Below are 133,203 nucleotides of genomic sequence, written 5' to 3'. Positions count from 1 at the left end.
AAGGTTGGTGTAAACCCATGTCCATTGCTGGAGAGCCTTGGCTCAGTGTAAACCCATAACCATTGTTGGATAGAGACTGGACCCAGGCTTGGTGTAAACCCATGACCATTGCTAAAGAGTCCTGGCTTGGTGTAAACTCATGGCCATTGCTGGATAGAGACTGGACCCAGGCTTGGTGTAAACCAATGGCCATTGCTGGAAAGAGACTGGACCCAGACGTGGTGTAAACCCATGGCCATTGCTGGATAGAGACTGGACCCAGGCTTGGTGTAAACCCATGACCATTGCTAAAGAGTCCTGTCTTGGTGTAAACTCATGGCCATTGCTGGATAGAGACTGGACCCAGGCTCGGTGTAAACCAATGGCCATTGCTGGAAAGAGACTGGACCCAGGCTTGGTGTAAACCCATGAACATTGCTAAAGAGTCCTGGCTTGGTGTAAACTCATGGCCATTGCTGGATAGAGACTGGACCAAGGCAAATGCATGGTGTAAACCCATGGCTATTGCTGGAGAGCCTTGGCTGAGGGGTAAACCCATGACCATTGCTGAAGAGAAACTGAACCTTGGCTTGGCGTTATCCCATGGCCATTGCTAAAGAGCGACTGGACCCAGTCTTGGTGTAAATTCATGGCCATTGATGGAGAGACAATAATGTGACTCAATCAGTGCAATCTCTAAAAAAATAAGATATGTGAATTAAACTTCTCCCTAAATCAAACAAGGGCCTAATTGTCAAAAAACAAAAATGCACTTTTTAGTGTTTCCACTGTTCCACTAACTCAAAAACAGTGCAGCGAAAAGCATTATATACACTCTAACAAAACATACACAAATAAAATGAGTGTCTTCAATAGTCCCTCAAATATCTCCAGTTAATATACATATTCGGACATCACACCACTTTGTCTTGAGCAAGTGAGCACTAACTCTCACTCACTGAGTTAGGGCTGCACAGAGTGGTTATGGCAAGGCTTCCATGTGTGTTTGTAGATGTGAAGCAAAAACATTTGATTGGACCATTTTCATTTTATTTTTTGCTGGATTGCTTCTAATGCACAAGGAACGAGCAAAAGGGGACATTCTGAACACCTGAATTTGAACCAGGAGAGGGAGGAGTGGTAGTGAGAAGCTCACAGGAGGAGTGGTGTAGAGGCAAATGAGACTCTGTAGTGGGATCTGATTCTGGAGGTGAGTGGGCATTGCACTTAGAAATGGTGGTTCACAGGACACATTTCTGAAGAATCTAGCACTGGCACTTATTCAAGAAACAGTGGTGTGATGTCCGAATATATATATTAACTGGCAGTATTGGAGAGGCTATTGAAGACACTCATTGATATAATTTTATTTGTGTATATAAATGATTTTCACTGCACTGTATTGAGAACAATATACATTGATGGAGAGAGACTGGACTCTGGCTTGGTGTTATCCCACGGCCTTTGCTGGAGAGAGACTGGACTCTGGCTTGGTGTTCATTGTCATTGCTGGAGAGACACCGGATCTTGGCTTGGTGTAAATCCATGGCCATTGCTGGAAAGAGACAGGACCTTGGCTTGATGTAATCCCACTGCCTTTGCTGGAGAGAGACTGGACCCAGGCTTGGTGTAAATTCATGGCCATTGCTGGAGAGACTGGACTCTGGCTTGGTGTTCTTTTTCATTGCTGAAGAGAGACCGGATCTTGGCTTGGTGTAAATCCATGGCCATTGCTAGAAAGAGACTTGACCTTGGCTTGGTGTAACCCCATGGCCATTGCTGGAGAGAGACTGAACTCTAGCTTGGTGTTCATTGTCATTTGCTTGAGTGAGACTGGATCTTGGTTTGGTGTAAACCCATGGTCATTGCTGGCGAGAGACTGGGCCTTGGCTTGGTGGTAATCCCATTGCCATTGCTGGAGAGAGAGAGACTGGACTCTGGCTCGGTGTAAACTAGAGCTGCACGATTAATCGTTAAAAAAATTGCGATCTCACAGCTGTCAAAAAAAGAAAAAGGACCTTCAGCAAATGTTTATCAACATTGCTCAGGCTGGGAGATACCTATAAACAATGTATCATTTGGTTCTTTTGGATCAAAGGAATGAAATTCGGACTGTAAATGAGGTCAGTTTACCCACTTAAAGGGTCCTTTCACACGAGCGTTCTGCCCGGTGGACTAAGTTTTGCCTCATCGTTGGATCAATCCGCTGAGCAGGCAGATGACCGGTCCGTCTCCGCTTGTTGTGCAGAGACGGACCTATCAGAGCCCTGCTCTCCTCTATGGTAGATCGGATGAAAACTGACCGCCTTTTTGATCCTATCCCATCCGCCAGACCGATGGAAAATAGGATTATCATCCATCTGGATTTCAGACCGGATCAGATCGGATAGCAGCGGGTGTCAGCAGACATGGCAGTGCTGACATACGCTGCCCCATAGGGATAGATGGAGCATCCGATCAGGTCCTTAAAAAACTGACAGGTGGACCTGATTGGAGAGCCCGTGTGAAAGGGCCCAAAGACTAAGCCTTTTTCTAAAGCTTGTTGCTTACAAGTTAAAATTTGTATTTTTTGCTAGAAAATTACTTGGAACCCCCAAACATTCTATAGATTTGTTTAGCAGAGAGCCTAGAGAATAAAATAACATTGTTGCAATATTTTATGTCACGCTGTATTTGCACAGTGGTCTTTCAAACACAATTTTTTTGGGGAAAAAAATAAACTTTAAAGAATTTAAAAAATGCGTAAATGTGTCCAGTCTATCCACACTCCAACAGATGGGCCAGCTCAGCAAATAAACAGTAAAGTCAGCCCAATTTGTTTGTATAATGCGAAAGATGTTACCCCAAGATTCGTGATCTTTATTCCAAGCAAAAGAATCGTGATTCTCGTTTTATCCAGAATCGTGCAGCTCTAGTGTAAACCCATGGCCATTGCTGGAGAGAGAGACTGGACTCTGGCTCGGTGTAGACCCATGGCCATTGCTGGAAAGAGACTGGACTCTGGCTCGGTGTAAACCCATGGCCATTACTGAAGAGAGAGACCAGACTCTGGCTCTGTTTTAACTCATGGCCATTGCTGGAGAGAGAGACTGGACTCTGGCTCCGTGAGAAACCCATGGCCATTACTGGAAAGAGACTGGACTCTGGCTTGGTGTAAACCCTTGGCCATTACTGGGGAGAGAGAACGGACTCTGGCTCAGTGTAAACTCATGGTCATCGCTGGAGAGAGAGACTGGACTCTGGCTCTGTGTAAACCCATGGTCATTGCTGGAGAGCGAGACCTGACTGGCTCGGTGTAAACCCAAGGCCATTGCTGGAGAGAGAGACTGGACTCTGGCTCTGTGTAAACCCAAGGCCATTGCTGGAGAGAGAGACCTGACTGGCTCGGTGTAAACCCAAGGCCATTGCTGGAGAGAGAGACTGGACTCTGGCTCAGTGTAACCCATAGCCATTGCTGAAGAGAGACTGAACTCTGGCTTGTTGTAATCCCATGGCCATTGCTGGAGAAAGGATGGACTCTGGTTTGGGGTTCATGGTCATTTCTGGAGAAAGACTCGACCCAGACTTGGTGTAAACCCATGGCCATTGCTAGAGAGCGAGAAAGAGACACACACGGAAATTCAGACACCTTGGGGGGGGATTCCTTATGTCCTTTCGTCCTTTCCAGGGGCCGAGACAGTGATAAAAACCTGGCAGGTGTTCTAAACCTTCTCTACTCCATCCAACAATTAAAAATAAATAAATAATGTTTTACAAAACAATCAACCGTGTAATAACCAAGAAAGATCCAGAAAATTGATAACGTGTCCAGTCTATCCACATTCCAACAGATGGGCCAGCTCAGCAAATAAGAGAGGTGTGTTCTTTCACTTTAACTATTTTGTGTCCAGGGCAGTTTTTATTTTCTCCCTGCATTTGTTGCTAGAAAAATACATAACCATTTGCCGACCGCAATAACGTTGCGAATTTCAAATGGTTTATCGGGGTCATGGCTGAAGCCATCAACCATGACCAGGCCCAGTTGTTCGAGCTTCTAACCAATCTGTCTGAGCTGCTAATATAGCGGACAGTAGTGCCGATAAGATGCGTGCCTCACGCGGCCGGATCAGGTCATAAATGAAGGGCGCGGCTTTCCAGCCTACTCGCGGCTGAGTCTGACAGAACTAGCTATCCAAGCTACTGACCAAGCTGTCCGAGCTCCTAACCAAGCTGCTGATCAACAGAGCTGCCGGTGGACTCGCAACTTACATGGCCGGATCAGACCCCAAATTTTTGCCGCAGCTTTGCGGCCTACTCGCGGCTGTCTGTCTGAGCTGCTAGCCAAGCTGTCCGAGCTACTGATCAGGTTGATAGAGCTGCGGACGGGCATCCGCCCTCCCCCCTTTCAAGGGGGGCCATATAGTCAGCCTGGCGCCCCCCTTGAACCGTAGGGACGCTACATTTTTTAGCGTAGTGAAGCAGCTGTCATTGTGTGGGTGAAGGTACTCTGCCTGCGCGTCTGCGTCATGGCAGGCCCCCCCCCCCCCCCCAGTCATGGGGGCTATGTCCTATTATGTGCTCTATGGAGAGCGACCCTATTGTTTTTGTTTTGGTCTAATAGGTGGTCCTTTTGTGGACTTTTAGCCAGTGTATCCATGCGGGACTGTGGTTAGTGAGCTCCCCTGCTTGTTCTGTGCTCAGGGTGAGCTTGGCTTATAGCGACTCTACTGGGTCTGCGTCCTTGCACTTTGGTGCTCCGACGTTGAGGATGATTCCTCTTTTACTGCACATGCGCATGCAAAGGCATTGGTGAATTCACTAAGTGTATCGGTGCGGGTAATTTTAAATATTGGGATGCAGCCGTTACTGCATCAGAAGTGCTGGTCCCCTTGGAGCCACAGTTCCTCAAAAGCGGCGGAGGTTTTTTCCCTTTTTTCCTGCCTACTGTGACAAGTTTTTCACAAGTCAGTGGAGTTGTTCTAAACTCAATATGGGGGTTCCTGAGCGTTTCGCTAGATGTTATCCCTTGAGGAGTCTCTGTTGAGTACGTGGCAGTCCCACCTGTGGGGGACTCACAGGTCTCCAGGCTGAATAAATCCACCATAATTCGGGTGGAGGAGTCTCCGGTTTTTAAAAGATCCTTTTGATAGGAGAGCCGAGACTTTGGCCTGCCACATGTTTTACTGTGGCCGATTTGGCCCTTGGGCTGGTGTTCACCATAGCTTGGTGTCCCTGACTTTCCCAAATGGACAAAGTCTTCGCTCCAGGATCTGGGAGGGGGACAGTCTCCACCTGCCTTCGCGGAGCTGGCGGGCTTTTTGGTCCAGGGGTTGCAGTTCGTCTGTCATGCCTCTCTGGATGCTGCTCCCTTTGTCTCCGGGCTGTCTGTGGCAGCAATGATCCTTCGGTTCAGCAGATGGAGGTACCACAAACCTCCTCTCAGTCCAGCACGATAAAGCACCAATAGGTAAATCATGTTGTAGCTCGCAGTTCAGTGAACCATATCAAGTCTTCCAGCAGAATCGTAACTTAAATGAACAAGTGAAACATGTAGAACCTGTTGGAGCTCAGCGTGGATGGGTAACAAGGCAATCCAAATTGAAAAAAATCTTTCCCGTGTCAATCCCCATCCTCGTTCATACGGCGATGCAGGGCCTGTTCATTACGATCCAGCCATGCAGCCGCATTTTGGCTGATTCAAAGAACTGCGCTTTCCCGTTGCCACGTAACTTGGCAGGATAGAGCATCGCATAAGGAAGTTGCAGGGTACACAAGGAACTTGCAGGGTACACAGTCTCCTTTTCACGTCAGCAAACTTGGCCCGACGCCTCTGTACATCAGCAGAGAAGTCAGATAAAAGGATATTCTGGTACCGTTGTTTTGTATGTTACCCTGCTCCCTTGCACATCGCAGGACCGCTTCCCTGTCTCTATAATGTAAAAGACGTACTAACATGGGTCTTGGAGGAGCCCCAGGAGGAAGCCGGCGCCCCGGGGTGCAGTGCGCCCTCTCGACAGTAAAGTAAGATGATAAGGCCTCCTTCCCAAATAAGTCAATTAACCATCCCTCCATGAATCCTTCTGATTTTTCTGGCAGCCCAACAATGCATATATTGTTTCGTTGCAGGCGCTTTTCCATATCATCCACTCTATTATTAGTTTCTTGAGCCAACTGGTAGGCCGCATGGGCCTCCTTGGTCACAGGTGGCAGTTTGTCCTCAAGTTCACTAACCCTGCTCTCCACAGCAGTCGTTTGTTCACAAATTTTCTGAAAATCCTACCGCACCAGAGACAACTCCTCTCTAAGACCCCCAAACTGATCTTTAAGTGTGTTAACTGACGCCGTGCGCATATGCACCACACGTAAAATTTAAGCCAGAGTCGGTTGCCCCTGTTCGTCAGGATCTGGCTCAGGGGACAGCAAGGGTTTCAGAGCTGCATTCCTGCCTGTATCAGTGTCCTGTGAAACAGCACCATCCTCAAGGCCCTGTAGTTCCTGCTCTGTCCAGTGAGATGACCCTGCCTGTCCCTCCATGTCTTTGTCAGCCGCCCCCATCATTTATTGTGAATAATTGATCATGTCGCTGGGGGGGTCCTTACCCTGATTCTTCTGGGTCTACTTGTTGCCGCCATCCTTAGCTTTTCAGCTGCCTGAGGTGTGTGAGGGAGCAGGGCCGCGGCGGGCCGAATCTTCCTTTTTTTTTTGATCATTCCTCTGGTGCAGAGGGCCTGTGGAGGGACCAGGAGGTGGACAGAGTCGGTAGCCAGCTGGGGATCCCAAAATTCCCAATGGATTACTGCTGGGAGAGGATCAATAGGCTGTGCTGCAGCGGAGCTGTGAGAGACACGTCCTCTCACATGCCGGTCTTGGCCACGCCCCCGTTCCAATTGATTTAACTCTTTTCCCGACCTAATGGGCCAAGGCAATGATGACACATAACACGATGCTTAAGATGCGCATGCTTGTTCTAACCACTTACAGAGCGCCTGCTGCAGTTTTACGTCACTACTTTGATGTTAAATACTGGGGTTATGCATAACCCCAGTATTTTTTTTACAGGCCGGGCGGTCCTCTTTCACATAAAAGTGGTCCCAGTGGCAGATTCGCCACAGGATTACTTTTATGGGCAGCGGGAGAGGTGCCCCCCCGGTGGTTTTTCCCGCTTACCGGAGCCGTTGGTAGTGGGATGATCCGGTCCTATCGGGTCCTAGGCAGGAAGTAGAGTGAGGGCAAGATGGCCCCCACTCGACTCTATGGCCTTGGAGGACCAGGGAGACGTCATACGTCGCTTCCCCCCCCCAACAATCTTTTCATCATGGGAAAAATGAAATTTTTTTTTTTGCTTTTAAGTCTAGAGTCTTTTTGACCCCAGATCTCACATTAAAGAGGACCTGTGCTGCTTATTTCTATTACAAGAGATGTTTACATTTCTTATATTAGGAATAAAAGTGATCAAAAAACATTGTTTTAAGACTCCATTCACACTACCGCCACTTGTCAGGCGACTGGTCAGCCTGACAAGTCGTGGTCCATTGTGTGCTACGGGAACTGTTCTAATAGGAGCGACACAAGTCGCTCCGACTTAGAAAAAGGTTCCTGTACTACTTCGGGGCGACATCGGAGCGACTTGCATAGACATTCATTATACGAAGTCCGTGCAAGTCGCGCCAAAGTCGCGGTGCATGCGACTTCACAGGTCGCCCCCAAAGTCGTGCCGCGTTAGTGTGAACCGGCACTAAAGGGACAGTTTAAAAATAAAAGGTAAAATAATAAGAAGAAAAAAATGTAAAGTGCCCCGTCCCTCCAAGCTTGCGCGCAGAAGTGAACGCATATGCAAGTCGCGCCCACATATGTAAACGGTGTTCAAACCACACATGTTTGATATCGACATGATTAATAGAGCGAGAGCAATAATTATAACCCCAGACCTCCTCTAACTCTAAACTGGTAACCTGTAGAAATTTTTAAAGTGTCGCCTATGGAGATTTGTAAGTACTAATGTTTTCCACGAGCGTGCGCAATTTTGAAGCATGACATATTGGGTATCTATTTACTCGGCGTAACATTATCTTTCACATTATAGAAAAAAATTGGGCTAACTTTACTATTTTCTTTTTTTACTCAAAAAAAGTGTATTTTTTTCAAAAACGTGTTTGTAAGACCGCTGCGCAAATACATTGTGACATAAAGTATTGCAACGATCTCCCATTTTATTCTCTAGGGTCTCTGCTGAAAAAAAAATACATACACACACATATATATATATATATATATATATATATATATATATATATACATACATATAGTGTGTGTGTATAATATTTGGGGGTTCTAAGTAACTTTCTATCAAAAAAAATTCTGTTTGTAACTTCAGCGTAAGCCTGTCTGCAAGTCCCAGGCAATGATTAATGACCAGGACCTGCTGACTGGTTGTGTACATTCACAGCTGAGAGCTTTGTACACAGGGAATGATCTGTCAGCAGGGATGAGAAAGGTGAGAAACCATTAGTAAAATCAGCACGCTGTACACACTGTACACATTGTTGGGCACATATTTAACCCTGTGATCGCCCCTAGGTGTTAACCCCTTACCCGCCAGTGTCATTAATACAGTGACAGTGTATAGTATTAGCACTGGGCGAAAAAAAGAGGGGCAAATAAGCCAGTTGGGACTTTAAATGAGGTGTGGCCAAGCATGAATATATAGCATTAATATGTAATAACAAGGACCAGAAGGAAAATAATAAAACGTCTCTTTATTGAACTGTCTATGGGCCAAAAATAGGGTAACCAGATTGCTTACTATAACCACATATCCCATGGTAATGGAGTATACATGAGTAAGACAAAAAGGGGGCTTATTGGTACAAGACAGAAATACATGGTAGTGCGTTATTCTCCTGGTACTTACAGAATGTTAAAACATGTAAACAAAGGTCTTGGATACATAATCTAATAACTTGTAGTGGATAAAATAGCCTGTGTAAAGCTCAACGCGTTTCGTGACTTGGTCACTTCATCAGGAGCAGGCATAGTACAAGCATCTATAAAAAGATAATACACATAAGTAGTAGTATAAACAATACATAAATAAACCTCACACAACATATGGGAGGTATAGCTTACAGTGTGCTGGTATAGTGTCCAGGGAATGGGTCCTACCGGGAACTGAGGGAGTGATGCCCGCACGCACCAGGCAGGTACAAAAGCATGGTAGTGTTTAATGTGAGTGGCTCCATAGAAGGATCACAAGCAGTCTCTATAAAGCATGGCAGTAAAAATCTGTAAGGGTACAGGGGTAATACATGTCTGTATATATATATATATATATATATATATATATATATATATATATATATTTATATATATATATATATATATATATATATATATATATATATATATATATAGGTATTGTAAAAATAGTAACAAATAGGGAATGGGCTGGTGGTGAGAGCCAGGAAACCAATAGAGTGGTTGAGATGGAAATTGAAAGTGAAATATAGAAAGAGCAGGAACTACCAGTATAGATATTGACCCCAATGGGTAGGTATAGGTGAAAAGTGAAGGACATGGTAGGCCATAAGGTAGAATGGTAGCGTGGAATAAAGGTGAAAGTGCTTAGAATGGAAGGTGACCACGAAGAAGAACCAAAATGCAGAATAATTAGTGCTGGGTGATGCAGCAAAAAGGATGAAATGGTTGGTGTAGCTCTGTGTAAAAATAGAGAAGAGGAGGCATAGGAGAAGGGGAGTACCTGGATAAGTGCCAGAGCAGGGATCGCACCCAGCGTCACGCAGCTGCACAGACAAGAGGAAGCCGCCGGTGTGACAGAAGCCGCCACGGCAGCCTCCATATATGGTTGGAAAATCACGTGATGGGACACGGATGCTAGGTGATGATGTCACATCCCGCACGGAAAGCGTGGCGCCGATGCGCTGCGGCTGCCACCTGTTCTCCAGTCCAACCCCGCCCACATGGGTAAAGGGAGAAGGGTAGGGACAGGGGGCGGGCGGAACACATCGCAGTTCCCGGGGAGGAAGCAGCCCCGGAACAAGGCCAGCAACTGTCATGTAAACAGCGTCAACACAGTATGATGTTGAAAATGTATGCTGAGAATGGAGTCAGCCAGATTAAATCAAAAACACATAGTAACGTAAAATGTGTATACAACGTTGAAATTGGCATAATGGTGATGGTAAAATAAAAATAAAATTAAAATTATAAGGTAATGCTGATAAACCACACCTCCATCCCTAAATCTATATCAAAAGGAAGGGGGAATTTGGGACTTTATATGAGACTCCTGACCAACGGAGTCTCCATCCCTATTGCATATAGCGAAAAAAAGAGGGGCAAATAAGCCAGTTGGGACTTTAAATGAGGTGTGGCCAAGCATGAATATATAGCATTAATATGTAATAACAAGGACCAGAATGATATAGTATTAGCACTGATCACTGTATTAGTATCAATGGTGATGTCAGTGGCAGTCAGTTCCCCCCCCCCCGTGTCAGAGTCAGATTGCCCGCCACACTATCGCAGTCCCATAATAAGAAGTCATTGATTGCCACCATTACAAGTATAAATAAATAAAAATTCCAGTATATATATACACACACCATAGTTCGTGGGTGATATAACTCACTCAAACTAACGGAAAAGCTATTTTTGGCTAGTTTTGTATGGGGGGGGGGGGGCGTCTAGAATATCTGATATCCATGTTCAAGACTGAAGGAAGCGGTATTCTGACGGAAGCACACAATATATACCACACACAGGTCAGGTGAGCCTGATTACATTATCATGTGCAGATGAAATTGTATACAGAAACATCATTAACCTGAGCCTCCACTTCTGCTGGGGCTGTGTGGGTGGTCTAGTCCACCTCCTAGGGTGGGGGCAGGGCACTATGCTGGCAATGGGGGCCGAGGGGGGTGTGCCGCCGGCGACCAGACGATTAGCTATGCAGGGGGGGGGGGGGGTTTGTACCTGATGGGAGCTCCTTTCAGGGCCTGTCCTGCCTAGGGATCCCTCCTGAGTCGCTGGAAGGGGTCAGTATCATCTAATTTACGCCTTCCCTCCTCTCAAGCTTCTGCCAAGACTTCTATGCAGGATCGAGGCAGAAGGGATTCCAGTCATCTTAGTGGCTCTGGACTGGCCTCGCCGGGCTTGGTACGCTGATCACAGACGTTCCTTGGAAGCTTCCTCTTAGGGAGGATCTGCTGTCCCAAGGACCAATCTTCTATCCTGCTTTACAGTCGCTGGCTTTGATGGCTTGGCTGTTGAACGCCAGGTGCTGATGGATAGAGGTTAATCTGAGTTGGTGATTCCAACGCCGGTAAAAGCTAGGAAATCTACTAGGAAGGTCTATTATTGTACGCGGAAGACGTACATTGCATGGTGTGAGTCTTTTGAGGTACATCCTCGCTCCTTGTCGGTGGCTCGAATCTCGACCTTCCTTCAACGGGGGTTGAACAGAAATTGGCCTTGAGTACCATCAAAGGCCAGGTGTCGGCTTTGGCGGTCTTCTTACAATGACCCTTGGCCACACACTTCCGGGTGTGTACCTTTCTTCAGGTTGTCCGACATTTGGTTCCTCGAGTGCCATCTCCATTGCCACCTTGGGACCTCAGTTGGTGCTTTCGGTCCTCCAAAAGCTTCTCTTTGAGAATCTTTTAGAGATTCCCTTGCTTACGCTGTCTCAGAAGGTGGCTTTTTTGGTGGTTATCGCCTCTGCGTGCAGAGTGTCGGAACTGGCAGCGTTATCCTGTCGTTCACCTTACCAGGTGATTCACAGAGATAAGGTGGTTCTTCGCCCCTGTCCATCGTTCCTCCCAAAGGTTGTCTCTGATTTCCATTTGAATGAAGACATTGTGTTGCCTTCCCTGTGTCCCAGGCCTAAACATCCTAAAGGAAATTGCTTTGCATGCCTTGGATGTGGTTCAGGCAATTAGGATGTACTTGGCAGCTACAGAGTCTTTTAGGAAGTCCGACTCACTATTTGTGCTCAAGAATGGGTCTCGGAAAGGGTTGTCCACTTCCTCTGTGACCATTTCCAGATGTGATCAGACAGACAGTTAATCAGGCCAATTCCATTAGGGATCAGCTTCCTCCTTTCCCTGTCAAGGCGCACTCTACTCTGACACTCAGTGCCTCCTGGGCCTTCCGTCATCAGGCATCAGTGACGCAGGTTTGCAAGGCGGCTACCTGGTCGTCGGTGCACACTTTCACAAAGTTTTTTAAAGTGGATGTGTTGGCATCTGTGGATGCTTCTTTTGGCCGCAAGGTTTTGCAGGCTGCTGTTGAGAGGACCTGATCCTCTTTGAGGGTGTATTGTTTTTATTTAGGTAGACTCCAGTTGTTTTGGTTGAGCTCCTGTTGCCTGGTTGGCTATCTGTTTAGCCTTGGGAATGTTTTGGCTGTTCCCACCCCTTGTGTTTAACACTGCTTTGGGACGTCCCAATGGTTATGAAGATCAGGAGCTGTGTCTGTCAATGAACGAAAGAGAAAATGGGCTTTTTGACTTACCGCAAAATCCATTTCTCTGATGTTCATTGACGGATACAGCACCCACCCTGCTGTGGAGTTATAATTCTTCTGATACTGCTTGTAACAAATCTGTGTACTTATAGCAGAGTACAGGGAGTATACCCCCTGGGACTGCCCATAGGCGTAGCCAGATTCTTTTTCTGCCTAGTGTCCTACTCCTTTAGGGGGCAGTATAAGCCAAAGGTTATGAAGATCAGGAGCTGTGTCCATCAATAAACATCAGAGAAATGGATTTTACGGTAAGTCAAAAATCCTATTTTTTTTTTACTTTCTGCTATAAAACATACCCAATAAAAAGATAATGACATTTCTTCATCAATTTAGGTCATGTATTCTGCTACATATTTTCGGTAAAAAAAAAAAAAAAAAATCCCAAAAAGTGTATATTGATTGGTTTGCGCAAAAGTTATAACGTCTACAAACTATGGTATATATTTATTTATTACTTACTTACTAGTAATGGCAGTGATCAAGCAACTTATAGCTGGACTGCGATATTGTGGCGGACAGTCGGAACACTAACTGACACTTTGTGGGAACCAGTGACACTAATACAGTGATCAGTGCTAATGACACTGGTTGGGAAGGGGTTCAATTTCTAGGGCAAGCAAAGGGTTAACTATATGCCTAACCAGTGTTTTCTCACTGTGTGAGAGGTACGTTTACTAGGGGAAGGCATCGATCCATGTTCCTGCTTTGCAGAGACACAGGATCCATGCCTTCCCTACTGACAGAACTGCAATCTGCCTTGTTTACATAGGCAGACCACCATTTGGTGGGTGCCGCCAGCGGCGCGCCCCAGATCCAGAAGTGTCTGATCACGTACTAGGAACATAATCCGGCGCAGAGTGGCTGCCCTGCAGCAGTATGTGTACGGTGGGTGGTCTGCGGGTGGTTAAAATATGCGGTTTATCCTACTTCTGGGTATATTTTATATACACACTGTTAAGAAAAAACACTTTGAAAACACATCAGATCTCAATGGGAAAAATATCATACTGGATATCTATACTAGGGCTGCAACTAACGATTATTTTCATAATCGATTAGTTGGCCGATTATTGCTTCAATTAATCGACTAATCGGATAAAAACCTAAAAAAAATAAAAAAAAAGTGTATAATTTAGTTAATATTCTTGAATATCTATATGTAGTGGTAAATATAACTATCCAGCTATATAGTTGGATATTTAATCCACTCTAAGCCTCGGTTCACATTTATGCGATGCGGGAAGGCTGCGAATTTGCAGCCTGTTCCCGCATCGCACACGCACCCCCGGCAGTTCACACTGCCATATGCGATACGCTGGGGGTGTCAATGTAATCTTAACGACACCCCCAGTTTGATCGCATATCGCAGTGCGATCGTGCAGTTCGCACAGGATCGGATCGCACAAGTGTGAACTGCTGTGCGATCCGATCCTGATGCGGCTGCCAAAAAGGGTCCCTGTGCATGTTTGCTGCGGCTGCGGTGCGAATTTAGCCATACAAACTGTATGGCTAAACTCGCACCGCACAGCCGATCGCATGTAATGTCGGAGCAGTGCGCTCCGACATTACATGCGAACCCCGCACACGCACAAGTGTGAACCAGGGCTGAAACAGATATATGTATTATTAGAGGTTTAAATGTGGTACATATCAGACTCCGAGATCAATATTTTTAAAAGACCTAAAACACTGTTTTGCAAATTTTCAGACCGGATTTGTATATAATCATGATAGACTCACTTATTAATAGGCAGGTAGTTTGATACAAGCTCCCTGTGCCTGCTGTCACTTATGCTGGTAATACACAAACTAAATTTTTTTTAGAACATTTTTAAAAACATTCATCCGATTTTTCTAACCATTATTGTATTTGGTGTCCGGTGTCAACCACAGTGACAGGAAAATTTGAAGGAGCAGAATAGAAAACTTATCGATCAAACAAATCTTCAAATAGTGTGTGTGGTTTTTGCTCAGAAGTTTTATTCATTTTAAAATTTATTGTTAAAAGCAAGTGGAATTTTCAAACAACACTCGTCCATTCAACAAATATACAAATTATTTTTGAACAAATATAGAAGCAAATATTTTTGTCCAAAAATCCAATACATGTATGGGAAGCAGAAGACCTTTAGTAGCAGCAGCATGCTTTTTTTTTTCATGTGTATGTATATAACAAAAATATGCCCAGAAGTCGGATATACAGGATATTTTAACTGGGAGTCAGACATGAAGGTATATGAAGGGTGGAGGGGGGAAAATAACATTTATATATTAAAGTAGTACTAAAAGCTGAGACTTTTTTTTCATGGATATAATAATTTTAAATACAGTATAATGCACAATACTAATAAACTTTTACTTTAAATGTAATTGTAATGCCTTATATCACCTCTAGTCTATCGGCCTCCACCTTCTCTGGGTTCAGTGGGTTCAGATGCTGATCTTCCCAGCACAGAGCCCTTACAGTGATTGTAAACGTTGGATTCTTTTCTTTTTAACAACAATCTTGTAATACTTATCCTCTCTGTGTAATGATTTTTCACAGAGCAGCACTGATTCTCCTCTTCTGCCCCCCCCCCCCCCCATGGCACTTCCAGCCCCTTCTGCCTTCAAAGTGCCCCTATAGGAAGCAGCAAAGTATAGTACTGTATAGAGTGTCCCTATAGCAAGGTTAAAAAACCTCTGCCTTTAGAATCACTTGGTTCCTTCTCTTGCCCAGTACTACATTTCCCATGAGGCATTGCTCCTCACACATTCACAAGTTCTCTGTCATCTACTGACATGTATGGATGGTGTACTGAGCTGTATATGTGTTGCACTGTATTTTCTGATATGTAAACAAATAATGCATTCTGTATGAAGGACAACAAATCGTCTGACGATTAATCGATTACGAAAATAGTTGACAACTATTTTCATAATCGATTAGTTGACGATTATAATCGATTAATCGATTAGTTGTTTCAGCCCTAATCTATACTCATATAATGTGTTAGGATCTATACTGGTATGGACTAGGTAATGTGTTAGGATCTATACTGGTATGGACTGGGTGATGCGTTAGGATCTATACTGGTATGGACTGGGTAATGTGTTAGGATCTATACTGGTATGGACTGGGTAATGTGTTAGGATCTATACTGGTATGGACTGGGTAATGTGTTAGGATCTATACTGGTATGGACTGGGTAATGTGTTAGGATCTATACTGGTATGGACTAGGTAATGTGTTAGGATCTATACTGGTATGGACTAGGTAATGTGTTAGGATCTATACTGGTATGGACTGGGTAATGTGTTAGGATCTATACTGGTATGGACTGGGCAATGTGTTAGGATCTATACTGGTATGGACTGGGTAATGTGTTAGGATCTATACTGGTATGGACTGGGTAATGTGTTAGGATCTATACTGGTATGGACTGGGTAATGTGTTAGGATCTATACTGGTATGGACTGGGTAATGTGTTAGGATCTATACTGGTATGGACTGGGTAATGTGTTAGGATCTATACTGGTATGGACTAGGTAATGTGTTAGGATCTATACTGGTATGGACTGGGTAATGTGTTAGGATCTATACTGGTATGGACTGGGTAATGTGTTAGGATCTATACTGGTATGGACTGGGTAATGTGTTAGGATCTATACTGGTATGGACTGGGTAATGTGTTAGGAAGGAAAGGATGCCGCATAGTAGTGGCAGTATTAGATGGTAGTAGATGGTAGATGCTTTAAATGCCTTTACAGGTTATAACTTTAGATTTACAGTGGAAGTCTGGTGCTATCTAAAAAATATCATACTGCATATCTATACTTGTATGGACTGGGTAATGTGTTAGGATCTATACTGGTATGGACTGGGTAATGTGTTAGGATCTATACTGGTATGGACTGGGTAATTTGATTGGATCTATACTGGTATGGACTAGGTAATGTGTTAGAATCTATATTGGTATGGACTGGGTAATGTGTTAGGAAGGAAAGGATGTCACATCGTTTGTTGGAAATGAAAATTATCAACCTACAGATGGCTGAATTTGAAGACACCCTGAAAAATCAAAGTGAAAAATGATGCAGCAGGCGAGTCCATTTTGCTGAAATGTCATTGCAGCAACTCAGAATGGTCCTCAGTAGTGTGTATGGCCCCTATGTGCTTGTATGCATTCCTGAGAAGCTCGGGGCATGCTCCTAATGAGACGACGGATGGTGTCCTGGGGTATTTCCTCCCAGATCTGGACCAGGGCATCACTAAGCTGCTGAACAGACTGAGGTACAACTTGGTGGTGTCGGATGGACCAAAACAATGTCCCAGAGGTGTTCTATTGGATTTAGGTCAGGTGAGCGTGGGGGCCATTCAATGGTATCAGTTCCTTGATCCTCCAGGAACTGGCTACATACCCTCGCCACATGAGGCCCGGCATTGTTGTGAATCAGGAGGAACCCAGGACCCACTGCACCAGCGTAGGGTCTGACAATGGGTCCAAGGATTTCATCCCGATACCTAATGACAGTCAGGGTAGAGGTCTGTGCCTCCCTCCATGGATATGCTTCCCCAGACCATCACTGACCCACTATTATACCGGTCATGCTGAACGATGTTACAGGCAGGATAACATTCTCCATGGCTTCTCCAGACCCTTTCACGTCTGTCACATGTGCTCAGGGTGAACCTCCTCTCATCTGTGAAAAGCACAGGGTGCCAATGGTGGAGCTGCCAATTCTGGTGTTCAATGGCAAATGCCAATAGAGCTCCATGGTGCCGGGCAGTGAGCACAGGGCACACTAGAGGACGTTGGGCCCTCAGGCCACCCTCACGAAGTCTGTTTCTGATTGGTCAGAAACATTCACACCAGTGGCCTGCTGGAGGTCATTTTGTAGGGCTCTGGCAGTGCTCATCCTGTTCCTCCTTGCAAAAAGGAGCAGATACCGGTCCTGCTGATGGGTTAAGGACCTTCTTTGGCCCTGTCCAGCTCTCCTAGAGTAACTGCCTGTCTCCTGGAATCTCCTCCATGCTCTTGAGACTGTGCTGGGAGACACAGCAAACCTGGCGATGGCATGTATTGATGTGCCATCCTGGAGGAGTTGGACTGCCTGTGCAACCTCTATAGGGTCCAGGTATGGCCTCATGCTACCAGTAATTACACTGACCCCAGCCAAATGCAAAACTAATGAAAAACAGTCAGAAAAGATGACTAGGGAAAAAAATATCAGTGACCTCCACTTGTAAAACTATTCCTGTTTTTGAGGTGGTCTCATTGTTGTCCATCTAGTGCACCTGTTGGTAATTTCATTACCACCAAAGCAGCTGAAACTGATTAACAACCCCCTCTGCTACTTAACTGACCATATTAAAAATTCCAGGAATTTAATTGACTTGATGCTATACTCTGATCAAAAAGTGTTCCTTTCATTTTTTTGAGCAGTGTATATTACTTTTACTGTTTAAGAGTATAGCTTAATTAGTGATAATTATATTCTGTTTTTGGGCTCATTTTTTTTCCATCATGACAGGCGATATGAAAATCATGCTGCTGCTTCTGCTGCTGAACGCCCTAAGCTGGCCATACACGTATGAACATTCGAACATACACTTTGTACATTCAATAAATTCTCAGCGGCATGACCTGTCCACCGGATACAGCCGATGACTGATCAGTGTACCGGCCCACTGCCAGTGTCATGTGATCGCTGTGACCAATCACAGCAGATCACAGGGCAATTTTAAAAAATGGATGGCTTCCTTTTTATATCATCCATTGTATACAATTGTGTTGCTAGCTGTGATTGGTCACAGTGATCATATGGTACAGAGAAGACCAATTTCAGCTCATCTGTACCATGTGATTATCTTTGACCAATCACAGCTAATCACAACAAAAGACTCTGAATAAACCAGTTTCATTAAGTAAAATTGTCACGTACCTGGTCCTGAAGCCGAAATGCTGAGAGGACTCTCTTTGCAGCTGAGTGCTTGGTGTCCCTGAAGGTTATAACAGTCAACTCAAAGCCCAAAGAAGAAGGGATTGCCAGCTGTGCCACAGATGAGAGATGTAGGTGTGATCTCTCTGTGGGTGGATACCAGATGAGGTGAGCAGTAGGACCCAGGAGAGCTGATGGTGGTGCAGACTGCACACAGTAGGAAGCCGGTTGCGGTGGTAAGTGCAGCAAGCTGGATACAGTAGGTAAGTACTGCAGGCTAGAGCAACAGGTGAGTACTGTAGGTGGGTACTGCAGGCTGGGAACCCCGGGCAGATCACAGCAGAAGGTGTAGTCAGGGACGGTAGCAGAGGTCAGCAGATCGAGTATCAGAATCATGGTTAGGCAAGCCCGGGTCATATACAGGGACAGGAGACCAGAACAGATCTGTGGGCAAATCAAGGTCAGAACTGGGAGAGAGATAAGAGGAATCCAAGGGAAAGCCGGGTCGATGACAGGTGATCAGCAGCAAAACACAGGAGCAGGGAGCAGAAAGCTGAAGATCAGTCAGCAATCTCCATGTGCAACAGTCACTCCTAAAGGCCAGAGGGCACCAGGATTTTACGTGAATTGCGTGCTTCGGCACGCACATGTGTTCACCATGGCTAACATACATTCGCAATACCTGCATGCGTGGCCATATTGGGAATTGGCCACTGTGCCAGGCCTACGGACAACTCTCCTCTGGCTTGTTCCCTGACAAAAATGCTTGTTTTTATACCAATGAAATTAATTGGTATAAGCAATCATAATGTGTACAAAAAAAAAAATCCAGGATCCCTTCCCCAGAGTAGTACACTGTTACTCTGGTAACCCTACATTGCTCTGCTCTGATCACTGTGTGTTTGAAAAAAAAAAAGTAAATTTTTTTTTTTCATCCAGTCACCAGCCAGTGTCCCTGATCATCACCACACCAGTTACAGTATCTCACAAAAATAAGTACATCCCTCACATTTCTGTAAATATTTTATTCTACCTTTTCATGTGACAACACTGAAGAAATGACACTTTGCTACAATGTAAAGTAGTGAGTGTACAGCTTGTATAACAGTGTAAATTTGCTGTCCCCTCAAAATAACTCAACACACAGCCATTAATGTCTAAACCGTTGGCAACAAAAGTGAATACACCCCTAAGTGAAAAAGTCCAAATTGGGCCCTATTAGCCATTTTCACTCCCCGGTGTCATGTGACTCATTAGTGTTACAAGGTCTCAGGTGGGAATGGGGAGCAGGTGTGTTAAATTTGGTGTTATCGCTCTCACTCTCTCATACTGGTCACTGGAAGTTCAACATGGCACCTCATGGCAAAGAACTCTCTGAGGATCTGAAAAAAAGAATTGTTTTATATAAAGATGGCCTAGGGCTAGGCTATAAGAAGATTGCCAAGACCCTGAAACTGAGCTGCAGCACGGTGGCCAAGACCATACAGCGGTTTACCAGGACATGTTCCACTCAGAACAGGCATTGCCATGGTCGACCAAAGAAGTTGAGTGCACGTGCTCAGCGTCATATCCAGAGGTTATCTTTGGGAAATAGACGTATGAGTGATGCCAGCATTGCTTCAGAGGTTGAAGGGGTGGGGGGTCAGCCTGTCAGTGCTCAGACCATACACCGCACACTGCATCAAATTGGTCTGCATGGCTGTTGTTCCAGAAGGAAGCCTCTTCTAAAGATGATGCACAAGAAAACCTGCAAACAGTTTGCTGAAGACAAGCAGACTAAGGACATGGATTACTGGAACCATCTTCTGTGGTCTGATGAGACCAAGATAAACTTATTTGGTTCAGATGGTGTCAAGCGTGTGTGGCGGCAACCAGGTGAGGAGTACAAAGACAAGTGTGTCTTCCTACAGTCAAGCATGGTGGTGGGAGTGTCATGGTCTGGGGCTGCATGAGTGCTGCCGACAGTGGGGAGTGTACAGGACGCCAAGGTTGGGTCCTGGACAGTTGCTATATATCTCCTGTATTTGGGTTGTGGTCTCTTTAAGGGAAGTTGGGAAATGTTCAGGGGGTCACCCAAGACGGGTGAGAAATTCCTGGGAGTAGCTAAAATCAAGACTGACTCGGAGTTCTCTCTGTATTGAATAGAGAGATATTTGGGTCCCGGAATTTGGGGGGCTCTGTATTGATATTCGGGTGGGAAAGAGCCCCCACCCCTGACTATAAGGGATTCCAGCGCACACAGGGTTAAGACCCATGAGAAGCAGACCTTATGGCCCCTTTCACACATGCTGTCCGTTTGTCCGTTTTTCATCCATCCGTTGACGGATGAAAAACGGACATCAATGTATCTCTATGTAAAAACGGATGACAACGGATGATCATCAGTTAGGCCCCTTTCACACAGGTGGACCGTTCCGATCCGCCTGTTAGTTTTTTTGGCGGATCTGAACGGTCCTCCAATGCATTCCTATGGGGCATTGGATGTCAGCGGAGACATGTCCGCTGACATCCGACCCGATCCGATCCATCAAATCTGGACGGATGGAAACCCTATTTTCCATCCGTCCAGCGGATCGGATGGGAACGGATGAGAACGGACCGACGGTCCGTTCCCATCCGATTTCCCCCATTAAAATGCATGGGGAACTGACAGCTGTCATCCTTCTGCTCAGCGTGGGATCGGTGGATTGATCCCACGCTGAGAAAAGCGGAGTCCGTTTGACGGACATAGTGTGTGAAAGAGCCCTTAACATCCGTTTTCATCCGCTTCCGTCAATGTCTGTTTTTTTGAACGGATGAATGCCCTATTTTTCATCCGTCAAAAAAGCGGATCGGACGAAAAACGGATGACAACGGATGAAAAACGGATAACAACTGACGAACAACGGAGGACAACTGACGAAAAACGGATGAAAAACTGATGGAAAACTGATACATTTCGACGTGACTGAACTGTGAACCATATGTGTGAAAGGGGCCTTAGAGACAGGAAGCAGCAATAGATGAGGTGGAGGAGGAGTTGGTGGTTGCACCTGGTCTGAGAAGAGCTGTAAGTCTGCTGGAGTCTGCGAAGGGCTGCTGAGAGGTCTATTAAGGACTGTTACAAACCTTGAGGTGAAGACCCATCTACAAAGCTGTATGTGCCTTTTTCCTTTGTTCCATTGTGCTGAAGATAAGCGGACTTTATTTTGTGCGCTGCTGGAAGCCCTGTTTGAGTTTTGCTGAAATAAAGCCTTTTTGTTTGTATTTTGTGCACTCAATCCGGTGGAACTAGAACCCCCAAACTTTACAGGAGCTACAGTTCATTGAGGGAACCATGAATGCCAACATGTACTGTGACATACTGAAGCAGAGCATGATCCCCTCCCTTCAGAGACTGGGCTGCAGGGCAGTATTCCAACATGACGACCCCAAACACCTCCAAGACGACCACTGCCTTGCTAAAGGGTAAAGGTGATGGACTGACCAAGCATGTCTCCAGACCTAAACCCTATTGAGCATCTGTGGGGATCCTCAAATGGAGGGTGGAGGAGCGCAAGGTCTCTAACATCCACCAGCTCTGTGATGTCATCATGGAGGAGGGGAAGAGGACTCCAGTGACAACCTGTGAAGCTCTGGTGAACTCCATGCAAAAGAGGGTTAAGGCAGTGCTGGAAAATAATGGTGGCCACACAAAATATTGACACTTTAGCCCCAATTTGGACATTGTCACTTAGGGGTGTACTCACTTTTGTTGCCAGCGGTTTAGACATTAATGGCTGTGTGTTGAGTTATTTTGAGGGGACAGCAAATTTACACTGTTATACAAGCTGTACACTCACTACTTTACATTGTAGCAAAGTGTCATTTCTTCAGTGTTGTCACATGAAAAGATAGAATAAAATGTTTACAAAAATGTGAGGGGTGTACTTACTTTTGTGAGATATTGTGTATGATAACGCTGTACAGCTCTAGTGACAGCATGTAAAAAAAATTTTTTTTTTTCTAAATTTCTTCATTTTCCCAAAAATTGTGACAAGAAATTGCATCTTCAAAAACTTGTCTCTTGCTAAATACCTCAGGCTGTCTACTTTACAAAAAGGGGTGATTTGGGGGGTATTTGTACTGTCCTGGCGTTTTTTCGGGCCTCAAGAAATGAGATCGGCTGTGAGTTCATCAGGGTTGATCAATTTTCAGATATTATCCCATAGTTTGTGGACTCTAATGACTTTCCTACAGACTAAATAATAGACACTGATTTGGGTTATTTTCACCAAAGAAATGGAGCAGTATACAATTTGACTTAAAATTTATGAAGAAAGATTATTTATTTGCAAAATTTTATAACGGAAACGAGAAACAGAAATTAACGTTTTTTTTTTTTTTTCTCCAAAATTTTGTCTCTTTTCATTTATTTAGCAAAAAAATAAACCCCCTGGTTATTAAATACCAGCAAAAGAAAGCTCTATTTGTATGAAAAAAATGATAAAAATGTCATATGGGTACAGTGTTGTATGACTGCGCTATTGAAATTCAAAGTGCAACAGCGCTGAAAGCTGAAGATTGGCCTGGGCAGGAAAGGGGTGAAAGTGTCCTGTATTGAAGTTGTTAAAGTTAGAGGAGAGATTTGGGGTCTTATAGACCTCATATCTCTCCATAAAGAGAACCCGTCATACTGTATTGTTATCGCAAGGGATGTTTTCATTTCTTGTGATGGCAATTAAAAAAAATGTATTAAAAAAAAAAAAATATATATATATTTTTTTTTTTAAAGCTCCCCCGTGCTTGTGCGCAGTGGTTAATGTATACGTAGGTTTACGCCCACATATGTTAACAATGTTCACACCATACATGTGAGGTATCGCCGTGAATGTCAGAGCAAGATCAATAACGCTTTTAAAAGCAAGAGATTCATTTTCATTTTGATCTTTTTCTTTTAAAGGTAGAGGAGAGATTTGGTCTCTCATAGACCCCCACATCTCTCCATAAAGAGGATTGGTCATCCCTTATTTCTATTGCAAAGGATTTTTACATTTTTACATTCATTGTAATAGGAATAAGAGCCCATTCACACTAGCGCGACTTGTGAGGCAACTTGTGTTGCCCCAGGTAGCTTGACATAACAAAAGCAATGTTAATCAATCAGTGCCGTCTTAATTGGCACTACTGAAGTCGCTCCGACTTCAGAAAAGGGTCCTGTACTACTTTGAGGCGACCTGTGATCCGACTGTCCCATATACTTCAATGGGAGTCGCCTCCTTATCTTAATTGACACGACTTGTTATCAGACTTTCCAGGAAGAAGAAAGAGATTAGCCAGGCATTCCCCACAGACAAAGTCGCCTGTCTCTTCAAAGTAGTGCACAAGTCTCTTCCAAGTCTCTAAACAAGTCTCTTCAAGTCACTGGGCGACTTTCTGGTAATGGTAGTGTGAACCAGCTAAGTGATAAAAAAAAATAAAATAAATAAAAGTGTAAAAATAAAATAAATAAGAAAAACAAAAAAAACTTTAAAAGCACCCCCATCCCTCCATGCTCACGGGCAGAAGCGAATGCATACGTTAGTCGCAAAAGAAATGTAATCGGTGCTCGCACCACATGTGAGGTATCGCTGTGCATGTTAGAGTGAGAGCAATAATTCTAGCACTAGACCTCCTCTGAAACTCAAAACAGGTAACCTGTAACAAAACCTTAAACCGTCGCCTATTGAGTTTATAAGTACTGTATTTTGGCGCCATTTCACCAGCGTGTGCAATTTTAAAGCATGGCATGTAAGGGATCTATTTATTTAGCGTAACACACACATATATATATATATATATATATATATATATATATATATATAGCAATATCTTTCATATTTAACCACCTCCCACCCGGGCCATAGTACATATACGGCCGGGTGGGAGTCTCGTCCTTCTGAATGGACGTTCCGGAACGTCCTTCAGAAGGAGAGAGATCGCGCCGCCGCGGGCACGCGCAGCGGCGCGATCTCGATGTGCCTGTGTCCCTAGGACACAGAGCAACAAGACTCGGCAGGAGGGCCCTGTGATTGGCCCTCCCGATCACATGACGGCTGTGACCAATCACAGCCGTCATGTAATGTCAATACAGCCGTTGTAACGGCTTCGATCTCTTCTCCTCCTGACAGATCCTGTCAGTGTGAGGAGAAGGAGAGGATCGATTCTGCAGCCGGGGTGATCAGTGAGTATTTCTAATTACTCACTGATCACAGGGGGGGTCTGTGCTGGTAATCAGATGATTGATTACCAGTGCAGCCATGGGGGGAGGGGATGCCACTAGAGCCACCAGGGATGCCCACCCATGACCACCAGGGATGCCCACCATGGCCACCAGGGATGGCAAACAGGGCTCAGAGAGCCTGCCAGTGGTGCCCCCCTATCAGTGCTGCCCACCAATGCCATCTACCAGTGCTGCCCACCAGTGCCCGTTATTGCCATCTATCAGTGCCGCCCACCAGTGCCCATTATTGCCCACCCATGCTGCCTATCAGTGCCCCCCATCAGTGCCGATCAGTGCCGCCCATCAGTGCCACCCATCAGTGCCCATCAGTGCCGCCTATCAGTGCCCATCAGTGCCGCCCATCAGTGCCCATCAGTGCTGCCTATCAGTGCCCATCAGCGCTGCCTATCAGTGCCCACCAATGCTGCATATCAGTGCTATCTATCAGTGCCACATATCAGTGCCCATCAGTGCTGCATATCAGTGCTACCTATCAGTGCCCCTCAGTGCTGCATATCAGTGCCACCCCATCAGTGCCACCCCATCAGTGTCTCCTCATCAGTGCCTGTCAGTGCGGCGTCATCAGTGCAGGAAAAAACATATCTATTTACAAAATTTTATAACCTAAACAAAAAAACTTTTTTTTTTTTTTCAAACTTTTCGGTCTTTTTTTATTTGTGCACCAAAAAAGAAAAAACCTGGCGGTGATCAAATACCACCAAAAGAAAGCTCTATTTGTGTGGAAAAAATGATACAAATTTGGTTTAGGTACAGTGTTGCATGACCGCGCAATTGTCATTCAAAATGCAACAGCGCTAAAAGCTGAAAATTGGTCTGGGAAGGAAGGGGGTTTAAGTGCCCAGTATTGAGGTGGTTAAATAAAAAAAAATTAAATTAATTAAAGTGTATTTTTTCCAAAACATTGGGTTTAAAAATCCACTGTGCAAAAACCGTTTGACATTGTAAATTGTAACATTATAAATTGTAACAGCCGCCATTTTATTACTAAGGGCTTCTGCTTAATTTTTATATATATATATATATATATATATATATATATATATATATATACATATATACATATACACACACACACACACACACACACACATATACACTGTATATAAAATGTTTGAGGGGTTCTAAGTCATTTTCTGGCAAAATATTACTGATTTTTACTTGTAAACAACAAATGCCAGAAAAAGGCCTGGTCTTAAAGTGGTTAATTCATTAAAGTGTATTTTTTCCAAAAACATTGCATTTGAAAAACCTCTGCGCAAAAAACGTGTGACATAGAAAAATTTACCAAACCGCCAATATGTTCTCTAGTGCCTCTGTTTAAAAAAAATAAATAAATAAAATGTATACAGTATAATGTTTGGGGGTTCTAAGTAATTTTCTAGCAAAAAATACTGATTTTTTACTTGTAAACAAAAAAGTGTCGGAAAAAGGCCAGGTCAGCAAATGGATATTATATGTATATCACTTCTGTTTATTCTCGGAGTGGATTAGATATTTTGTTCCCTAATCATAGAGCTGGTGATTTATATTTACCACTGCATAGAATTCAAGAATTCAAGAATAAATTGTCTTTTTTTTTTAAAACTTTTATTACCATGTTTCTCTGAAAATAAGCCCTACTCCAAAAATAAGACCTAGCGTGATTTTCGGGGAGGGCTGCAATGCAAACCCTACCCCAAAAATAAGCCCTAGTAAAGTCCTTGTAAAAATATATAATCCATTTTGTATAAATATATAATAATGTGCCGTCTGTCTCCTTTTGTAACTTATTTGTTGAAAATACGTTATTTACAGCGCCGCTGAGCGCTCATGTGACCCGCCAGAGATGTTCTCCTCTCCTCCTGGCTGACGTCAGTGGCTCCTTCCTCTGTAGTTCTCAGAGGGGGGCTGATGTCAGCAGGAAAATAAAATAAAAGTGCAGCGCTAATGGGTAAGGAACTGCAACAGTTCTCAATACAAACAAATAAAATTACATATGTGATCAGTAAGGCCCCGTTCACACTGGGGGGATCCGACTTCCCGGGGCGACCTCCGAGGTCGCGGTGCGAGCAGCGCGCCGCGAACCTCGGAGCGGCCGGCACGGACTTCATAACATTGAAGTCTATGACGGTCGCTCCGGGTCGCCCCAAAGAAGCTCCGGACCCTTTTTCTAAGTCGGAGCGACTTGTGTCGCTCCTATTAGAACGGTTCCGCAACTTCCCTATGGAAGGCGACCTACGGCGACCTGTGAGGCGGCCAGGTCGCCTCACAGGTCGCCCCAGTGTGAACGGGGACTAAATGTGAAAATCTGTAACTGAATACAATCAAAAAAGTCCATATAGAGTTCACAATGGTAAGTGCAAGTGGAGTAATCCAAAACAGAGAGGTGAATGAATCTTGATACTGATATCCCATCACCAACACCAAATAAAATTGCGCTCACCAGATGCTGTTGACCCTGAATACCATATAGCATGAGGGTCAAAAAGCATGAGGGTATATCCAGCAGGGTAGGTAGAAGGGATCACTCACAGAAATCCAGACCCATATGGAAATAAACCAAAGGAAACAGACATAGTGTAAAACCCAAATAAAAAGTTTATTAAAAAAGGGGAATAACACAAAATTTCCAATGGTATAGGCAGAAACAAATGCAGGTCTGGCTAAACAGGCACGATCCTGATACATTTTGTCCCACAGGACATTCTCAAAGGATTTGACCAGCAGGGGTCTCGGCCCTTCCCTCAGCAGTGCACGGAGCGGGGATAAAGAGCTCCGGCGGGTCACTTGAGCGCCTAGCGGCGCTGTAAATAAGGTATTTTCCGCAATAAAGTTACAAAAGGAAACTCACTGGACATAATATCTTTTTACAAAACGAATTACATATTTTTACAATGACTTTAAGGTTCATTTTTGGGATTAAAGATGTCATAATGAGGACTCCTGAGCTGACAGGGGGAGAGAGGGGAGAGAAGACAGAGGACATATAAGACATCCCCTGAAAATAAGCCCTAGTGTGTTTTTTGTAGGTAAAAGTAATATCAGCCCCAGTCTTATTTTCCGGGAAACACGGTATCTAAATTATACACTACAATTTTTTTTGAGGTTTTTATTTGATTAATCAAAACAATAAATCGGCCAACCAATCGATTATGAAAATACTTTTTTTTGAGGTTTTTATTCAATTAATCAAAACAACAATCGGCCAGCCAATCGATTATGAAAATAATGGTTAGTTATCGCCCGTCACTGGAATACTGCACAGATCTGGAAGAAATACACAAAGTCACGAGATTCAGGAAGAATACACAGGACTCTTGTATTTGTTTTGTAGTCACAGGTGCACATTAACCCGCTTCCCAACCGCATAACTTAGCTCTCCTGTGCCGGATCACGTACCTAGTACATGATCCGGCACTTCTGGTTAGGGGGGTGCGTCCGGTGCCGTGGCTGCGCTGTAAATAGACACAACAGCCGATAAGTGGGTGCCGGCCAATGGATGTCCTCCAGCAACTGCTGGTCAAGGAGGATTCACACAGAACAATGAAGAGCTCCGTCCTGTCAGCGGGGATGTGATGGATTTTCTTTCCCTGCAAAGCACTTCCCTTAGTAAAAGCAGCACATAGTAAACACAAAAACACTGGCTAGGCATACAGTTAATCCTTTGATCACCCTAGATGTTTAACCCCTTCCCGGCCAGTGTCAGTAGTACAGTGACAGTGCATATTTTTAGCACCGATCGCTGTATTATTGTCACTGCTTCCCACAAAGGTTCACACTGGTGCGACATAAGCTCCGACTTTGAGAGCGCATCGCATCCCTGTGAGAGCCGTCTTAACTGGTCCGACTTTTAACAAAAGTTCCTGCACTTGGTCCGATTTCAGCCCTTTGAATTTAATGTAAGTCGCATCCAAGTCAAAGCAGCATCTTAACTGATCCAACCTGTGACGGCGTCGGGCCTCCCCAAAATCCATACTAGGCTATTATCCAAGCATGCAGAAAAGAAGGGGGGAGCGACCGAGTGCCCCCCCTTTTCTGAACCATACCATGCTCGCCTGTGGCCCCCCACCCCCGCAGGCTGCATGCTCAGATAAGGGTCTGGTATGGAGTTTGGGGAGGACCACGTGACGTTTTCTGTTTTGTTTTATTTTGGTGTGGGGTATCCCCTCAAGACCCGTGTCGCACTCATCTCAAAGTCAGATCTGATCCTGTTCATTGAATCGATGTCGCAGGACAAAGTCGGACCGACAATCGCCTGACTTTCATGTCGCACTGTTGTGACCCGCGCCAAAGTGTCAGTATGGGGTTTATTTACTAAAGCTAGAGAATTCGAAATCAGTCACACTTCTGCAGAGAAGCCAGCTTCCAGTTGATTGTTTTCTCTGCAGAAGTGTGACTGATTTTGCACTCTCTAGCTTTAGTAAGCAAAACCCCTTAGTGTCAGATTGTCTGCCGCAATATCGCAGTCCTGCTATAAGTTGCTGATCGCCGCCATTAGTAGTATCAAATACATTTCATAAATGTGTCCCATAGTTTGTAGACGCGATAACTTTTGCGCAATCTAATCAATATATGCCTATTGAGATTTTTTTTTTTTACCAAAAATATGTAGCAGAATACACATTGGCCTAAATTGATGAACAAATTAGATTGGACTGCCGCAATATCGCAGTCCTGCAATAATTCGCTGATCTCTGCCATTAGTAGTATCAAATAAATTCCATAAATGTATCCCATAGTTTGTAGACGCTATAACTTTTGCGCAATCTAATTAGAGCTGCACGATTCTGGCAAAAATGAGAATCACGATTTTTTTGCTTGGAATAAAGATCACGATTCACTCACGATTCTCAGCACCACGTATATTTATACATTTATTTATTTATTTATTTTTTAGGGATTACATTTTCTGCACATAACACTACCTTTTCAGCATTTTTACTTGTGAATTATCAATATAATAATAATTAATGAAATTATTATTTTTTAATATATATATAAAATACAATAAATAATATAATGAAAATAATAATTTCATTAATTATTATTATATTGATAATTCACAAGTAAAAATGCTGAAAAGGTAGTGTTATGTGCAGAAAATGTAATCCCTAAAAAAAAAAAAAAAAAATGTATATTATAATGAAATGAAATAAATATAAATATATATATATATATATATATATATATATATATATATATATATATATATATATATATTCATTCATTACAATATACATTTAATTATTTATTTTTTAGGGTTTTCCCCTCTCTCCCCCCCTCCTCTGTCCTTGATTACCTCATGGAAAGCTCATCATGCCATAATTTTCTCGGACCCGTGAACAAATAGGACCTCGTCACTTCCGGGGACAGAGCAGGCGGGGCTGAGGTGGGACGGAAGACCCCGTCGCGTCATCTGCAGACTTGAATTGAGGAGGCGTGACGGAGGTACGGCCTGCCGCGTCATCTGCAGAGTGCTCAATGGAGGAGGCGTGACGGAGGTGCAGCCTGCCGCGTCATCTGCAGAGCACTGAATGGAGGAGGCGTGACGGAGGTGTGGCCTGCCTCGTCATCTGCAGAGCGCTGAATAGAGGAAGCGTGACGAAGGTGAAGCCCGCCGCGTCATAGAGGAGGCGTGACGGAGGTGCGGCCGTGAAATAACCCCACCCCCAGAATCGCCGATATTCGTGATGGAGATCGCATAGGGGGGTGGATCGAGATCGCGATCCCAGAACGATTAATCGTGCAGCTCTAAATCTAATCAATATATGCCTATTGGGATTTTTTTTTACCAAAAATACAGTATGTAGCAGAATACACATTGGCCTAAATTGATGAAGAAATTCGATTTTTTTTTTTTTTTTTTACATTCTTTTTTTATTGGATGTGTTTTATAGCAGAAAACAAAAAAGTTTTTTTTTTGTTTTTTTTTTTTAATTGTTGTTCTTTTTTTGTTTATAGTGCAAAAAATAAAAACTGCAGAGGTGATCAAATACCACCAAAAGAAAGCTCTATTTGTTGGGGGAAAAAAGGACAGGCATCACACGACCATGTCCGTTAAAGTAGTGTGTAGGGATCATTTATGATCATGCTGAATCACTATGTGTTTGCTGTGTTAATCAATTCATTTAAAATATATTTTGTACCTCTCAGCATTGTAAGAGAAAAGCAGCTTACGTAAAAGAAACATACAATAAGCAGTTTTAGGAAAATGATGCCTACGCTCTTACTTGGTGGCTCGGATCTTGGCCTTCCTTCAATGGGGAGTTGATCAAAAGTTAGCCTTGAGTACTATCAAGGGTCAGGTTTCGGCCTTGGCAATTTTCTTCCAAAGGCCACTGGCCGCCCATTCCCCGGTGCATAGTTTTATCCAGGGGGTGCGACACTTGGCACCTCCGGTTGCGACCTCCGCTGCCTCCTTGGGACCTTAATTTGGTGCTGTCGGTTCTCCAGAAACCTCCTTTTGAAAGTATTCAAGAGATTCCGAGATTCCCCTGCTTACCTTATCCCAGAAGGTGGCCTTTTTGGTGGCTATTACTTCTGCGTGCAGGGTGTCGGAACTGGAGGCGTTGTCCTGTCGTTCTCCCTATCTGGTGGTTCACAAGGATAAAGTGGTACTTTGTCCGGATCCATCCTTCCTTCTGAAGGTGGTTTCCAGTTTTCACTTAAATGAGGACATTGTGTTACTTTCTTTGTGTCCTAAGCTTAAACATCCTAAGGAAATTGCATTACATACTTTGGATGTGGTTCGGGCACTCAGGGTGTACTAGGTGACTACTGAGTCTTTTAGAAAGTCAGATTCGCTCTTTGTACTCACGGATGGCCAAAGAAAGGGCTGCCTGCGTCTGCTGGGACTATTTCCAGATGGATCGGACAGACAGTTGTGCAGGCTTATTCAATTATGGGTTAGGTTTAGAGCTGCACGATTCTGGCCAAAATGAGAATCACGATTTTTTAGCTTGGAATAAAGATCACGATTCTCTCACGATTCTCTGTGTAACAAAAAAAATTGGGATAACTTTACTGTTACGTTTTTTTTTTTTTTTTTTATTCATTAAAGTTTATTAATTGCGTTTGAAAGACTGCTGCGCAAATACAGTGTGACATAAAATATTACAACAATCGCCATTTTATTCTGTAGGGTCTCTGCTAAAAAAATATATAAAATGTTTGGGGGTTCTAAGTACTTTTCTTGCAAAAAAAAATGATTTTAACTTGCAAGCAACAAGTGTCAGAAAAAGGTCTAGTCTTTAAGAGGTTAAACTTCCTCTGGCAGAGGGAAGGAAAAGATACAATGTAATCATTTTGTTTATAGTTACTGGGAGACTTTAATGCTGATAGGCGTTTGCGGGAGGAAAGATACAATGTAATCATTTTGTTTTATAGTTACTGGGAGTTTTCCACAGCTGTTTTCTCTGCTCCCTCAGCTATGCAAAGAATCGAGAATATGTCAGGTTTAGATCGTCAGGGGGGGTGAATCGAGATCGCGATTTTCATACGATTAATCGTGCAGCTCTAGTTAGGTTCCACCTTTCCCTGTTAAGGCGCATTCTACTAGGGTGCTTAGTGCTTCCTGGGCTTTTTGCCATCAGGCATCTGTGCTTCAGGTTTGCAAGGCTTGGTCGTCTGTTCACACATTTACAAAGTTTTACAAGGTGGATGTGCTGGCATCTGCAGATGCCTCTTTTGGCTGCAAAGGCTTGCAGGCTGCCGTTTAAGGGTGTTTAAAGCCCTGCACACACGCGTCGAAAATTGGCAGGGAATTTTCGGCCAACGTCCGATCTGCCGATTTTCGGCTTGTTAGTATGATGCTTCCGACAACCAACTCCGACTTTTCGGCCGAAAAATCTGGTGTGCAGACTATAAGATTTTTGTTGGCCGTCAACACAACGGCCGATTTTCGTGCAGTCAGTACAGATTTCGACAGGGAAAAATCTGATGAGCAAGTCTGGGCATGCTCAGTGAAGAAAAAACACAAAGAAAACAAACCAACACATGACATCACTTCTGAAGTAGAATTTTGTTGGCCGAGAAAATTTGTGTGCAGTCTAGGCACATTCCAACCAACAAAACACAACTTGGACAAAAGTCGGACGATCGGTCGGCCGATAATCGTTGCGTGTGTACGAGGCTTTAGTCTCCCTTGAGGGTTTTTAATGTTTTTTTCAGTTGGGTCTCATCTTGTTGTTCTGATGAGTCCGATGTTGCCTGGTTGGCTATGGTTTAGCCTTGGGGAATTATTTTTCTGCTGTTCCCACCCCTCATTTTTATGGCACTGCTTTGGGACGTCCCTACTGATATAAAGATCAGAGACTGCGTCCGTCAATGAACGATAGAGACAATTGGATTTTTGTCTTACCGTAAAATCCTTTTCTCTGAGTTAAGTGACGGACGCAGTACCTGCCCCTCCTGTTTGAGTTGGGTTGGCATTGTTTTCTCTGACACTGCTTTGAAACAAAACTGACATCCTATAGCATGGAGAGGGTATACCCCCTGGGACTGCCCAAAGGGGTAGCCAGAACTTTTTTTCTGCCTAGTGTGCTACTCCTGTAGGGGGCAGTATAACCCTACTGATATGAAGATCAGAGACTGCGTCCCTCAATGAGTGTGAGTGTGATGTGTGAGAGCCAAGGACTCTTATCGTTGCATCTCCATATTTAAGATGATAGATGTTTGGAGAGTCTTTTATCTCATACACTCTGAGCTGGCTGGAAAGAATAAAGATTAGTGATCAGCAATGATCAAAGGGGGAAAATGTGTATGGATTATTTATGATAATGCGGAATCACTATATGTTTGCTGTGTTAATCAATGAATTTAAAATATATGTTGTACCTCTCAGCATTGTAAGAGAAAAACAGCTTATGTAACGTAAAAGAAACATACAATAAGCAGTTTTAGGAAAACTATGCCAAGTCATTGCCTTACGTGTGAAGAAGATGCCGAGATACGGCTATCGAGATAAACAGCTGTGTGGTTTTAGGAGTGTCCAACTAGCCAAAGGTATATAAGCTGCCAAATTGGAACACCTTCCAAAAAACTGGATTTTTGTAAGAACTTACCATAAAATCCTTTTCTATGAAGTTCATCGACAGACACAGCTCCTTATCTTCATGACTCATAGGGTTATGCTCCTCCTTCTAGGAATAGGCACTAGGCAGGAAAAGAACAACCACGTCTATGGGGGCTGTCCCTGCAGGCATAACCCCTCAGACTCTGCTGTCATCAAACAGTTTAGCTGCAAGCAGTGTTTAGAAGACAAAAAAACCCATACCTCTGAAGTAGAGGGGCGGTTGCTGCTAGGGATGCACCGAAATGAAAATTTTGGGCCGAAAACCGAAACCGAAAATGCAGGATGCCCTTGGGCGAAAACCGAAACTGAAACCGAAAATTACTTTTTCCCCAAAAAAAATTTAAAATGGATAGAACAGGGGCATACACCAAAAACAGGCAGCGACGTACACCTGTCGCTGCCACCCTGTCACAGTATATGTACTGTGATGGGTTGGCAATAGGTTAATTTAATTACCAATGGTATTTGTATTATGAAGCATGAGGGGGTTAATGTATTGTCACTGCTGGTCACTCCTCTATTAGTGATCGACCAGTGGCAGGTAATTAACCCCTTTGTGCTGCATTAGTGCAACCAGTATCAGTGCAACCAGTGTTAATTAACACTGATACTGGTTGCACTAATGCAGCAAAAAAGGGTTAATTACCTGCCACTGGTCGATCACTAATAGATGAGTGACCTGCAGTGACAATACATTAACCCCTCATGCTTCATAATACAAATACCATTGGTAAGCTGCCTCAGCTCCCCCCCCCATCTCCCCCCACCCCCACTGCCTCAGCGTCCCCCTCCTCGGGTGTCCTGCATTCAAAAGTCCCGCCTCTGGCCGGCGGCACCGCCTCTCAATGACGTCCCTACTACGATCTGTGCATTATGAATGGACATACCAGGCGGGGGGCGGGGCGAGCGGCCGCTATAGATAGAACTAATGTGATCCTTCACTGTCAGCTCAGCACGTCTATGTGTGAATGAGAACAGAACTGACCTGACACCGGGCGGGGGGGCGGGCGGAGCGGCCGCTATTAGCTGTAACTATGTGAGCGCTTCACTTCCTTGTCAGCGGAGATACATGCCTGACAGTGAAGTGAAGCTCTCACATAGTTACAGCTAATAGCGGCCGCTCCCCCCGCCCCCCCCCCGCCCGGTGTTAGGTCAGTTCTGTTCTCATTCACACATAGTCGTGCTGAGCTGACAGGGATAATTCACATAGTTCTATCTATAGCGGCCGCTCGCCCCGCCCCCCCCCCCCCCCCCCCGCCTGGTATGTCCATTCATAATGCACAGATCGTAGTAGGGACGTCATTAAGAGGCGGATGGCCGGCCAGAGGCGGGACTTTTAAAACCTGCGCTGCGCCCTCCTCCTTCCCCACGGCGGCCATATTTATTTTCGGCAATGTTAACCCATTATCGGCCGAAATGAGATAGGCTCATTTTCGGCCAATAATTTCGGTGGCCGAAATTTCGGTGCATCCCTAGTTGCTGCATCTGTTGATGAACTTCAGAGAAAAGGATTTTACGGTAAGTTCTTATAAAAATCCAATTTTCTCTATCGTTCATCGACAGATGCAGCTCCTTATCTTCATGACTCATAGGGATGTCCCAAAGCAGTATAATCATGAGGGGTGGGAAACAACGCAGAAACAAAACGGAAGTCCCCAATGGCTAAACTTAGCTAACCAGGTAAAATGGAGCTCAACCAGGAACAACTGGAGCTCACCCGGAAAAAATTGAACACTCAAAGAGAAACTAAACTTTTAAACTGCAGCCTGCAAAACCTCACAGCCAAAAGAAGCATCCGCGGATGCAAACACATCTACCTTTGTAGAATTTTGTGAACGTATGCACAGACGACCAAGTTGCCGCCTTGCAAACTTTGTAGCACCAACGTCTGATGGCGAAAAGCCCAAGAGGCACTCAGCACTCTCGTAGAATGAGCCATCACAGGGAAAGGAGGAACCTGACCCCTCAGTGAATAGGCCTGTACCACCGTCTGCCTGATCCATCTGGAAATGGTCACAGCAGATGCAGCCAATCCCTTGCGAGGTCCATCAGTAAGGACAAAAAGAGTCTGATTTTCTAAAGGACTCAGTGGTCTCTAAATAAACCCTGATCGCCTGAACCACATCCAAAGAATGCAAGGCATAGTCCTTAGGATGCTGAGGTTTAGGGCAAAGTGAAGGCAACACAATGTCTTCATTCAGATGAAAATCAGAAACCACCTTAGGAAGGATCAACTGATTAGGTCGAAGTACAACCAGATAGGGTGAGGGGCAAGACAACGCTGCCAATTCAGATACCCTGCGGGCAGAAAATGGGACACACCTTTCCTTCTTTTCTGGGCACGGTGAATCGGTTTGAATAAAACCCCTGAAAACATTCCTGAGCGAGGAACCGTCGCAATCACCCCTTGTGACAGCAAGTGATGTACCGCCCCTCGCAAGTCCCTTAACCAGACTGGGGATAAATGAAGATTGGATGGGAAGAACCTGTCCGACAGACAAGACCAGAATTCGATCTTGTATCCTAATTGGATCAGTTTGTGAACCCATTTGTCCAGAATCAAGGAGGTCCAGGGTTCCTGAAAGAATCAAAGACGTCCCCCCACCCCAGACTCTGGTGAGGGCGCCCCTTCATGCAGCCGAGGACTTGTCTGCAGGTCCAGATTTGCCGGACTTAGATTTTCCTGACCATGGCTTCATGGAACCCCCAGAAGACCCAAACGGTTTGCCTTATTTTTGCAACCCGGAGGCAAGAAAAATGTTTGTGAGCAGTAAAGGAAGGCCCCCGCCTAGTACGCGGAGCCTTGCCCTTGGAGGATTGGGGCAGATTAGTTCTCTTACCCTCCATGATAACTTTGATCAACTCATCCACGGAGGATCCAAACAGCCTCTCCCCTGTAAAAGGTAGATCAGTCACGGCCTTCTTAGAGGCCTGGTCAGCCGATCAGCATTTTAGCCATACCATGTGCCTAATAGCAATCCCTACTGCTGACGTCCTGGCCACCAACAAGGCTGAGTCTAGGGACGTATCACACATGAACACCAGGGCTTGGGTCAACTGGTCTGTTAGTTCCAGTACCGCTGGGGGAAGCTGTTCCGTTTCCAAGTTACTTTTCAGTAACTTCACCCATTCAGTAGCGTTCTGCGCTACTAAAACATTCACAAAGGTAGCCTTTAACAAATGACCTGCTACCACATGTAAATGGTGGGACAAGGATTCTACCCGTCTATCCACAGGATCCGGAAAGGTTGGAGACTCTTCCACCGGTATCAGAGTCGCTTTATTCAACCTGGTCACCAGAGAATACACTTTTGGTGGTACAGTCCACATATTGGACACCGCCTCCGCTAAAGGATAACTGCGTGCAAAATGCTTAGGCACCAGCAACATGTGCTTAATACGTTGGCATTGTTCATCCACATAGTATGAAACCATTCTGGACTAGGAAATACCTTGCCCGATTTACAGGATTTGCGGGAGCCAAAAGACATCTGTGTATCTGATGCTGTAGGTTCATCAGCCAATTTCAGTTTCCCGCACAGAAACTATCAGGGCTTCAACCAATGCGCGTTCCCGCGTGGTGGCTGATGAGGACAGGTCCTCTTCACCGTCAGAATGTGAAGACACTGACCCTTCAAGGTGGTTTGCGTCCACGGTGACCATATCCGTCTCAGAATCCAAAGACTCTGCCGATGGAGTTGAGGGCGAAGGGCATTTGCGGCTGGCAGCACCAGAAATGACAAAAATCCACTTTTGACATCAGGCTTTGCAAAAAAAAAACTTCAATTTCTGGCTACGACTGTGAACCGGAGGGTCCCGCAGTCGCTTCCAGGGGGTTCTTCAGGTGAATTTTTATCCTGGGACTCCATTGCTCAAATAGAAAAAATTTTTGTGTAATGTCCCTTTTAAGACCACGAAAAATGCGGTCCCACCGCTCTTACTGCGGATTCACAATCCCTGAAAATGATGTAATAATAGAGCAGAAGGGGAAAAAACCCACAGGGAAACCCAGGAACGTTACCAGACCACAGAGAAGTATCCAGCCTGATCATTTTAAAAACAAAACTAACACTGTCTGCAAAGGAAGAGGAAGAAGCTCTGCCTCTATCATTATCAAGCCATGCCGCATGCCTGTCCATCCCACGGACCTCAAGAAAATGGGCGCTCATACATTCTCAATGGGGAAGCATAGAAAATGGCTGCCCATGCAAACTAATGGGAACACAGAGATCATGAACCACCGCAAAATGGCGGCCCCCACAGCACGCCATGCGGTCTCCAGGACCCCCCCCCCCCCCCCCCCAGGGTAAAACCTGATAGGAGTAGGGGAATGCCGAGGGGTACACCAGATTCGTCCTCCGGGGTGCCAGGGAACCGAGGGAGCTCCTAAGGTCCGACCATTCCGGGGGGGCCACACCCGCCCCGCGACCACCAAGGGTGCTCGTTGGGACAATTTTTCTAACCATACAACGGTACCAGGTGAGAGCCACTCTGAAACAGATCACCTCCCACCCAGGATGGGGGTGCTGTCAGCCAAGGGGAAGCTGCGACTCAGGGCGTTCCAGGTTGATGCGTCCCAGCGAGACTGTCCACTCGCAGACTCTTCCCCATCCATCAGGGCACTGTCGTGGCGAGGCCTAGTTCTGGACTATAACCTGCTCACTGGCCAGGCTGGGAGACCTTAAGGATCTATATTATCCAGTGTGAAACCTCAGCCGGCTGTTGCTTGTAGTTCCTCTGGATCTTGGTCCTCAGGAACTAACTAGTTGAAAAATAAAAAAATCACAAAACTTTCCCTGTTACAGCTAAGACTGGAGTCCCAGCATGGAGCTAGGTCCTATTCCTAACACTAGGCAGAACAAAACTGATGATAGCAGAGTCTGAGGGGTTATGCCTGCAGGGACAGCCCCTATGGGTGTTGTTAAGTTTTTTTCCTGCCTATTCCTAGAATGAGGAGCATAACCCTATGAGTCATTTAGAAAAGGAACTGCGTCTGACGATGAACGATAGAGAAACACGTTTTTCTGTGTGGTATGTTTTCATACATAAATGTTTTATAATAATTCATTTTCAATTTGGAGCCAGTCTTGCTTTCAGGTATTTTATCCTTAACAGTAGTGCAGTGCCGTATCGCAAAAAATGGCCATGTTATGAAGGGAGGTAAACCTTCCGGAGGGCAAGTGGTTAAGGAATTGCTTTTTTGGGTTAGTGTTTGTGAGAATCACACCCAGAAGAATGATATTAATCCCAAAAGCAAACATTTAATATATTGCCGCTCGCTGGTTCTTAGATTTGACGGCTGCAGTCGTTTTCTTTTTTTGGCTTTCTTTCCTTTATCTTCATCTAGTGATCCAGCCAGTAAGTCTGTTGTTTTTCCAAAGAACATGCTGTCAGTGGGAGGAATCGTGCTCCATCATTGGTGTCAGTGGGAGGAATCATGCTCCCATCACTGGTGTCAGTGGGAGGAATCATGCTCCCATCACTGGTGTCAGTGGGAGGAATGGTGCCCCATCACTGGTGTCAGTGGGAGGAATCGTGCCCCATCATTGGCGTCAGTGGGAGGAATCGTGCCCCATCATTGGCGTCAGTGGGAGGAATCGTGCCCCATCATTGGCGTCAGTGGGAGGAATCGTGCCCCATCATTGGCGTCAGTGGGAGGAATAGTGCCCCATCATTGGCGTCAGTGGGAGGAATAGTGCCCCATCATTGGCGTCAGTGGGAGGAATAGTGCCCCATCATTGGCGTCAGTAGGAGGAATAGTGCCCCATCATTGGCGTCAGTGGGAGGAATAGTGCCCCATCATTGGCGTCAGTGGGAGGGATAGTGCCCCATCATTGGCGTCAGTGGGAGGAATAGTGCCCCATCATTGGCGTCAGTGGGAGGAATAGTGCCCCATCATTGGCGTCAGTTAGAGGAATAGTGCCCCATCATTGGCGTCAGTGGGAGGAATAGTGCCCCATCATTGGCGTCAGTGGGAGGAATAGTGCCCCATCATTGGCATCAGTGGGAGGAGTAGTGCCCCATCATTGGCGTCAGTGGGAGGAATAGTGCCCCATCATTGGCGTCAGTTGGAGGAATAGTGCCCCATCATTGGTGTCAGTGGGAGGAATAGTGCCCCATCATTGGTGTCAGTGGGAGGAATAGTGCCCCATCATTGGCGTCAGTGGGAGGAATAGTGCCCCATCATTGGCGTCAGTGGGAGGAATAGTGCCCCATCATTGGCGTCAGTGGGAGGAGTAGTGCCCCATCATTGGCGTCAGTGGGAGGAATAGTGCCCCATCATTGGCTTCAGTGGGAGGAATCGTGCCCCATCATTGGCGTCAGTGGGAGGAATCGTGCCCCATCATTGGCGTCAGTGGGAGGAATAGTGCCCCATCATTGGCGTCAGTGGGAGGAATAGTGCCCCATCATTGGTGTCAGTGGGAGGAATAGTGGCCCATCATTGGCGTCAGTGGGAGGAATAGTGCCCCATCATTGGCGTCAGTGGGAGGAATAGTGCCCCATCATTGGCGTCAGTGGGAGGAATAGTGCCCCATCATTGGCGTCAGTTGGAGGAATAGTGCCCCATCATTGGCGTCAGTGGGAGGAATAGTGCCCCATCATTGGCGTCAGTGGGAGGAATAGTGCCCCATCATTGGCGTCAGTGGGAGGAGTAGTGCCCCATCATTGGCGTCAGTGGGAAGAATAGTGCCCCATCATTGGCGTCAGTGGGAAGAATAGTGCCCCATCATTGGCGTCAGTTGAAGGAATAGTGCCCCATCATTGGTGTCAGTGGGAGGAATAGTGCCCCATCATTGGTGTCAGTGGAAGGAATAGTGCCCCATCATTGGCGTCAGTGGGAGGAATAGTTACCCCATCATTGGCGACAGTGGGAGGAATAGTTACCCCATCATTGGCGACAGTGGGAGGAATAATGCCCCATCACTGGCGTCAGAGGAATCATGCCCCAAGGTTGGTGTCAGTGGTGGGAATAGTGCCCCAATGTTGCTGGGGGTTGGGGGAATAATGCCCCAATGGCCACATAAAAGCAGGCAAAGGGCTGCAGTTTGGAGACCACTGCTCTAATCGATGGAACAAATGCTTTCCTGACAGTCCCCCCTCCCCCTACAAATTAGCTGCAAAAAACTTTTTAAATTAAGGAATTTACAAAAAAAAAAAATTAAAATGAAAATCCTCACCTGAGTCCGGGCTTCTAACGCTTTTGGAGAGGCGAGGTTGACGGCGCCTCCCCACTGCCTCCTGGACACTCAGAATCCCAAAATTGACTATTCCAGGAGGTCCCAATCAAAATCTGGCAATAAAAAGAAAAAAAAACACAAAAAAACAAAAAAAAACACGTGGGTTTGTAGACACTTCTGGTGGCCATACACTGGGTTCATTCGGTTTTCTAATAGTTAGTGGGTGAAGATCGATAATCATTTTCACCTTTTCAGAGCTGAAAAATCAAAAGAAACGTTTGGAAACTTTCCATTGAATGAATGAAGGGAATGTGAAAGGTTAATATGTTTCTCAGGCAGTAAAAATCAAAAATGTAATAAGATAAAAAACAGCCGGCATGTCCGGACTCAGTAACCTGTTCCCATGTCTTCGGGATAAATGCCTCCATGTGCGAGTCTTTGGAATTAATTGTGAACTCCCAAACCACCTGCATAGTGATTGTGTCTGATGGAAGCTCTGGTGTCTTCCAGTATCCAAACTCACCAGCAGGTAACTCATTACCCGACAGCTTCTGACACTGACTATGAGAGAGGCTGCTGCTAGGAAGGTGATAGACATTCTATCCATCCATGCATATATATTTGGTGTCAGGATTATCTCCACACTACCATGGCCAGGACACTCCCAGCGAAGGTAATCTCTGTTCATGCTTCATATTTAGGGGTGAATCGGTGAAAGTCTCTTTGTGATGTGAAGTAGAGTCAGGGTTGGTGCACACCGATCTCTCTGTGATTTTTTTTTTAATTTTTTATATTTTTAAAAAAAGTTTCAGTAGGCATTGAAGGGAACCTTCCCCCACACAGAGCATGAAACTTCTGTACGTTTGATGTGCACTCGTTTATTGGATGAATATCTATCGGGGTGAATGGAGCATTATTGTACAATTGGATGTGTACATGGGACGAGGCTTGTGCAGTGTTGGAGTATCGAGTCTACTGCAGTTCTGAGTGTTAGAACAACAAACAGAGATGTTACAATGTAATAAACTGGATCTAGTTCAAGTTGATCCTTCGTTACGGTGTAATAAGCTAAATCCTGAGAACACTGATCTTGTGTTATAATGTATTAGGCTGAATCCTATGTATGCTGACCCTGTGTTACAATGTAGTAAGTTAGATCCTTTGTTACAATGTAATAACTTGAATCCCATGTATGCTGACCCTGTGTTACACTATAATAAGTTGCATCCTGTGTCTGCCGATCCATGTGTTACAATGTAACATGTTGGATCCTTGTGTTACATTGTAATCTGCATCTTGTGTTAAAATGTAATAGGCTGCATGCTGTATTTGCCGATCATCATGTTACAAGGTAATATGTTGGATCCTTGTTTCTACAATGTAATAAGCTGCATCTTGTGCACACAATCCTTGTGTTACAATGTAATGAGCTGGATCCTTTGTTACAATGTAATAGGCTGTATTCTTGTTTTACGTTGTAATACGTTGGATCCCCGTTTTACGATGTAATACGTTGGATCCCCGTTTTACGATGGAATACGTTGGATCCCCGTGTTACGATGTAATACACTGTATTCCGTGTATGATGATTCTTGTGTTACAATGTAATACGTTGGATCCTTTGTTACAATGTAATAAGCCGTATTCCGTGTATGCTAACTCCTGTGTTACCATTTCATACGTTGGATTCGTGTGTTACCATGTCATACGTTGGATCGTGTGTTACCATGTCATACGTTGGATCGTGTGTTACCATGTCATACGTTGGATCGTGTGTTACCATGTCATACGTTGGATCCCATGTGTTACCATGTCATACGTTGGATCCCATGTGTTACCATGTCATACGTTGGATCACATGTGTTACCATGTCATACGTTGGATCCCATGTGTCACCATGTCATACGTTGGATCGTGTGTTACCATGTCATACGTTGGATCCCATGTGTTACCATGTCATACGTTGGATCCCATGTGTTACCATGTCATACGTTGGATCACATGTGTTACCATGTCATACGTTGGATCCCATGTGTCACCATGTCATACGTTGGGTTTGTGTGTTACCATGTCATATGTTGGGTTTCCTTGTGTCACCATGTCATACGTTGGGTTCGTGTGTCACCATGTCATACGTTGGGTTCGTGTGTTACCATGTCATACGTTGGGTTTTCTTTTGTTACCATGTCATACGTCGGGTTAGTGTGTTACCATGTCATATGTTGGATCCGTGTGTTACCATGTAATCTGCATCCTGTGCACACCTAACTTGTGTTACAATGTAATAAGTTGGATCCATCATTACAATGTAATAAGCTGCATTCCATGTATGCCAATCCTTGTGTTTACAATGTAATACGTTAGATCGTTTGTTGCAATTTAATAAGCTGCATCTTGTGCACACTGACCGTGTGTTACAAAGTAATAAGCTGCATGCTGTGTTTGCTGATCCTCGCATTTATAGTGTAATAAGGTGCATTGCGTGTATGCCGATCCTCGTGTTACAATGTAATAAGTTGGATCCTTTGTTACAATGTAATAATCTGCATCCTGTGTACACCGATCTTGTGTTACAATGTACTTTATTACACAGGATTCATTTAGCACCAACAGTTTGCGTAGTGCTTTACAATATAAAGGGTGACCATTACAATACAGTTCAATACAGAAGGAATAAGAGGGCCCTGCTCATTCAGCTTACAGTCTGGGGGGGGGGGGTACAAAAGGTAATATAGCTGCAGGGGATTATCTGATTGGGGTAACTCTGGTACAGTTTTTAGGTTGGGGTAGACTTCCCTGAATAAGTGAGTTTTTAGGGATCGCCTAAAGGCGGACAGGGTAGGGGCTGACCAGACATTCTGGGGCAGGGAGTTCCAGAGAATGGGAGAGGCTCTGGAGAAGTCCTGAAGGTGAGTGTGGGAGGAGGATGAGAGGAAGATTTGGGTGATGATCTGCAGATGAGGTTGGTGATTTAGCTGGGGGCGATGTTGTGGATGGCGTTGTATGTTGTGGTTCGTATTTTGGATTTTTTTGTATGGTGGGGTAGGGGAAGCCAGTGAAGGGATTGTCAGTAAGGTGCATCATGTGCAAAACACTGATCTTTTGTGTTACCATGTATTAAGCTGCATCTTGTGTCTACCGATCCTTATGTTACAGTGTAATAAATTGGATCCTTTGTTAACAATGTAATCTGCATCCTGTGCACATCGATCCTTGTCTACAATTAATAAATTGAAAGCCTTGTTACAGTGTAATAAGCTCTCTTGTGCATGCCTATCCCCTGTTGCAGTGTAATAATCCGGATCCTGTGCGTGCCTATCCCGTGTTGCAGTGTAATAATCCGGATCCTGTGCATGCCTATTCCGTGTTGCAGTGTAATAATCCGGTTCCTTTGTGTGCCTATCAGTGTAATAACCCGGATCCTGTACATGCCTATCCCGTGTTGCAGTGTATTAATCTGGATCCTGTGCATGCCTATCCCGTGTTGCAGTGTATTAATCTGGATCCTGTGCATGCCTATCCCGTGTTGCAGTGTATTAATCTGGATCCTGTGCATGCCTATCCCGTGTTGCAGTGTGATCTTCTGTTACAACATAATAAGTGGAATCCTGTGCCTCTCGATCTGGTGCCACTGACCTCTGATTGTACAAACATACGTTGTGGAGGAATATGCATGTGTTGTCCTTGGAAAAAGAATTTGCCTGGAACAAATCCACCTCAGCCAATGGCATGATTTTTTTTCCATACTACCCCACAAGGCGGTGTCGGTCAGGGACCTACTGATAATATTGTCTAATTCCGCTATTAAATCTGCATCAGTCAGTGAATGGTTTAGGCTTGACGGCTCCTCTAGGTTGGACGTAGGTAGACCTAGGTAGACCTATCTCGGGCTCACTATGGGACATCATTGAACCCATTGGGGCACCACCGGGACATCATTGGGGCACCACCAAAGTTTCACTCTGAATGGGTAATTGCTGGGTGCAAGGGATAACGCTGTGTACAGTCGAAAGCACACATATGTTCACCCAAGGATGACGCTGCGTGATCTTTGCATGGTTGCAGTCAACTCCCCTCTAATTTGGAACGTCACTCACTTGGATCAGGTCTCTGAATGCTCCATTTTATTGTATAGGTTTTCACAGCTCGTGTATTTTTGAATTCGCATTCACGGCACCTGAAGCCCTTCATGGAAACCAGCAATCACTGAACCCATATCTTCCTCTTCTGGTCCTTGTGGTAACAAAGTTTATGAGGAAGAGGAAGTGTTGTGCGTCTATTCTTCCAGCCATTGTACATCAGATAAAATCACCCTAAAGCCTGGTACACAGGATGAGAATTTTGGTCTGTTTTTTGGTTTATATTTTTGCATGCCAGTCTCATATTGAAAATGAAGAGGTTGTAAACCCCTCTTGTGTGTTTACCTAATAGGTGCTGTAAAAATCTCCTAAACTTTCACAGTTGAGGAGATATTTACTGGTATAGCAACCCGTGCCGTTTCTTCAGAGCCTTGTGCCGTGACCGACTGCTCCTGTGCGCATACGCGGGAGTGACGTTACGCGCCTCCGGCCACTCACACAGCCAGAGTCCGTGGACTCGGGAAGGAAGACGGATGAAGATGGTTGTGGAAGACGGATGAAGATGGTTGTGGAAGACGGATGAAGATGGTTGTGGAAGACGGATGAAGATGGTTGTGGAAGACGGATGAAGATGGTTGTGGAAGACGGATGAAGATGGTTGTGGAAGACGGATGAAGATGGTTGTGGAAGATGGATGTGGCCTCCAGCAGGGACGACGAGGGCTTTTTGTTTGGAGGTGTCACATTATGTGCGATGCATACTGGCACATTATGCCTTTTACTTTTCCGGTAACAAATAAGAAGAAAACAATTACGTCAGAGATGTATAGTAACTAAGTAGAACTACTTCACTACTGTACTTTAAGTACCGAAAGGTGGTATCTGTACTTTCCTAGAGTAGAGTTTTTTTCTCCTACTTCCACTTTTACTTCACTACATTTTTTTCAATGATTTCAATACTTCTACTCTGATAATTTTTTTTTTTTGTGCTGCATAGTTACTCGTTACTATTATAAAAATTACCACTGCCAGAACAGTAGATGGCAGGTTTCATGAAGTTCAAAAAAATGTGTATTATGTCATGTGTAAATCAGCGCATACGAAAATAAATGCTACTGTATGTATAAATAAAATGGTCTACATATCTGCTGTTAAGGGCTCTTTCACACGGGCGGTCCGATCAGATCCGCCTGTCAGTTTTTTAGGCGGATCTGATTGGATGCCCCATTCAGCCCTATGGAGCAGCGGATGTCAGCGGTGACATGTCCGCTGACACCCGCTGTCCGATCCTGTCCGTGAAATGCGGACGGATGGAAACCCTATTTTCCATCCGTCCTGGGGATCAGATCGGATGGGATCGGATGAGAGCGGACAGGTGGTCTGCTCTCATCCGATTCCCCATAGAGAGCAGCGGGGGCTGTGACACCTCCCTCTCCGCACTGCAAGCGGAGACGGAGCTGTCATCCGCCGGCTCAGCGGGGGATCCACGGAGGCGGACCGTGTGAAAGAGCCCTAAGGGGAAAGAGAACCCCCCCCAACCAAGGAAAGTTACAGCCAAAGGAATTGTGATTGTCCTTTAGGTTAATCATTTGAAATAATAAAAAACAATATGATGTTCAAACTTTTGACTTCTTTCTTTAATAACTACATAACACAGTACTTGTACTTTTACTTTCAGTACTTGATTAGCAAAATTTAAAAGAAAACTACTTGCAATACTTAAGTACAAAAAATGTTGAATACTTTAGTACTTCTACTCAAGTCACTTTTTGATAGAGCACTTCTACTCAAGTCACTTTTTGATAGAGCACTTGTACATTTACTCAAGTATGGGTTTCGAGTACTTTATACAAGTGTGCCCCACGTACATTTACTTTGGCAGGGTGGCCCTTAAGCGCAAAATTACATACCTTTTTACGTGATTTTGTAGAAAGGCTCTTGGGGAGGGCAGTTGTTCAGGAGAATGACAGAACAGCGGGTCTGCCTATGTAAACAAGGGAGACCGCCATTCTGTCAGGCAGGAAGAGAGAGATCTTGTGTTCCTACTAATCAGGAACACAGATCTCTCTCTTCCTGCTGTCAAGTCTATTCCCACAACAGAGTTAGAAAGCACACCTAACCCCTTTGATCACCCCTAGTGTTAACCCCTTCCCTGCCATAGTCATTTTATACAGTAACCTGCATATTTTTTAGCACTGATCTGAACTGTAATGGTGTCACTGGTCTCCATAAAATGTCACTTAATGTCAGATTTGACTGCCGCAGTCCCGCTAAAAATCGCTGATCACCGCTATTACTAATAAAAAAAATAAAAAATTAAAAGTCCATAAATCTATCACATAGTTTGTAGATGCTAGAACTGTTGCGCTAAGCAATATACGCTTTTTTGGAATTTGGATTTTTTTTTTTTGCACCAAAAATATGTAGCAGAATATAACTTGGCCTAAACTGATAAAGCATTTTTATTTATTTTATTTATTTATTTTTTATTGGATGCGTTTCTATAGCAGAAAGTAAAACTTTTTTTTTTTTTTTTGTCAGTCTTTTTTTGTTTTTAGCGCAAAGAAAAACTGCAGAGGTGATCAAATACCACCAAAAGAAAGTTTTGTTTGTGGGGGGGGGGGGGGAGAAAGGGCATCAATTTTAATTGGGTACAACGTCTCACAAGCATGCAATTGTCAGTAAAAGCGACGCAGTACTGTATCGCAAAAAAAAAAAAAAAAATGGCCTGGTCATTAAGGAAGGTAAAACCTTCCGGTCCAGAAGTGGTTATTGGTGTTTACTATGCCAGTCCTAAAGCGGTGCAACTTTGGGGACCGCCAAAGGAGATGTATCGGGTCCCCCTTAGCTCTCTTGCATTGCGTACACAATGGGTCTGGGCGGAGTCCAAGAGTAAACAATTCAAGTGGGAGCTGAAGTAGATAAGAAAATTCTCATGCCACAGAGGACAGCTTTGGAAGTCATGTAATGTATTCTGTCGTTTCTGAGCATAATTGGTCTTGGTTCTCCAATTTTTTTTTATTTTTTTTTGGACGAATACTGTACTGATTAAACGAACATTGTACGTTCTGGTATCATGTTTGTCCCTTTTGGATAATTTTGCGTGAACTGTTGTGATCTTGTACTACAATATTCTGATTGTGTGTGACAGCCTTAATACTGCAGATGGGAGTAGGTTGGTTATAAGGGATTTTTTTTTTTTACCATATTTAACACCCGTGTCTGCTGTGTTCTGTCTTGTGATTGGTTGCAACAGTTTGCCCTTGGGACTTTGTCTTATGATTGGTGTAGTTGATATTTATTCTGAGAACTGACTGTTTGTGGTGCTCTTTGTAGTCATAGGAGATCAGTCTTCTGAGAGCGATCACATGGATTGTCTTGTAATCTCTGAAGACCCGTTCAGTTGTTTTGTCATGAAGCTGGTTACGTCCTTTTATTCTTCAGTGCTGGGTTTTAATTTTCGTGTACATCATAAGTCTACTAACTGTGGAGGGGCATGTCTGTGGGGTACGGGGGGGGGGGGGTACATCACAAGTCCACTAACCGTGGGGAGGCACGTCTGTGGGGTACGGGAGGGTACATCACAAGTCTACTAACTGTGGAGGGGGATGTCTATGGGGTACGGGGGGGTACATCACAAGTCTACTAATTGTGGAGGGGCACATCTGTGGGGTACAGGGGGGTACATTACAAGTCTACTAACCGTGGGGGGGCACATCTGTGGGGTACAGGGTGGGTACATCATAAGTCTGCTAACCGTGGGGGGGGGGGCACGTCTGTGGGGTACAGGGGGGTAGTTTAATTTTAAAGGTTAACTCCACTCTCGGGGGGGGGGGGGGGGGAAATAGCAAATAATGAAAAAACAATATAACGTATACAATTGCAACACCAATCATATTGTAATTGAATGTTATTAAAAAATTACCTTTCTCTTACGTCCTCCGACAGTCGCCGCCTCTTCATATTCGTCACATATGGGGTATTAGACTTTGCTCCGAAGGAGTAGCTAGGCAACAGAATATGTTAACAATAAAGCTTTAACATATCCCACCCTCAAGGGGTGGTCCCCTCAGTCAATACCCTCCTACTTCCTGCAACCATATCTCAGTTTTAATGTCTAGCTTGTCAGGAGTGGCTGGCTCTCTCTGTGCTGGGACTTTTTGTCCCAGACTCTTTCTTCTTTTTGATATTTTGTTTGAGTTTTCTCTCTACCTTTACTTAGCTGTTATTTTTGTCAGCATTAGTTAGTTCTTCGGACGAAGAGGATCATGCGGACTGGGTCTCGGGCTGATCCCCCTGGTCGCAGGTCGTGGGTCAGTGGCTTCCCAGTCTGCCATCGAGCGTTCAGCCAGGTAACGCTCCTGGCACGGTGAACGACCCATCCCTGTTCGGTGCAGGGATGATTGGTGAGGTGGCTACCTCACCGGACGCTGTGCGGTTTCTGAACCGCCATTGTGTGCGTCTTGAATTGCGACTCTCCCTGCCTCATGTGCAGCGGCTTGTTCGCCTGTGCGGGTTCCCCACGCCATGTGAGGTAAGTGTATCTATGTGGGGACCTGTCTGTCTGGGGGGGGTCTCAGTCTGGGACTGTGTAACCTGCCTTTAATCACACTGCTTGTCTCCCTATATCTCGGCTGCATGCTGTGGGCTGCAGGGGGGGGGGAGCTGTATGACACTGAGTATGTCAGGCTGGGCAGTGTGAGGAGCTGTGTGCTGTGGGGCATGTTTTTAATGGCATGTTGGGGCATATACAGCGATCGCTGCGGCGATCTAACATGTATCCATATTATGGGATAATATTGTGTGTGATTTTATGCACTGTGGAGCGGCGATTTCGGCGCCAAACGGCGCCATTTTACCGACGCCCGCTCCGGCCGCATGGTTTACATGCACGGCGGCCATTTTCTTGTAGCCTCCATAGGCTTACATAGAGCGCCCTGGCAGCATCACTTCCTCTCTCCTGGAAGCACCGATCGAGGCAGCAGCGGAGTCTCCTCAGGTTTTATCCTTCTATTCCTGTGTTCCATTGCCTGTATTCAGTCTGTATATTCCCTGTGGGGGTCTCATTGTGCCTGAGTGTGGTGCGGTGGGCTGCGCTTGCCGCGCTTGCTGTAAGGGGGCAGTTAACCCTTGGTTGTCTGGCATACAGGGGCAATGGATTCTCAGGAGGGCAAGTTTCCCACAGTATTGGTGGAAAGCCAGGGGACCGCTGTTTCCCCCCCAGGGGGGGATTTGGCCACTATTGTGGCTGGCCTTGCTGCACAGGTGCAAATGCTGGTGGCTGCTCAATCTACTAAACGGCCCAGAGTTGCTCTGTCCTCTGATTCTGAGGGTGAAGGTGATGGGGCTGTTCTGGCGGGGACCCCCCTATCGGGGTCCCGCTCCTCTCTTGATCTAGTGGGGTCTGAGGTGGAGGCTGAAGTTGAGGGGGTTGATAATTCTCCCCCTGGCTCGCCTGAAGAGCTTGCAATCATGGATGAGTTGATTGCTTCCATTAAGCAGACGCTACGTTTGCAGGACGAGGTGTGTCCCCCAGCTGCCTTGGCGGCTTATGGGACGCAGAGAAAACGCAGGACGCCGCAGGTTTTTCCCTGCAATGCTGATTTTCAGCGCGCTGTTAAGGACCAATGGCGCGATTTGCGCAAGCCTTTTGCGGTACCAAGTAAATTTAAGCTGCGTTATCCTTTCTCGCCTGCCACTGATGAACGGTGGTGTGTGCCTCCGCCAGTGGATCATGCTATTGCGGTTTTGAACAAAGCCACTGCGATCCCTGCAGAGGGATCCCCTGTTTTCCGTGATGCCACGGATAGGAGACTGGAGTCTCTTGCCCGTCATACTTATTCTGTTACGGGTTCTATGCTTAAGGCTCTGTTTGCTTCTCTCATGGCGGCCCAGGCGATCGCAAGTTGGACGCAGATGCTTAGGCGCGTCCTAGTGGCCGATTCGGCCTCGGCGGCGACCCTGGATATGGTGGATCAGATCCACCAGGGTGTCATGTATCTGTGTGATGCGGACCTGGACCTGATTCCGTTGGCCGCGCGTGTGCACAGCGTGGCGGTGTTGTCTCGCCGCCTGGTTTGGTTGAAATGTTGGTCGGTGGACCAATCTTCACGTAAAACCTTAGCCAATCTGCCTTATGATGGGTCTCGCCTTTTTGGGGAGTCCCTGGATGTGTTGATTAAGGGGATTACCGGGGGTAAGAGCACTCTCTTGCCCCATTTCCCCAAGGCTAAGGGGGCTTCTGGGAAGAAGCATGCTCATTTTCGGCCCCCTCAGGGGTCCTTTCGTGCCTTTCGGCCGCACTACAAGGGCAAACCGTTCAAGGGCCAGGGCTCTCAGAAGAAACCCTGGTCTGGGAAACAGAAGTCCGGCCAATCCGGACCTGCGGCCCATAACAGTTCGGCCTGAAGGGGCGCCCTCACCCAGTTTTGGGGTGGGGGGACGCTTGCTCGGTTTTCTTCAGCCCTGGTTGGCCCGTGTGCGGGACAGATGGGTTCTGGAAATCGTTCGATCTGGTTACAAGATCGAGTTTTCTCTCTCGGCCAGAGAGCAGATTTTTTCCCTCAAATCTACAACTGTCTCCAGAGCGCCTGCGGGATCTGCACCTGGCGGTGCGGGACCTGAGGGCTCAGGGAGTGGTGGTTCCGGTGCCTCATCGGGACAGATTTCGGGGGTTTTATTCCAATCTGTTCACCGTGCCCAGAAAGGAGGGCAAGGTTCGTCCAATTCTGGACTTGAAAGCTCTGAACCGCTCTGTGCGGGTTCGCAAGTTCCGCATGGAATCCCTGCGCTCGGTGGTGGCTGCCCTGGTTCCGGGGGAATTCATGGCCTCCATCGATTTGAAGGATGCGTATCTTCACATCCCCATATTCGAGGGTCATCAGAGATACCTTCGATTTGCCATTGCGGAGGATCACTACCAGTTCGTGGCGTTGCCCTTTGGGCTCGCCTCGGCTCCGCGGGTCTTCACCAAGGTGCTTGCACCGGTTCTGGCATTATTGAGAGCCCAGGGCATTTCTGTCCTGGGGTATCTGGACGACATTCTGATTCGGTCTGCGACCAGTCAGGGTCTGGAGAAGGACCTGTCTGTCACGATGCAAACTCTGCAGGAGTTCGGTTGGACGATAAATGTTCCAAAGTCGACACTGAGTCCGTCGGTTCGTCTTCCCTATCTGGGAATGATACTGGACTCGGTGCAGGCGAAGGTCTTCCTGCCGGAAGACAAACTCAGGACTCTTCAGGAGGAAGTCAGGTCCCTCAGGGACGTTCCGAACTAGTCTCTGCGGACGTGTATGAGATGTCTGGGATTGATGGTCTCGGCTTTCGAGGCGATTCCTTTCGCGCAGTTTCACACGCGGGGTCTCCAGGCGGAGATCTTGTCCAAGTGGGACGGGCGACCTCGATCTCTGGATCTTCAGATCTCGTTGAGTCATCGCACCAGGGAAAACCTTCTGTGGTGGCTCCAGTCCCCGTTGGTGTCCGGGGGCAAGTCGTTTCGTCCGATCTCGTGGACGATAATCACCACGGATGCCAGCCTGTCGGGCTGGGGTGGTGTTCTGGGCGTTCTGTCCGCCCAGGGGACCTGGTCGGAGGGGGAGTCTTCCCTCCCGATCAACATTCTGGAATTGCGTGCGATAAGGCTCTGTCTTCATCGCTGGACGGACCGGCTGCAGGGCTGCCCGGTTCGGGTGCAGACGGACAATGCCACGGCGGTGGCCTACATCAACCACCAAGGGGGCACCAGGAGTGCCCGAGCGGCTCGAGAAGTGGCCGACATTCTGTCTTGGGCCGAGACTCATGTCCCGGCGATAACGGCGGTTCACATTCCAGGAGTGGAGAACTGGCAGGCGGACTATCTGAGTCGCCAGACCCTGGATCAGGGGGAATGGTCTCTCCACCCGGCTGTCTTCCAGATGTTGTGCGCGAAGTGGGGTCTTCCAGATGTGGACCTGTTCGCGTCTCGCCTCAACTACAAGGTGAAGAGGTTCGTGGCAAGGACGCGCGACCCTCGGGCAGACGCGTCGGACGCGTTAGTGGCCCCGTGGCATCAGTACAGGCTGATGTACGCGTTTCCACCGATTCAGTTGCTGTCCCGGTTCCTTCGCAGGTTACACTCGGAACGCAGCACGGTGATTCTTGTGGCACCGGACTGGCCTCGCCGGTCCTGGTACGCAGACCTCGTGAATCTGGCGGTCGACGCCCCCTGGCGTCTGCCTCTTCGGGACGATCTACTGTCTCAAGGACCGATTTACCATCCTGCTTTACAGTCGCTGGCTTTGACGGCCTGGCTGTTGAGACCGAGGTCCTGAAGGAGAAGGGTCTCTCTCCAGAGGTTGTTCATACCTTGATCAACGCGAGGAAGTCTTCCTCGGGAAAGGTTTATTACCGTACTTGGAAGGCCTATTTTGCCTGGTGTGAGTCCAGGGGGTTTTCACCCCGCACGTACTCGGTTTCCCGTGTGCTGTCTTTCCTTCAGACGGGTGTCGATCAGCGTTTGGCGCTGGCTACGATAAAGGGTCAGGTGTCTGCGCTGGCCGTTCTGTTTCAACGTCCCGTGGCTTCCAACTCCTTGGTTGGCACTTTTATTCAGGGTGTGCGGCATCTGGTTCCTCCTAGGAGGGATCCTTTGCCCCCTTGGGACTTGAATCTAGTCCTGTCTGTGTTACAACGTGCTCCTTTTGAACAGATCAGGGAGATCTCGTTGTCTATGTTGTCCAAAAAGGTCGCCTTTTTGGTGGCGATCACTTCGGCTCGCAGAGTGTCGGAACTGGCGGCTTTGTCCTGCAAGTCTCCGTACCTGGTTGTTCATTTGGATAAGGTGGTCTTGCGACCTAATCCTTCTTTTCTGCCGAAACGAGTTTCGGAATTCCATCTTAACGAGGATATTGTTTTGCCTTCGTTGTGCACGAAGCCTAAACATCCAAAGGAGGTGAGATTGCATTCTCTGGATGTTGTTCGGGCGATTAGGGTTTACCTTAAATCGACTGAGTCTTTTCGAAAGACGGACTCCTTGTTTGTTCTTCCAGAGGGTCCTCGGAAGGGCATGGCGGCTTCCGCCTCTACCATTGCCAAATGGATCAGGCAGACCATTGAACAGGCCTATGCCTTGCAGGGGAAGGTTCCCCCTGTGCCTGTGAAGGCGCACTCTACTAGATCTCTGAGTACGTCTTGGGCCTGTCGTCATGGGGCTTCTGTAGCCCAGGTGTGTAAGGCGGCGACTTGGTCGACCGTACACACTTTCACAAGATTCTACAAAGTAGATGTTCAGGCATCGGCGGATGCTTCCTTTGGCCGCAAGGTTCTTAGTGCGGCTGTTCCCTAGGGTCCCTTGTTGGGGACTCCTGGCTGTTGGGATAAGTTTTGTATCCCCTGGTTTTTTGTCTTTTCCTGGGTTGTTGCTCCTGTTGAGCACTTATTTTTGCTGTTGCCCAGCTGGTTTCCTTCCTTTGGTAAGGTTCCTTTCTTTGATGTGGAGACTGCGTTGCCTTTCGGCGCGGATGCGTTTCCCACCCCTCATGTTTGCACTGCTTTGGGACGTCCCCATATGTGACGAATATGAAGAGGCGGCGACTGTCGGAGGACGTAAGAGAAAACGGAATTTTTGTAAAATCTTACCTGTAAAATTCCTTTCTCTGAGTCCTCCGACAGTCGCCGCCCCCGCCCCTCTTTTGGGGTTTGAATGTATACTCTACTGCTATTCCACTAAAACTGAGATATGGTTGCAGGAAGTAGGAGGGTATTGACTGAGGGGACCACCCCTTGAGGGTGGGATATGTTAAAGCTTTATTGTTAACATATTCTGTTGCCTAGCTACTCCTTCGGAGCAAAGTCTAATACCCCATATGTGACGAATATGAAGAGGCGGCGACTGTCGGAGGACTCAGAGAAAGGAATTTTACAGGTAAGATTTTACAAAAATTCCGTTTTCCTTTTTAATCTGCAGCTGTTGTAATTTTCTGAAAATGCAATATGGCCGCCTGGAGCTGTTCTATACACAGAATGTATACTGACCACACCCCCAGAAACCTCATTTCCTGCTTGTGTGATTGGCTCCCCAATTTTCCCAGAATTCTGCCTAAGATACAAGTCAGATTTCTGGCACCCCCCTGCAACAAAAATGTCATTTTTGATGAGATAATCCCAATAGGAACAAGTCTAAAGGGATGCAGGCCCAGCAGCTTTCCTCATTAGGGCTGCAGGGTCGGTAATTTTCTGAAAATGCAATATCGCTTCGTGGAGGTTTTTTGTGCACAGAATGTGTACTGACTGTAATGATATCACGTACTGGACACACGAAAAGCTGTAGCAAGCGGCCATGTTGTTAAATCATTATCTCAATTCGGACATCAGAAACCAGCGCTTAGGCCTGTACAGAGCTGTAAACAGCTAATTGAGTCCTGGCAGGATGTCTGTTTCTGCTGTTCAGGCCTATCGTAAACTATGACCAAATCCATTAAGGATACCCAGAACTAATGGGGATCTTAAAAGGCAATCGTAGAGCTCTGCCCAATTCAAAACTTAACAAATCCACACACTATTCATAAACTCAGACAGGAAATTGACACATTAATAATAAGTATATATTTGGATGAGAAATGTTGTACTGAACGAATTAAGGCCATACATGACCACACTAGCACATATAGAAGGGAAGATAGCTGTCAGATATTCCCTGAGTGACAAGTTTATCTGAGCTACCCTGTGTTTAGTATCCCATCCCTGGACGCGAAATTCAATGCTGAACAATAATCTATCAGTTTCAGGAATGCATCGGTACATATTGGAAGATATAAATAGTGGTATAAAACTGTCCATAGAGGAGGGACCTGATATTGTCATAAACCTAGGACAGCCAATGGACACTCCATTTTATTGGTCAGGGGCATCTGTCAACACCCCTTTGATCCCAGAGAAAAAGGGAGATGCCTAACCAGTTGAGAGAGTTCTCATGGTACCATCAAAGCAGGAACATTTGTCAAGTTTGAGAACCGATAACATTTGGCTCATTGACTTAACTCTGATAACACCCAGGAGATTGTATTCTTCCTCCTCCATTCTACCTTATTTTTCTATTGCTGAATTGCTCTTTTTCCTTTTTTAAAACACCTTTTTTCTGTAAATATTTTATTTGCACCAACTTTGACCTGTTTCATTATTAAAACCATATTTTGAAAAGCGTTAACCTTGTCCTTAAGCTCCTAATGGAAGCTAACAAAGAACCTGTCTCTTGAAGAGTGCTACTGTATAGAATAAATCCTATGAACATACCTGTCTGTGGTGACAGTGTGTGTTACAGACAATTATTCTAAAATTATAACCGATATTCCTAGAATTATGAGCTTCCTCCCGCTCGGACCAAATGGGGTGGTGGCATTTAAAGGGTTAATTGCTTAATTAGCCCAGTGGCAATCGCACTCAGCATGCTGGCACCTAGATTGTGGTCCCGCGAGCTGGAAAAATCTTTGTGCAGGGTGCAGCTGTGATTGGCATTGTTACGTAAGTGACAGCAAGGTGTGAGATTGGCTGGTTGTGGTGATTGATGAAGCATTTTCCACCTATTCACTGGTGTTGGATGACCTTCTCTACTTAACCTCTACTAGAGACTTTTATGGACTGGGATTAACAATGTACAGAGATCACCCAGAAGGAAATATTTTTTTCTCAACAAAAGTGGAGTTACGCTTTAAGGTTTTGGCAAATAATACATCTTAGATCTGTGCAAAAAGAAAAAAAAAACCTAGGCCTCTTTCACACGGGCGTTCCGTATGTCCGTATATCACCCCATCCGTTTGCGGGTGATATACGGCCATAATGCTTGTCAATGGTATGGCGGATGTCAGCGGATGACCATCCGCTAACATCCGATTTGCGTTCTTTCAGTTCTTTTCAGTTTTTTGGAACGGAACAGAACCCTATTTTTCTTCCATTTAAAAAACGGAAAGGACGCAAAATCGGATGTCAGCTGTGTCATCCGCTGACATCCGCAATCCCATAGATATACATTATGTCCGTATATCATCCGCAAACGGATGGGATGATATGCGGACCGGATGACACAAGTGTCATCCGAGTCTGTAAAAAAAAAAAAAGTGCCGGAGCGGATCACAATACGGTCCGCTCCATGTGAAAGAGGCCCTAACCAGATGGGAATTCACTGGTACCAGAAAGAAACGATTGCACAATATATATGTATAAAAAGTTATTTTATTACAGATATTTATAAAAGAACAATAGATAAAAACAGAGTTTACAGTATCCTGTGCCATTGGCCATATAACTATGCCAGCCAAAAAAGCGCAATGGTGAAACAACACCATCAATATACTTTGCAGGCGTGATAGAGGTTGCCGCGTTTCGCTGATAGCTTCATCAGGACCTTGTCATCTTGACTGCAAAGGTAACTAACAAATGAAAGGCCTGGCCAAGAAAGACACAGTAAGCAACCTGTATTGTATTGCATTCATAGCATTTTAATCACAATCCATGTGAATTTATGCATCCCTTTAGGCAATGTAGTCCAAGAGCATTGTTTCAGAGTAAAATAGGATATACATAGATGAATCTGATATTGGAAAAAAGCTTTAATGCGCCATTCAGGACCTTCAAAGTGTCAAACCATCAACCATATAAACTATATTATTAAAACAAACAATAATCCTTACTACTGGGATGAGCTGCCCAAATAGGAATAGAGGGGCATCGTCTTTTGCCCTTTTAAACATATTTAGGGATTTGAAGCCATAATGGTATAACTGGAAAACATTTGCACCCAGTTAGAACCCTATAGAAAAGTTGGCTACCAATGTGCCACATCTCTTTTCATTTTATATATATATATATATATATATCTTTATTTTTTATGGGATTTTTTAGGCACAGTTTACAGCATTGATTTAAAATTCTTATAACTTTATTACAAAAATTATAGTGTCTCATTATCTCCAACTATCATATCAGTTTCTCTAATAGTGTTTTTTTTTTTTTTTTTTTTTGAAAATTTTTATTATTTTAAAGAGAACAACATGCAAAACATAGCCGTTGGGCATACCCTGGCTCAACAATACAAAATACAACAAGTCACAAGAACAAAAAAAGAAAAACCTTCCCCAAACAAGGCTGCACCCAACCACCACAGAGGATCGTGCTTCACCATGGAAGGATCGTGCAATAAGTGACAGTCCGTTCACCGTGGGACTCCCAGGAGACTAGAAGGGCGGCACATACCCGGCCTCCTTCGTCCATTAGGAGAAGAGAACCTCAAGAATCAAGGTCCTGGATTCACCCCCCCCCCAGGGTCCACAACATCATTAGCAGTTTCGTTAGTCTTCTGCCAAATATTCCAAACCTTCAGAAATTTCTGCGGACAACCTCTGTTGGTATATGTCGCTTTATATAGAGGAATCACCAAGTTTACCAAGATCTTCAACGAGGAAAGAGTGGGCACATCAGGCCTCCGCCATCTAAGGACCACCAGTTTCCTCGTGTAGAACAGCAAGAGACCCAGAAGAGTGCGAGTTGCTACAGAGTGGGTTAGGTCCTTCACAAGTCCCAGGATGCAGTAATCAAGCTTGAAAGGCACACGGATGGTGGTCACCCGATTCACAAAGTCCAGAACCACGGTCCAGTATGTTACCAGAGACGGGCAATGCCAGATCATATGCGTATAGGTGGGGTCAACAGCGCCGCAGCGCCAACAAGTCGCTGGAGTACTAGGAAAAGCCCTATGCAGTCTAGTCGGAGTCAGATGAAATCTATGTAAGATCTTCTAATAGTGTTTTCTACTTTTTTTTTTTTTTAGTCAAGGCACCCTTTACAATGATGGACAATCTCGAGGCACCCTCCCAAATTATGGACAATCTTGAGGCACCCCATCCTAAAATGTAAAAACTATTCTAAATGTTTATACGCAGCAACATCCACACACATAGGACACCCAACGTTAGAGGTGCAAGTTGGTACTGACGAGTATGCCAATGTTTCTCTTCTTCCTTAGTTTTTTCTCCATCACCCAGCTAATGTGACCCTAAAACTGATGTAGAGAGGCAAGGGAGGGTCAAACAAGCATGCTATGTGGGTGACTGACATCCTTCCTATCAACTGATCATGTCATTGGCTGTTAGTAGGTTGGCAGTCACTAGGTCTAAACGGTGAACAATGAAAATCTGTGCCTTTGTGTAATTAAAAGGCAGGCTTCATCCACCTGCTGCCTTGTATTCAATCTTTGAGCAAATGTTAGGCGTTTAGCCAAGGCACCCCAGGGTGCCTGGGCACCCTGGTTTAAAAAGGCTGCTCTAATACATCAAACTATTTTGTGACCATACTCGGAATCGCACACTGTAATCTGTTTGAAGGCCCAACCCATTTCCTGGCTCACAGTCAACTTTTTCAGAAGCAGATTGTGGAGGCCCAATGCGTTTCTTGGATCACAGTCCACTTCAGAAGCAGATGTTTGAGACATTTAAAAATTAATGTGAGAACTCGCTGACTTAGAACACATATGTCAAGCACAAGGCCTGCGGGCTCAGTCTGGCCCTCCAGGCCATTTAATGTGGCCCTCTTGCAGCTGTGGCACCTCCCTCGTCTCCGCCTCCCACCTTGTCTCTGCAGTCAGCACAAGAGAGAGAGAGAGACAGAACTTCTTCTCCACCAGATCCTGCACTTCTCCGTGAAGGTCGTCTGTTTCCCCCCCCCCCCCCTCTCCCGTCTCAGCAATCGGCAGCAGAGAGAACAGGACTCCTACAGATCCTGCACCTTTCTGTGCAGCCGCAGGACCTCCTCGTCTCCACCTCCCCTGGTCTCCGCATTCACCAGAATCCGGCAGCTGACTCCAGCCCTCCTCAGGTGCTCCTCTAAACCCTGCACCTGTTGCTTCCCAGCTTTTGGGTTCTTCCCAGCAGCAGCACAAGGTAAAGGGGGTGCATTCTGAATTGAGAGATTGGGGGACTCCTAACTTCTGATGGTGGGGGGACTGGCTCTGGACTTCTAGTGTTACAGATTCAACCAGCCCTTGAGGGCAACCATAATGCTGATGGGGCCTGTGATGAAGTTGAGTTGGACACCCCAGACTTAGAGTGATACAACACTGGGCAGGTAAGGCAACCCCACATCACATACCGGGATCACCCTCTCCCTTTTTTCATATTTTTTACTCTCATCAGGAAGGTCATTCATTTGATTATATACAGAGCCTTGAATAAGTATTTATACCCCTTGAAATTTTCCACATTTTGTCATGTTACAACCAAAAACTTAAATTTATCTTCTTGGGATTTTATGTTATAGACCAACACAAAGAGGCATATAATTGTGAAATGGAAGGAAAATGATAAATGGTTTTCAAAAATATTTTTTACAAGTCTGTGAAAAGTGTGGTGGGGGGGCATTTTGTATTCACTCCCCACCCCGGAGTCAATACTTTGTAGCACCATCTTTCACTGCAATTACAGCTGCAAGTCTTTTTGGGGATGTCTCTACCAGCTTTGCACATCTAGAGAGGGACATTTTTTGCCCATTCTTCTCTGCAAAATATCTCAAGCTCTGTCTGATTGGATGGAGAGTGTCTGTGAACAGCAATTTTCAAATATTGCCACAGATTCTCAATTGGATTTAGGTCTAGATTTTGCCTGGGCTATTCCAACACATGAATATGCTTTGATGTAAACCATTCCATTGTAGCTCTGGCTGTATGTTTAGGGCCATTGTCCTGCTGGAAGGTGAACCTCCGCCCCAGTCAAGTCTTTTGCAGCCTCGAACAGGTTTTCTTCTAAGAGTGCCCTGTATTTGGCCTCATCCATCTTCCCATCAACTCTCACCAGTTTCCCTGTCCCTGGTGTTTTACTGCCACCACCATGTTTCACAGTGGGGATGGTGTGTTCAGGGTGATGTGCAGTGTTAGTTTTCCCCCACACAGCGTTTTGCTTTTAGGCAAAAAAGTTCAATTTTGGTCTCATCTGACCACAGCACCTTCTTCCACATGTTTGCTGTGTCCCCCACATGGCTTCTCGCAAACTGAAAACATGGCTTCTTATGGCTTTCTTCCACCAATGGTTTTCTTCTTCTCACTCTTCCATAAAGGGCAGATTCGTGGAGCGCACGACTAATAGTTGTCCTATGGACAGATTCTCCCACCTGAGCTTTGGATCTCTGCAGCTCCTCCAGAGTTCCCATGGACCTCTTGGCTGCTTCTCTGATGAATGCTCTCCTTGCCCGGCCGGTCAGTTTAGGTGGACGGCCATGTCTTGTTAGGGTTGCAGTTGTGCCATACTCTTTTCATTTTCCCATGATTGATTGAACAGCGCTCCGTGAGATGTTCAAAGCTTGGGAGATTTTTTTTTTTTTTTGTAACCTAACCCTGCTTTAATCTTCTCCACAACTTTATCCCTGACCTGTCTGGTGTGTTCCCTGGCTTTCATGATGCTGTTTGTTCACTACGGTTCTCTAACAAACCTCTGAGGGCTTCACAGAACAGCTGTTTTTATACTGAGATTAAATGGCACACAGGTGGACTCTAGTTACTAATTAGGTGACTTTTGAAGGCAAGTGGTTCCACTAGATTTTTAGTTAGGGGTATCCGAGTAAAGGGGGCTGAATACAAATGCACGCCACACTTTTAGGATATGTATTTGTAATAAATGTTGAAAACCATTTACCATTTTCCTTCCACTTCACAATTATGCGCCACTTTGTGTTGGTCAATAACATAAAATCCCAATACATGTAAAAATACATTTAAGTTTTTGGTTGTAACATGACAAAATGTGAAAAATTTCAAGGGGTGTGAATACTTTTTCAAAGCACTGTATTCCTACAAAGTATCCATCTTTCCAAAAGAGGTCTCAAATCAAACCGGTATTTCCCATCTATCATCAGTTGAACTTCCTTAACTTCTTTCCTCAGGGGACCCAGGATGCCAAATTTGGCATGCGAGTATAAACATGAAGAGGGAGGGTGATCCCGGTGATTGGGGGTTGCTCTGCTTGCCTGGTGTTGTATCCCTCATGTCCCCAGGATTAAGTGATTTGGAGCTTCCACCAGGTTGTGTTTCTTTAAACCTGGCAAGGGTGCTTGGGTGAATGCCAAGTTCACTAATTTTACTTTACCTTCCAGGCCCTGTGCCTATAGAGCTGCACAGAGCTCTGATGGTTTTTATGTGGCAGGAGATGGTGCACCACCCCCATCCCATAGTACAATTACTGGTGCCAAGGTCTAATGCTAGACCTTGGCATTGTCGCATGGAGTGCAAGGGCATGCCCACACCTATGCAAATGGTCTTTTTTAGGAAAGTTTCTATTTGCATAGTTATAACGACAAGGCTTCTGACTGTAAGAATAGAACGAGAAAGGAAAAGATTCTTATTATTCTGTCTATTTTTTAGCCTTCTTAGATTTTGTTACCTGTCTCACATGTTTTACTTTTTATTTTTAGCCTGCTTTTACCCGCAGAGCTGCTCCATCGTCCAAAATAACATAATAGTCCCAAAATAGGTATATATATATATATATATATATATACAGTGGGTACGGAAAGTATTCAGACCCCCTTAAATTTTTCACTCTTTGTTATATTGCAGCCATTTGCTAAAATCATATAGGTTCATTCTTCTTCCTCGTGAATGTACACATAGCACCCCATACTGACAGAAAAACACAGAATTGTTGACATTGTTGCAGATTTATTAAAAAAGAAAAACTGAAATATCACATGGTCCTAAGTATTCAGACCCTTTGCTGTGACACTCATATATTTAACTCAGGTGCTTTCCATTTCTTCTGATCATCCTTGAGATGGTTCTACACCTTCATTTGAGTCCAGCTGTGTTTGATTATACTGATTGGACTTGATTATGAAAGCCACACACCTTTCTATATAAGACCTTCCAGATCACAATGCATGTCAGAGCAAATGAGAATCGTGAGGTCAAAGGAACTGCCTGAAGAGCTCAGAGACAGAATTGTGGCAAGGCACAGATCTGGCCAAGGTTACAAAAAGATTTCTGCTGCACTTAAGGTTCCTAAGAGCACAGTGGCCTCCATAATCCTCAAATGGAAGAAGTTTGGGACGACCAGAACCCTTCCTAGAGCTGGCCGTCCGGCCAAACTGAGCTATCGGGGGAGAAGAGCCTTGGTGAGAGAGGTAAAGAAGAACCCAAAGATCACTGTGGCTGAGCTCCAGAGATGCAGTCAGGAGATGGGAGAAAGTTGTAGAAAGTCAACCATCACTGCAGCCCTCCACCAGTTGGGGCTTTATGGCAGAGTGGCCCGACGGAAGCCTCTCCTCAGTGTAAGACACATGAAAGCCCGCATGGAATTTGCTAAAAAAACACCTGAAGGACTCCAAGATGGTGAGAAATAAGATTCTCTGATCTGATGAGACGAAAATAGAACTTTTTGGCCTTAATTCTAAGCGGTATGTGTGGAGAAAACCAGGCACTGCTCATCACCTGTCCAATACAGTCCCAACAGTGAAGCATGGTGGTGGCAGCATCATGCTGTGGGGGTGTTTTTCAGCTGTAGGGACAGGACGACTGGTTGCAATCGAGGGAAAAATGAATGCGGCCAAGTACAGGGATATCCTGGAGAAAAACCTTCTCCAGAGTGCTCTGGACCTCAGACTGGGCCGAAGGTTTACCTTCCAACAAGACAATGACCCTAAGCACACAGCTAAAATAACGAAGGAGTGGCTTCACAACAACTCCGTGACTGTTCTTGAATGGCCCAGCCAGAGCCCTGACTTAAACCCAATTGAGCATCTCTGGAGAGACCTAAAAAATGGCTGTCCACCAACGTTTACCATCCAACCTGACAGAACTGGAGAGGATCTGCAAGGAGGAATGGCAGAGGATCCCCAAATCCAGGTGTGAAAGACTTGTTGCATCTTTCCCAAAAAGACTCCTGGCTGTATTAGATCAAAAGGGGGCTTCTACTAAATACTGAGCAAAGGGTCTGAATACTTAGGACCATGTGATATTTCAGTTTTTCTTTTTTAATAAATCTGCAACAATGTCAACAATTCTGTGTTTTTCTGTCAGTATGGGGTGCTATGTGTACATTCATGAGGAAGAAGAATGAACCTAAATGATTTTAGCAAATGGCTGCAATATAACAAAGAGTGAAAAATTTAAGGGGGTCTGAATACTTTCCGTACCCACTGTGTGTGTGTGTGTGTGTGTGTGTATATATGTGTATGTATGTATATATATATATATATATATATATATATATATATATATATATATATATATATATATATATAATATAATATAACAAACAGAGGGGACTCCAAACGAGGCAGTCAAGAATATCAATAAGCTGCAACTAGCAGTGAGCCCAGGATCGAATCTGTAGGAGTCCTTCAAATTTAGATAGAGTAGTGTAATGTTCTGGTACCTCTGGTACCCTTATTCCACTTTCCATTCCGTGTATGCGTCCCACCATTCTCTTCTGGTAGGTGCGCATACACCTTTAAGACCGATGCTGTCATCACTGAGCGCCGCAGAGCGGCTATTTCAACCGCCGGCGTTCTCACTCACATGGTCGTTCAACCTGCCTTGCATCTATGCTTACAAGCGTGTCTCGCTGTGGAACCTCGCTACAGATCCCTGTATCTCGCTACCAGGATCACTTCCTCAGACCCGAACCTCGCTACTGATCCCTGTATCTCGCTACTGGATCACTTCCTCATCACCGGACCCTTCTACTACTATACTATAGTGATAAGTACCCCGCAGGGGAAACCTCCATAACTTACACTACTACTATTGCATTAAGGACTGTTACTACCTATCCATACTATCCTATCATCTGCACTGTTACATAGACTGCTAGCTCTTGAGACTACTACCATCTATCATCTGCACTGCTGCATAGATTGCTAGCTCTCCTGTCTACTACTATCTATCCTTGCACTGGGTTAGTCTATCCTGTATTTATCATCTGCTGTCCTCACCACCTGTTAGCATACTCGATACTAACCTATCTGCATTCCTAAATACCATCTTGAACTCTCCTGTACAAACCTATCAAGTGCTTACCATCCTTGTCACTGTTCACACCTGTCCCTTCAGCACATCACCTTCATACTATCATATACATCCTATCACTCCAGGAACATCTCATTGAGTGTGTATATATCTGTATGTTGAAGCTGACAGGCCCACGGTGATGAGTCCTGGAGAGTTGGATCTGGTATTCAACACATCTCTACATGACTACTGAGTGGAGATTTTGCAGCTGTAAATCCAGCCTATAACAAAAACGCAGGAGCGTTACAAGTAGCCATTGTAAGGGTAACCCCAAAACTCACGGGTTTCAGTAACATTTTGACTGTTGAAGCCAGATTGAAAATTATATTTATTAGACAAACATGTATGTAAACATGTTTGGAGAGCAATTCAGTTACATACATTCTGTTGGCTTAATAAACATTGCTCTAACTTCCTAAGGACTTGTATTACAATTTATACATTCTGAAGAGGGTGGCACCTATCTATCTAAAGTTTCTTTTGAAGTCACATCTTGATTGAAATGCAGAATAGTTGTTCACAAAGACGTGTAACTTCCAAGTTCGTTAAATTTAACAAATCTTCAAAGGTCGAGATAGAAATCTTAACAGCTGGAGCTGTAAATGGCTTTTGTATACAACAGCTGTTATACAATATGACTTCTCACAATATATACATCCAATATATCTGCTTAATCATAAATCCATGTTTGATAATCGTAAATAAATATTTGATAAATAAAATGGCTGCTTCCCTTTTCCTCATCAATATCATATACGCAACAAACTGGCATCAACTGGCCGCCACGTTCTATTGCAAGATGCCCAGTTGATGACCGTATGTTGCATATACGATGGCTATTGTATCTAAATTTGAAGGACTCCTACAGCCTCGATCCTGGGCTCATTGCTAGTTGCAGCTTTGTGATGTTCTTAACTGCCTCATTTGGAGTCACCTCTATGTGCTTAAGATCTATTTTTTTTTTTTTCAGATGAGGTGGGTTTGCTTATTGCCTGTAAGGTCAACCCGTTTCTCCAATTTTTTGGCTTCTTCAGGACCCAGATACATGAATGGGGCCTACGGTAGTTACATATAATTGAGTATCCACCCAAACGATGTCTTGGGCTGGCATGGGGGCACAGCAGGTCCAACCAACCGAGAGAAGACCCATCCAAGTGCAGGCAGCAAGGATAAAATTCAAATCTAATAAACCTGCAGGGTATAAGAGACAGGGCACAGGGGACGTCCTACCTGTAGAGCTGCTCCTATCAAGTCCAGAATAACCTAGGATAATAGTCCCAAATAGGTGGTATGTCACTATAAACAAAATAGATCTTGAGCACGTAGAGGGGACTCCAAATGAGGCAGTCAAGAATATCAATAAGCTGCACCTAGCAGTGAGTTTAGGACCGAAGCTGACAAGTTGCGTCCTAAGCTTCACAATCCTCTCAGGGCTGTGGTTATCCCTGTTGCTTGTGCATCTTTTTCTACCCCACTTTTTCCTTCCACTCAACTCTCCATTAATATGCTTGGATACAGCATTCTGTTAACAGCCAGCTTCTTAAGCAATGGCCTTATGTGACTTACCCTCCTTGTGGAAGGTGTCAATGACTGTCTTCTGGACAACTGTCAAGTCAGCAGTCTTTCCCATGTTTGTGTAACCTACTGAACCAGACAGACAATTTAAAGGCTCAGGAAACCTTTTGAGTTAATTAGCTTCTTCGAGCGTGACACCATGAGTCTACAATATTCAACTTTTTTACAATATTCTAGTTTTCTGAGATACTGAATTTAAGTTTTCACTAGCTGTAAGCCATAATAATCAAAATTAAAGAAATGCTTAAAATATCACTCTGTTCGAAATGAATCTATAGAATATACGAGTTTCACTTTTTGAATTGAATTGCTAAAATAAAATAACTTTTTGATATTCTAATTTTTGAGACGCATTTATATTACCAAAAGTATTGCTTTGTGCACTGGTCCAAATCATTTGGTGGAGGGGGGATTATACTGTGGTTTTTTTTTTTTTTTTTTCAGGGGTTGGGCTTTGCCCCTTAGTTCCAGTGAAGGGAACTCTTAAGGCGTCATCATACCAAGACATTTTGGACAATTTCATGCTCCCAACATTGTGCACACAGTTTGGGGATGGCCCCTTCCTGTTCCAACATGACTGCCCACCTGTGCACAAAGCAAGGTCTATAAAGGCATAGATAAGTGAGTTTGGGGTGGTGGAACTTGACTGGCCTGCACAGAGTCCTGACCTCAACCCGATAGAACCTATGGGATGAATTAGAGTAGAGACAGTGAGCCAGGCCTTCTCGTCCAAATCAGTGCCTGACCTCACAAATGCGCTTCTGGAAGAATGGTTAAACATTCCCATAGACACACTCCTAAACCTTGTGGACAGCCTTCCCAGAAGAGTTGAAGCTGTTATAGCTGTAAAGGGTGGGCCAACTCATGTTGAACCCTACGGACTAAGACTGAGATGTTATTAAAGTTCATGTGTGTGTAAAGGCAGGTGTCACGTACCTGGTCCTGAAGCCGAAATGCCGAGAGGGCTCTCCTTGCGGCTGAGTGCTTGGTGTCCCTGAAGGTGGTAACAGGAAGCACGAAGCCCAAAGTAGCAGGAATTGCCAGCTGTGCCCCAGATGAGGGTTGATGGTAGGAATATATCTCTGCAGGTGAACACCAGAGGAGGTGAGCACTAGGACCCAGGAGTGCTGTGGTAGTTGCAGACTGCACACGGCTGGAAGTAGTTTGTAATGGAGAGTGCAGCTGGCAGGATCAACAGGTAAGTACTGGAAGCAGGTTCTGCAGGCTGGGTACAGCAGGTGGGCACCAAGGCAGATCACAGCAGACAAGGCACAGCCAAAGGCGTAGTCGGGGACAGAAGCAGAGGTCAGTAAGCCAGAGGTCAGCAGATCAGATAGCAGAGTCGTGGTTAGGCAAGCCGGGGTCATACACAGGGCAGATGACAAGAGAAGATCCGTGAACAATCCGAGGTCAGAGCTGGGAGCGAGACAAGAGGAATCCAAGAACAAGCCGGGTTATCAACAGGTGATCAGAAGCAGCAACAAACACAGGAAGCAGGAAACAGGAAACAGGAAGCTGAAGACCAGTCAGCAATGTTCATGTGCCACAGATATCCTTTTAAAGGCCAGAGGGTGCTGGGATTGGACATCCACTTTGTGGGCCAGCACGCACACGTCTTCGCCCTAGCGGACGTGCGTTTGCAATACGTGCGTGCGTATTCATGCGGCTAGTTCCCTGACAGTGCCCCCCCCTTATGGGCAGCCTCCGGATGCCCAAACGTGACACCTTCTCAGGGTTTCTGTTGAAGAATTCTTGCAGTAACCTGGGGGCATGAATATTTACCTCAGGCTCCCATGAATTTTCTTCAGGTGGATATCCCTTCCACTTAACAAGATACTGAATATGTCTTCCTCGCTTTCTGCAATCCAGTATTGCTTCCACCTCAAATTCAGTTTCCTCGCCAACAGTAATTGGAGGTGGCGGTGGGTTCTCCCTTCCTGGGAAACGATCTGGAACAGCAGGTTTAAGAAGAGACACATGGAAGACTGGGTGAATTTTGTAAGATTGCGGAAGAGAAAGTTCGAAAGCCACAGGATTGATGATTCTTTTAATTCCGAAAGGTCCGATGAACCTTGGTCCCAGCTTACGAGAAGGACAGGGGAGTTTTAGGTTGGCCGTAGACAGCCACACTCTGTCACCAACCTTGAAGGCCGGGTTCTCCCTTCTCTTCTTATCATAATTCCTTTTATAGTCATCCTGGGCCTTTTGTATTGCCTCCTGCAGGGTCTGGTAATTCGTAAAGATGGAGGTTAATCTATCTTGTACTGTGGGCACATCAGTTTCTGGCAGAGAATCTGGAAAAAAGCATGGATGAAAGCCATAGTTAGCCCAGAATGGGGTTTGGTTGGTGGCCGCGTGCACTGAGTTATTGTAGGCAAATTCAGCACAGGGGAGCAGAGATACCCAGTTGTCCTGTGAAAAGGTGGAGAAACACCGAAGATACTGCTCTAAGGTCTGGTTGGTCCTCTCTGTCTGACCATTGCTTTGTGGGTGGTAGGCTGAGGACAAGCAGACATCAATATTTAAAGCTTTGCAAAGGGTTCTCCAGAATTTGGAGGTAAATTGCACACCTCTGTCTGATACAATGCTTTTGGGCAAGCCGTGAAGTCTCACTACTTCTTTAATAAAAGCCTGAGCCGTGTCTGTGGCTGAAGGTGTGCCCACCATAGGCACAAAATGCGACATCTTAGATAATCGATCAATGACTACAAAGATGGATGTGAATCCCTCAGCCGGAGGCAGGTCCACTATAAAGTCCATTGACAACATCTTCCAGGGCAAATCAGGAATTGGTAATGGCCTTAGCAGGCCCCAGGCTCTGGTGTTACTTCCCTTATTACGAAGGCACGTAGTACAGGAGCCAACATAATCCTTACAGTCCTGATTCAGGCCTGGCCACCAAAAAGATCGTTGAATGAGCTCAATGGTCTTGTGTACCCCGAAATGACCCGCTAATTGATGGTCATGACATGCCTTCAGGACTAGGGTCCTTGCTTCTTGTGGAATGAAGATCTTGTTATTTTGCCAGAAAAAATTGTCTTGTTTTTTCAAGGAACGAACTTCAGACTCCGGACACTGAGTGGAAGCTTGCTGGATGGCTGATTTTAAATCAGGTTGCAACAACAAAAAGTTTTGTGGTGAAAGGATGGTACTGGAGGAGGCTATTTCAGGGGTCTCTGGAAACATTCGTGAAAGTGCATCGGCCTTGCCGTTTTTTGACCCTGGCCTGTAGGTGATATGAAAATTAAATCGGGAGAAGAACAAAGCCCACCGTGCTTGCCGAGGCCTAAGGCGTTTAGCAGTCCTAAGATATTCCAGATTCTTGTGATCTGTAAATATCATCACTGGATGGGCAGCTCCTTCCAAAAGATATCGCCATTCTTCTAAGGCTGTTTTGATAGCCAGTAGCTCCCGATCACCGACATCATAATTCCTTTCTGCTTGACTCAACTTCCGAGAAAAAAAAGCTACCGGATGCAGCAAGGCTTTAGGCCCCATACGTTGTGACAAGATTGCCCCAGTGGCGACCTCGGAGGCATCAACCTCCAAGACATAAGGTAGAGCAGGGTCTGGGTGCCGAAGTATTGGAGCGGAGGTGAAAAGAGCTTTCAGTTTATTGAAGGCCGCCTGGGCTTCCTGGGACCACTGAAATCGGGAATGTTGACGTGTGAGCTGGGTAATGGGAGCAATAATGGATGAGAACCCTTTAATAAATCTCCTGTAAAAGTTGGCGAACCCCACAAATCTTTGGATTCCTTTTTTATCCACTGGGGCAGGCCATTCCAGGATGGAAGACACCTTTTGGGGGTCCATAGCGATACCATCAGTGGATATGATCAATCCTAGGAACTGGATGGTTTGTCTCTCAAATTCGCATTTCTCTGCCTTGGCGTAGAGTCCATGTTTCCTGAGGGTAGACAAGACTTTCTTTACGTGCACACGATGCAATTCAAGAGATGCAGAGAAAATGAGAATATCATCAAGATAGACTATAAGGAAGTAATCCAGAAATTCTCTAAAGATGTCATTTACAAGGTGTTGGAAAGTGGCTGGGGCATTGCAAAGTCCAAAAGGCATCACAAGGTATTCAAAATGTCCGAAACGGGTTCGGAAGGCCGTTTTCCACTCGTCGCCTTCTCTAATTCGGACTAAATTGTATGCACCTCGTAGATCCAGTTTAGTGAAAACTCGAGCAGCTCGAAATCGTTGAAACAGTTCTGGTATGAGAGGTAGCGGGTAGCGGTTCTTGACCGTAATTTTATTCAATTCCCTGTAATCTACACAAGGTCTGAGTGTATGATCCTTCTTTTGAACAAAGAAGATTCCTGCTCCTGCAGGGGAAGAGGATGGACGGATAAATCCTTTTTCCAGATTCTCGTTTATGTAGAGTCGTAGAGCCTCCAGCTCTATTTCTGATAATGGAAAAATCCGACCAAAAGGAATTTCTGCACCTGGAAGTAGTTCAATAGGACAGTCATAAGAGCGATGAGGTGGCAACACATCAGCTTTCTTCTTATCGAACACATCCAGGAAGTCATGATAGCTAGTAGGCACATACTGACCGATATCTGAGACTGCCTGAACGGTCAGGCAGCTGGGAGAGTCCAATGGTTCAGGAGCGAAACAATGCTGCTGGCAGTAGGCTGAAGGGAACATGATCTCCCCTTTAGACCAGTCAATCTTGGGATTATGGGCCCTCAACCAGGGAAGGCCGAGTATTACCGGAAACAAGGGGGAGTAGAGGACATCGAAACATAGGAACTCTTGATGTCCAGAGTCAGTAATCGTTAGAATTGGTTCAGTCTCTTGGGTAATGGGCCCCGACTTGGGAATGGTGCCGTCTGCCAGGTGAACAGTGAGACTCAGTCTTTTAGGTCTAAGTGGAATCTGTAATTTCTTAGCTAATGTAAGATCCAGAAAACAACTGCAGGCGCCTGAATCAACAATGGCTCGGAATTTGACTTCCCCTTCTGCCACTTGCAGTGAGACAGGCAAGATGATATGAGCAGGGGAGGATCCAGCGACCGAGGCATATGTGGGACGAGAGGACAGGAACTTACTGGGTCTCACAGGGCAGTTTCGAAGGAAATGTCCCGTACCGCCACAGTATAGACAAAGGTTGGCTTGCCGCCGGCGGATCCTCTCTTCAGGGGTCAGGGAAGGCCGCAACAGGCCGAATTGCATGGGTGTAGTGGTGGTTACTGGAGGTTTGTAAGATTGAGTCCGTTCAAAGCGCCGCTCCCGTAATCGGCGGTCAAGCTGTATAGCCAACTGTATAAGGCGTTCAAGGGTAGTGGGAGCTTCCACCCGGGCCAGTTCATCTTTGAGCGCCTCGGACAGACCAAGCCGGAACTGGTACTTGAGTGCGGCTTCATTCCAGTCTGTATCTGCTGACCATTTGCGGAATTCAACCGTATAGTCCTCTACAGGCCGATTCCCTTGCTGGAGTGTGTGCAGGGCCGCTTCGGCCGAAGCCATTCGCTGGGGGTCATCATACAGCTGTGCCATGGCTTCAAAAAAGGCTGAAACTGAGTCTAGGACTGGGTTACTTTGTTCCATAAGATGATGGGCCCAGGATTGAGGTTCTTCTGTCAGCAAGGAGATGATGAAACCGACTTTGACAGTTTCAAGGGAGAAAGTCCGTGGCTGCAGAGCTAGGTATAACTGACAAGCATTTTTAAACGCTCTGAATTTTCTTCGGTCCCCGGAGAAACGTTCGGGTATGGGGACCCTTGGTTCAGGTGGAGGTACCACTACTGTGGGTATGACAGCGGTGCGTTCAAAAACAGCAGAGGCTGGAGCAGAGACCTCATGTGCGGTATTCTGGCAAGCAGAAAAGGACGTAGAGGGTATGCTGTGCAGGCGACCTTCTAGTTGCATATAGCCTTCTTGTAAATTCTGTACGGCTTGTGTGAGGGCTGTAACTTGTTGGCACAAAGCCTCTAGCGGAGACGCACCTCTGTCGGCTTCAGACATTTTATGGCTGACTGGTACTGTCACGTACCTGGTCCTGAAGCCGAAATGCCGAGAGGGCTCTCCTTGCGGCTGAGTGCTTGGTGTCCCTGAAGGTGGTAACAGGAAGCACGAAGCCCAAAGTAGCAGGAATTGCCAGCTGTGCCCCAGATGAGGGTTGATGGTAGGAATATATCTCTGCAGGTGAACACCAGAGGAGGTGAGCACTAGGACCCAGGAGTGCTGTGGTAGTTGCAGACTGCACACGGCTGGAAGTAGTTTGTAATGGAGAGTGCAGCTGGCAGGATCAACAGGTAAGTACTGGAAGCAGGTTCTGCAGGCTGGGTACAGCAGGTGGGCACCAAGGCAGATCACAGCAGACAAGGCACAGCCAAAGGCATAGTCGGGGACAGAAGCAGAGGTCAGTAAGCCAGAGGTCAGCAGATCAGATAGCAGAGTCGTGGTTAGGCAAGCCGGGGTCATACACAGGGCAGATGACAAGAGAAGATCCGTGAACAATCCGAGGTCAGAGCTGGGAGCGAGACAAGAGGAATCCAAGAACAAGCCGGGTTATCAACAGGTGATCAGAAGCAGCAACAAACACAGGAAGCAGGAAACAGGAAACAGGAAGCTGAAGACCAGTCAGCAATGTTCATGTGCCACAGATATCCTTTTAAAGGCCAGAGGGTGCTGGGATTGGACATCCACTTTGTGGGCCAGCACGCACACGTCTTCGCCCTAGCGGACGTGCGTTTGCAATACGTGCGTGCGTATTCATGCGGCTAGTTCCCTGACAGCAGGCGTCCCAATACTTTTGACAATATAGTGTATTTATGAAAGTGCTATTGACATAAAATTTTCACCACATGTCTGTAACAACCCATGCAATCCATACATACAAAGAAACCAAAACAAGTAAATTCTGAAATTAAGTTCTGTGTAATAAAATGTAATGACACCGGGAAAAAGTATTGAACACGCTAACTGAAATGTATTTAATACTTGGTACAAAATCATTTGTTGGGACCGCTTCAAGATGCCACCTGTATGGAGAACCTAGTCTCATGCGTTGCTCAGGTGTGATTTTTGGCCCATTCTTCCACACAGTCTTCAAATTTTGAAGGTTCCGTGGGCCTCTTCTATGAACTCTGATCTTTAATTCTTTCCATAGATTTTCTATTGGATGGGTCATACTAACAGCTTTATTTTCTTTCCTTGAAACCAATTGAGAGTTTCCTTGGCTTTTTGTTTGGGATCATTGTCTTGCTGAAATGTCCACTCTCCTATCATCTTTGTCCTCCTGGTAGATGGCAGCAGATTTTTATCAATAATGTCTTGATACATTTTTCAATTCATAGTTCCTTCAATGATATTAAGTTTGCCAGTACTGTATGCTGACAAACCGCCCCACCCACAACCATGATGTTCCTACCGCCGAACTTCACTGTTGGTATGGGGGCTGTTTTTTGGGTGACCTCCAAATATTGTGTGTATTATGGCATCCAAAGAGTTCAATTTTGGTCTCATTTCTTCCGCAATGGAGTCTTGCGTGGTGAGCGTTCATACAGGCCATGGCAGATGAGTGCATTACTTATTGTTTTCTTTGAAACAATTATACCTGCTAATTCCAGGTCTTTCTGAAGCTCTCCACAAGTGGTCTTTGGCCCTTGGACAACTCTTCTGATAATTATTTTCACTCCTTTATCAGAAATCTTGTGAGGAGCACCTGGTTATGGTTAAATTATGTTTATTCCACTTTTGGATTATGGCCCCAACAGTTCTCACTGGAACATTCAGAAGTTTAGAAATCCTTCCTTCTATAACCAATGCCATAAGTTATGTTTTGCATCAATAAGGTTGGGAAGTTCGCAAAACCAGAGAAAATATTAATGGGATTTTAACAGCACCAAGAAAATATTACAACAAGATAAAATGTAACAAATTTTATTATTGTATGATGTTTAAGCCCCCGTTCACACTGGGGCGACCTGTCAGGCGACCTGGTCACCTGACAGGTCGCCGTAGGTCGCCTTGCATAGAGAAGCTGTGGACCCGTTCTAATAGGAGCGACACAAGTCGCTCCGACTTAGAAAAAGGGTCCGGAGCTTCTTTGGGGCGACCCGGAGCGACCTGCATAGACTTCAATGTTATAAAGTCCGTGCCGGCCGCTACCGAGGTCACGGTGCGAGCAGTTCGCCGCGACCTGTGATGTCGCCCCGGAAAGTAGCGTTGCCTCAGTGTGAACGGGGCCTAAAAGCAGTAGGGTGGCTGGGAAATCTGGGACACAGACGTAGGGGTGTGGAACAAGGAAAGACCTGTGGAAGAACTGCTCTCCTCCCCTAAATGGTCCCTTGGAGTGGATAGGGGAATAAAAGACCGCTTTTTAATAAGGATCTGAATTGCTCCTCCTGAGGCCAGCACACGAGTGCCTCATCCCACAGCCATTCCGTGTCTCTCTCGCTGAATGTTTATACTTGGATCTCTGGACCTCACCTCCAATGCAAATTTCCTTTTGAATAAGTACAATAGCGTGTAGTGGTGTGATAATAGATATCCCCTAAGGAAGCCAAATTCATTTGCGAAACATGTCGGGATTATCACCCCACAGTTATCAACTATCAATCATGACTGTCAACATCCAAAAATGAGTAGATCCAGTAATTTTTAAAAATGTTTTTTCATATATGTACATTTTTTGCTATGTTTATATCTTTTAATTGACAGAACACCCGGCTCTTCCTTGTCATGTCATCCTATTTATCAGAGCAGTGTGTGCCAAGCATCTGCACACCAGGGCGGCAGCATTCAGAGCCCCGGCGGACGCCCAATATTACTTGGTGGCCCCAGTGATGAGGTAGGGCGCTCTCTCCTGCAGGCAGCTGGACGCTCCTCAGCCAACAAAGAACAGATTCAACAGTGGCTGTACACAGTGCCCTGATTAATGGGATGACATGACCAGGAAGAGCCGGGTGTTCTGTTGATTTTAATGCAGAGCTTTGCTGATCGTCGGATAATGCCTCCGATGATGTGCGCATCAGCACAGATCAGCTGGAGTGACATCAGTACTGCACATACGCAGATCGTCAGAGGCAATATCTGATGATCTGCACTATTCATTTGAATATTAAAAAATGGATCCAGTAGTGTTTTGGTTTGTAGTGCTCAGATGCAGCGAAGATCCGCTTTTAAGTTGATTGATCAACTTGGGTACATTCAGCCTGTCCATACATGGTTCGAATCTTGACTGGTTCCTGTTAAACTCTGCCGAGATTCGAACTGTCTATGGCCAGCCTTACCCTCCTTTTTTATAGCCCGGCTTCCTCCTAAACATAGGCCATGTCATTTTTTTATCTGGAGACATCAGGTTGGTTTAGTGAAATGTTTGACTGTTTTTCCTGGCAGATCTTAATCCTTTATCCATCCTGGTTGTTTAGAGCAAAAATCAACACCAGAACTGTTCTCTAGGTCTGTGCAAACAGCAATTCAAACTTATCTTACCTAGAATCATCTTTCCAGGAAAAAAGACTATGAAATCCTTGTGTGCATTTCACTGTTCTGAATTATTAAGAGTGTGTGTAAACATTTCTCTTGTTTACTCTCAAAAATTAAAAATGGTGAGATCTAATCTGTAATCAACATATTTTCCCCGTTGGCACCATCCCCGGGGACAAATGATATGTTGATGCCAACACTCAGTGAGGACTGCACCCACAAGGAAAGGTACAGGACAGTAAATACAACCTGTATAAACGTGAAAATAAATCTTGATATATTTCAAAGAACATTTCCTCTTATTGGCTCCCTTTTTGACCTGATAAACACTATTGAAAGTATTTTAACCCCTTAATGACCGCCCCATAGAGATTTACTGCGGCAGGGCGGCTCGGCTGCGCATAATCACGTAGATCTATGTGATTATGTGCACACGGTCTCTGTGGGTCCAAGTAACTATAGACCTGTTAGTTTAACTTCTATAGTCGGGAAAGATATTGGAGAGTTTAATAAAAGACCACATAGATGAGTTCTTGCTGGAAAAAAAAATATTTTAAGCAACAGACAGAATGGATTCTTGAAAGAAAGAAGTTGTCAAACAAACCTGATTTCTTTTTATGAGGTAAGTAAAACCTTGGACAGAGGGGTGGCTGTGGACAGAGGGGTGGCTGTGGACGTAGTATACTTGGACAGAGGAGTGGCTGTGGAAGTGGTATACTTGGACAGAGGAGTGGCTGTGGACGTAGTATACTTGGACAGAGGAGTAGCTGTGGAAGTGGTATACTTGGACAGAGGGGTGGCTGTGGACGTAGTATACTTGGACAGAGGAGTGGCTGTGGACGTGGTATACTTGGACAGAGGAGTGGCTGTGGACGTGGTTCACTTGGACAGAGGAGTGGCTGTGGACGTAGTATACTTGGACAGAGGGGTGGCTGTGGACGTAGTATACTTGGACAGAGGGGTGGCTGTGGACATAGTATACTTGGACAGAGGGGTGGAAGTGGTATACTTGGACAGAGGAGTAGCGATGGACATGGTATGAAATCAAAAATGCAGTGCTTTATAGAAGTTAACATAAAAGCATAGGGAGAGTCCCATGTGATCCAAATTGTAAACGGACTTGACCACCTTGGTGCAATATCCAAAGACTGTAAAAAAACATCCACACATTCGGTGATTTGGAGAATCACTCAGCCACAAGAGATAGCCAGCCAGCAGATCAAAACTCAGGATACAGTGCTAATAAATCCAAAAGAGATCAAGAGAAAAGCCTCATGGTGTAGCATTTCCAAACATCACTTCATTCAAATGTGAAAGTTGCACTCGCCACAATAAAAGAAACAAGCGCTTTCAATGATCAAACCGTGCAGAGCGAGATGATGGCGGCTGACGTTCCAGGTTAAATGACATGCACGCAGAGCCAGCTCCTCCCATGGATATGGTATACTTGGACAGAGGGGTGGCTGTGGACGTGGTATACTTGGACAGAGGGGTGGCTGTGGACGTTGCATACATGGACAGAGGGGTGGCTGTGGACGTTTCATACATGGACAGAGGGGTGGCTGTGGATGTGATATACATGGACAGAGGGGTGGCTGTGGATGTGATATACATGGACAGAGGGGGGTGGCTGTGGACATTGTATACATGGACAGAGGGGTGGCTGTGGATGTGGTATACGTGGACAGAGGGGTGGCTGTGGACGTGGTATACGTGGACAGAGGGGTGGATGTGGTATACATGGACAGAGGGGTGGCTGTGGACGTGGTATACGTGGACAGAGGGGTGGCTGTGGACGTGGTATACTTGGACAGAGGGGTGGCTGTGGACGTGGTATACTTGGATTTTGCAAAAGCGTGTGACACAGTTCCCCACACACATCTAATGTGTAAGGTAAAGTCTACAGGCTTGGAAAGATCAGTTTGTAAATGGATAGAAAATTGACTAAAATAATTCAGAGAGTAGTGGTTAATGAATCTTACTCGGAGTGGTCTAAGGTTATCAGTGGTGTTCCCCAAGGTTCAGTGTTGGGACCCTTACTTTTTAATATCTTTATAAACGATATCGGGTCTGGGAATAAAAGTACCATTTCAGTCTTTGCAGATGACACCAAGCTTTGCAGTGGAATAACTTGTCTCCAATTTACAAGCTGACCTCGATGCACTGTTTCATTGGGCAACTATGTGGCAAATGAGGTTTAATGTTGATAAATGTAAAGTTATACACTTGGGGGCTAAGAATTTGCATGCATCATACATAATATTGGGGGGGGGGGGGGGCATAACCGAGGACAAGGGGACACTCTTTACGTCTACGTCTGAAAATGTGGAATAGACTCCCTCCAGAGGTGGTTCTGGCCAGATCACTAGATTGCTATATAAAAAAAGCCTGGATTCTTTCCAAGGTGTACATAATATAACTCGGTACAAATATTTATAGATAAAATTGGTCCAGGGAATATCCGCCTGCTTCTCGGAGGATCAGGAAGGAATTTTTTTCCTGCTGTAGCAAATTGTTTCATGCTTTGCTGAGATTTTCGCCTTCCTCTGGATCAACTGCAGGTATAAGATTGCGTATATGGGATTGTATGATTGTGTTTTTCTTTACTGTTTTTTGTTTTTTATTGGTTGAGCCAGATGGACTTGTGTCTTTTTTTAAACCGGACTATGTAACTATATGTAACCCTGGACTATAGGTATCTTTGTCCTGTAAGGGTTACTTGTGAGAGAGGGCTGAAAAGGGCAGGTGTCCATGGGATGTGGTGTTGGAGGGCTGTTGAGTACCTGCGACCCTTCTGGACCCCTGGAGCAGGCAGGGACTTTAAACCCTGTCGTGGGACAAGTTTATGCTGGCGGTGAGGGAGTTTTTTTGAACTGCAGAAGCTTCTGAACTGTTTTGTTTTTTTTTTTTATGCTAAAGAAATCTCTTCTTTTTATTTTCCAAAAGGCAAAAAAAAAAGACCTTTTGCTTTTGCCAATGGGGCTGTCTGGTGATCCGGATCTTCAAAATATCACATTTGTAATCCGAGAAAAGGTTAGCCGCTACGTCCGACCAGCCCAGGTGAATGAACGATAAAGAGTGGCCTCAGCCTACATGTCTCCATCAAACCCTACACCCCGATGCGTTTTACCCTGCCCACCAGGGCTTAGTCATAGGGTGGGTGGGGCAAAATGCATCAGGGTGTATGACTTGGTGACGTGTAGGCTGAGGCCACTCTTTATTCATTCACCTGGGCTGGTCCAGAGTAGGGGGTGATCCTTTTCCCTTTTACATTTCTGATTACAAATGTGATATGTTGGGGTTCCGGATCACCAGTTCGCTATTGGCAAAAGCAAAATAGTCTTTAATTTCTAAAAGGCAAACAAAAAATGCTTTCTTTAGCATAAAACTAAACTGTTCAAAAGCCTCTACAGTACAAACAACTTCAGCTTACCCTTAGCATAAGCTTGTCCCCCAACATGTTTTTAATTTCCTGCTTGCTTCAGGGGTCCAGAAGGGTCACAACTTCAGCTTACCCCTAGCATAAGCTTGTCCCTCGACAGGTTTTTAATTTCCCGCCTGCTGCAGGGGTCCAGAAGGGTCAATAGCATTTCAGCCAAGCAACAGCCATCTGACAACTGTGTGTGCTATTCCACGCCTCACCTCATGGACACCTGCCCTTTTCAGCCCTCTCTCGCAGGTGTCAGGGAACTAGACGCAGAATAGTCGCTCACAGATCTGGCACATTAGCCAATTCTCAACATGGCCGTGCCCGCACGAATACGCGCTGGTGCACGAAATGGACATCGGATCCAAGCACCTTCTGGCCTTTAGAAGGATGTCTGTGGCACATGGACATTGCTGACTGATCTTCAGCTTCCTGTTCCTGTGTTTGCTGCTGCTTCTGATCACCTGTTGTCAACCCGGCTTGCTCATGGATTCCCCTTATCTCGCTCCCCAGCGCTGACCTCTGATTGTTCACGGATCTTCTCTTGTCATCTGCCCAGTGTATGACCCCGGCTTGCCTAACCACGACTCTATCTTATCTGCTGACCACTGACTTACTGACCTCTGCTTCCGTCCCCGACTATGCCTTCTGCTGTGCCTTGTCTGCTGTGATCCGCCTTGCTGCCCATCTGCTGTACCCAGCCTGCAGTACCTACCTTCAGTACTTGCCTATTGATCCTGCCTGCTGCACTTTCCATTACAAACTACTTTCAGCCGTGTGCAGTCTGCACCATCCTCAGCGCTCCTGGGTCCTAGTGCTCACCTTCTCTAGTGATCTCAGAGAGATCTCCTTACCACTAACCCTCATCTGGGGCACAACTGGCAATCCCTGCTACTTTGGGCTTCATGCTTCCTGTTACCACCTTCAGGGACACGAGCACTCAGCCGCAAGGAGGGCCTCTCAGCATTTCGGCTTCAGGACCAGGTACGTGACAGCAGGTAACCCTTAGAGGACTAAGATAACTATAGTCCAGGGTTAGAGGTTCTTTTTCCACCCAAAATTTCTCCAAGCCTTCGAATTCCAGGACCCACATCAGAACTTAACTTGAGAAAACTGTCAATCAGTTGTCCCACTTTGCTGGAATCACCCTGGAACACTTCATCCTCCACGGGTGAGAATCCCCTGAGTACTTTGCCCTGTTTCTTGTCCTCTCCTCTTTTAAAGGGGCCACAATCCAAACAACGGGGACCCATTTCCCATCCCTGGCATCCTATACACCAGGTTAAAATAAACTGTAAAAAAAAAAAAAAAAAAAAGAATGAAGCCATCGGATCGAAGGACCAGTAAGCTGCAATTCTATCAACTTCTTTTCTTGGATTTAAATACACTTTAAAGTAACCCTGGCATACTTCTGAAAAACCATTGGCTTCAGGGAATCGGGCCGCTGAACTTATGCAAAAAGTGACTTTTCTTGTAAAGGTCAGGGTTTGCCACCCTTCCCTCCACAAGCCTCCCTGTTACTCATATGTAACTTCTATCCTATTAGACCAAGGGTGTCAAACTCCATTTCATTGCGGGCCGTATCAGCATTATGGTTGCCCTCAAAGGGCTGGTTTTTAGCTCGAAGACTATGTTATCAGAGTTCAGGAGTGCGCCATGTACAGGGTGCGGAGTTGGGGAGTGCGCCATGTACAGGGTGCGGAGTTGGGGAGTGCGCCATGTACAGGGCGCGGAGTTGGGGAGTGCGCCATGTACAGGGCGCGGAGTTGGGGAGTGCGCCATGTACAGGGCGCGGAGTTGGGGAGTGCGCCATGTACAGGGCGCGGAGTTGGGGAGTGCGCCATGTACAGGGCGCGGAGTTGGGGAGTGCGCCATGTACAGGGCGCGGAGTTCAAGAGTACACGGCGTGCAGAGGTTACTTTTAATTTCTTTATTTACTTAGTAAAGCATCCAACAAACCACATCCAAGCGGGAACTATAAACATAGTACAGAGAGCCCCACGGGCATCATATACAAAATGGCAACATCAAGTATACATGAAAAGAGCCCCCACCATTCAGAAGGTGACCACATTAATCCTCGGAATCAAAACACAATATAAACCTGGAGCATTTCCTCACCACTACACGGCTCTCGAATGCTATAGTCTAGATGTGGGTATGATACCCCTGTTGTGTTTTTTTTTTTTTTTAAACAGAAAGGAAAAGATATTGGGGAGAGAATTACAGGAAAATAAGCAGGGGAAAAAGGGGGGTTGAAGGAAAGGAAGGAGGGTTTTATGATGTCATTGGCAGAACAGTAGGGTAAGCTTGGGGCACGTTTATTCTCCGGAACAAGTCTCCAGTAGGGCCTTGCCCTCTTTGGAATACACAAACATACTCCAATGTGTCCACGTTTTAGGGTAACGCTCTTGCCTGTTATGAGCAGAGAGCGCCAGGTCTTCTAACGGGTTTATATCCTACACCTTGTTGAGCCACAACAAGATAGAAGGGGGGCGAGGGTTCCTCCATCTCAGAGTGATAAAGGCTTTGGCAGCTTGTAAATGACGCAGGACAGAGTTCTTATAGGTCCTTCTTGGGGTCTCCGAAAGATACTCTTTTGCTACACTACTGACATTGGTTGGAACAATATATTAAGGGAAGTTTGTTTTCAATTCATCTGCAATACTAGGATGGTAGTCGGCATCCATCTGCTCAGCGCTGTTACATATGTTTAGACACGTTCTTATGTTCACATTTGTAAAAATTGTATTTCTGATGTGATTGTGTTTCTGAAACATGAAACCTTTTAATACAAGTTCTTTAATAAATTAATGATTGATTTTAGATTAATTTTGATATTATGTGCCAGTAAAGTCCACAATAGTTTACCCTCTCTTTGATGGGACCTGTTGCCATGATCTTAGTTTTCTTAATGTTCAATTTCAGGCCAGCTTTTGCTCTCTCCTCTTTTTCACCTTCATTAAGAGACGCTTTAGTTCTTCACTTTCTGCCATTCATGTGGTATCGTCTGCATATCTCAGGTTATTTGCCCCTGCGATCTTAATTCCGGCTTGTGATTTGTCGATCCCGGCATTTCGCATGATGTACTCTGCATATGAGGTAAATAAGTTGGGTGACGATATACATACTTGCCGCACTCCTTTCCCAGTTTTGAACCAGTCCGTTGTTCCATGTCCTGTTCTAACTGTTGCTTCTTGACTTGCATACATGTTCTTCAGTGACCCTGACAATTCTAGATAAGATAACTTGTAGGTCTGACAAGATATCAGCCGTGTAACATCTGTTCTATCTCTGCTCCTGTCCGGCTATAAAACCCGACACATTCATAGCTGAGGATTTCCCCGAAAAAAGTTCAACAGAACAGTCTCTTCTTGCGCCTCCCCTGAGCTGGTATTAAACTGGCAAATAAAAGGTAACCTATTATTTTTGAGACAGAAGTAGATCTTTTCTTAATATGCATAGACTGATCAATATTTAATATTTGGTTTCCAATAATTTATAAATATATACCGTATGTACGCGTGGCATTCTAATTTGCTCATTACATTTTGAATTCTGCTTCCTAATGGTGCAAAGCCATTGTACTTTTACTTTTTCCTCTCCCTCAAATCTCCCAATGCATTCGGATTAATGCAGTCGGTGTAGTAACCAGAGAAGGAGGAGCCCCAGCATCCTCGTTGGTAGTGAGGACCTATCCAGATATATCCCCAAAAACAAATCTTTGTTTTGAGGGTAATCGGAAGGTCTGGTTGCGTATTCCATTGTTTCAGTTGATTTTTTTACATGCTCTCTGTTCGTTCATTAGCTTGTTTTACTGTACTTATTTTATGGATCACAGGAGTGCAGTTCGTTCTGCACTCCTGTGACCCGTTTTCAGCAGACAACAGGTTGAAGCCTGCTGTCGGCTATCGTCACAGAGCTGGTCCAGGCTGGAGAAACATCGTGACAATATGGTCGGGAGCCACCCGGCACCCAGCTGAGCCTATTAGGGAGCTGCTGAGAGCCTGAGCCTGCTGCTTCTGCCCCCTCCACAGCCCATAACTCCAGTGAGCGGGGGGGTGTAAAGAAGAGAGTCGGTGACTGACAGTCAATAGCTCTCTGCTCAGGGAGCTCTGAGAATTGAGCGATCAGCAGTCTTTGATTGCTCGGTTCTCAGTCTTAGAGCCGGAGGGGGACAGATGCAGCATCGGACCGATCCTGCATCCACCTAGGTAAGTATGATTCTTGGGGGGGGGGAAAAATGCCAACCTTCTCTTCTAAAGAGTGCGTGTAGTGATTTTTATATCCTTTTCTTTTTTATGGTCCATGCCATAATACAATCTATTATATTGCGTAGATCTTTACACCCCTTTTTTATGCTTTCAAGGCTCTGCCTTTTGCTTCTTCGATATAAAGTTCCTGTTTCTTGGAGAACCCGGTAACCCAACTTGAAACTTAGGCTGGCCATACATGTTCAATGTTCTTGTACGATTTTCCTTTAGATTTACCTTTTAAACTATGTAGTGCAAGGGCCTGCTTAATTGGATAAAATTAAAAGCTGTTTAGTTTGACCTCATATTATATGGGTTTTGGTAAATTGGCCAGCCTTACACTGCAGTGACTCTTCCCTTATCCCAGTACTATGTCTTATTCAGACCTGTATAAACCGTATAGAGCTTGATATACAGTGTAGTGATCGACCGATATCGGTTTTTCGTTACCGATACCGATATTTTGGTCAATGCATATCGGTATTGTTTAAAAGAAGGGTAGTGTCGCGCTCAAACATAAAAGTGCTTGTGCAGATAAATTAAACCTTAATTAAAAATTCATGATTGGTGACAATCTAAAAAATCAATCAATCTGTGCTCAACATTATAAAGTGCAAACAGTCCATATGCAGCATTAAACAGTCCACATCTCTTTGGTGTCACACAAATTAGCAGAGACTTGATGTTAGTGCAGATTAACCTTCACCTCCACACTTCACCTAGTGATCTAGTAAGGTACTCCTTACCGGAAATATATGACCCCTTAATTATAGGGGGTCACATAGGCAATATCTCCACTCAGTACACACGATCCTCAGCTCCTCTGTTACACAGTGGGTAATCCAGCATCAAGCCCTTATGGTGTAGCTCGGATCAGGTGACAAACATGGGTGGGACAAAAAGGAGACTCTCATGGTGCAGTACATCTAAACATATCGCTTTATTTAAAAAGTATTGCACTTACTCGAATCACCATAAAACAATCGCCTTTCTCATAAAAACATCCAGCGAGGGTTGTGAGCACTGCCGATCGCACAGCGCTCCTCTAACCCGGAAATGGCTACGGTCTCACGTTTCCCTTCCCGACGTACGTTTCGTCAGTACGACCTGACGTCATCAGGGGATCATGTGACCGTATGTTTACTTCTCTTTTTTATTGAGAATAAACCGCTTGGCATCCAATCAGAAACTCCTTAATTTGTAACCCCGCCCACATGACTCGGATCAGAATCATTAAGGGAGCCTGCTTAGGACAAAAAGGATGATAACATAATATTGCAGCATTAACGCCGCGATTTTAATATATACCCAAAGCAAAATTGCTTAGTTTAAAACCTTGGACCGCAACTGTGCTTACTGGGTTTTTGGTGGAATGCCTCACGTTACATTATTGAAATTCCATCAATAGCGGTATTGATACAAATGCATAACCTAGTAAATTCATTAACCATTTCAGTACTAAATAAATTAAGCAACATGTTATAAATTATTCCATTAGATTTAAATCATAAATTAGCATATACTACCTCAATTTTATTATTTGTTGGGGACAAGTTAAAATTAATTTTATTTTTGGTTAAAAGATTAGAATTTAAAAATTTAAAAAATTAAAATTCTTAAAAATTAGATATAAAGCAATTCAAATCTATCTCAATGTTCATACCTAAAGGTTGCAGTGTGTTCATTTTATATATCCATTGGGTTTCATTAATGGATATTTTTTGAGTCATGTTTCCTCCTCTCCAATGGTTTATTACTCTATCAATACCACAAAAAGTCATTTTTGAGGGATCCTTATTGTGGTACAAGCGAAAATGATTGGAGAGGCTATGTTTTGGAAATCCCTTCCTCACGTTTTTAACGTGTTCGTTAATACGCACCGATAATTGTCTTGTGGTCCTTCCAATATACTGGAGGCCACAGGGACAGGTTATCAGGTATGTAACATGGGTGGACCTACATGAAATGAATTTTTTGATATTGAATTGCTGACCGGTAACATTAGATTGGAAGGTGGTGATTTTCCTTGGATTTCTCTTTGTTTTCTTACACGCATTGCACCTCCCACAACGAAAGAAACCATTCACATCTAGGAAAGTTGGTTTATTGGTGGGCGGATCTGGTATATTTGGAGCAATGCTGTGTCTAAGATTAGGAGCTTTTCGATAAATAAAAATTGGTTTTTCCGGTAATATTTTGTTCAAAGTCTTATCTTTTTTCAAAATTGGCCAATGTTTTCTCATAATGGCTTCAACTTTTTTATAATCTCTATTAAAGTTGGTTAGGAACGCTATTTCTCCATTGCTGTTCTTATTCTTCTTTTTCGTTTTCAGCAAATCTTTCCTCGGCATTTGTCGCACAAGTTCTCTTGTTTTCAAAACTTCTTCCAATTTGTACCCTTTTTCAACAAACCTAGATGTTAACAGATTTGATTGGGTCAAGTAGTCTTCTTCTTTCTTACAGTTGCATCTTATGCGCATGTACTGTCCCTTCGGTATAGCTCCCAGCCACTTGGGATGATGGCAACTTCTTGTGGGAATATAACTATTCCTATCCGTGTCATTGAAGAAACTCTTGGTACAGATCTGATTGCCCTCTTTTACCAGAGTCAAATCAAGGAAATTCACGGATTCAGTCTCCCAAGTGGCTGTGAATACCAGCCCATACTGATTATCATTGATTTCTACCAGGAATTTCTTTAGGTCCTCCTCCGAACCATTCCATAGAACCAGCAGATCATCAATGAACCTTTTGTATAAGGTTAACGATGGGTTGGGGTTCTTGAAAATTACCTCCTTTTCCCATTGGCCCAGAAGGATGTTAGCTACACTAGGTGCGTATTTAGCACCCATTGCCACACCCTTAATTTGGTTATAGTGACTACCATCGTGCCAAAAGTAGTTGTTGCCCATTGCCAGGCCAAGGGCATCGCATATAAACTTTTTTTGTGTTGGTTGGAGATTGGTTTTTGAGTTTAAGGCAGCAATGGTGGTATCTATCACATCTGATTGTTTTAAACTCGTGTACAACGATTCCACATCTATGGTCACTAGGATAGTGTTCGATTGTACTTCTAATTCTTCTAAGATGTTAATTAGATGTTTGCTGTCTTGTAAATGGGACGGATAGGTAGGTATTATAGGCTGCAAAAAATGATCAATGTATTCTCCAATCCTGGAGAAAATGGATCCAATTCCACTTATAATTAGCCTGCCAGGCGGCTTAGTTTTATGTTTGTGGATTTTCGGCAGCTGATATATGGTTGGTAGTCTGGGTGCTTTTGGTACAAGGTACTGTGCTTCTTTCTTTGTAAGGATCCCGTTTTCTTTGGCTTTTTTCACCAATTTGTTTAATTTGTCTTTCAAGGTTTTGGTGGGGTTGTTTTTCAGCTTCTTGTAGGTGACTGTGTCACCTACTAATCTATCGAGTTCTTCTTTATAATCATTTTTGTTTAGAACTACGATTCCACCTCCTTTATCAGCTCCTCTGATTACTATATTCTTCCTTTTTTCTAATTCTTCCAGTCCTTTTTGTATGTCATTTCGATTGCTTGAATTGGTTTTGATCTTTTTAACATCATCTTCCACCATATTTTTGAAGACCTCCAAACAATGATTGGAGGCTTTGGGTGGATTGAAAGTGGATTTATTTCTAAGTCCACTATTTTGAAATTCAGAACTCATAGGATTCTGGCTTAAAGGTTTCTCTAGAAAGTGTTTTTTAATTTTGAGTTTTCTTATGTATTTTTCAATATCAATGTATGTGTTGAACTTGTCAACACCTCTATCTGGGGCGAATTTAAGGCCCAATTCCAATAATTTTAATTCATCAGTGGAAAATTGGACGTCACTGAGGTTGAAGATTCCTGCCCCTAGGATTCTCTTTTTCTTTTGTTTCTTTCTTCCGCCCCTGCATCCTCTCCTCTGTTTTCTTGTCTTCCAGGTGGGGGGCCATTTCTTAGGGGGGTCTGTTCCTGTTGATATTGGGGATAGGTATCCCTTACCCAATTCTGTCCTGGGTTCTCTTGTTCCCAGTAATTCTCCTGAGGCCATGGTTGTTGGGGTCTCCACCATTGTGGGGGTCCTCCTCCCCTCTGCCAAGGACGGCCTCTTCTCCCACCTCTCTGGCCGCGCGGGGCTCCATTTTGGTGGTTGGGGCCTTTTCCTCTCCCCCTTTGTCCCGGGGCGCCACCTCGCCCCCTTCTCGGAAAAACCTCATTCTGTTGGTAATTTGGGGCATAAGCTAATGGAGAATAACTATTATATGTGGGTACATTGAATCTCGGAGAGTTATAATTTGGATGTTGGTATCTCGTTTTCCTGTTTGAGCTTCCTTGGGTTCTTTCATTGTCAAAATTTGGTGCTCCCCCAATGGGTGTAAAATTAGGGTTAATGAATCTTTCAATCCCTGTTTCACCTACTGCCGGTGATTGGACCTGGCCAGAATTGCTGCTGCCATTCTGGCCTTCAGGTTGATCCTGCCATTTGTATACCTTAGACTCTTTGTAGTCTATTTGATCTCTTTGGTATTTGGTAATTTTCTTATTTCTGGTATCCTTATCTACCTTATCTAGAAATTTCTGTGTCTGGGTGATCTTATCCTTAAATTCAGCATTATCTTTAAATGGTTCCAAGGTGGTTTTTAGTTCGCTTATCTTTTCTTCTAATTTATTCATTTTAGTTTTTCTACGTAGTAGAATAAGGCTAATAAGTCTAGCCTCACACTGATTGAAGAAATCGAACCAGTCTTTGTTGAGGTCTGGGTCAACCAATCCATCGTTTGGACCCAGATCCCAACGTAACCTTCTTGGTGTCATTTTCATTTTGGAGTACTGGCCGATATTTTCGTACATTTAAAAAACATTTTTTTTTTCTTTGACACATACTCTTGTGGTCTAAAAGACCCCAAACCCCTCCTCTGCACTTAAAAGCATTCAAAACGCCAAGTTTGGCTGTTTTTGAATGCTGTCATTGTTTTTGAATCTGGCGCCGCCAGTACCCGGAAGTGATGTCATGACATCACTTCCGGGTTTTTGCATGGAGACCCGATCAGAGCCCAATGCGACTTTGATCAGGTCTTCGGCACCGTGCAGGCCAGTTGCCCGGGTCTCCCGGTGGGACGGGAGACCCGGGTAAGCCGTGGGAAGGGGGGGAGGGACGTCCCCTCCCGCTCCTTGTAATGACAGCCAAGCGGCTTCTCAGCCGCATCGGTTGTCATTACAAAACAGCCAACCATCGGCTATGGACGCCGGTACCGGGGTGATGCCTCTAGCTGCAGGTATCACTCCGGTACAAGCACTTTCCCGAAATAACGGCAATATCGGTCACCTTGGTGGCCGATTCCGATTTATACCGGGGAAAGTGCAGATCGGCCCTCGATATATCGGCTTTGCCGATAATCGGTCGATCCCTAATACAGTGTATACAATTATATTTGTTTCCCGTTAAAGCCAAAACTTAAAATGTTATACTGCAGCTTACCAATCATTCGATGTGGCGGCTGCATTTGTTTCGTTTTTTTAGACTTTTTCCCCTCCTTTTTTTTTCACCTGGTGATCTGGCCAGTAACACGCCACCTGTAATAGAGTGCCCCCCACTCTGGTTGAAGGAGCACAGGGGGCACCTTTGGACAGCTACATTGTCAGTCTAGGGGGAGGGGAGTAGATGGACTAGAAGATTTACATACACTAACAAAATGAAGTCAAACTCCAGCTAACACTTTTATACCGTGTTTCTCCGAAAAAAAGACCTTTCTCCGTTTTTTAGGATGCTGCAATATAAGCCCTACCCCGAAATAAAGCCCTAGTGGAAATCCTTGTAAAATCATGTATTCTGTGCTGTAAAAGTATTATATAATGTCCAGTGTGTGTCTATATGTAACATAATTGTAGAAAATACCTTATTTACAGCGCCGCTGGGCGCTCTTGTGACCCGCCGGAGCTCTCCTCCTCCTCCCGGCTGACGTCAATGGCCCCTCCCCCTGCAGTGCTCGGACCAGGAAAGACGAGCTCCGGCGGGTCATGTGAGCGCCCAGCAACACTGTAAATAAGGTATTTTCTATAACATTACATAAAGACACACACTGGGCATTATATAATCCATTTACAGAGCAGATTAAATGATTTTACAAAGACTTTACCTACAGTTTATTTTGGAGATTACAGAGATGTTGACTTGAGCTGACAGGGAGGGAAGACGGGGGAAAAATAAGACATCCCCGAAAATAAGCCCTAATGCATTTTTCTGTACCTAAAATTAATATAAGACCCAGGATTATTTTTGGGGAAACATGGTAGGCCGTTACAGCAAGGGATGTTTGTTTTTTTTTACCTTTTTTGGGATAAAGTTTTTGCATAAATAAAAGCTGATCATTGTAAGTCCCCCTGTTAGTGGTAAACGGTTTGTCCCATCCCTTTTAACTGCTTGTTCTCTTGAAAAACAACAGACTTACTTGCCAGATCACCAAATGAAAATCACCTAAAAAAGAAAACGGATGCGGCCATCACATTGAAGTATTGGTAAGCTGCAATATAATGTTTGCCTCTAGGTTTAATATCGCTCCACGATTAGGGCCATCAAGGTCTTCATCTCACATAAGGATGTGTATGCACAACTTGTTAGTGTGCCCAGAATAATCATAAACGTATTCTTCTGTGGAGTTTAAGTAAAAAAGATGGCATGTCTTATTTGACACTTAACAGCTGCGATGTGTAATCAAAACTACACATGGTGCTTGGAGAACGATCAATAAAACAAAAATGCAAAAAGAAATTTGAAGATGCAATAAAGGAGTCCTAAACAGAAGTTTCTCAACCAGGGTTCCTCCACAGGTTGTTAGGGGTTCCTTAACAATCTACTTCTTAGTAAATGTGCTCTCGATTAATCATGTAATCTCATAAGAAAGAAAGAGACATGTGAAGTACTGGTGGCAACTATAAAACTCTATATTTTGAAACTCGTTCTTTGTATACTGGTGGAAAGAGCCATAGGATTCAAGCTTTCAAAAGTCCATACAAAGTCCATCAAGATTAGGAACATGGAAGACACCTCACACGATAGTGGTAAGAAGAAAGGGGAGTCCTCCACCACAGCACACAGATCCTCTTTACCCTAAAAAGTGGACCACCTAAAACAGGGCTTGACAAATTTGCCTGAAATATAGGAGCCAGCTAAAGTTAGGAGCCAGTTTTTTTTTTTTTTTTTTAACTAACAACCAAGCTTTATTTAATAAAACGGATACTAAATTTACACATAAATACGACTAGAACCCCACTCCTCTATAGCGCAATTGGATGGAAACAGACTGTCTGTCTCTTTCCATCCGATGCCATCTGATCCGATCCACGGGATGGATAGAAAATAGAACCACCATCCGTCTGTTTTTGGCGGACAGGATCAGATGGCGGCAGATTACCGCTCCATAGAGGAGAATGAAGGGTCCGATCAGGTCTATCTGAAAAACTGACAGGCGGACCCAATCAGACAGCCCGTGTGAAAGGGGCCTTCGGCTGTGGCATGGCGATGAGGGAAAAAAAAAAAATAACATTACACACACACATATATATATATATATATATATATATATATATATATATATATATATATATATATAATTTTTTTTTTTAATAATTAAAATAAAATACATTTTTTATTTTTTTTAATAGTTTTAAAAAAAAAAAAAAATTATTATTATTTTTTTATTTTTATTTAAAAAATAAATTAATAATAATAACCACACTCCCTGTCCACTTACCTTTAAGCAAAGGTAACTGGATAGGGAGATGAAGCCTGCAAAAACTTCCCTCTCATTGCATTGAGAACAGACGGTGGAAAGTCATTACTCCCGGCCACCACAAGAGGGCGCCAGTTCCCCATTGGAAGCCTCTCTCACTCACAGAAGAAGGCCGAAAAGCCGGGGCCTCAATTTTTGGACAGCGCAAAAGTCTGTGCACTCGGGGAGGAGGTGGGGGCGCAAAAGGGACAGGACACCTCCTGCAGGGCACCCCAGGTGCCAGGTCGCTAATTCTAGTCGCAAATGCGACCTGGCGCCCGGGGTTTGTCAAGCCCTGTGTTAGGGGTTCCTTTAATCTACTTCTTATTAAATGTGCTATCGATTAATCATGTAATCACATAAGCAAGAAAGAGACGTGAAGTACTGGTGGCAACTATAAAACTCTATATTTGAAACTCGTTCTTTGTATACTGGTGGAAAGAGCCATAGGATTCAAGCTTTCAAAAGTCCATACAAAGTCCATCATGATTAGGAACATGGAAGATACCTCACACGATAGTGGTAAGAAGAAAGGGGAGTCCTCCACCTGCACCACAGCACACAGATCCTCTTTACCGTAAAAAGTGGACCACCTAAAATATAAATGGTCACCCAGGGCTACATTAACTACTGGACACCCACCAGATTCTTGGCAAGTTCAATAGGGGTTATGTCTTATGTAGTCTTCCCTCATGGATGGTCACTCCAAATGTCAAATCGCCAACCCATACATATCAGAAAGAAGAAGAAGAAAACCTCATGGTGTAGTATTAAAAGTAGTAATCGACCGATATCATTTTTTCATTGCCGATACCGATATTTTGGTCATCGCGTATCAGTATCGGCCGATAATTTCGTACATTTAAAAAAAAAAAAAATTATATATTTTTTACTTGACAGGTACTCTTGTGGAGGGATCTGGGGGTCTAAAAGACCCCCCAAACCCCTCCTCTGCACTTAAAAGCATTCAAAACGCCGAGTTTGGCTGTTTTGAATGCTGTCATTTTTTTTTTTTTTTTTTTATCTGGCGCCAGTACCCGGAAATGATGTCATGACATCACTTCCAGGTTTTTGCATGGAGACCCAATCGGAGCCAAATGCGGCTTTGATTGGGTCTTTGGCGGCCGTACAGGCTGGTTGCCCAGGTCTCCCGGTGGGACGGGAGACCCGGGCGAGCCGCGGCGGGGGGGGGGGGGGGCGGGTTGTCCCCTCCCGCTCCTTGTAATGACAGCCAAGCGGCTTCTCAGCCGCATTGGTTGTCCTTACAAGACAGCCGACCGTCGGCTATGGACACTGGTACCGGGGTGATGCCTCTAGCTGCAGGAATCCCTCCCGTACAAGCAATTTCCCGAAATATCGGTCACCTTCAATATTTATCGGCCACCTCCGATATATTAAAGGCCAAAGCCGATATATCGGGGAAAGTGCATATCGACCCTCGATATATCAGCTTTGGCGATAATCGGTCGATCCCTAATTTAAAAGGCACTCCAGAATACTCACACTATACACAAGAGAGGGAGCATATCATTCAAGTATGGAGAAACCAGCAAGATGGCCGCAGTCCTCATGCGTGGTGACGTCGCACGTTGTCTTCCCTCATGGATGATCGCTCCAAATGTCAAATTGTCAACCCATACATATCAGAAAGCAGAAGAAAACCGCCTCATGGTGTAGTATTTGTAAGTCTTTAGCTGACACTCTAGGATTCTTCTTCACCTCATTGAGCAGTCTGCGCTGTGCTCTTACAGTCATCTTTACAGGACGGCCACTCCTAGGGAGAGTAGCAGCAGTGCTGAACTTTCTCCATTTATAGACAATTTGTCTTACCGTGGACTGATGAACAGCAAGGCTTTTGGAGATACTTTTACAGTGCCTTGCAAAAGTATTTGGCCCCCTTGAACTTTTCGACCTTTTGCCACATTTCAGGCTTCACACATAAAGATATAAAACTGTCATTTTTTTGTGAAGAATCAACAACAAGTGGGACACAATCATGAAGTGCAATGAAATTTATTGGATATTTCAAACTTTTTTAACAAATAAAAAACAGAAAAATTGGGCGTGCAAAATTATTCAGCCCCCTTTAAGTTAATACTTTGTAGCGCCACCTTTTGCTGCGATTACAGCTGTAAGTCTCTTGGGGTATGTCTCTATCAGTTTTGCACATCGAGAGACTGAAATTTTTGCCCATTCCTCCTTGCAAAACAGCTCGAGCTCAGTGAGGTTGGATGGAGAGCGTTTGTGAACAGCAGTTTTCAGTTCTTTCCACAGATTCTCGATTGGATTCAGGTCTGGACTTTGACTTGGCCATTCTAACACCTGGATATGTTTATTTGTGAACCATTCCATTGTAGATTTTGCTTTATGTTTTGGATCATTGTCTTGTTGGAAGACAAATCTCCGTCCCAGTCTCAGGTCTTTTGCAGACTCCATCAGGTTTTCTTCCAGAATGGTCCTGTATTTGGCTCCATCCATCTTCCCATCAATTTTAACCATCTTCCCTGTCCCTGCTGAAGAAAAGCAGGCCCAAACCATGATGCTGCCACCACCATGTTTGACAGTGGGGGATGGTGTGTTCAGGGTGATGAGCTGTGTTGCTTTTATGCCAAACATAACGTTTTGCATCATTGCCAAAAAGTTTGATTTTGGTTTCATCTGACCAGAGCACCTTCTTCCACATGTTTGGTGTCTCCCAGGTGGCTTGTGGCAAACTTTAAATGACACTTTTTATGGATATCTTTAAGAAATGGCTTTCTTCTTGCCACTCTTCCATAAAGGGCAGATTTGTGCAGTATACGACTGATTGTTGTCCTATGGACAGAGTCTCCCACCTCAGCTGTAGATCTCTGCAGTTCATCCAGAGTGATCATGGGCCTCTTGGCTGCTTCTCTGATCAGTCTTCTCCTTGTTTGAGCTGAAAGTTTAGAGGGACGGCCAGGTCTTCGTAGATTTGCAGTGGTCTGATACTCCTTCCATTTCAATATTATCGCTTGCACAGTGCTCCTTGGGATGTTTAAAGCTTGGGAAATCTTTTTGTATCCAAATCGGCTTTAAACTTCTCCACCAGTATCTCGGACCTGCCTGGTGTGTTCCTTGTTCTTCATGATGCTCTCTGCGCTTTAAACGGACCTCTGAGACTATCACAGTGCAGGTACATTTATACAGAGACTTGATTACACACAGATGGATTCTATTTATCATCATTAGTCATTTAGGTCACCATTGGATCATTCAGAGATCCTCACTGAACTTCTGGAGAGAGTTTGCTGCACTGAAAGTAAAGGGGCTGAATAATTTTGCACGCCCAATTTTTCAGTTTTTTATTTGTTAACAAAGTTTGAAATATCCAATAAATTTCGTTCCACTTCATGATTGTGTCCCACTTGTTGATTTTTCACAAAAAAATTACAGTTTTATATCTTTGTTTGAAGCCTGAAATGTGGCAAAAGGTCGAAAAGTTCAAGGGGGCCGAATACTTTCGCAAGGCACTGTGTGTGTATATATATATAAAACGTTCCTAGAACTTATTCAATTAAGTAGGCCTATGTATATGCTTCATATAATACAACAAAATAATGATATTGTTTCTAGTACAATTACTACAAATAATAATAATATTTCCTCAAGCATATTTTTAAATGAGCCCTAAAACAAATGAAACATTCTGATCTCTTGTTCATTGTTGAAATCCAGACAAGAATGACTTCACTCTCATTATAACCCAGCCTGGCTCCATGGCTAGACCTTATCTTGGTGTGATATCAGGGGCCCATTTTATTTATTCCTTGAGAAGGTCTTTGCTGAGACTCTAAGATTTTCTGTAAGAATCTTTACCCAAGGACAATGAACTTGCATGCAAAATGGCTGCCAGGCTGCCCAATATAACAATCTGTATAAAATATTTTGTATGGGCCTTATATGATTCCTTTTAGCCCCAATAGTACTGACAGAATTGTACTTTTCCTCTAATGATTAAGGGAAGCTAATTTCCTGAAGAAATGTTTTCTGGACAAAGGTTATGGCTTAGATGAACTGGATTTTGTCGATAGGTAGAAGGGATAGAATTAATATATTAGTATCCAAGGAAAAGATACCAATTTTCCTCTAATTTTTCTCTTTTTTTTTACCCCTTATTCTACTTATTCTGTTTTTTCAGGATTTAAAAAAAATAAAAATTTTTTTTGAGGAACGACATGGTTTTAGGTCCCTTGCTGCTGGAGACTCCTGTGGTTACTTACAGAGGGGTCCCACCATTGAGGCTACAAATAGCTCCCAATATTGTTGAGCCCCCTAGGAGGCAAAGTTTCTTTCAAGAAAGGGTTTTTACCCCTGTAGAAAATATGGGGTCTGTAAAATGTATCACCTCCAAAAGAAAAGTATTTGTTCTTCCTCTCTAATAGTACATCTAAATCCAATGACATACAGTTGTGTTCAAAATTATTCAACCCTCAATGCTGTAAAGGGTTTTAGGGAATTTAGTGTACATTTGTAATTGTATTCAGAATGAAATCCTACAAGGACTTCTTAAAGAACCATATGCAACTAACATGACATCAATTGGTTTTGTAATACAGTAGTAAATGTTTCTTTTGTGAATTCTTCATTGACACAATTATTCAACCTCTTAAAGACTACCACTCTGAAGAACAGAGGTTCATTGAAGTGTTTTCAATCAGGTATTGACAACACCTGTGGATATCAGGGAGCAGCAATAAAGCCTAATAAGCACCAATTAGGCAGCTTTAAAATGACTGTGATACTCCGCTCCTTCTAGACATTTACTGGTGTGGTTACAAACATAGTGAAGTCAAGAGAATGGTCCAGGAAGACCAGAGAAAAGGTGATTACTCTTCACAGGAAGGACAATAGCTATAAGAAGATTGCAAAGATGTTAAACATACTAAGAGACAAGATTTGTCAGATGTGGGTACTGAAGTTTCTGCTCAGACAATACGGCGCACACTGCGTAATGAAGGACTCCATGCCAGAACTCCCAGGCGCACCCCCTTGCTGTCTCCAAAGAATAAGAAGAGTCGACTGCAGTATGCCAAAAGTCATGTGGACAAACCACAGAAGTTTTGGGATGGTGTTCTGTGGACTGATGAAACAAAATTAGAACTGTTTGGGCCCATGGATCAACGCTATGTTTGGAGGAGGAAGAACAAGGCCTATGAAGAAAAGAACACCTTGCCTACTGTGAAGCATGGCGGGGGGTCAATCATGCTCTGGGGCTGTTTTGCTTCTGCAGGTACAGGGAAGCTTCAGCGTGTGCAAGGTACCATGAATTCTCTTCAGTACCAGGAGATATTGGATGACACTGGAGATATTGGATGACAATGTGATGCAGTCCGTCACAAACCTGAGGCTTGGGAGACGTTGGACCTTTCAACAGGACAATGATCCCAAGCATACCTCCAAGTCCACTAGAGCACGGTTGCAGATTAAAGGCTGGAACATTTTGGAGTGGCCATCACAGTCACCAGACTTAAATCCGATTGAGAACCTCTGGTGGGACTTAAAGAAAGCAGTTGCAGTGCACAAGCCTAAGAATGTGACTGAACTGGAGGCTTTTTCCCATGACGAATGGGCGAAGATACCCGTAGATCGCTGCAAGACACTTGTGTCAAGCTATGCTTCACGTTTAAAAGCTGTAATAACTGTAAAAGGATGTTGTACTAAGATTTAATGTCACTTGGGGGTTGAATAAAACTGATGATGTGAGCACAGAAAAGACATTTGTGGTTATTTCATTATAAATGTTATGTTATATTTGTCTGACCTACACGTGCCTCTTTGATTTAATTGTAAGCGGGATGACTGATCAAAATCAATGTCGAACTGGCCAAAACCATCAATTTCAGTGGGGGTTGAATAATTTTGAACACAACTGTGTGTATGTGTATATATATATATATATATATATATATATATATATATATATACACACACACACACTTTTTTTTTCTTTTGTGTATTAAGGAATTAATTTTATATTTATTGTAAGTAAAGTTAAAGGTACTCCAGGAAATGGTGTTCTTTTGATGATTTTTGTATTTATTATAAAGTTTCAGGTATTTTATGTAATGGTGTTATTTTTGGTTTTGAACCACAAGATGGCGCTAAAGTCCACTTAGTAGTAGATCCCTTAACTGCTTCCTGCCCGCCATAAAGTGAAATGACGGACAGGGGGAGCACTTTCATTCTGAGAGATGTCCTATGATGCCCTCCCATTCTTGCCTGATAAGCAAGTGGTTAAAGTGATTGTAAACGATCACCTTGGAAAACAACCCTTTCAGTTTAAAATGGAAATGAAAGGCAAAACATTTTTGTATAGATATTAAAAAAAAAAATTATACCTTTTTTTTTTTTTTTTTTTTTTCCCCTCTTTTTATAAGTGATCACATTCCCTCTGTTCTCAGCTGCATAAGAGCTGGGGGGGGGGGGGGGGAGAAGAAGAGTTAATACTCTTTGATCGACTTTATGGCCTTGGAAGAGTGGACTGAACATCACTTTCGGTCCATGCTGGAAGTAAATCTTCTTTTTTTTAAGTGAAAGATCAAACTTTTTTTTTTTGTGTTTTTCTTGTCTTTTATCTTTTGCTTTTAAAGGTAAAAAAGATATTTGATCTCTCCAAAAAGAGAACCTGTCATCTTTATTTCTATTACAAAGGATGTTTACCTTTCTTGTAATAGGAATAAAAGTGATCAAAAAAAAAATTAAAATTTAAAGGAGTGGTGTAAAAATAAAAAGTAAAATAGGAAAAAAGCAGCAGTGCCAACCACTACACCCCTGAAAAGCAGATGGACAGTGCTGGATAATTGACAGCTAATGGCCTCACCGACTCCTTGTAGAGATATATTGAAGGGACTTCCTGAACTTTGCATAGCTGCACTATTTTCAGAATAGCAATAGCAGTTCTCAGCCAAATCCTTTATTATCTAGTAAAGAAATTGTGTGATTCTCAGACTGATTGGCGTTCTTCTTTTCTAGATGCATGTGACGTTCAATGATGTCGCTGTGTACATGACGGAGGAGGAATGGCGGAAATTGGACCCTGGGCAGCTGCAATTGTACATGGAAGTCATGAATGAAAACTATGCCAGTTTACAGTCCCTGGGTAAGGACAGAACCCTTTCCCCCGGGTCAAATATACATTTTCTTTATGCTAATGCTGCACCCCGGGGCTTGACAAATTTGCTTGAAATCTAGGAGCCAGCTAAAAAAGTAAGGAGCCAGTTTTTTTCACGTGTGCGAAATGCCTGGCTTCTGTTGGACCCGCTGCCATACACACGAGCCCAATGGCGGCCAGCTTTTAATGAACCGGCTGATGTTGCCTGGCATTCCACTTGTGTGTACTTGGTTTACTTCTTCTGAGAGATCTTAAAGGAACACTCCAACCACCATGACCACTTCAGTGATTTTGAAGTGGTCATGGTGGTAGGAGTAAGAAACCCTGCACATGCTGGGATATTTCCATTAAATGCTGGGGGTTAGTTGCACCACTAGCACATGTGACATACTGCTGGTGGGTACTGCTGGTGGTTACTGCTGTGGGTACTGCTGGTGGTTACTGCTGGCTAGTAATGCTGGCTGGTACTGCTGCTGGTTGTTACTGCTGGCTAGTACTGCCGGTGGTTACTGCTGGTGGGTAGTCCCGGCTGGTACTGCTGTGGGTACTGCTGGCTGGTACTGCTGATATTTCCATTAAATGCTGGGGGCTAGTTGCACCCCTGGCACATGTGACTTACTGCTGGTGGTTACTGCTGGCTGGTACTGCTGGCTGGTACTGCTGGTGGTTACTGCTGGTGGTTACTGCTGGTGGTTACTGCTGGCTGGTACTGCTGGTGGTTACTGCTGGCAGTTACTGCTGGCGGTTACTGCTGGTGGGTAGTCCTGGCTGGTACTGCTGGTGCTTACTGCTGGCGGGTACTGCGGAGCAACACTGGAGGAAGCATGCAGAGCCGATGCTTCCTGTATCTCTGTCTCCTCACAGGCAGAGTGCATTTGCTATCACTCCGCCTGTGACAGGACAGAGCTGGAACTATACAGAAAGCATCGCCTCTATTCTGTCACAGCTGACACAGACAGCTGGGACATTGCGCGGCATTTGCAGGTGTCCGGTAGACTCCGCACCTCGCAAGAGACTTGGGATGTCTGGTGACAGGACACCTGCCGCAGTGTAGCCCAGGCGCCAGGCCGCTAATTCTACTTGCCAATGCGACCTGGCGCCTGGGGTTTGTCGAGCCCTACTGTACCCATACTCTGTCACAACACACGCATGTGCCATAACATAATAGAGACCAGAGCAGTGAGTATGTCCCGAGGGAGAGTATTAGAGGAAATCTGTAGTAGTTTAGCTGTAGGGTCAATGTTAAATTTAAAACTTTTCAAAGTAAAATGCTTGTTCTGTATAGGGTCCCTTTTCGTGGCCCAAACTGCAAAATACCCGGTGCTTCTGCATATGGGGGGAGCATGAGACCTCTTCCCATAATGCAGTGCACAGTCAAAATGCAGTCACTAGACCCAGGCACTGGTCATATGATGAAGGGGGTGACATCACTGCTCCAACTCGGTGTATTTCGGTGGTGCTCTGATGGAGGAAGGAGGTGCAAGACATTAGGCAATTCTGTTACCTTGCACCAACCAACAAATAGGTATCACAAAAGACATCTAAAAAGACACCCCATGTGACGAAGTCAGAAGTGACGAAATGCATCGGGGCGTGGCTACACCGGACTTTCAGTCAGTGGATCGTAGAACGGTTCCTGGGGTCTTTTTAGAGCCAGCGTGGAGGTGGTGAGGTCTCGGGGGAGCGCTTCGATCCTACTGTTTGTGTTGTAGTGCGAATCACATGTGATGTTCCAAACGCACCAGTGTGAATCTAGGCTGAGTCACATGACCTATGAAAAACACACCACAAGCACGGTAAAATCATGGCAAAATCACAGGTGTTTTTGGAAGCCATTCTCTGCACCTTTTTTTATTTTGGCACAATGCTGAAAACCTTATTTTCAGCTTATTATTTTCAGCAACCAATATTTCAGTGCATCACTATATGTAAGATTTCTGCGTCCGTTGGATCTCTTGGTGGCTGTTGCCCACTCCTCCGACTGCTTTTGGTCGTCCCAACTGTCTACAAATTACTACATTCCTGTGTCCCTCAATGGATGATAAAGAAAATAAGATTTTAGTACTTTACCTCAATAGACTCCAGGAAAAAGATTTGAACAGGTCCTGTCTCTCTTTTTGCTGTTTGCCTTATGTACTGCTTGCTCATAACAATGAGGCATTATGCTTGGAGGCGGAGTTATACAGGGGTTGGCTTAACCTCCCTAGCAGTATTCCCGAGTGTGTCTCGGGGTTCATTTTCAGTACCAAAAGCGGTAACCCGGAGCCACACTCGGGATTACCCCAGAATCACTCGCCTTCCCTGCGATCCCCCGCCGTCCTCCTACTTTATCCGCTCTGTGCTCGGCAGATGCCGGCATTTGCCTTCTGGTTCCCTTCCCTGCAAGCGCTGTGACGCAGGGGGGTGGAACCGGCGGCAAATTCAAAAGTGTAAATACACCAAATGAGATGATAGAAAGCTGTGATCCTAGCGGATTACACTATATCATCCCATTTCACCACAAGATTTCACCTGGTGACTTTTCCAAAAAAAACAGGAGGCAGGACCAACCTGGGACATCTCCAGGAGGCGGGACCAAGAATTTCCTCTGACGTCTGCTGGGGAGGAAAGGAGAAGAGAGACGGGAGTCACGTGACAGCCGAGCGTCGCTGTAAAAACAGGTAGAAATCGGCTTATTTTAATAAAGAAACAGCGAAACTGAGTTACTTGAAGAACTGAGCGATAGCAATTGGTGGGAAAATTGGTCATCCGGTACGGAAAGTGACGACAGTGACGATTCTGATGTCTCTTTCTGGCACAGCTCTCCTTTGGAAATTCTGAAGAATCATTTGATATTCTTCCCAAATTCCACAAACGATGTGCCAGAAAGAGACATCAGAATCGTCACTTTCCGTACCTGATGACTAATTTTCCCACCAATCGCTATCGCTCAGTTCTTCAAGTAGCTCCGTTTCGCTGTTGCTGTTTTTCAGTTCGTCTAAAAGCGCTTTTGCGCAAAAAGGACGTTTTTTGTTCGTTCTCTATTTTCCAGACACAAAGAACTGGAAAAGCACAGGCAGTGCACTGGAAAAGTCACCAGGTGAGATCCTGTGGTGAAATGGGATGATACAGTGTAATCCGTTAGGATCGCAGCTTTCTATCATCTCATTTGGTGTATTTATATTTTTTAAATTGCTGCCGGTTCCACCCCCCCTGCGTTGCAATGCTTGCAGGGAAGGGAACCGGAAGACAGGTGCTGGCATCGGCCGAGCACAGAGCGGGAGGACCGGGGGGAGGACGACGGGAAAGGACGGTGGGGGATCACCGGGAAAGGTGAGTTTTAAAATATAAAACAGATGTCAATGCAAAACAATGTACCGTTTTTAGCACAGAAACCCTGACATAATCAGACCGCCAGGGAGGTTAATGCTTTATTTGTCAATGTACAAACCTCCTAAAGGCAACATTATAACCCAAATATCTAAGAATTGCTACATTCCTGTGTCCCTCAATGGACTTGAGAAAGAAAAGGTAAAAAAAATATACAAAATGTATTTTCTTCTGCAGCGCACATGGTACACTATGTATAACTATAATGCAGGTGAGTTCTATAGATGAGATGGGGTGCTCTTGAAAATGAATCACCCCATATTTTACAGTCGGCTTGTGCATTGCAGTAACACGCGTTTTGCCTTGTGTTACCACAACGCACCAAAGTGAGCGGGCCCTGTTAGCATTGATACTACTTTTTGGTTTGTGGTTGGTACCTTTTTTTTTTTTTCTCCTGCAAAGAGCTGCATCCAAGAACCACTCTTATGACATCCAATTTTTTATTTCAGGACTTCCAGTCCCAGAACCTGAACTGTTACAGTGTGCCAAGCAACGGAGGTGGAAGAAGAGGCCTTTCTGTGAAGCTGGAGAACAGTCGTATACACCTCTCCAAACAGGTAAGGGTGGATCCATCCTGGAAAACACCTGTACATGCTTCTGTATATCATTCACTTCCAGAGACCAACATTATAAACCCAACCAGAAATAATCCTTTCACACTACTTAAAGTGGTTGTTAAGCCACTATGTGATGTGAAACTGTTTGAAATCTTGTCCTGTATCTGTTGATGGTTAGAGGCTGTATCTACCATCTACAGCAGGGGTACTGAATTAAAATTCAGAGGTCCAATCAGTAAAATTTTCTTCCAACCAAGATCCGAATCACAGATCCTTCACATCACAGCCCCCTTCCTCTTAAATTACAATCCAGTTCTTTCATCAGATCCTACCCCCCCCCCCTTCAGCCCACCTTTACATCACACCCCTCTCCATTCACAGCAGTGCCCTCAGCCCACCTTCATGTCACTACGCCCCCCCCCCCCCCCCCCCTGCCCTTTCACCACAGCGGTGTCTTCCATATCAAACAACCCCCCCCCCCCCACATGACTGCTCCCACAGTGGTGTGCTCCCTATCATCCCAGCCCCCACGGCAGTTTCCTTTGCCCCACTTCACATTATTGCCCCCCACAGGGGTGTTCTCTGACCTCTGCCCTCACTCGCATCTCAGCTCCTCATCACATAACTGCCCCCACAGTGATGTTCTCCCTCACATCTCAGCCCCCACAGCGGTGTCCTCTGTCCCCTTTCACATTACTGCCCCCGCAGCAGTTACCTCTGTCCTCCCAATCGAATAGCCCCCTCCACAACGGTGTCCTCTGCCCCTACTCACATCTCAACCCCCTTCACATGACTGCCCCCTACAGTACTGTTCTCCCCCCCCCCCACATCTCAGCCCCCACAGCAGTGTTCTCTGCCCCCCTTTATATTAATGCCCCCGCGGCAGTTTCCTCTGTCATCCCCTTCACACAACCCCCTCAACCCTTGCAATAGTGTTCTCAGCCCCCACAGTGGTGTCCACTGCGGAATGAAAGTAATCAAAAAAACATAAAGGGACAGTGTACAAATAAAATCAGAAAAATTGAAAGCGCCCCATCCCTCCGTGCTCACGCGCCGAAACAAATGCATAATTCTGGTAGATGTCTGGACCCAAAGTAAATGGGTCCAGACTAGGGCTGCAACTAACGATTATTTTCATAATCGATTAGTTGGCCGGTTATTGTTTCGATTAATCGGATAAGACCTCAACAAAAAAAAAGGTTGGTGTATAATTTAGTTAATATTCTTCAATATCTATATGCAGTGGTAAAAATAAATATCCAGCTATATAGTTGGATTTTAATCCACTCTGAGATAGATGTATTATTAGAGGTTTAAATGTGGTACATATCAGACTCAAAGATCAATATTTTTAAAAGACCTAAAACACTGTTTTGCAAATTTTCAGACCGGATTGGTATATAAAATTCATGATAGACTCCCTTATTAATAGGTAGGTAGCTTGATAGAAGCTCCCTGCGCCTGCTGTCACTAAGGATCCTTTCACACGAACGATCCGATCAGATCCGCCTGTCAGTTTTTGAACTGATCGGATGCTCCATGCATCCCTATGGGGCAGCGGATGTCAGCGGAGACCCTATTTTCCATCCGTCCAACAGATTGGATTGGATGAGAACAGACAGGTGGTCCTTTCTAATCCGATTCCCCCATAGAGGACAGCGGGGATCTGACAGCTCTGTCTCTGCACACAGAGCGGAGACAGAGCGGTCATCCGCCTGCTCAGAGGGGATCGGCGGATCCATCCCCCACTGAGCAAGGAACAGACCGCACCGTGTGAAAGGCCCCCTATGCTGGCCATACACAAACTAAATTTTTTTAGAAAACTTTTAAGATATTCATCCAATTTTTCTAACCATTAGTGGGGTCTATTCTGGGTTCCTTGTCAACCACAGTGACAGGAAAATTTGAAGGAGCAGAATAGAAAACTTCTCGATCAAACGAATCTTCAAATATTGTATGTGGTTTTTGCTCAGAAGTTATATTAATTTTAAAATTTAATGTTCAAAGCAAGTGGAATTTTCAAACAACTCTCGTCCATTCAACGAATATACAAATAATTTTTGTCCAAATATAGATGGAAATATTTTTGTCCAAAAATCCAATACATGTATGGGCAGCCGCATGCTTTTTTTTTTTTTTTTATCACCTGTCATGATGGGGTTAAAAAAAAAATAGCCCTTTATAGTAAAAAAACAGCAGATATCGCTATAATATAATTATAATTTCTACTGTGAAACAGTGAAAATATTATATTTTGTATCGTGTGTGTGTGTATGTATGCATATAAAAAAATATGCCCAGAAGTCGGATATACAGGATATTTTAACTGGGAATCAGACATGAAGCTATATGAAGGGTGGAGGGGGGAAAATTAACATTTTTATATTAAAGTAGTACTAAAAGCTGATACTTTTTTTTTCACGGATATAACAATATGATGCACAATACTAGTAAACTTTTACTTTAAATGTAATTGTAATGCTTTATATCACCTCTAGTCTATCGGCCTCCACCTTCTCTGGGTTCAGATGCTGATCTTCCCTGCACAGAGCCCTTAAAGTTATTGCAAACTTTGGATTTCTTCATTTTAAACAAAAGTCTTGTCATACTTACCCTCTCTGTGTAATGATTTTGCACAGAGCAGCACTGATTCTCCTCTTCTGCCCCCCCCCCCCCCCCGGCACTTCTGCCCCCTCCTGACTTCAAAGTGCCCCTATAGGAAGCAGCAAAGTATAGTACTGTATAGAGTGTCCCTATAGCAAGGTAAAAACAACCTCTGCCTTTAGAATCACTTGGTTCCTACTCTTGCCCAGGACTACATTTCCCATGAGGCATTGCTCCTCACACATTTACAAGTTCTCTGCCGTCTACATACATGTATGGATGGTGTATTGAGCTGTATGTGTGTTGCACTGTGTTTTCTGATATGTAGACAAATAACCCATTCTGTATGCAGGACAACTAATCGGCTGACCGATTAATCGATTACGAAAATAGTTGACAACTATTTTCATGATTAGTTGTCGATTAATCGATTTGTTGTTTCAGCCCTAGTCCAGACATTTCTGGCGGAAAAAGTCTGCCTGCCAACTGTCCATGCCCAGGATGTACATAGTGGACAAGGCTAGAATGTGAAGTTCTAGCGAGGAGTGAACATGATTCATCCCCCCTGCTACAACAATACTCAAGGTTCCTCCCTGGTGCTTTTTTTTTTTTTTGTACGACACTGTGACCAGATGACCCTCCAATGACAAGGAATTTAGGAATTTTCACCAACCTGCCAGGGTTTGGCAAACCAAAGTCACAGCTAAAATGGGTTGAAGAGCATGCTAGTAGATGGATACCTTCACAATATTGTTTCAGACTCCTGGCCCTAGGCCTGCTCATGACAGTCCTTGCCGTAGGCCTGCTCATGACATACCTTGCCATAGGTCTTGATAGTTAAGAATACAGGAATGTCTGCACAAGAAATATATTTTCTGCAATTTACTGTAGCTTTTTAAAGATTGCCATGGCTTCTAACATCACATTGAGATACTGATAGAATTCTTTGGTGTGTAATGCCGTGCACTGAAGTAGGCATTCTGTAACTGCATTTGGGTGTGGAACGCCAGCATAAAATTTGTAAGCCATTTTCGGCTTGCACCCCATCTTCCCCATGGGAGCGCCACAGAGTTGGGACCACTTCCTCCATGTATATAAAGCCCATAGCATTCAGCTTCCATCACCAATTGTAATCAAGGTGCCCTCATTATACCAGTCTCTCCCAATGTCCCATCCTATAGTTCTCCCAGCTGGGCATGCTTCCCGATGACACCCTTATTCCCAAGTGTGCCATTATTTACTTAAGAGGACCCTGGCCTTGCCTACAAGGCTTTTTGCATCCCGCTCACGGCCCGCAGCAGACCATAAAAGAATCAGGGCTACTACAGCAGGTCTTCCTGGGTGTTGAACTACCTGACCCAAAGTTGCAACCCTGTTCAGGGCCCTTGGCAATAGCGGACTACATCTGACTAGCTCTGGGGTGTTCAGCACCCATGCCCCATGTGTCTGGTCTCCTCCCAGCTTGGCATTTATATGGTCACTAATTCCACCCACTATATCACCTAAGAAAGGTTTCCTCTTAACCACTTCCCCTGCAGCGGCGTACCTGTACGTCGCTGGACTTTTCTGTGGTTGTACTGGGATGAATAGCAATTGGAGCAGCTCACCAACTGCTTGATGGCTAATTCAAGTAGCGGGAGGGGACGTCCATCCGTCCACCCCCCCATGACCAGTTTGGTGGTGGGTCAGTGATGGTCTGGGAATGCAAACCCATGGAGGGACGCACAGACCTCCCTGACTGCCATTAGGTATCGGGATGAAATCTTTGGACCCATTGTCAGACCCTACACTGGTGCAGTGGGTCTTGGGTTCCTCCTGGTGCATGACAATGCCCAGCCCCATATGGCGACAGTATGCAGCCAGTTCCTGGAGGATGAAGGAAATTATAACATTGAAAGGCCCATGTTCGCCTGACCTAAATCCAATAGAACTTCTCTGGGACATTATATTTCGATTCATTTGGCACCACCAGGTTGCACCTCTGTCTGTTCAGGAGCTCAGTGATGCCCTGGTCCAAATCTGGGAGCAAATACCACAGGACACCATCCGTTGTCTCATTAGGAGCATCCCCCAACGTTGTCGCATGCATACAAGCAGGTGGGGGGGGGGGGGGCATACAAACTACTGGGGATCATTCTGAGTTGCTGCAATGGCATTTCAGCAAAATGGACTCGCCTTTTCCCTTTGATTTTCAGCTTGTCTTTGAAGTTAGCCCTCTGTAGGGTGATCATTTTCATTTCCATCAAATAATGTGGCATACTTTCCTTCCTAACACATTACCCAGTCCATACCAGTATAGAGCCTAACACATTACCCAGTGCATACCAGTATAGACCCTAACACATTGCCCAGTCCATACCAGTATAGATCCTAACACATTACCCAGTCCATACCAGTATAGATCCTAACACATTACCCAGTCCATACCAGTATAGATCCCAACACATTACCCAGTCCATACCAGTATAGATCCCAACACATTACCCAGTCCATACCAGTATAGATCCTAACACATTACCCAGTCCATACCAGTATAGATCCTAACACATTACCCAGTCAATACCAGTATAGATCCTAACACATTACCCAGTCCATACCAGTATAGATCCTAACACATTACCCAGTCCATACCAGTATAGATCCTAACACATTGCCCAGTCCATACCAGTATAGATCCTAACACATTGCCCAGTCCATACCAGTAGAGATCCTAACACATTGCCCAGTCCATACCAGTAGAGATCCTAACACATTGCCCAGTCCATACCAGTATAGATTCTAACACATTGCCCAGTCCATACCAGTATAGATTCTAACACATTGCCCAGTTCATACCAGTATAGATCCTAACACATTACCCATTCCATACCAATATAGATCCTAACACATTGCCCAATCCATACCAGTATAGAGATCAGCATGATATTTTTCACCATTGAGATCTGTTGTGTTTTCAAAGTGTTCCTTTAATTTTTTAGAGCCGTGTAGATCTCTCCATAAAAAGGACCTGTCACTGCCTATTGCTGTCACAAGGGATGTTATATTAAGACACCGCCTGGATATATAACTAGCCAATATGGCTCCTGCCATGGTTTTCCCGATATGCATACAAAGTGCTCAAGCTCCCCTTTACAGGAATATAATCTGCCACCTTTTCATTGTCATTTTTCCTGTTTTCTCATGTAGATAAAGCTTCGTATGGGCTCAGTGAGGTGATATCGCGGAACTCTGGATCTCCGGAAATTGAAGTAAACGGTGAGAATTTAAGAAGCTCTGTAAGGCTTGAATGTTGGATTCACCCAAGATTCACTTTACGTTAACAGACTAATATGTAGGGAAGGGCTCGTCACCTGATAGACAAGAGCCAGCGTGGGATTTATATAGAGGGCAGCTGAGAGAACAGAGCCAGCGTGGGATTTATATAGAGGGCAGCTGAGAGAACAGAGCCAGCGTGGTATTTATATTGAAGGGAGCCGGCCTGGGGTTTATATAAAGGGCAGCCGAGAGAAGAGAGCCAGCATGGGATATATATACAGGGCAGCCGAGGGAAGAGAGCCAGCATGGGATTTATATAGAAGGGAGCCGGCATGGGATTTATATAAAGGGCAGCCGAGGGAAGAGAGCCAGCATGGGATTTATATAGAAGGGAGCCAGCCTGGGATTTATATAAAGGGCAGCCAAGAGAAGAGCCAGCATGGAATATATACAGGGCAGCCGAGAGAAGAGAGCCAGCATGGCATTGATATAGAGGGCAGCCGAGAGAAGAAAGCCAGCTTGGGATTTACAGTGGGTACGGAAAGTATTCAGACCCCCTTAAATTTTTCACTCTTTGTTATATTGCAGCCTTTTGCTAAAATCATTTAAGTTAATTCTTCTTCCTCATGAATGTACACATAGCACCCCATACTGACAGAAAAACACAGAATTGTTGACATTGTTGCAGATTTATTAAAAAAGAAAAACTGAAATATCACATGGTCCTAAGTATTCAGACCCTTTGCTCAGTATATAGTAGAAGCCCCCTTTTGATCTAATACAGCCAGGAGTCTTTTTGGGAAAGATGCAACAAGTCTTTCACACCTGGATTTGGGGACCCTCTGCCATTCCTCCTTGCAGATCCTCTCCATTTCTGTCAGGTTGGATGGTAAACGTTGGTGGACAGCCATTTTTAGGTCTCTCCAGAGATGCTCAATTGGGTTTAAGTCAGGGCTCTGGCTGGGCCATTCAAGAACAGTCACGGAGTTGTTGTGAAGCCACTCCTTCGTTATTTTAGCTGTGTGCTTAGGGTCATTGTCTTGTTGGAAGGTAAACCTTCGGCCCAGTCTGAGGTCCAGAGCACTCTGGAGAAGGTTTTTGTCCAGGATATCCCTGTACTTTGCCGCATTCATCTTTCCCTCGATTGCAACCAGTCGTCCTGTCCCTGCAGCTGAAAAACACCCCCACAGCATGATGCTGCCACCACCATGCTTCACTGTTGGGACTGTATTGGACAGGTGATGAGCAGTGCCTGGTTTTCTCCACACATACCGCTTAGAATTAAGGCCAAAAAGTTCTATTTTGGTCTCATCAGACCAGAGAATCTTATTTCTCACCATCTTGGAGTCCTTCAGGTGTTTTTTAGCAAACTCCATGCGGGCTTTCATGTGTCTTACACTGAGGAGAGGCTTCCGTCGGGCCACTCTGCCATAAAGCCCCGACTGGTGGAGGGCTGCAGTGATGGTTGACTTTCTACAACTTTCTCCCATCTCCTGACTGCATCTCTGGAGCTCAGCCACAGTGATCTTTGGGTTCTTCTTTACCTCTCTCACCAAGGCTCTTCTCCCCCGATAGCTCAGTTTGGCCGGACGGCCAGCTCTAGGAAGGGTTCTGGTCGTCCCAAACGTCTTCCATTTGAGGATTATGGAGGCAACTGTGCTCTTAGGAACCTTAAGTGCAGCAGAAATCTTTTTGTAACCTTGGCCAGATCTGTGCCTTGCCACAATTCTGTCTCTGAGCTCTTCAGGCAGTTCCTTTTGACCTCATGATTCTCATTTGCTCTGACATGCATTGTGATCTGGAAGGTCTTATATAGACAGGTGTGTGGCTTTCCTAATCAAGTCCAATCAGTATAATCAAACACAGCTGGACTCAAAGAAGGTGTAGAACCATCTCAAGGATGATCAGAAGAAATGGAAAGCACCTGAGTTAAATATATGAGTGTCACAGCAAAGGGTCTGAATACTTAGGACCATGTGATATTTCAGTTTTTCTTTTTTAATAAATCTGCAACAATGTCAACAATTCTGTGTTTTTCTGTCAGTATGGGGTGCTATGTGTACATTCATGAGGAAGAAGAATGAACTTAAATGATTTTAGCAAATGGCTGCAATATAACAAAGAGTGAAAAATTTAAGGGGGTCTGAATACTTTCCGTATCCACTGTATATACAAGGCAGCCGAGAGAAGAAAGCCAGCATGGCATTGATATAGAGGGCAGCTAAGAGAAGAGAGCCAGCGTGGGATTTATATAGAAGGGAGCCAGCCTGGGATTTATATGAAGGGCAGCCAAGAGAAGAGCCAGCATGGCATTGATGTAGAAGGCAGCCGAGAGAAGAAAGCCAGCTTGGGATTTATATACAAGGCACCTGAGAGAAGAGAGCCAGCGTGGCATTGATATACAGGGCAGCCGAGAGAAGAAAGCCAGCATGGCATTGATATAGAGGGCAGCCAAGAGAAGAGAGACAGCATGGGATATACATACAGGGCAGCCGAGGGAAGAGAGCCAGCATGGGATTTATATAGAGGGCAGCTGAGAGAAGAGAGCCAGTGTACACCCCTCACATTTTTGACATACTGAAGCAGAGCATGATCCCCTCCCTTCAGAGACTGGGCCGCAGGGCAGTATTCCAACATGATTCTGACCCCAAACACACCTCCAAGATGACCACTGCCTTGCTAAAGAAGCTGAGGGTAAAGGTGATGGACTGGCCAAGCATGTCTCCAGACCTAAACACTATTGAGCATCTGTGGGGCAGCCTCAAACGGAAGGTAAACTAGCCCAATGACTCTAATCGCCACCATCTGGAAAAAAATGGTGGCCACACAAAATTTTGACACATTGGGCCCAATTTGGATGTTTTTACTTAGGAATGTACTCACTTTTGTTTCCAGTGGCTGAAACCTTAATGGCTGTGTGTTGAGTTATTTTGAGGGGACAGCAAATTTACACTGCTACAATGTAAAGTAGTGAGTGTACAGCTTGTATAACAAAGTGTAATTTCTTCAGTGTTGTAACATGAAAAGATAGAATTAAATATTTACAGAAATTGAGGGTGTACTTACTTTTGTGAGATATTGTACAGGGCAGCCGAGAGAAGAGAGACAGCATGGGATTTATATAGAGGGCCTGCCGAGAAAAGAGCCAGCGTGGGATTTTTATAGAGGGCAGCCGAGAGAAGAGAGACAGTATTAGATTTATATAGAGGGCAGCCGTGAGCCAGCGTGGGATTCATAGAGAGGGCAGCTGAGAGGAGAGCCAGCGTGGGATTTATATAGGGGGCAACGGGGAGAAGAGAGCCAGCGTGGGATTTATATAGAGGGTAGCCGTGAGCCAGCATGGGATTCATAGAGAGGGCAGCTGAGAGAAGAGAGCCACCGTGGGATTCATATAGGGGCAGCCGAGAGAAGAGAGACAGCATGGGGTTTATATAGAGGGCAGCCAGAAGCCAGCATGGGATTCATAGAGAGGGCAGCTGAGAGAAGAAAGCCAGTGGGGGATTTATATAGAGGGCAGCCGAGAGGAGAGAGACAGCATGAGATTCATAGAGAGGGCAACCGAGAGAAGAGAGCCAACGTGGGATTTATATAGACAGGGTTCGTACGGTCATTAAAAACCTGGAAAAGTTATGGAATTCTGAGATGACACTTTCCAGGCCTGGAAAGGTCATGGAAAAGTACGATTTTACAAATGTTTTGGAAAAGTCATGGAAATCTGGGGAGGAGCGGGGGGGGGAGCGTATGCTTAAAACTTTTTTATTGCGAATTAATGTATAATTATTTTATTTTATGCTTGTGCACATTTCCGGGTCCGCAGCAGCCGAGGAGTAGATCATACACCAAGCACCAATCGCTGGCAGCGGGGAGGGCCGGGCCGCGGTTTGCCTGTATGTGACTGGCCAGCAGCAGCAAACCAATCACAGGCGGCGGAAGCGTCACTGGAGGGCGGGTCGCTGCCTGTGATTGGTTTGCTGCTGCTGACCAGTCACATACAGGCAAACCGCGGCCCGGCCCTCCCTGCTGCCTGTCATTGGCAGTGTTCCCTTTAAGGTGCGCGCGTGCGCGGACGCGCAGTGTAAATTACGTCCCGCGCAAGCACCTAGTTAGACGGCGCAGACGGGGCGGCAAGGGAGCAGAGCGTGCACCCCGAGAGCACGCCCATTGTGTGACAATAGCGAATGAAAATTCGCTATTGTCATGCGGATCCTCCTCCTGGCCAATCAGGGAGCGGGTCCTCCCGCTTCCTGATTGGCCGAAAGGCCAACTTCATGCCATTGGCCGAGGAGGAGGCGCCGGGACTCGGGAGGACGGAGACGCGGGAAGCCGGGGACTGAAGAGTGACTGTGACTGTCCGTGAGGTAAGTGCACGGGGTCGCGGGGGGGGGGGGGCATGTCACGGCTGGTAAAACACCAGAAGATCCACTCAGGAGGTCGGAAGCTGTTCACTTGCTCGTAATGCAGCACATCCCTTACCCGGGCCGCAATGCCGACTTCCTGCTCCACCAGCATGTTAACGCAGGAGAGAAGCTGGCATCTCTGCATTGATTGGGGGCATTGCTGTGGGCACTCTGCAATTTATTGGGGGCAATGCTGTGGGCACTCAGCATTTATTGGGGGCATTGCTGTGGCACTCTGCAATTTATTGGGGGCATTGCTGTGGCACTCTGCAATTTATTGGGGGCATTGCTGTGGCATTCTGCAATTGATTGGGGCATTGCTGTGGCACTCTGCAATTGATTGGGGGCACGCTGGTCACTCTGCATTGACGTCCCCCCCCCGCTCAGTCTAAAGGTTTGCGCTCATGACTCACTGCCACCTGAACAGCTTTATTTGGGCAAGCAGGAGCACCACTGTTCTTTCTCCCAAAAGTAAGTGCCGCATTTGTGCACCATCAGATCTGTGCCATCCATACCAGTCTGCCTGCACCTCATGACTGTCGCTTGGGCCTTAAAAGATTACTGTGCTGCATTTTGGGTGTGCTGGGTGTGACACATGCTGGGTGTGACATAGATTTTCTTCTTATTTAACACGTATACATAGACATTTCATGAAACATTAGGTCATGAATATTTACGTGAAGTCATGGAAAAGTCATGGAATTTCATTGGTGAAAATGTGTATGAACCCTGTATAGAGGGCAGCTGAGAGAAGAGCGGCAGCATGGGGTTTATATAGAGGGCAGCCAGAAGCCAGCATGGGATTCATAGAGAGGGCAGCTGAGAGAAGAAAGCCAGTGGGGGATTTATATAGAGGGCAACCGAGAGGAGAGAGCCAGCCTGGGATTTATATAGAGGGCAGCTGAGAGAAGAGAGCCAGCGTGGGATTTATATAGAGGGCAGTTGAGAGAAGAGAGTCAGTGTGGGATTTATATAGAGGGCAGCTGAGAGAAGAGAGACAGCATGGGGTTTTTATAGAGGGCAGCCAGAAGCCAGCATGGGATTCATAGAGAGGGCAGCTGAGAGAAGAAAGCCAGTGGGGGATTTATATAGAGAGCAGCCGAGAGGAGAGAGACGGCGTGAGATTCATAGAGAGGGCAACCGAGAGGAGAGAGCCAGCGTGGGATTTATATAGGGGCAGCCAAGAGAAGAGTGCCATCGTGGGTTTTATATAGAGAGCAGCCAAGAGAAGAGAGCCATCGTGGGTTTTATATAGGGGCAGCACCTGAACAAATCTAGTAACACTGGGTGGGCAATGTGCTGCTTGACCTGGGTAGTTGTACTGAAGATTCACACAGTAAGGAAACCCAGATAGAGATCTATTAAATAGATAGAAAAAAACTCAATAAAAGCATGTTCTGGATAAAACATGAACTCCTCTAACCTGTCCTATGTTACGCAGGCACTGGCATGGACACCCTGAAGAAGAAACCCACCTTCCGTAAACAGAAGAGGTTACAAGACTGGGGACTGGAGCATCACATGATTGCAGCTTTAGGTGGGTAAAAAGAGAATTTTGTTGTTTGTTTTTTTACATCTGAAATGGTATAAATTTGGGAGAAGGGGATCCAGAATTGGAGCCCTTAGGAGTAGAAGACCTAAATTCTCAGGTACCACATCCTTGTTATTGAATAGCTAACCATACCAATCCTAACCAAAAAGCTCTAGAACTTTAATGGTGCCATAATGTCATATGTATAAAAATTGATGGATTTTGTTGGTACAAATTTAAAAATGTTCGAAGATAAAATGAGTCAGAAATTACTCATCAGGTAATACATAAACATCTGCTGTATCATACAGACGTAAAGTAGTAATTTTCTGATTGATGTCATAAATTACAATATTGGTAGCTTGTTACTTCCTCCAATGCATTTCACGGGTCAGAACCTGCGTCTTCAGGAAGATTTAAGTGACAAAAGCGCTGCAATGATAAAACTGTCAACACTACTGGTTCAGATGTTAACATGCTCATTCCATTTGTTAGATTTACAAAAATGTGTCAAACCTACTATAGATGAGAACACTGGTCATAAAATCACTGGAGTAATACGACCAACAACTGAGACCCCCCATGGAGAGAACAGATCCACGAAATTAAGTATTCAATAGGACTGAAGAATGTTATATAGAGTCCGCTTTCCACTATATTCCATGAATATCGCTGAAAGAAATATGTACATAGATCATATACTATAGAATAAGTAAAGAACAGATCACATAATATACATACGGATATTATCGACCTGTGGATTCCCAACTGCACCCCTACTCCCTACTATAGAGGGAGCCTGGTCATCCGCTTTACTAAAAAAAAAAAAAGTAATTTGTATACTGAATACTTCAGGTATTGGTTGTATGATCTCATTGGGTTTTTACTCAGTGTAGTGCTTTCCAACAACTTCAGTCCAGCCAAGAAATAGTGTTTTAGTGCTTATTGGCCCACTTTTTTCCAAAGAAGAAATAAAAGTTCAAACAAAAACAAAAAATGACCCTTGCAGGGGTTTTCACCATCACTTCGTACACCAAAGTTTAATGAACACCAAAGTTTAATGACATTAAGCCTTCTGGCTTCCTCTTGCACCATTGCTGCTTATACCCTTTGGCTGGTCCCTCAGAACATTACACAGCACCAAACATGACATGCTCATTGCTTAAGTCCACTTGTGCGTAAATAAATCTGACTGCGCTCCTTGTGCTCCCATGATCGCTCCGTGACTCCCTGTATCCTCTCACACTCACCAGAATTATGTGACTGTTAGTTTTGGCATAAGAGTCAAACGCCTGTTTTGCACTACCTTTGGGTTTCTCCTGATGCTCCAGTGCCCTTTAGCTGATATAGTGTGGACTTATTCAGTATGCATGTGTTCAGCCAAAATCTCTCATTTGTAATCCCCGGTACTCAAGACAGGCATAGAAATAGAGAGGGGAAAACTACCATAGTGCAATCTCGTTTATTAGGTTAAAGCAATTCAAAACCAATGCCCTCACATAGACTTGTATTACACTCACAAGTAGCCAGGAAGCACTGCTTGATGTGTGCTTCAAAGACCCAAAGTGACATCACTGGGAGCCCCGCCCAACATGTTTCGTCATAACAAGTGGACGTCTTCAGAAGCAGGCCCATGCCCTGGCCTCTGGGCAGAGCATATCCTATGTTCCAGGTGGAGCCCTGAACTATGACCAGGCCCTAGATTACAAAGCCTGCTGGTCTCGTAAAACCTTGACACTGGAATTGAGGCTTCTTCGATCCCTAAACTCTTAGAAAGCCTCTGAACTCCAGACCCTAACCTGGGAGTATGCAGAGAAAACTGAAAAGGCAATTTTCTGTGCTCAAAATAGACACTGAAGCCCCACAAACTGCCCCCCTGAGAACCCTGTGTCATATTTGCCTATTTTAAACCAAAGGCAGGGCACAGTTTCCAGAAGCTATTAAAAACCAATTCCCTTACATAGACTTGTAATACAATCACAAGTAACAAGGAAGCACCACTCGGTGTGTGTCCAAGGACCGTAAATGACTGTTTCAACACACAGTGGACATCTTCAGGAGCAGGCCCGCACCCTGGCCTCAGAGCATGGGACCTCCTGACTTCAGGTGGAGCCCTGAACTATGACCAGGGCCTAGATTTTAAAGCCTGCTGTTCCCTTATAAAACCTGGACACTGTATTAGAGGCTTCTTCAATCCCAAAGCTCTACGAAGCCTCTGAACTCCAGACTCTAACCTGGGAATATCCGGGGGAAAACCAAAAAAGGAAAATTTCTCTGTTCAAAATACACTCTGAAGCCCCTCACTCTACATCCTTGAGAACCCTTTGTAATTTTTGTCTATTTCAGCCCAAAGGCAGGGCACAGCACTGTCACAGTTGCCAGAATACATTTTCCCCTTAAAGTGGAGTTCCAGCCTCAAAACGAAAATTTGACATCCGCTTGCTCAAAATAACCTGAAAAAGAATTGGATAATCACAATTTTTTTTTTTTTTTTTTTGCTTTTCTTACCTTGTTTTTGAAGAAAATATACTTGTCTTCCTTCCACTTCCTCCCTCTGCGGCTGTGGCCCGCCGTGACTTCCTGCTTGCATTGACTCCTGGGAGCTGAACGTCATCGCTCCCAGGAGTCAATGCGCCTGCACCGGCCCTGCTCGTCACTTCCGGTGCAGGTGCGTCATTCCCTGCTAAACAGCTTCTGGGCATGCCCAGAAGCTGTGCAGGGATGACCCACCTGCACCGGAAGTGACGAGCAGGGCATTCTGGGACTCCCAACGTCACCGAAGAAGACGCTCTGGCTTCAGCTGCCCACACCTGAGATGGCAGTGCTGGACAAGACATTATCAAGGTAAGTATTTCTTCTAAAAGGTAAGTGAACCCGGGGACAGTTCAGAGGCTATCATTGCTGAAATGCACTAGCCCTGACTGTCCCAGGGGTATGTTTATCGAAAAAAAAAAAATTTGAGGCCGGAACTCTGCTTTAAGTGGGCCTTTTACTTGTCCTTCTTCCTGGCCTCGGTCTGTATGATATCATAATTTTTTGCAGCGTTGTAATCATTTTGTCATTTTGTTGTAGGCTGTGAACCTTCAGATCCAAACCAGAACGTTCCGGAGTTGCACCGGATGGAGCAAAACAGTCTTGCCTCTTTCAGGAAGAAAATGTTACGCGATTCCAGCCTAGAGCCAAAATGCCTCAAGTGCAATGGCATCTTAAGATGCTACTGCGACGTTCTGAAACAAAAGCGAAAGAAGCCATTTGTGTGTGAAGACTGTGGAAAAGCTTACCGCCTGCAAATGTACCTCCTTTTACACCAGAAGTCACACTTCCAAGAACACCTCTACAAGTGCCCTTTGTGCAAAAAAAGCTTTGACAAAGACTCGGTGCTACGGAAACACATGAGGACCCACCAGGGACTGCCCGGAATACACCTGGATTTCTGCCAACGAGCCACCAGGATGCCACCGGACACTCTGCTGACAGCTGCGGGGATGCCCCCCTACACCCTCCCGACAGCTGCCGGGATGCCACCAGACACCCTACCAAAAGCTTTCGGGACACCACTGGGAACCCAGGAGGCCACCTTATACAGCTGTGAACAATGCCAAGCAGTCTTCCACAGCAAAAACCTTTTAAAGATCCACAGCCGGGACCACAAGAAAGTGAAGACACACTCCTGTTTGATATGCGGGCACATCGTCCAGTCTCATACTGAACTTAACATACACTTGAAGGGGCACAGGAAGCCCTACGGATGCACTGTGTGTGGAAAGATCTTTAACAATAGACCAGATTTCATGGCCCACATCCGTGAACACTCCGGGGAGCAGATATACAAGTGTAAAGTCTGCATGAAAGGTTACAGCAGGATATCCTTTTTATTTAAACATGTGAGAGTTCATTTATCTCAGGCCGCCCAAATCAACGTATCAAAGCCGGACCCGCCATCTGTACCAGAAGAGAACAAGGAGGAGCTTAGAGAAACCGAAACAACCGTCTTCCATGGATTGCCCCAGGAAGAGGAGGAGTTCACTGGAACGCCCCTCAGCTGCTTTCCTTCCACACCAAAGGTCAACATGGACACAGCCAAGGACAGTGAACAAACTTTCAAAGCCTGGAATGAACATCCTGTAGAATTTAAACCATTTCAAAAAGGGGAACAGATAAAGTGCAAAAAATGTAAAAAGTGTAAAAAGCGGTTCAGATACCTGGAATCGTTCAGAAGACACAGAGAGTGCCACCAGATCAGGTTCACGTGCCACCGGTGTGGACAGGTCTTCCGCAAACTGGTCAAATTATACCTCCATAGACGCGACCATAAGAACTACAGGCCGCACATGTGTAAGCAGTGCACCAAAACCTTCAGCTCCAGATCGCTGCTCCTCCTGCACCTCAGTTCTCACGACCCTTCCGAGAAGGGGAGCCAATATCCGTGTGCCTATTGTAGGAAGGTTTTCAGGTCACAAGCCAACTGCATTTTACACCAGAAAAGCCACATCTATAAGCCAGCTAAGAGTCCACCCAAAACAAACTTTACAACCTTTAGCAATATACAGATCGCTCCGTTTTCTGACCAGAAAAGTGTGGAGAATAAGCAGTGTCAGGAAAGTCCACCCGATAAGATCTACGTCAAGCGGCTGTCCTACCGGCCCTGCCTTTAAATATGCACTTCGTAGCAATGTTTCTAAAACTGTACTTTGTGCAATGAGAAAAAAAAAAAATGAATGTTAAGTGTTAGTGATTTGTTAGTCATAGTAATGTTGTATCTGTCTGAGCATCCAACGCTCGCAGTGCTGTTGTAGTATGTGGAAAATGGAGGAAGGGTTAAAAGGGGTACCGGGGTGGGCCTTTGGCACACGACCTGGTGTGTTTTCGGGAAGAGACCTTCTCTTCTTATATCCTGATCTTGTGATATCTGTTAGACCTATACACATCTAAAAGGGTCTCCACCACATGCCTTTTCGATGGTCTTGTATTTGTATTGATTCAAACAGCTTAATACAAAGCGGTTGCAAAGCATTTCCGTTACTGAGAAGGAAAGTGTTCCAAATTGGACCAATACCTGGTCCATTCTTTTTTTTTATCGTGAATTTTTACGGTTTAAATTTGCTGTCTAAGATGCCACAAGATGCCTGTTAGTGCCTTCTATTATCTGCTTATGTGCCCCTCTCGGATTTAGTTTTACTCTGTCACCGGGCCAGACTTTCCCTGATGTGATGGCCAAGCCACACTGTTCAATGAGACTGCCCTATGCAATTAAACCATCTCATTGTGGAGGCTCTGTTGTTGGACAGGTGAATGGACTGGACTTGGGTGGAGATTGGCCATAGCCACGAACAGGGATTGACCAATTTTCTTTGAATCTAGGAGACCGCTAAAAAAAGTTAGGAGCCAATTTGTGCACGGCGATATGTAACCTGTATGGCAATCAACGTTTTCTTTCGTAGGCACTCTTACACATGTGTTTACGTTTGTACGTGCATATTGGTAAGGGTGGGGGGCCTCAAAACATTTTTTTGGTGGAGTTGTGCGTGGGTGTGACTAATTTTTCACATTTAAAAAAAATATATATATATTTTTTTATTTTTAATTAACTTTTTTATTTATTTTTTTTATCACAAACGGGACAAAAAGTCCCCTATGTGATGATTGTTTTGGTGACAGGTTTTCTTTAATGAGACATGCAGGGTTCTACAAGACCCCCCAATGTCTCCCCTGTGCTCCACTGAATGTAATGCAGTGCAGATCCCCATGCTGGCAAGAGAAACTGTCAACAGGGACCCTGGAAGTGGCATTCTACACCTCGTGTCCGGGTCAGGAACAAGACCTGCGGTGCCCGCTATGCCGGTCCCAGGCTTGCAGATGGGCAAGCCGAGCCCGGGATACATAGTGAGTGCAGGGGCCACTTTACGCGGATCCGCCCGAATACTTCCTCCTGCTGCTTGCTCGCAGCAGGGCTAAATGTTGAAAAACTGCATGTCCCGGGCGTCGGCGATACAAATTGTGCATCCCTGCAACAGTGAATGGGCTGACAAAAGCCCAAGCTCCAGGACACAGTTTCTAGTCGCAATGGTGACTTTGCGCCTGGGATACGTCAAGCCCTGGTCATGAAATCAAAGAAAGTCTGGTCTCAGTAGTTTAAAAAGAAAACAAATCTAAATCTGAGAAGGGCATCTAAATAGCTCTGATTATCCCCTTCCTACTCCCCCTGTCCCTTTTTAAACAATTTTGAACGCCTGGGTGGTGGGAAGGATTGGTGATCATGTGACCACCGTCCTTGTGGTCACATGATCGGAAGCCAGTCGGGCCGGCTACCGATCTTTATCCCAGACCAAGAGCTGTCTTTGGATGGTTGAAAAGGGGTTTAGAGTGATAGCAGAGTATTGTGGAAAGATTTTAAAATGGCCGACAGGTAATTTAGAAGGAAACACTCCTCAGCTGCTAATAATATATTTATGTAAACACTTAGGCCTCGTTCCCACGTGTCACATTTTAGGGCGGCTCATTAATTTCAATGGGGTGCCCTGTGCATGAGAAATAGACAAAAAAGATGCAGGGACAACTTTATAAAACTGCAATACCATGTGTTTTGGTGGATACAAATGTGTTTGCTAGATGCGTGGGGTTGTCATTCAGGAATAATGTGTTTGTGAAAGGGCAGTGGTTCAGGAAAATGCATAATTTTGCACACCTATCCGCACTGCCCCTGGTGTGAATGAGCCCTTAAAGCCTAACTCCAGGCAAATGCTTTGCTTTGGATGCAGTCAAGCATCAACATTTTTGTAATTATTTTATTTGTCTGTGACGCCCCACTGATATTTTCCAGAAGTTCCTGTACCGGAGATACCAGGATAAGGGGGGGCAATCGTCACTAGTACAAGACGACGAAGACCATTAAAAACATGTTAAAAGGTGTAACCCTCCCCCACTCTAATAAATGTCTACCTGTTGGGAAGATATTCCATCACTTCCTGTCTGGCCCGAAACACACAGACTAAAATGTAAAATATGAACTTTGACCCCTTTTCTTATTCTGCCCAAGGCAAAACATTTTGGGTGGAGTTGGGCTTTAAGTGGGCACGTGACCTGAAGAAAGTGTTATGTAAATGAGCTGCTTAAAACATTACTCCAGGGCCTATCAAAGGTTGTTTTTTAAGGGAAATGGGAATCCTGGTGGGTGTGTCTGACTGGCAAATATTTAGGCAATTTTTAACCTTATTTTTGAAAGTTCCAAATATTTATAATTTCTCTGGAAATTTCATCTTAAGGCAGGGGTCTCCAAACTTTCTAAACAAAGGGCCAGTTTACTGTCCTTCAGTCTTTAGGGGGAGGGCTGGACTTTGGTGTCAATGGGAGTAGAAGATGTCCTATCTTTGGCATCCGTAGGAGGACTAGTGCCCCATCTTTGGTGTCAATGAAGGAATTGTGTCCCATCTTTGGTATCAGTGGGAGTAATTGTGCCCCATCGTTGGTGCCAATGGAAGGAACTGTGCCCCATCGTTGGTTCCAATGGAAGGAACTGTGCCCCATCGTTGGTTCCAATAGAAGGAACTGTGCCCTATTGTTGGTTCCAATGGAAGGAACTGTGCCCCTTTGTTGGTTCCACTTCCAATGGAAGGGACTGTGCCCCATTGTAGGTGCCGATGGAAGGGACTGTGCCCCATTGTTGGTGCCGATGGAAGGGACTGTGCCCCGTTGGTGCCAATGGAAGAGATGGTTCCCTATCATTGGTGTCAGTTGGAGTAATTATGCCCCATTGTTGGTGTCAGTGGATATAATGGTGCCCCAAGGGTTGGATAAAGGCAAGCAGAGGGCCGCATACCAGTTTGAAGACTGCTGCCCTAAGGAATGGGTGCTTAACCTGTGGCCCTACAGCTGTTGCAAAACTACAAGTCCCATGAGGCATTGCAAGGCTGACCATTACAAGCCTGACTCCCAAAGGCAGAGGCATGATGGGAATTGTAGTTCTGCAACAGCTGGAGGGCCACAGGCTGCCCTAAGGCAGTGATGGCGAACTTTGGCACCCCAGATGTTTTGGAAGTACATTTCCTATGAGGCTCCTGCACTCTGCAGTATAGTTGAGGGCTCCTCGACATAGGCTTCAGAGCAGTTTTTGTCCCCGTACAAGTCAGTGGGAATACAAAGGCAGCTCAGAGGTTGATACAGGTCAGAAGCAGCTCAGACTGGTGCTGGAAACTCGCTGCATTCACCTATCTCCACAAGCTGTAATGCAGACCAGATCCACATTGTTTTCAACAGAATGAGTAAAAACCTAGGCCAGCGGCCTCCAATCTGCCGCCCAAGGGCCTGATGTGGCCCTTTGTTTGCCTTTGTCTGGCCCTTGAGGCAATATTTCTCCTACTGACACCAACAATGAGCACCAATACTTTCGCTGGCAACAACAGTGGGGCACTATTCCTCCCACTGATATCCAATGATGTGGCATCATTCCTCCTACTGACACCAACGATGGGGTACTATTCTTCCCACTGACACCAACAATGGTGCACTGTTCCTGCTACTAATACCAATGATGGGACATTTTTCCACCTACTGACAACACTTTTTATATCCCGCTGACCACCAAGTCTGACGCATTGTGGACTCCTGTCGATGCTGGGGTATTTTCCCCTCCCTTAGGTGGGCTGGACTGTGGCCAAAAGTCTGAAAAGGCAGGAAACTGGTCCTTTGTTTAGGAAGTTTGGAGACCCCTGGTCTAGGCCGCACACCGCTGTATTTTTTTTTCCCTGTGTTTCACTGCAAAAACCTTTGATACCACCACTAGGTCAAACCAACATCTTCACCCCACGACACTTGACTCATTTTGCCCCCTATCTAGTCGTAGTCCAGATTGAGGGTGAAACGATTCAGTGGAGAAGTCGCATCTGGCAGGGGCTGAGAGGACCATGTATTGGCATCAAAGCTTATTGCAATTGAAGCAGTGGTTTTGTGAGGAGAAGATGGATTCCAGAGGGCCGAGCACCTGCGCTGGTTGCTGTTTGGAAGCCACCTGGAGAGGTTCCATTTGGCGTGGTCAACCTTTCTACCAATTTTTCTTATCTTCATAATTTATCGTACACTTCACTTTGACATTGACATTGCATTCTTCCATATCAATCTTATTTAAAATAAAACAGAGTTTAAAAAAAATAAAAATCTTCCGTAGTAGTAGTAATTCCACAATAAGCAGAAAAGTTGATGGCCGATCTTTATAAATGGGCCCCCAATGTTTGCTAAGGTTTCATATCCACATAGAAACTAAGGAATTGTCTTTTCTTCCTCATCCATTGAGGGAAACAGGAAGGATATCACCTTTTGGGTAATACTGCAACCTACAAGTGGCTTAGACACTGGCCAGACCAGTATAACCCCTCCCACTATCCAGCATGCCCCCATTTTTTTTTAGCATCCTAGGTGTATGGTATGGTGTTTTCTTCAGTTCTGCTGGGAAAGGTCTAACCAATATTGCTCTTATGTCCTACGACAGTCGCCACCCACTCATACAGTCGTCACCAATGGGTATTGACTTCCGCTACGCAGGAGTAGCTAGGCTTTCTAGACATTTTTTTCCTCCGTATTGACTTCTGGTTGGTCTCCAGAACAGCCTTTATCAACCTTTTTATCCCCAGAGGAACTCATAAAATAATTGAGGCCTGCCAAACCCATTTCAAATGTGAAAAAAATGCCTCTTTCATTGGTGGTCAGTAGAAAGAATGCCACCCTTACTGACCTATAAATAAGATCATTGTTGGCATGCTGCTAGCTTTGCCAAGTGGCGCTGGCCCTGGACCTATGCGGTCATTTTCAAGTGGTAGGTAACTAATTCACAACCCAAGTAACCCTTGGTAACCTCTTGAGGAACCCTAGGGTTCCACGGAACTCTAGCTGAGAGTGGCTGCTCCTGATGGTCCCCTTAGGGAATTGTTCGTTCCACCCTTCTGGATGGATCAGGTGGACCAGCTTCCAAGCTTTTGGTGTATGGATAGGGGTTATTACTTCCGTCAACTGATCCCGACTAAATATTTGGTTCCCAATCCTAGGTTTATAGGTTACCACCTGCTCTTGTTTTCACGTTCTTGTTACCAGATGTTCTTTGCAGCTTCATCCATTGCCAGCTTTTTAGACGCTGGTTCTTCAGATGTCCCTTGAGCTGCAGATATTCTCCAGTTTTTCTTTTTTTTTTTTTAATGTTGAGCCTGGTAATGTTTGTTTTCTGTGTTTCCCACCCCTCAGTTGGACGTTTCTACGGTGAAACATCTTGGGGTTGATTTACTAAGCCGGGAAAGTGCAAAATCTGGTGCAGCTCTGCATAGAAACCAATTAGCTTCCAGTTTTTTTTTTTTTTTTCCCTCTAAGCCTTATTGAACAAGCTGAAGCTAGAAGCTGATTGGATACCATGCAGAGCTGCACCAGATTTTGCACTTTCCAGTTTTAGTAAATAAACCCCATAGTGTCCTTCAAGGGAGGAGAAATAAAATAGGATTGTTGCGCTCACCGTAAATTCCTTTTCTTGTTCATTAGGGACACAGGTCCCACCCATCTCTGCACTCAGTACTGCTTTGCTGCAAAACTGGGGCATGCTTGGGAGTAGGAGGGGCTACCTAGGCTAACTTACCCTTTTTATTATTTGTCAGCATTCCTCCTGTAGACGAGAGCATAACCCGACAGTATATGACTTCCTATGGATTCCAACAAAATCATTTAGTATTGAATACAAAAATGCTACTTTGTAATACTTTTAGGCTCCGTGACTTTGATCCGACTTTACACTCTGGCACAAAGTCGCATTAAATTAGTGCAGGCACTTTTAAGTCACACAGATCCAAACAGGTGCCAATGGAAACAATGGGCTGTAACTTGTCATGCGATTCTGTCCAAAATGGCATTAAAAGTGTGAATAGAGCCTTCCTGTACATTGACTGCCATCTGAGGTAAAGTCTAAACATAACAAAATAGTTTTATCCTGCAGCTTACAAGTCCTGAAATGTGACTGCATTTGTTTTCTTTTTTCAGGAATTTTTAACTTTTTTATTTTCACCGGATGATCCTGCCAGGGTTGTAGGGTGACAACACACACTCACTCACTGTATTGATGGCGAAGCAGCGTTGTCACCCTAGGACAGGATTACAGAGTCCATCCCCCACAGGGAAAGGTGTCTTATAAGTCACATAAGAGGTATGGATAGGGCTCACAACACTGCTTGAGAGTGACTCGCCCGCTCTGGATTTCTGACAGGATCAACGGGTATTTTTTGCACAGATATCAGAACTCTTCAAATGGTATATTTAATAGAAGGAAAAAAGGGAACAAATAGGAGAAGTATCTTGTTAGGGTGTACATGCCCTTTAAAGTTGTCAGTGTTATTGCATGTGAGATCACTAGACAGGAAGTTGGTTGTGTATCGGAAAATATCTTCCCTCTGTCTCACAAATAATTATTTTATACGGTTCTGTTCTTTGGAATGTTTATTAGCACCTTTATGGAAAATGTTCCTTTCCTGGCCTTCTAACCCTGACTGTGAGAAATGTATGTGCCTGGGTCAGGGCCACATCTGTCCTTCCAGCTGCAATGGTGGCCCTCTTCTCTTGTTATACACAGCCTGAGGCTGGTCGAAAGGTAAGTCTTTTTAAGGGAACACTAAAGCAATTTTGTACTTTTTTTTGTTTAATGTACAATAATAAATCATTTTAATTAGTGCTTGTTTCTTTAGTTGCTGTGTAAGTCTTTTTTTTTCACATCTAAGTACATGCATGGTACTTCCTTTGCTGCTACCTGGAAGAACCAGGGTGTTGGTAGGGTGGAAAGCTCTGTGCGACTGGGGATGTGCTGGTCTTGGCACTCATCAAACAGGTGGTATGGTGGAGTTGCAGGGGACTGAGTGTCCCACTTTTGGGCTGACACATTCTTTGGAGACTCAGTCAGCAGCACACTAAGTGATCTGCCAGGAAGGCGAACCTTTTACACAAAGCGGGAAGTGGGCAGCTGGGGCAGAACTTTTTGCACAGAGCGGGAAACGGGCAGCTGGGGCAGAACCTCTCGCAGAGCGGGAAGCAGCCTGCTGGTGCAGAACCTCTCACAGAACGGGAAGCGGGCAGCCGGTGCGGAACCTCCAACAGAGCGGGAGGTGGGCAGCCATTACGGAACCTCTAACAGTGTTGGGACCCTTACTTTTTAATATCTTATTTATATTTAATATATAGGGTCTGGGATTAAAAGTATCATTTCAGTCTTTGCAGATGACACCAAGCTTTGCAGTGGAATAACTTCTTTACAGGATGTCTCCAACTTACAAGCTGACCTCAATTCACTGTTTCATTGGGCAACTATGTGGCAAATGAGGTTTAATGTTGATAAATGTAAAGTTATGCACTTGGGGGTGAATATACATGCATCATACATACTAGGGGGAGTAGAACTGGGGGAATCCATAGCGGAGAGGGATCTGGGTGTTCTGGTAGATCATAAGCTTAATAATAATATAATGCAATGCCAAGCTGCGGTTTCCAAAGCAAGAAAAGTCCTTTCTTGTATTAACAGAGGCATGGACTTCAGAGAGAGAGCTATCATTTTGCCCCTGTACAAATCATTAGTAAGACCTCATCTGGAATATGCAGTTCAGTTTTGGGCACCAGTTCTTACAAAGGATATATGGGAACTGGAGAAAGTGCAGAGAAGGGCAACCAAACTGATAAGATATAGGGGGTGGGGTTAATACCAGCGCTATGGAGTTTCAGTACCTTAATTTGGACTTAAGATGAACAATGTGATGTAAGCTGCCACCAACCTACCTCTGAGGTAGTGAAAGATAAAAAAGTGCAGGGTTGTTGGAGTCGGCGCTATCACTTATAAAATATTTCAAAGATAAAAGTGTGTAATGTGCGTATTGGTGAAAATAAAAATATACATATAAAACTATACGTCTTAAAGAAAGTGCATATAGTGCGTTTGGTACTATCGCCACTTGAATACAAAGTGCTTGGTGCTGATATCTTTAGACCATCAATAAAGTGCATAAACTGTGTTTAGTAAACCATATCCTATGCCACATATACATAGAAAGTGCTGAGTGCTGATTTGTATATTGTATTACACCCCGTGGGTGGTTGTGTGCCTTTTAAATAGTAATAAACATGGCGCTTGTGGATCTCCACCAAGTACACCGTTGCTTACTGCACACTAAGGCAGATGACTCAAAAATTCTTCGGTCACTGAAACACAAGAAAAGCCTCCATTGCGTAGTATATGATGGTTAAATCAAAGCAAGTTAGCATCCACTCACAGTTAGGGAGTTCACTTTCAGTGTATGGTGTTCGCCGGGCTGCTTCCGCGTTCCAACGGGCCGAACCACCGTTACCGGAAGTGACATATTGACGTAACAAACCACGCCCTTTTGACGCATTCCACCTGACTTGAAGTGTGGGCAGTGAGCTACCCGAGGGGCTCTAAACACAAAGAGGCCGTAATTGCATTGGCCGGGAATCGAACCCGGGTCTCCCGCGTGGCAGGCGAGAATTCTACCACTGAACCACCAATGCTCCACTACAGGATCCAATTAACCTACCAGCATGTCTTCGGAGTGTGGGAGGAAACCGGAGTTCCTGGAGGAAACCCACGCAGGCACAGGGAGAACATGCAAACTCCAGGCAGGAAACCGGAGTTCCCGGAGGAAACCCACGCAGGCACAGGGAGAACATGCAAACTCCAGGCAGGTAGTGTCGTTGTTGGGATTCGAACCAGCGACCCTCTTACTGCTAGGTGAAAGTGCTAACCACTACACCACTGTGCCGCCCTTGGCTTTGTTACGTCAATACATGTTTGGGCGTGGTTTGTTACGTCAATACGTCACTTCCGGTAACGGTGGTTCGGCCCGTTGGAACGCGGAAGCAGCCCGGCGAACACCATACACTGAAAGTGAACTCCCTAACTGTGAGTGGATGCTAACTTGCTTTGATTTAACCATCATATACTACGCAATGGAGGCTTTTCTTGTGTTACAGTGACCGAAGAATTTTTGAGTCATCTGCCTTAGTGTGCAGTAACCAACGGTGTACTTGGTAGAGATCCACAAGCGCCATGTTTATTACTATTTAAAGGCACACAACCACCCACGGGGTGTAATACAATATACAAATCAGCACTTTCTATGTATATGTGGCATATGATATGGTTTACTAAACACAATTTATGCACTTTATTGATGGTCTAAAGATATCAGCACCAAGCACTTTGTATTCAAGTGGCGATAGTACCAAACGCACTATATGCACTTTCTTTAAGACGTATAGTTTTATATGTATATTTTTATTTTCACCAATACGCACATTACACACTTTTATCTTTGAAATATTTTATAAGTGATAGCGCCGACTCCAACAACCCTGCACTTTTTTTATCAAACTGATAAGAGGCATGGAGGAGCTCAGCTATGAGGAGAGATTAGAGCAGAGGTGTCAAACCCCAATTTCATTGCAGGCCACATCAGCAGTATGGTTGCCCTCAAAGGGCCAGTTAGATCTGTAGGATTAGATGTCCAGAGCACCCCACCCCCTTACATGAGAAGTCAAGAGCCCCCCCCCCCCCCCCCACCTTCAGAAGTCCAGAGTCACCCACCCTTCCTTACATCACAATGCACCCCCTTTCCTTGTTTTGCTGCCAGGAAGAAGATACGGGTGGATCTGGGAAGAAGTGCAGGGTCTAGAGGAGAATCAGAGGAGGGCTGGAGTCATCTTCCAGAGTGTGCTGAACGCTGAGACCAGTGGAGGCAGAGAAAAGGTGGTGTTGTGGCTTCACAGGGAGGTGCAGGATCTGTAGGAGGAGTTCTGCCCTTCTCTCTGCTGCGGACTGCTGAGAAGGGGGGGGGGTGGGCAAAGATGGGCCTTTCTGCAGCTGCACAGAGGACTGCAGGATCTGGCAAAGGAGTTCTGTCCTCTCTGCTGCCGACTACAGAGACAAGGTGAGGGCAGATACAAGGGGTGTGCCGCAGCTGCAGGAGAGGTGCGAGGGCCACATGAAATGGCCTGGGGGGCCACATTCGGCCCGCGGGCCTTGTGTTTGACACCTGTGGATTAGAGGAACTGAATTTATTCTCTTGAGAAGATTAGATTAAGGGGGATAAGATCACCATGTATAAATACATAAGGGGTCCATATAGTAAACTTGGTGTCGAGTTGTTCACTTTAACCACTTTACCGCTAAGTACTGTAATAGTACTGCGGCAAAGTGGCTCGTTCCCGTCTGACGACGTAGACCTACGTCGTCAGACTCCTCCCCTGTAGGCGGCGCTCGTTTTCATTCACAGCGGGAGTCGGGCCAGGGGAGGAGCAGCGGCGATCGCCGCTGCTCTGCCCCGATCGTCGGGGATCTAGTGTGGAGATCCGCCCGCCTGTGTAAACACAAGCGGGCGGATCTCCTCAGTGACAGGGAGTGACAGATCGGACTGTTCAGCATAGCTGGACATCCGATCTGTCCCTGTCTCACACAGTCACCTCCCCCCCCACACGTCAGTAAGCACCAGGCATACATTAACCCCTCCCTCTCCAATAAAGTTAACCCCTTCCCTGCCAGTGTCATTTTTACAGTAACAGTGCATATTTATAGCACTGATTACTGTAGTAATGTCACTGGTACCCCCAAAAGTGTCAAAAATGTCAGTCAAGGGTCCGATCTGTCCGCCGCAATGTCGCAGTCCCGCAAAAAAAATCGCAGATCGCCGCCATTACGCGTTAAAAAAAAACACCAAAAATGACAAAAATCTTTCCCTTTGTTAGTAAACGCAATAACTTTTGCGCAAACCAATCAAAATACGCTTATTGCGATTTTTTTTACCAAACATAGGTAGCAGAAAACAAATTGGCCAAAAATTTAAAAAAAAATTGTTTTTTACATCTTTTTTGGGGGGAATTTCATATAAAAAAATGTGAAAAATATTGTTATTTTCTCAAAATAAACGCTCTTTTTTTTGTTTATAGCGCAAAAAGTAAAAATCGCACAGGTGATCAAATACCACCAAAAGAAAGCTCTGTTTGTGGGAAAAAAAGGACGTAAATTTCGTTTGGGTACGGCGTCGCACGGCCGCGCAATTGTCAGTTAAAGTCGCACAGCGCCGAATCGCAAAAAGTGGCCCAGACATAAGACAGCAAAATGCTCTAGTGGTAAAGTGGTTAAGGTCATCACAGAGGACAAGGGGGCACTCTTTACGTCTAGAGGAAAACAGATTTTGTCTCCAAATAAGGAAAGGTTTCTTCACCGTAAGAGCTGTGAAAATGTGGAATTGACTCCCTCCAGAGGTGATTCTGACCAGCTCACTAGATTGCTTTAAAAAAGGCCTGGATTCTTTCCTAGGTGTACATAATATAAATGGGAACTAATATTTTTAGATTTCAATATTTTTTATTAATTTTGTAAGAAGTCACAAAGGTACAAATAGTCCATGGAACGGGATAACTAGAGCTTTTCAAAACGTTTGATATGGCGTTCAGGTTCATAAAACAGTGGTATAAAAATCAGCAAGCGGTACAACTCCCCCGTGCCAACTGAATCTGCGCCGGCCGGGACCCCGCCACTCCCCCTCCAGCGTTTCGATGGGAACATACTGCGCCCGAGGGGAAGAGAAGCTGCCCGACCCCCAGCTCATAATACCAAAACTAACCTTGAAGGGGTCCACCACCTGCAGTCCAGCAGGGGTGCCACCTGTATGCCGGGTATAGGCAATAGCCGCGAGATGCAGCGGCCGAGGACCAACATTGGTCCATGAGCATCCATGTAAGGATAGAAGAAGGAAATAAAGAAGGTGGATAGTAAAGTGTCCGTGTCCAGATTCAAGAGCCCGGGGGTAGGTGATTATAAGCAAACTATGTGGTCCCGTTAAGTGGAGGCTCCCCCTCTGATCAGTGAGGGCCAGCGAGGTACCTCACCCAGGGGTTGCATGTTTTCTCAAAGAGGTGCATTTTGTCTTGAAGCATGGCTACCATCCTCTCATTTATCATGATCCAGGTCAGCTTAGCCTTTAGCAATGCAATCGGCACCACCGGAGTTCGCCAGGAACGGGCTATCGCTATTTTTGCTGCCGTGAATAGGCGTTTGGTAGGTACTAATATTTATAGATAAAGTTGATCCAGGGAATATCTGATTGCCTCGTGGGGGACCAGGAAGGAATTTTTTTCCCCTGCTGTAGCAAATTGGATCATGCTTTGCTGGGGTTTTTTTCGCCTTCCTCTGGATTAATTGCGGGTATGGGATTGTATGGTTGGGTTTTTATTACTATTTTTTTTATTGGTTGAGCCAGATGGACTTGTGTCTTTTCAACCTGGCTGACTATGTAACGGAGTGGGAGGTGCGCAGCCGGTGCGGAACCCCTCGCACAGAGCGGGCAGCCAGTGTGGAACCCCTCGCACAGAGCAGGAAGTGGGCTGCCGGTGCAGAACCTCTCATATAGAGCAGGAAGTGGCCAGCCGGGGAGGAACCTTTCACACAGCGGGAAGTGGACAGCCGGGGCGAAACCTTTTACACAGAGCAGGAAATGGGCAGCCAGTGCAAAACCTCTTGTACAGAGAGGGAACTAGGCTGCCAGTGCAGGACCACTTGCATAGAGCAGGAAGCGGGCTCCCGGGTCAGAACCTCTCACACAGAGTGGAAACTGGGTAGCCAGAGCGGGAAGTGAGCAGCTGGTGTGGAACCTCTCGCACAGAGCGGATTGTGAGCAGCTGGTGCGGAACCTCTTGCACAGAGCGGGAAGTGAGCAGCTGGTGCGGAACCTCTCACACAGAGCGGGAAGTGGGCTGCCAGTGTGGAACCTCTCGCACAGAGCAGGAAGTGGGCTCCCGGGACAGAACCTCTCACAGAGCGGGAAGTGGGCAGCCAGCCATTTTTTTGTGAGACTTCAATCACACCAATTGACTACACTACCTCTCCATAGTCTCCTTCAAAATGGTGATGGAGACAAAATTAAGCAAGGGTGGAGGGGCATGACTGGGACTATACAGTGGGTATAACAAGTCTACACACCCCTGTTAAAATGTCAGGTTTCTGTGAAGTATAAAAATGAGACAAAGATAAATAATTTCAGAACTTTTTCCACCTTTAATGTGACCTATAAACTGTAAAAACAAAACTGAAATCTATGTATAAATGTATCTATGTAATGTATAAACAAACTGAAGTCTTTTAGAGGGGAGGGGGTAAAAATAAAAAACGAAAATGCTATGGTTGCATAAGTGTGCAGACCCTCTTATAACTGAGGATATAGCTGTGTTCAGAATTAAGCAATCACATTTAAACTCATGGTAAATAGGAGTCAGTACACACCTACCAACATTTAAAGTGCCTCTGAATAACCCCAAATAAAATTCAGCTGTTCTAGTAGGTCTTTCCTGACATTTTTTAGTCGCATCCTACAGCAAAAGCCATGGTCCGCACAGAGCTTCCAAAGCACCAGAGGGATCTCTTTGTTAGAAGGTATCAGTCAGGAGAAGGGTCCAAGGCATTAGATATACCATGGAACACAGTAAAGACAGTGCTCATTAAGTGGAGAAAATATGGCACAACAGTGACATCACCAAGAACTGGACGTCCCTCCAAAACTGATTAAAAGACCAGAAGAAAACTGGTCAGGGAGGTCGCCAAGAGACCTAGAAACATTAAAGGAGCTGCAGGAATATGTGGAAAGTACTGGCTGTGTGGAACATGTGACAACAATCTCCCGTATTCTTCATATGTCTGGGCTATGGGGGAGAGGGAAGACGGAATCCTTTTCTTACCAAGAAAAACATCCAAGCCCGGCTACATTTTGCAAAAACACATCTGAAGTCTCCCAAAAGCATGTGGGAAAATGTTCCAGTCTGATGAATCCAAGGTTGAACTTTTTGGCCATAATTCCAAAAGATATGTTTTGGTGATAGAACAGC

At 45.0% G+C, this 133,203-nt stretch overlaps 1 protein-coding gene across 1 annotated transcript; it reads left to right on the top strand.

Moving 5' to 3' along the window:
• The first annotated feature begins 43,778 nt into the window (after positions 1 to 43,778).
• LOC309556180 (uncharacterized protein) lies at positions 43,779 to 119,128 on the top strand. The gene is made up of 6 exons (XM_082258549.1): positions 43,779 to 43,803; positions 98,455 to 98,581; positions 102,412 to 102,519; positions 108,310 to 108,378; positions 114,217 to 114,312; positions 117,379 to 119,128. Exons 2-6 carry the CDS (start codon positions 98,455 to 98,457, stop codon positions 118,959 to 118,961), a joined length of 1,983 nt encoding a protein of 660 aa, XP_082114675.1. The 5' UTR covers positions 43,779 to 43,803; the 3' UTR covers positions 118,962 to 119,128.
• The last annotated feature ends 14,075 nt before the right edge of the window (positions 119,129 to 133,203 follow it).

This window comes from Pelophylax lessonae (genome assembly GCF_965119305.1).
Source record: "Pelophylax lessonae genome assembly, chromosome: 5".
In the NCBI taxonomy this organism is placed as follows: Eukaryota; Metazoa; Chordata; class Amphibia; order Anura; family Ranidae; genus Pelophylax; species Pelophylax lessonae.
Note: the sequence above shows the minus strand (reverse complement) of the source record. Positions and strands in the feature narration are given on the sequence as shown.

Bases quoted from the DNA above. Each gene is read 5' to 3' on its own strand.
- LOC309556180 (XM_082258549.1), top strand. From the start codon at position 98,455: ATGCATGTGACGTTCAATGATGTCGCTGTGTACATGACGGAGGAGGAA. The intron at 98,582-102,411 runs GTAAGGACAGAA...TTTTTATTTCAG, and splicing joins TGCCAGTTTACAGTCCCTGG to GACTTCCAGTCCCAGAACCT. The intron at 102,520-108,309 runs GTAAGGGTGGAT...TTTCTCATGTAG, and splicing joins GTATACACCTCTCCAAACAG to ATAAAGCTTCGTATGGGCTC.